A 137,057-nucleotide genomic window follows, 5' to 3' on the forward strand; every position below is an offset into this window, starting at 1 on the left:
CTCTGCATTTTAGGGGTACAATCTTGTCTGCTTACAGCTGGCTTGCTGAAAAGCAAGGGGCTGCTGGGGTGAAAGGACTGAAAGGGAAATGGAAACCCTACATAAAGGACCTGGGACTTCAACAGGAACTGCTGACAATCTGGATGTTCTCTGTTGTTTCTGGGTCCTGTCAGCAAGAGCAGAGAGATTTTATTCCTGAATTAAGTTTTGAATGTTAGGAAAGATTACTGTGATAACAGACTACGTAGCTTTGAAATCAAACAAATCTTACAGTTGTAGACTGGATTTTTTTAATTTTTCTCTGCAGGGGAAAATGCATGTCTCATTAACTTGCATCACAGCTAATCCCTTCTCTCCCCTTCTTGCGTGGGAGGAAACCTGGGGGTGCTCCCCGATGTCCCTGGGTGGTGCCACCAATGTGGGGGGGTATCTCCAGTGCAGGGGAACACCTGTCTGACCAGAGCAAGGACTTTCCAAACCATTTCCTCTACTCTGGAGAAATTGTGGTAGCGCTTCCACAGTCTTGTCAGATTGTACCGTGCCTTTTCCTGCACTTATTTTGACAGCCCCTTGCCAGATCACCAGGGCTGGAGTGCCTGACCCTGGCAGGAGCTGCCACCACGGTCAGTGAGGAGCTGCAGGGATGTGGGGACCTGAGGGACCTGCTCCCCAGCAGCCTCTCTCCAGGCTTGTTCGTTGCTGTGGCCTGGGAAACAAGATGGTGTGAAAGGAAGTGAGCTGAGGAAGCTTATCAGGTATTTGAGCCCAGGATCTGAGGGGGATGTTTCTGCCCAGCAAGGGCTGAGCTTGACCTTGAGGTAGACATCAAGAGGGGGGACCTTGCTCACAGGGGACAGCACCATGCTTTGCTGGCTTTTCTCTAATTTCCGGGGACTTTTCCCACTCTCCGAGGTCAAACTCCATCTTCACACCTGTGCTCTCTGGAGGAGGGAGAGGCTGGCACGGGGGTCAGCTGGCAATGGAAAGGACCTGGGCAGAGGAGGAGTCTTCACAGCTGGGGTGAAAAGCAGCTGGGTGCTTGTCCTAGAGAAAGGGGGAGCTCCAGGGGGCTTCGTGGAGCTTGGGGCCCTTCCCAGGCTGCTCTCTGGAGGCAAATGGGGAGAGCACAGCAAGACAGATATGCCAGAGTCCCTGCCTGTCTTCCTGCCTGCCTGTCTGTGTCTCATCCCCTCAAGTGTACAGGCAGGGCGGTGGCGAGGCAAGGCCAGACGTGACGGCGTTTCCTTGCTGCACCCTGCCCCGCTTGCTCACTGCTGCGGCCCCGCAGGCAGGATCTGGGTCCCAGCCAGAGAAAGGCAGCCCCGCGGCTGTGATCTTTGCGGGGTCACCCCCGTCACCAGGGGTGGCTCTCAGCTCAGCCTGCCCTGTAATCCAGGGGGAATTTTTAGCATACGAGACGTGGCTTCTCTGAGCCAAGGGCTGTGAATTTTTTATGCCTTGTTGGCGTAAAATGTGGAGGTGGTGGGACTGCTGCTGGGGTCCAGCTGGGTTCTTGTTCCTCTGCCCCCCCGACGCGGGAAGCTGCCAGCTCTGGTGAGCACGGCCGGGTCTGGGGGGTCCCACCAAGTCCTTGCCCAAATTCTCCATCTCTTTTCTGCTGTGTGTGTCTGAAATTAGGGTTTTGCCTCTCCTGAACATGGGCTGTCCCAGCTGCCGAGCTGTGCCTCCAGGTACACCAGAAGTGTCCATAAAAACCACAGAAGTGCCACAGGATGTCTTCTGAAGGATGCCCACATGTTCCTGAGCAAGGGGCTGTCTTTAAAGGATTAACCAGTCACCACTGGTGTTCTGCTTTAGGCACTGTGGGACTGGGAGGAAGCTCCTTCTGCTGGCAGATTTTGCAGTGCATGGACACGTGTAGGTGAGCACGTGCGTGTGGGGCAGCAACGGCTGGAAGGAAAGCAAGTGAGAAAGCACCTGAGGAGAACCCACTTTTGCATAGGTCCCAAGGGAGCAGCAACGTTTGTGTAAGGCCTTCTCCAGCCAGTGCTGCCATCAAGATGGGTGACGATTCTCCTGCAGTGGGTGGTGGGCACCAGTTTGTTTCAGGTCTAGTGTGTTTTGAAAATCATGGCCTTGAAATTCTGCTTTGGGTAGTGTTGTGTATGCATTAATGCAGCTTTTAGAGGTGACTTTGAGTGATGGTGGAGGATGACGAGGTAAGGGTAACCAAAGCAAATATGCAGAAATGACTAGAGAGCGAGCTGTGTCAGTGCTTGTTTGCAGAAGTGAGGTCAGAGGCTGAGTGCGAATGGCGAGACAGAAGGAATAATATGAAAGAGCCAAATAAGGAAAAATCGCAATTCTTGTGAAAAGCTTCCCGATGGTGAGAGCTGGTCTTCTAATAGAGAACTCGGCCAAGAATTTGGGTTTTGGAGCAGAACGGATTAAGTGCATTTCACTAAAGGAATAAACAGACCTATAAGAACTCTGCCAAATAGGTGGGAATGCGGTGTTTTTGTCTCCCTACTTAAAAAATAATGAAAGAATCAGACAAGACGATCCTGGTTGTCAAATGTCAATATGCCACTAGTGCATTTGTGAAGCTGGTTTCCTTGTTGTGAACTATATTAAGACACAGTGTAAGCAATTAAAAGGGAGCAGCCTGTTTGTAAAAGAGAGTTGAATCAGTCAGCGGAGGCAGGTTAAACTTGGCAAATGGAGTCACCAAAAGGCAGTGAATTCAGGCTGGTTGTACTAGGAGGTCACCACGGCGTGAGGAGGCGCTGAGGGAAGCCCTGAGTCACTGCTGGGTACATCAGTGCGCAGAGGCTGTTGGGCACCTTAAAAGGTTCAGGAGGAGACCTGAATGTTAGTTAGCCCAGATCTGTTAGCTTTGGAAGGAGCAGAGTGTCAGCCTAATTTGGGCTGGGCTCCAGTCCCTAAGGCAGAAAGGTAACTGCAGCGTTGGGCTGGGGGTGAACTTGTTGGGCACCTTCATCTGCAGGTGCTGGTGTCCGTGGCCCACTCGTGGTCACAGATCAAGGCAATAAGCAGTGCTGAGCTGCAGCATGAGGACCATCCTTCCCTGAGATCAGCCTCGGGGCTGCTTTCAGGGGTCACAGGGATGTGCCAGCATCCCATTTCTCCTGTGTGTTTGGCTATGGGAAGGGCTGGGAGGCCCTGGTGTGGAGGTTTCACACTGATAGCAAAATTAATGCCACTGCTGTGCTCTCTCATTCCCGCTCCTCAAAGGAAGGCGGGGAAAAAATACAGTGAAAATAGGCTCAAGGGTTGAGATAAGGACAGGGGTACGGTTCATGGTCCCCTCCCATGGGATGCCGTCCTTCCCAAACTGGTCCTCAGTGGGCTTCCCCCAGGCTGCAGCTCTTCGAGAAGAACTCCCCTCCTTCACTGACCTCGGTGTCTGCAGAGCTGTTTCCTCTGTGTTTTCTCACTCCTCTCTCCCCACTGCTGTCATGCAGCAGTTTTTCCCTTTCTTCAAAATGCATTCACTGGCTCGGCTTGGCCAGCAGCGGGTCCTGCTGGAGCCGGCCGGCACTGACCATTCTCTGCCATGGGGCAGCGTCTGGGCTCTGCTCACCCCCTGCCACCCAAACCCAGCACACCCGGCCTTCAGACTGCTCTCATCCCCTGCGGACTCGGTCGTGGCTGCCTCAGACGTGCAGGTGAGGAGCAAGGCAGAACTGCCTTCGGGTCTCACACGGCAAGTCTGCAGCCCTTGCGACCAAAACGCCGATGGGCACGGGGCTCCGGGGCGTCTGCTCCTCATCCCTTTCCAGCACAAACGCAGCTGTACTGGGCCAGACCAATGGCCTGTTTAACCTTATTTTCTGTCTCGGGTGTAAAAGCAGATAAACACGCATGACAGTCGCTGATAATTCCCAGCCTTTCTCCCATCTCTAGGTGTGGGGATTTCCTGAACTTAATGCCTGTAGATCCTGATAGACTTTTTTTTTTTATTATTTTTTATTTTTTATTTTATTAGCGTGTGTCCAAGCTGACTTCAGGGGCTTTTTGCATTCCCAGAAGCCTTTGGCTGTGGGTCCTGCTGGGCCCCTCTTCCTGCCTCTCTCCAGCCCTGCTCTGGCAGGGTGGCTCAGCGGCCCGGGAGGCTGCACGGGCAGCCCCTGTCCCCCCTCCTTGGGCTCCCCATGATCTCATCCCCTCTCACTCCGCTACCTGTTGTGCCGCCGGCGTGCCCGGGCAGCCCCGCTCCTATGTGCCGACCTGCCTGGAGGGCGGTGGCAAAGCCCGTATGGAGGAGCGTGGACGGGACAGAGCTGGGCAGCCACCATCCAAGTCATGTTGTCCCAGCAGCCGTTTTCCCCGGGACGGTGCCACCAGCAGGCCCTCGGGGTGCTGCGTCCCGTCGTCGGCAATGCCTTTGGCTGGCGGCAGGCGCATGTGCACCTGGCTGCGCTGCTGGGCTGGGCTCCCCTGTTCACGGTGAGTCAGAGCAAGGCACCCGCGCTCTTCCTGCTAGGAGTGACTCAGGCGGAGGAGCTGATAAAAACCACGAGGGTGGAGGGGGAACACAAATAAGAACGGAGCTCAAGTGCAGCAGCCTGGAGCTGGGGCTTTGTGTGCCCAGCGCCTGCCACAGGGCTGTGGCGATGGCCAGGTGCTGGCTCGTGGTCCTGGCAGTGTCCCCGCTGCTTGCAGCCCTCAGCACCGAAGGAGGAGAAGGTGAGGCTTTCAGGGGGCTGGGGAGGTCCGCTCTGGGGCTGGAAAGCTGTCCTGCTGGCAGCTTTGCTGCCAGCCCCGGGAATGTGGAGCCCTTTGGGTCCAGCAGTGCTCTTCTGCTGGGCCACACTCTCCCCTTCTGCTGCTGGGGATAAACCCACACCCCTAAAGTGCTTCTCCTCAGGCTTCCTCTGGAGCTAAATTCCCGTGAGCACCTAGACCAGTTTTTACCAGCGTCCCTTTTGAGTAACTTGTTTGGGTGTAATTACTTTATTGCTTTCTGAGGAAAGCTTGGCTGCCTGGGTGGGATTTGGGTGTGAGCACAAGGATTGCACAGGGAAGGGATTTGTTTGCCTGCCGCCGCTGATAACCAGCGTGTTTGCTGAGCCCGAGGAAGAGCTGGAAGCGTCCAGGATCCAGCAGCAACACATGCGGAGTTTGTGTTTCGTGCGAGCTGGAGCCTTACGGGATGCACGCAGTCCTAAAGACCAAAATCAGATCTTTACATGTTCTTCATAAATGCTGAGCAGCCTCAGTTGTTTTTGTTTGTTTCTCTGTAATACTGCTGCTCGGAAATAGGCTTGCAAGATTTGAAGCAGCTCCCTTTATATCAGATTTCATTTAAGCGCAGTGGAACGTGATAGGGGAAAAAAGTGCTGAATGAGTGCGTTTTTAAAGGACAGACCTAATTTGGTTTGCTTGCTAATTGGGTAATTACTACAGCAGCCATAATTGTGTTCTAAAATACCGATGGAGATTTTTATTTTCTGCCTCTGCTCGCTGCCTTGGCTGCAGCACACGTCCCCAGGCGTTGGTTGGGGCTGGTTTAAGATTCTCCAGGGTGTGGGGATGAGCTAGGGTGGGGGGCGGCTCACAGCTTTCCAACCCTTTGAGTGCGAAATGAGGGAGGAAAAAGGAGCTTCAGTTGCCTGAGCGGAGGTGGGCTGGGGTGTACGAGGAAGGTGAGGGGCTCACAGCTCTGAGCTCCTCTGGGTGGCAATGGCTGTTTGAAGATTTCAGCGAAGACTTGGAGGCTCCCGGCTGCAATTCTTGGCTTGGGGAGATCCAATGGAAGCTTACCAGGCTGCAGAGCACCTACGACAGCAAGCATGCAGACAAGCTGACATCTCTAGCCTGGTGCTGGCTGCTGTGGTACATGTGTGCTTCTCAAAGTCGGCACTGCAGTGTCTGTAGCCAAGGCGCAGCGTGCTTATTCACTGCGTTGGAAAGAACTGTCTCCTTATCCAAGCCTTTCCTATGTTGGGGTTTACATCAGCACAGCAACCAAACATTTTTCATGTTTTATTCTGCTGGGTGGAAGCTTGGGGAGCGAGGTCCTACCGGATGTGTGCCCCAGACCTCCCTCATCCCGATGCGGCACTGAAGAAATCTGTGGGTAGGGCCTTGGGGCACCCAGCTGCAGAGCAGCTCCTGTCCTTGGCTTTGAGCCGGCTCCATCTTGCTTCACCTGTGGTAATGCTCAGCCTGCCGAAGGCCGCCAGGCTCCAAGAGAAGACCAGCAGCAGCGGTGAGGCCGTGGCACCAACCTGCAGTAGCATTGTGAACAGCTTCGTGTTAGCCAGCCCTGAATCCATGCCAAGGCTGGGAGTCAGCTCTCAACATGCTTCAGCCTTGGAGCAAGACCTGAGAACAGGCTTTCCTTCCCCGGGGAGCTGTGATTTGGCAAGCTGGTAAATCCTCTGGATTGTTAAATCCTCTGGATCGTGCAGGGCGAGGTGTGGGTGGGGTTAAATGCTTTAATATGGAGGGAACGGGAGGGGACGGGCACCAAGCAGTCACAGCGTGCAGGCGAGTGCAAATACCTTGGGAAACAAAATCCCATGGTGCTTCTTTTGGAGATTTTTTTTTTTTTTAATCATTTCTGCCCTTTGATCACTGGAGATGTCTACTGAGGTTCTGGGCATTTCTTCCACTCCGACCAAGACAGGACTTGGGCTCCTGCAGGTGTCCCCAGCAGGCTGGGCAGTGCTGGGTGCCAGGCTCCTGGTGGCAGGGCTGGACCAAGAGCCACACTTGCTAGAGCTAGGAAAGCTCTGTCCCTGTTTGCGCCAGGTTGTCATCGTTCCTCTCAGTATCAGGCTGGGCTGAACGTGCTCCTCAGGTACACGAGTGCTGATGGGCATCTGCCAGCACTGGCAGCGGGCCTGCAGGCTCGGCCTTGGCCCAGGAATGGCGGGGGCCCCGGGACAGGGGGGGGACAGAGGTCTTCGGTCGCTGAGGGCACCAGGTGGAAGCCGGCTTGGGACGGACCTTTGTGGGCAGTGCCAGGGCAGCTTGGAGCGGCTCCTCAGCAGGCTCTGCACCCTTGAGGGTCCTGCTTTATCCCTCAGGTCACGTCTTTCTGCTGCCTGTCTTTGCCAGTCATTCTCCCAGCCTCAGCTGCTCTAGTTGGTGCTGCTGCTGAACTGAGACACTCCTCTGCAGTAAGGCTCCTTGTGCTGTAGTACTGGTACCTGAGGGCTTTGCAAGTAACTGGAGGTGGCTTCTCAAGAAGAAATGGACAAGGCAATGATGAGGGGCCCCGGAGCAAGCACACCTGATGAGCTATCTGCCGCTGCTCTCTGGAGGTCTCAGTCTGCCCTGGCTTTACTGGAACACGAGGCCTCACGTCTGACCTTCCCACATCGGTCATGCTTCAATGTTGGCAGGCGAAGCTTTTCTTCCTCGGGAGGGCACAGTGAAGTGCAGCCACTGGTGTAAGGCTGCCAGCAGCATTTTTATCTGCCTCTCCATCAGCACGCTTCCATGGCGCTCCAGCAGCCACAACCTCCTGGCCACGAGGAAGCCTGCATTGGGAACTGGGTGAAGACGCCTGGTGAACATCTGTGGAGGTTTCTCTGCTGGGTTCACTTCTGGCAGAAGTGGAGGTTTGAGGGCTGGCAAGCAGGCAGGAGAGACCTCACCTCTGCTCAAAAGCTGGTTCTGAAACTGCCTGGCCCAAACGGTGCCTGGCCTGGAGGAAGTGGGAGACGATGGAGGTTTCCCTGGGCAGTTGCTCTATGTTCATAGGCAGCAGGATGGGTTTGGAGACGTTCCTCTAAAACACCATTATAGAGAGACACATGAGGGGTCCCCATCAGCCCAGGGGAGTGGGCAGGAGATGCTGCTGAGCACCCTAAGTTCCCTTGTGTTGGAGAAGCTGGGGGGGTGGGGGCGAGGCTGGGGGCCAGGCTGTGCTGCAGGGGCTTGGGGCGTGGGCCATGCTGGAGGTGACCTGGGTGGCCCTGCTTTCCCCTGGAGCAAGCGGACAGTTGGGAGGACAGCACTACCTTGGCCACAGGTCCCTTTTCAGCAAGGTCGCATTGCCTACAGCAGCTCTTGTCCCACCTGCCTCCCCCTTTCAGTGCCACCTTGAATGTGGTGCACCGATAAACGTGCAGCTGTCGAGCAAGCATAAAACATTCCTGGATGCTGAGAGCATGTCTTTCCTCCCCTCCCATATTTGCCCTGGAAATAACGGGCAGCAAAGCATGCCTTGCGCTGGTGGCACAGCTCTCCACTGTGGAGCATGGCCTCCAGTGGCCATGGCTGGTGACTCTCTGGGGCGGGACTGAGAGCATCGCCGAGCTCATTTTGGGAGATTTGTGTGGCCTGGACTTGTTCCTCAGGTCATGGGCGGGCTTCACAGTCAGTACCCTTCCCTCTAACCTCCTCTTTTCTTCTCCCCAGCCTGCGACTGCAACGGGATGTCCAGACAGTGCATCTTTGACTGGCACCTACTGATGGAGACGGGGAACGGGTACCGCTGCCTCGGCTGCTTGGGCAACACTGAGGGCCCCCGCTGTGAGCGCTGCAAGGAGGGATACTTCCGCCAGCGCGACGGGGACTGCTGCCTGCCCTGCCGCTGCCACCCCCAGGGTACTGGGCCACCACCGGGGCTGACAGGGCGGTGGGGTTAGGGAGGCCTAAAGAGTTTGCTTGTTGGATTTCTGCTGCGTTTTCCAACCCCGACTCCATTGAGTGCATTCGCACTTGTGCAAGGCTTGGCTCAGTAGCCCTGGCAGAGCTTGTGGCTGGTAGGAGGAGAAAAAGAGGAGCAGAGAGGAAGAATGGCCCCCCAACAAGCCCCCAAACAGGCTGTGCTGTGGCAAGGTCTGCCCTGTGCCTCCTGCTCCCCTCTGTCCTCAATCTGGCAGGTGGCCAGGACCAGCCAGGAGCTGTCCCACAGGGAACTGCTCCTGCCCTTGTCACAGGGGATGCCAACCAAGCCCCAGCATGGGGAGCCCAGGCTTTTGCTGGCCTCGTGAGCCAGGCTCAACGTTTCTGCATGTTGCAGCATTTGGCAGGCTCCATGAAGTCCCTTAATTGCACTGTAAAAGTGAAAGGCTAATTCCTGAGCTCACAGCATCATACCTGGGGACAGGATGTGCTGCAAAGGGCCACCATGCTGCGGGGTGGGTGGTAAGCTTCAGCCTCCCCCCCCCCCACCCCAGTTCCTCTGCCTGCTTTTCACATTGCTGCAGTTTTAAGGAGAAATGATGCCTGGGGCACCCCAACGAACATGAAAAACGGGTGGCAAGCAGAGAGAGCAAAGGGGGGGCTCCCCATGCTTTGAGTGGAAAAATCCAGCTCAGCTCCTCCATCCAGGCTCCCTCAGCCCCCAGTGCAGCAGTGACGGCCGCTGCAGCTGCAAACCTGGCGTGATGGGCGAGAAGTGCGACCGCTGCCAGCCGGGCTTCCACTCCTTCTCCGAGGCCGGGTGCCAGAGACACGGGCAGTAAGTGCTGGTGGCCAGCCACGCACGGGGACAGCCACGGGGACCACCTCCGGGGCTCTCCTGTGCTGGCCAGGGCAGAGGTGCTTTGTTTCATAGGTGGGTTTGCCCATGGGCAACCCATCTCCATCCTTGGGGAGAGCAGGGGTGGGCTTCCCGTCCTGCCTGCAGAGCTCACTGCCACGTGGTGGCACCAAAATGAGACCTTAGCAGCTCCCTGAGGCAATGCTTTACCATCCAGCTAATGCAGAACAGGCAGCAGCTGGGCGAGGTGATGTAGAACAAAACCAGCCCAAGCGCGGGTCTGCACAGTGTCACTGTCCTGTGTAGCGACGGCCCTGCTGCAATCACATCCGTGCAAAAATTGCTGTTGGATGTAGGTGTTTATTAAGAGCAGGTCATTAAGAGAAGGACCAGACCCTGTGAAGAGCAGGACCAGCCCCCTTCACATGTTAAGCACCTTCGGAAGTGTCAGCATCATCAGTGCTGCAGCCTCTTCCTACTCGTTGTGCCCCACCCTGGTCCAGCTGGGGGGGGGGGGGGGGGGGGGATTCTCTGATGTCTCATATGACCAGTGCGCTGGGGCACCGAGCCCCCCGCTGATCTGGAGGTCACTGTGGTGTCCCTGCTGTCCCCGTTGCAGGAGCCTGCAGTGTGCCTGTGACCCAGCCGGCAGCACGGGGGAGTGCATCTCGGGCCGCTGCGTCTGCAAGGGCGGCACCACTGGTGAGCGCTGCGACAGGTGGGTGTCCAGGGGGCTCGGGGCACCGTGCCCAGGCTCATCCCCATCCCCACTCCCAGATGCTCACCGAGCCCACCCGCAGGAGGGGAGATGCCTGCAGGCTTGCCCTGAGGGCAGCCCTGAAAGGCAGCAATGGGTGCACACGGCTGTCTTCGGAGGGTTGGTTGAGTTTGCTGTGTGCAGGTTTGTGTCCTACAGCAGGCTGAGCGTGGGAGGGAGAGGAGAAAAACCACGCGAGCATTGTAGCCTTTCTTTTCCAGGTGCAAACAAAACTTCTATAACTTGGATGCCAGAAACCCAGCAGGATGCTCACCATGTTTCTGCTACGGACACTCATCCTCATGTGTCAGTGCAGAGAATTACAGCATCCACAGGATCACCTCCAGCTTCCAGCAAGGTGAGGCCATCCCTGCAGCCCCAAGGCTGGTGTGCAGGGCGGGTTGTTGCCACCCCCCTGCCCTTGAGTTACCAGAGGAGCCCTGGACAGGCGTTCCCAGCTGCTGTCGATGAGGTTGCTGGTGTGGGTACGAGCAGGGTGTGGCGGCAAGCAGGTCAAGACACAGGAAACCGGAGGGTGGTTTTTTTTTTTTTTTTTGGAAAGATGCAGCTTGCAGAAGATGCTGGAGAGCTGGAAGCACCCTTCCCTGTCTCTGACTGGGGGTGCTTCCTCTGTGCTTGCCCTCCAGGTGCAGAAGGCTGGACAGGGGTCCGTGAGAATGGGTCCCCAACTGAGCTCCAGTGGTCTCCACGCCACCAGGACGTGTTCATAGCGGCGAGGACATGGGAAGCGCTCTACTTTGTGGCACCTGGTATGCACAGAGCCCAGCTGATCGAGGCAGAAGGGGGTGACCTGCGGGGGTCGGCGGGGCTGGGGAAGGAGGTGGCATGGGCAGAGTGAAGGGACCGTCGTGGGGCAGGGAGGTGACACCCCCCAGTGCTTCCCCAGCCTGGGAGGTGATGCTGGGGTCAGCCACTGCAGTGCTGCTTGGTCTGACCCTGCGGAGTGTGCCTTCAGGAGGAAAGCAAAACTTTAAGCCTGTAATTCCTTCCCTCCGGTCCTCTCCCCTGCTTCCATTTGCAGCCAAATTCCTTGGGAACCAGCAGCTGAGCTACGGCCAGGTGCTCTCCTTTGATTACCGTCTGGACCGAGGGGGACAGCAACCCTCCCCGCACGACGTGGTCCTGGAAGGAGCTGGCCTGCGAGTCACTGCCCCCTTCTTGCCTCCTGGGAAGATCCTGCCCTGTGGCGTCAGCCAGACGTACACCTTCAGGTGAATGGGAACTCAGGATTCGGGCAGGGTGAGCTTGGTGGGCTCAGGGACCTAGCTAAGGTCCCTCAGAGGCGGCCAGGCTTAAGTGGTTTGGGTTGGTGCTCTGTGCATCTCTCCTCGTGGACAAGGATGAGGGTGAGAGGGTGGTAGGAGATCTGTCCTGAGTCAGGATGGGGGCTTCGCTTGGTGCCGGTTGTGCAGGTGGAGGTTGTCCCCTGGTGCTTTGGGCACAGGAGGGAGATGGGAGAGAGCAGCTGGGACAGCTCATGGTCTTCAACACAGCTTCTACCTGGCCCCGTGCGCAGGTTGGATGAGCACCCCAGCAGCAAGTGGAGCCCCAGGCTGAACTACTTTGAATATCGCAGGCTGCTGGGGAACCTGACGGCCCTCTGGATCCGAGCCACCTTTGGGGAGTACAGTAAGTGGGGGGAGCCACAAGCGTACGGCACAAGGCTTAGCTCTCCTTGCTGCAGACGAGTCTCCAGCTGGAGGCAGCCATGCTAAAAGGTGTTCAACAAAGAAAAACATGTCATAACATGGGCCAAATGAAATCATGAAGGGCTTTAGCAGGATGCCAACAGCCGTGGGGTGGGGGAAACAAGACATTAGCTCTGGTCCACCTGCCCCCACTCTTTGTGGTTGGCAGCGCAGCCCGTGTGGAGATGGATGCAGAGATGCAGGGGCTTGCAGAGCAAGCCAGGATCTTGCAGGTGAGCTGCTGCATCTCCCACCAGGCACCGGCTACATCGACAACATCACCCTGGTGTCAGCACAGCCTGCCGCCGGCATCCTCGCACCCTGGGTGGAGCGGTGCCAGTGTCCCGATGGGTACCAGGGCCAGTTCTGTGAGAGCTGTGCTGCTGGCTACCGGAGAGATGCTCCCAGCATGGGGCCGTTCAGCATCTGTGTGCCCTGCAATTGCCAAGGGGGAGGAATTTGTGACGCGGACACTGGTAAGAGGAGTCGTGACCACGTTGTGTGTGCTGGGAGGGCGGGGATGCAGGGTGGCTGCCCGTGTCCCAAAAATTGAGCTACGGGGGGGATGTGGGAGGGAGATCCCTGGCTTGCGGGTGGCTGGTGGTGGAGTACAGGAAACATCACAGATAAAACTCTCTAAAACCTAGAAAGAGCTGCTGCCTGAAATAAAAGAAAGGTACGCTGGGGTCAACTTTGGCTTAGTTCTGGTTGTGGTCAGAAAAACGTCTCCTATTGCCTGGGTAGCATTACAATCTTTTCTCACTTTGTGTTCTGAAGGTAGGGATGGTGTGAACAGACATCAGTGAGTGATGTGAAAATGCTTCACTACGCATTTTGCCAAAGCAGCCTGCAGTGTTGCAATGTGAATTCAAAGTAACGAACGTGGATGAGGTTGAACATGGATGTGGTGTGGTGGGGCCTCAGCTAAATGCCAACAGCCCCCTTGCTGAGGGCACTGTATGTCCCCTCCTCAGTTCTGATGCAAAAGGAAAAGCTAGCGTTGAGTTGCTCGTGCTCGGATTCGTGGAGGGTGTCCTGCCAGGGGTGTGACAGCAAGAGGCTTGTCCCAAACCCTGTCCTTCCTCCCTCAGGCGAATGCTACTCGGGAGATGAAAACGTGGGCAACAGCATCAGCTGCCCGTTTGGCTTCTACCGAGACCCCCGGCCCCCGCACGGCTGCAGGGCATGTCCCTGCAACAACGGCCAGGGCTGCTCGGCAGTGCTGGGCAGAGAAGAAGTCGTCTGTGACCACTGCCCTCCTGGAGCCACCGGTAACGCCCTTGCTCTGGTCTGTTAGCCCATCCCCAGGAGTTTTTGTGTGCTTTACGTGGAGGTGTGGGTGTCTGTGGGCTGGGTGGTCAATCATGCCTTCTCGCCAAGGCTTCCCCACCCGTGTACCCCACTGCTGCTCTCGCTGGTAACCTGGTGTTCAGGCAAAGCACCAGAACCCGTCGTGCCAAGGGCTGTGCAAATGTGTGTGCCCTGCCCTGGAGCTGCATGTGCTGTACATACACAGAGCTGTTCCTGCAATCACCTGGGAAAGTTACTGTACAAACAGATAAAGTGCATGGGGAAAAGGATTGATGGGGAGGGAGGGGAACAGTAGGACATGACTCGCCAAGGAAAATCATTGCACTCAGCTTTTGGGAGCTCTTTGGGCGCTCGGCATTTGGGAGGTGGCAGCCTTCAGGCACAGCGTCCCCATCCCCATGGGCTGAGGGAGGCTGGGGGCTTCCAGTTTGTGGCCAAGACCTTGAGCTTTTCTCGCCCTCCCTTTCTCAGGGCCCAACTGCGAGTACTGCGCTGATGGCTATTTTGGAGACCCCGCAGCCTCCCGGCCGTGCCAGCCCTGCCAGTGCAACGGCAACGTGGAGCCCAACGCCGTGGGGAACTGCAACCGCCAGACGGGCGAGTGCCTCAAGTGCATCTACAACACAGCCGGCTTCTACTGCGACCGCTGCAAGGATGGCTTCTTCGGGAACCCCCTGGCCCCCAACCCTGCCGACAAGTGCCGGGGTATGAGGACAGGGACGGGCAGGGGGCTGTGCTCGAGGACACAGCCTGGCTGCAGGAGGTTTCAGCAAACCAGAGCCTGCGGCTGCAGGGGACTGTGCATGCGGCACCCAAAAACCACACAGCAGCACCCTGGGGCCAAGTAAAAGCAAACCTGCGGTGGGCACGGTCTGAGCACCGCCAGTGGGGATGAGTAAGAAAGTCCATGCTGGCATGCAAGAAGGCTTAATGGACCCTGTACATTTGCACTTTGGCCTTGTGGCTTTTGGTGTTTGTTCTGTGCTCCAAGCCCTTGGCAGAGGTGACGAGGGGTGTTTGCTCGCAGTGCCTACCCGAGGCAAGCTGCGTTACCCAAAGCAGATCTCCCTCTCCAGCTCGGGCAGGAGGTGCATGTTCCCCAGTGGCGGCAGGGCCCTGGGGACGGTGGGTGCTGCGAAAGCCAAGGCTTTGTCAGAGCACGGGGTGCCTTGTGGGGGTTGATGTATGTCCTAGGGGCTTCCCTAGGACACTTCCCACCTGTGGAAAGCGAGGTTGGAGGGAAGCAGGGAGAGGCAGTGGGTGGAAAGACGTGCCCAGAGCAAGGAGCAGGGAAGGTCCTGGTCCTTGGCCACTCTGACCTGTCTCCATGCTCCACAGCCTGCAACTGCAACTTGGGGGGGGCCGAGCCCCTGACATGCCGGAGTGATGGGAGCTGCATCTGCAAGCCTGGCTTTGAGGGCCCTGACTGCGAGCAGAGCGAGTGCCCAGCCTGCTATAGCCAGGTGAAAGCCCAGGTGAGTGTCCCTGCATCCATCTGTCTGTCCCTCTGGGCAGCCCACTCCCTGCACAGAGCTACGCGGATGCTCCAGCTTTGGAGATCGTTTGAGCTGGTCAATCAGCATTTGGTCTTGGAGCAGAAAGGTGGGAGGGGAGACCATCCTTGTTTCCTGGCTTTACTTCCCCAGAAGCACAGCCGGGCAGCAGATTTGCAGCCAATCCCGAGGTGCAGAGCCCAGCCATTGTATCAGTCTGGCTCTTAGCAGGTGAAGCCCTAATGCTGTGGTCCCGCTGGCTCTTCATGGTGACCCTTGTTATGGCTGTGAGCAGAAACGAGTGGCTTTGCACTGAAATGAATGCAAAGATACGGTTACCCTCAAGCATCTTGTCCTGGCTTCCCCATGAGAGGGAAAGGTGGTTCTGCAGGCTGCGCCTGAAGTTTGTGCTTGCATCTGACTCAACTGATGTAAAAAACAATGACCTAGAGCTGCTGGCCTGCTGTGCCCATACCAAGCAGTGTTCACCTAAAAAACAACTCCTCGCTCCATATTTCTATGCTATAGGTCTGGCTCATGCCCTGGCCTCTCCTCCACGGGTTTGGTGGCCATGCACTGATGACCACCTGTGTTTTGCAGGTGGACCTGTACCTGCAGCAGCTGCAGGAGCTGGAGCTGCTTTTCTCAGAGGCACAAGCTGGCGGTGGGGTCATGGATGAGGAGCTGGAGAGGAAGATGCAGCTGGCTGAGGAGACATTGCAGGCCATCCTTGGAGAAGCTCTCAGCCTGCAAGGTACCACACAAAGGTTGCCATCAGACAGGGCTGGAGGAGTAGGCTGGGAGGGAGCGGCTTCTGGGGGTGCCTCTGTGGAGAGGACATTTGTCTCTTGAGAGAAATCGTTCAGGAGATGACAGTCTGGGGCAGCTGTGTGTACTTCCCTGAGTGTGTCCATGGCACGGGACCACCGAGAGTCCAAGGGAAGGGGCAACCTGTGTCATATCACGGTGTGGTTTTGCTGTCCCTGCCTTTTTGCACTTCATTTCAGCCACTGCCTCCCTCTTTCCCTCTTCCCAGCCTCCGACAGATCTCTGGAAAGCCGTGTAACCAGGATGAAGGGACAAGGGTCCAGTTGCCAGAGCCAGCTGGATGACACCAAGGCGACGGTGGAGAGGCTGAGGTCTCTCAGCAGGCAGTACGAGAGGCAGGTGCAGGACACCAGGCAGCTGCTGGAGAGAGCCAGGCTGGACCTGGACCGAAGTGGATCCACCCTAGGTCGAGTGGTAAGAGCACCTTTGTGTGACATGCTATTAGTTCAGCCCAGCCAGTGGGTTGAAAAAGTCCATGGAGAGAGAAAGAATTTGACGTGTTACAGTTATGATATTTGCTTTGTGAGCAGAGAAGAAATTGTGGTGGATAGGACTGGCTCCTTCTGTAGGGCTGGGATCTGGAGAGCTGCAGGCAAGGGTCTCTGGGTGGCTCTGGAGGTTTAGCATGCCACAGCTGCTTTTTTCCCTGCTGAATCTGATGCAAGGCCAGGGAAGAGCGATCACACCTCTCTCCCTCTCTCCTCAGACTATTGCAGTTTCACACTTCCCTGGAGGCTCAAACAAGTTCTTGATCCTGGCCCAAGAGGCTCTGAGGTTAGCCAACAGGTGAGTACCTCCTCGTGGTGCTGGCAGGGGACCGAGAGCCTGCTGGGAACATGGGAGGGCCCAGTTTGGTGGCCTTGCCTAGCCCTGACGCTGCAGCTCCCGTGGGCTCCATACAAGTCCTGGAGCAGGGGAGACATGTCTGCTGGGTTGTCTTTGGTGTCCCCTGTTTCCCATGAGAGTGATGTTGGGCAGTGTGTTTTACAAGCATCTTCCTGGTCAGAGTTTGGCCCATGGGCATCCAGCTGGAACAGGCAGCATCTACCTGTTCCTCTGGTGCTCCTCTGCCCTGGGGAGATGCAGGAGGAACAAGCGAAGCAGATGATCCCAAGGTGCAGGTCCCCTTCTCAAACAAATCACATTTCCTGGGAGAGCCTGATCCAGCACCTCTGGATAAAACCGCAAAGGACATCGATGGAAGAAACTTGGGTGGGAAGCTCTTCTCACAAGGCTCCTCCCGTGCTTTTCAGCCACATGCAAGCAGCAAACAACATCGAGCAAGCCACGAAGGCGGCGCAGGATGACTCGCAGCAGGCACTGGAGCTGGTGCGCATGGCTGTGAGTGGGGAGGCAGCAGTCTCTGGTTCCCTGCAAGGGCTGCTCCAGAAGTAAGTTGACGGCTGTGTCTCAGCGGAGGGAAAGGGGCTGCGGGATGGAGGAGAGGGGTGTCCAAGCCTCTGTGTCCCCCCCCCGGCCTCCTCAGCTATGTGTCAGAAACATGCAGCTGGAGGCAGGACGGTAGGACTTGACTTTAGTCCTTGGGTTTACTCTTCCACGTTGTATCTGCACAGGTACGAGGAGCTGAAGTCACTGGCTGGAGGCCTGGAGTCCAAGGCTGACAGGACAGCCTCTGAGGCAGACAAGGCTTATCAGAGCAGCCTGATGCTCCTCAGCTCCCTGTCCCGCCTGATGAAGACCAATTTTGGGTCCTTTGAGGTGAGGGCTTTGAAACTGTGGGGCCAAGCTATCCCCTTTCATCCTGCCCCTCCATCAGCTCATCCTGTTCCAGGACCCCATCCCAGCTGGGCCCTGGTTGTCCCACTCCTCACCCTTCTGCCCCTGCAGCTGGCTGTGGTACGAGCATCCATCGCTGCTTGCCACAGTTCCCCGTGAACAACAGGGTGACATTGAGCCCCCCCAAGGCAGTGATCCCATCTTTGTGTTTCAGGGGGAGGCAACCCAGCTGAAGAAGGATGCAAATGCTCTCCTGAGCATGGTGGACATGTACACGGCACAGTACAGGCAGCTGCAGAGCCGCACGGGCCTCTGGGAAGAAGAAATCAAGCAGCTGCTGCAGAGAGGAGAAGGCGAGAGAGCAGTAAGTCACTGACTGAGTCACCTTGAGCTTGAGCTGCAGGTGGCGTGTCCCTTGCATTGCAGATACTATGCACTGTCCTCCCCTGTGCCACAAAGGGGCTGGATGTCACCCTGCCATGCTGCAGGATGGCACATTTCCCCGAACACGGCCCGTTGGGGTTGGTCCCACCTTCTTCTGGTTCTACCAGAGCTGGAGTGAGATGCCACCATGTGCTCAGAGCTGCTGGTGCAGGCTCTCCCTAGCACACCTCCTCCACATGAGGCAGGTTAGGGACCTGCTCCAGGACAGACTGGAGCTAAGGTGGCGCACGGTGGCTTGAGCCGGTTGAGGAGTGCTCACGCAAGCCTCTGCTGATAGATCAGGCTGTGGTAACCTGGGTTCAGGGGAAACAGCAGGCATTTGGGAATGGGCTTGCAGTCTTCTCTCTCAGCACAGCTCCTTGCAGGCTGCTGCTGTGGTTCTTGTGACTGCCCTGGGACCATCTGATGCTCCTGTGCTGCGTCCTTCACCTCATTGTGTCCCCTCGGTCTGTCACAGATGCTGACCCAGCTGCTGTCCCGAGCCAACCTTGCCAGGAGCACAGCCCTGCAAGCAATGAGTGCCGGCAACGCCACCTTTTATGAAGTGGAGCAGATCCTGAAGAGCCTGCGGGGTAACCTTGTGCTCCTGACCTCTTCCTTGCCCCCAAATTCCGTGTTACAGCTGAATGTGCTCAGTGGGCTGCAGGTGGCCTCTGCCAGAAACGTCCTCAGAGCCGGGGTGGTGGCATCACGTGCTGCTCCGCACCGTGTCTGTGGTGGGGACATGCTGCCCAGGGCCTGGTGATTGTCCCAGTGCCCCCACCAGGCCAGCAGCTCTTGTGAGAAGGAGCAAACACCTGTAGGAGATCCTCTCTGGCAATTGCTCCTCTCCTCCTTTCTTACTTGTGCTGTCACCATTGTGGCCAGACTTTCTGGAAGATGAGAGAAGTCTAAACCAGGCCAAGCCAGGAGGAAAACCCTTCCTTTTCTCCCCCTCATGAGTTCTCACAGAGGTAATGCCACTTCATGCTGGTGTGCATTTCTTTTAGAGTTTAACCTGCAAGCAGATGACAAGAGAAGGGAAGCTGAAGATGCTATGAGAAGGCTTCCAATTATCAGCAGCATGGTAGCAAGCGCCAGGGAGAAAACAGACCGAGCCGAAACCATCCTAGGCAATGCTGCTTCCGAATCCAAAGCAGCCAGCAGCATAGCAGGAGAAGCGAAGGAAATCACCATGGGGATCCAGCAGGTGAGGACAAGCCCTGGTGCTATTGCTGGCAAAAAGAGGTTTGGAAGGACAAACCGTGGAGGAGGAGATGGTTGGTGACCCCTGTGGTCTTTGTGGTGGATGTGATGCATTGGCTTTTTTGTTGACTTTTGTCTATAGTGGATCGTGCAGAGATACCTGAGGTAGCTGGAAAAGAGTGGGTGCATGGGGATCTCTGCAGGCAAACTTGTCCCATGGGGATCTCTGTAGTATCTTTCTGTAGCCACCTCTTGGTGACCAAGGGGATTTTTCACACTGAGCCCTTACCTGTCACTGCTATGGCCAGAGCTGCTGACAGGCTCATGAGATCCCAGGCTTGGTGCTGGTGAGTCTGACACCCAAACTGCGCGTCGCAATTCCCCAGGGACTCAATAGCGTGTGCCAGATGGGCTGAGCCATGATTGTACAAACAACTCTCTGCACCAGCTGGTGAGAGCACATGAAGGACGCAGGAGAACCTGTGATAACTTGGGTCCCAGGGTCCCTGGAAGGACCCAGTTCCCACCAGTTCCACGCCTGGGTGCACCCAGAGTGATTCCAGCCATTCTCTGCCCCCGAGCAAAATGCCTTTCCCTTCTGTAGGAGCTCACACGGCTGAAGTTGGAGGCCAACAAAACGGCTGACGGGGTCCTCGCCCTGGAGAAGGCAGTGGCAGCCCTGCAGCACGAGGCCAAAGAAGTGGATGGAGAATTCAAGGGCAAGATCTCAGAGGTTGAGGCGGATACCGCTGTGATACGGGAGGTGGGTCCCTGGCTCCCACACCTTGTCCCCTTCCCTGCTGACATTTGGGCAAGGCTTTGCTTTACAGCTTCCACCTTGCATTCTTCAGACAGCTCAGGAAGCTCAAAGTGTCCATTACGAGGCTGACCAGGCAGAGGTGGCCGTGCAGGAGACACTAAGTGCCCTGGAGGAGCTGCTGCATCTGATGAGTAGGTTTTGCAATGTTGCTGTAGCCATGTAGCTCAAATCAGGCCACCACTGGGCTCTGCGTGGGGGTGCCGAGTGTTTTGTGGGAACTTGCCTCACATGACACCTGTAAATTGGCTGGAGAGCAGGGTAAAGATGAAGTATCTATGAGGAGCTAGTCCTCAGCCTCCACCCATGGTTACTTATTCCTTGTTTCCCTCCCGTGCAACAGACCAGCCTGGTGCTGTGGATGAAGAAGGCCTGAAGCAGCTTGAGCTGAATTTTGGTAAAGCCAAAACCAAAACCAACCGGCTGAAGAAACAGATGTCAGAGCTGGAGCAAAGAGCCACGCTGCAGAAGGTCCGGGTACAGAAACTGGACAGGAGCATTGATGAGATCCTAGCAGATATTAAGAACCTGGAGGACATCCAGAGAAGTCTTCCTCCTGGCTGCTACAACACAAAAGCCATCGAATTACCTTGAGCCAGTTCCAGGAAGGCTGCAGCCTGAGTCAGGCTGAAGGTGGGAGAGCCCTGCCCAGCTGCTCTCCCCAGTCCTGGCAGGATCAGCTGCATTGGACTTGTGTCAAACTAAACTTTACATTTGAGTTTAGCATAGCAGCTGAAGTTCACGTTGTCACGCAGGCCCAGGAGAGTCCCTGATTTTCAAAATGATCCGTCCCTCAATTTCAGGAGGAAGGAGACACCTGCTTGCATGAAGGTGCTGCTGACTGAGGAGCCCATTCCTTCTGCAGTTCTCTGAGGTGCAGGGGGGGTTGCTTGGTGCCAACCTGGGGAGTTTGCACAGTCATGTTCTGAGCCTGAAGCTCAGGGCTGAGAGGTTCTCCAACCCCTTTGGATCCCCTCTCCTGGTCTGGTACACACAGAAGGACTGAAGTCCCTTTCCTTGCTTTTCACACTGCCGCCACCGCCTTGTGCTCTCTGTGGGGCTTTCCTCACCTTCTGGAGCTCAGCAGGCAGGGACTGAGCAGCGTGAAGTGGAAGCAGGGATGAGTTTTGAGCCACGGCACTGGTGATGCTTCTCATGGCTCTCTCCTCCCAGCTTGCCTGGTCCTGGCCTTGCTGGAAATGGTTCTGGTGTGCTTTTTTGGTGTGGCTTAGAGATTCAGCATCAGATGCTACTGATGACCCCTTTTGTAAAGCTGCAGGTCTTCCACCATGCATTGCAGGCAGGTGGAAGAGAGAGGAAAGAAAATGATGCCAGTTGGCTTGGAGCTCCGGCTGATGTGCTAGGTGGAGGAAGAAGGGGATCCTGTACTAGCAGGTCGGTGGAGGAGGGGATTGCTGGGGCTTCTCAAGTGGAAAGTCTTTCCTCTGCTCCACCTGTCCCCTTCAGCAAAGAGGAAAGGACACCCTTTCTTTTTGGGTCCCAAAGCCCTTGAGGAATGGGTTTTTGTCAAAGCTCTTTCTGGGCAAACATGGGTCTCCTTAGCAGCCCATCACACACACATGCACGCAAGCACAACTTTCCCTTCTGAGACCGGTCAGTTTGGTACCAGGCAGCTCCCTGGATGTGCCCAGGAAAAGCAAAGTTGTTTCCCCTCTGCATAGGCACTCAGGACCTGAGGCACTTGTCCCAGGAACAGGAGCTTTCTCTGGGGGAATCACAGCCAAAAACGCTGGCATCTGAGAGCCCAGTCCCATCCTTGCTGCAGTGCCAGCGCTTTAATTTGATCTGTTTTAGAGTATTGAAAATGGCTTGAATGTTTCTCCACCTCTGGTTTGGTGCTGCCCGATCCCTCCCCTTCCTCAAGTGTGGTGCGGGATGTTTCGCAAAGGGCGCTAGACCTGAGTAATTGTGCACAGGTTGCTTCTGCCACAAGTCTTTTCTGAGCAGAGCGTGGAGGAACAGAAGCCTGCAATCCTCCCTTCAGCCACCTGCTGCTTTCCTGCGGGCCCACCTCCCTTCTGACTCCATTTCCAGCTTCCTTTAGAGGCCATTTGGGGGAGCTCTCAGGTGCTGGTCAGCCCTGCTGAAGCCCCCTGAGCCGCATGGTGGTGAAAAGAGGCTCTGGACAGAGGAGGACATTCTGGGGGACTCACCCACCCTGTTATCTCTGATTCTCTGGTAAAGCAGTGCCTGTGCTTTTGCTTGATAAAGGTATACTGAGTAATTGTCTGTGTTGTATTTGTATTTAAGCAATATTCTTGCCTTTGGCATGTTTTCCTTCTCCCATTGTACAGCATAGGACAGGTATTACAGAGCTGACTTAATTCTTCTATGAGTTGGGCTTTTGAAAGGGAGGAGGCCAATAAATAATGAATACTTTTGGCTGGCTGTTGCCTACTGGTTTATCTTCTCCAGTGCCATGCTTTGGCGAGGATGGCCATGAGTTCTCCCAGCAGCTTGCACTCCTCATGCTGACTCTGTCTTGGGACTGGTTTAAAAAGACACAGCGGTGGTGAAGGATGACACCAGCAGCATCTGTTTTTCTTTTCTTTTGTTTATTACATAATTTAAACATTTTGCTGATAAAGACTTTTCTTTTGTCAATGACCAATTTCTTCATATAGCAACAGAAGAAAAAAAAATGAGGCTCCAAAACCTTTCACAAAAGTGATATTGGTGGCATTGCAACTTCAACCCCCCCCCTCCCCCCCCACATTTTTTTTTCCAAAAGGCATTTGAAGTTCATTTCTCTTTCAGCAAATCACACTTTAAAATCGGAGGTTCAAGGACCCAAACACAAGAGCTTCCTCCCACCCCACCCATGCGCTGGAAACCCCCTTCCTCACCTCCCCACCGTCTACGTGGATCTCGAGGGATGATCTTTCCCATACCCACCCAGAGCTGTTTTCAAAACCAATCCCAGCATTGACTGACCTGTTACAAACCCCCCTCCCACCCCATCCTTGCCCCGTACTGTGAGTTTTACTGAGCGGATACATGAAGGCGTAGATAAGACTAGTAAGACAGAATATATTCATCATCCCTATCACAACGCTATGTCTCTAAGGCATGCCGTCCTAAACACGATGAGATTGAAAGCCAGCTGGCTTCCCGCACGTCCCATCTCGTGTACCTGAGGGAGGGAGGGAGAAGGGGATCTGAATTTGCTCTCAGATGTGCCACCTTCACTCCTTCTTAGTGTCTCCTCTTTTGTTTTCCCATTTCCACCATTAAAATCCACCATCCTTCCTCCCTCTTCAAAGCTGCTTCACTTTTCCTAGAGGTTAAAATCCCTCTGTGTGTGTGTGTGTGTGTGTGTTGGAGGCTGGCTTCTAACATTACTTTTTCTCCTCCAGCTTGGAGCTAAAAACTGAGCATGATGTCTGAGGCTGTTGTCTAGAATAACTTCTGTGCTGGGTTGGAGAGGACAGAGAGGCTGAAAAACTGACCACACGGGACAGTGAGGACGATGTATTCAGAGGAATCTAGCCACTGGCTTACAGACATTGGGTGTTTATGGACAAGAAACCCAGCTAGGGGTACCTGCCCAACGCGTTAGCTAAGGGGGCTCAGTAGGATGTTGGTTAGCAGCTCAAACTAGCAGAAGGACATCTCAGGAGAAGAGTCATCTCTGCGTGCTGATTCCTGCATGCTCTGGCCACCCTCTCTGGTTTGTTTTTCCCGTATCTCCACACCCCTCAAGGTATGTACACAACTGCCTGCAGATAGCAGAGCTGGAGCTGTGGGATTCAGCTTGTTGGCAAGCTGCCACGTTCACAGCCATTTCTGATCTAGCCTTCACGTGGAGGGAAATCCCTGACAGGGGAAGACCTCTTCTGGCCTTTGGGCAGCCCATGTCACATCTCTCTCTCATGCTTTCCCTTCTGGGACTTGGCTGGGCCTTCCTCTGCGGAGCCGCTAGCTGCTGCTCATGAAGCCCTGTGCGCCGTGAGGACCTGGGGTTTGTAGGCAATGTTGTCTTGCCCGAGGTCGCTTGCTGTTGCAGAGATGCCAGCTACCTTCTCTGGAGGGGGCTGTGGCAAATTTACAGCACAGGGCAGCAGTGTCCAGCAGGTCACCACGCTTAGTGCAGTGTCTCGTCTTGGAAGCTTCCGTCTTTGAAGCTTCCAGCTCGTGACTCTTTGTAGATTTTAAGGAAGAAGAAGTAAATTCAGCTCTTTCCCTGAGACACCCTGGAGGAGTCTCAGCCTTTATGTGTGACAGCACAGTACTGGCCCTTGCTGGGGATCAGCAGCTGGTCACAGCGCTGCCCTAGGGATCATAGAGAGCAGGCGTGCTGTGGCGGGGGGTTCCCTAGGCCTCGTCAGCCCGGGTCTTTGGGGAACGGGTCCAGGAGCTATAGACACTGGAGATACATGGTTAGAAGGAGCAAAGGGGGGGAGAAGGTGAGAAGTAGAGCAGGACTGTACCTTCCTCCTTGCGGCTGTCATCCTTCCATGAGGCTGAGCCATCAGGAGAAGCAGGATCCTTTCACCTTGGGCACACCCAGCAGGAGAGCAGCCCGCTTCAGTAACCCTTGTCTCTGCAGGACTTAATTTTCTTTTGCTCCATGTTACCTGTCCTGGTTTGGGGCATTTGTCTGAGCAGGTTACACAGGGCACATCACAGGCATGGAAGTAGGAGACTGGCTTGTCCCAGGGGACGTGTGGCATATCCAAAGCCAGTTTGGGAGGGTGAAAATATCATGAATTTAATAAACTCCTCAAGGGTTGGAGTGAAGGGAAAAGGGGGGAGTTTACAGGTAGAAATAGAGAGCTGGAGGCTAGAGGATGAGGCAAGACCCAGTCTCCATGAAGCTCAGCCAGGCCTGAGGCAATTCTCATCAGTGGCTTTGGGTTGCCTCCTGCTTCATCCCTCTTCTTCCTCCCACACTTCTTGGCCTTGGAAATGGCAGGTCCCTGTCTAGGTGCTGTGGGCCATCCCCTCTGATGTGGGGGCTGGAGTATAGCCTCACCCCAGCTCCGCTTGCCTTGGGATGAGCTAGGCTCACTTGCAGCCAAGGAAAGGTGAGACATGACATACTTTCCAGCAAGTAATGCTTTGGCCACAATGTTTACCCCTTCAGAAATACCATCTCCTTAACTTTTAGGGTCAAGTGAAGGATTTTGGTGACTGGGTTGTCCTACTGCTGGCCTGAGGAGGTCCACCTGTGGTGGGGCACCGAACCAGTTGCGTTACACCTGTCCACTACCCACCAGGATTCATTTGGAAGCAGGGCACTGGGACAAGAGGTTCATGGGACTCACGCTGCAACTAATTTAAAAAAAAAAAGAAAAAGAAAAAAGTCCACCTAGATGTATTGAGCTTAAGTAGGGTAAGATGATGCCAAAGAGGAAGCCCCTGCTCTGAGCATGCTGGGAGGTCGGATCGGGGGGACCATTTCCCAGTGACATGTGTGGGGGGGGTGTGCCAGAGCTGCCTCCCTCCCCGAGCACACTGAGCACATCTCTGTCCCCCTCCCTCCCCACACACGATGGGGAGGGCAGTTCCCAAAAAAAGAGAGACCAAACCATTCCCCACGGGGCTGTGCCGCTAGATGTTGCTGCACTATGGAGCGTCGGCGCCGGGAGTGAGAGGCCGTGGGGTGGGGAGAGAGATGGAGACACAGAAAGAGAGAGAAAAGTGTGATGGAGAGCTGTAGGGACGTGGGGCAACAGGGTTGTCTTGCTGCAGGGCCTCAGGTGCTTAGCCAGAGGCATTGATGTAGAGCTGGCTCTTGAGGATGTAGTCAATTACGGGCTGGCAGAGGTAATCCACGACATGTCCGTCCCCATGCTGCAGGGCCAGTCTGGGGGAGTGGGAGAAGAGGATGGGTCAGAGGGGTTGCGTGGCCCCTTTCCAGGGCTGACCAGGGCTGGAAACACCGTGGTGTCCCCATGAATGGAGGGGTTGGCTGGGGGCACCCTGATTCCACTCCATAGCAGGAGGCCCTCAGCATCACCCACCTGCTTTTGGTGGAGCTGATGACTGACATGGGGTGGTTCAAGTCGTCCTTCACCACCAGGATGTTGCTCTGTGGAGGGAGGAAGAAGAAAGAAGCAAAGGGATGGCCCGAAAGCTGGTGTCTGCCAGTGCCCAGTTGATGATAGGGACCTGGGCAGGGCTTGGTGGCCCCATTGCTGATCCCAGTAAGCAGCTGGGGCAAAACCAAGGTGGAATTCTCCGGGCCCCCCTGCCCTGTGTGATGTTGGTGAGGCCGGGTGGCACTTTGAGGCTCTCATCTGGGCTCACGAGAAAGTTTCATCTCATGGAAGCGGTGCAGCAAAGGGCAACAGTGAGGGCAACAAAGATGATGAAGTGTCTGGAGGGAAAGATGTGTGAGGAATGGCTGAGGTCCCTTGGTTTGTTCAGCCCAGAGCAGAGCAGGCTGAGGGGAGGCCTCATGGCGGCCTGCAGCTCCCTCACGAGGGGAGCGGAGGGGCAGGCGCTGAGCTCTGCTCTCTGGGGACAGCAACAGGACTTGAGGGAACGGCATGGAGCCGGGACAGGGGAGGGTCAGGCTGGGTGTTAGGGAAAGGTTCTGCACCCAGTGGTGGTCGGGCACTGGGACAGGCTGCCCAGGGATGCGGGCACAGCACTGAGCCTGACAGAGTTCAAGGAGCGTTTGGACAATGCTCTGAGACACACGGTCTGATTTTTGGGTGGTCCTGTGTGGAGCCAGAAGTTGGACTCAATGATCCTTGTGTTCCAGCTTGGGTATTCTCTGATTCCCTGACTGTGTGTGAATCCCCTTACCTTGTACTTGCGGAGTATTGAGGAGTGGTTCATGATCCGATCAGGGTCTGCTCCATCCCGGGGGACCACCACAATCCCGAACTCCCCAACGATCACCTCCATCTAGAATCAACCCAAAGAGAGTTTTCATAACCTCCTGGTGCAAAAATCATCTCCCCCCCCCTCCCCAAAATGGAGCTGCACACCCCATGAATGTTTAGCAAAGGTCTGGATGGAGCTAGCCTCAAATTTACTCCCTTTCTGGACAACCTTTGGCAGAAGCGTGGATTTATTAAGGAGTGCTGCTGGTGACATGTTGAGTGGTCTGTGGTAGATGAAATAAAAAGGAACAGGGTTAAATTCTATTAATGGAGGTCAAAGTTAGGCTTTAGGGAGGACCTGTCATGGTGGAAAGGCTAGCAGCAGCACATGTTGCCTGAGGAGGACATGAACTCTGCCTCACTGGAGATTTGAGTGGAAGAGGCGGCAGCTGCACTGCTGGATCAGGCACGTTGTCTGCACAGCCCTTCATCCCTGGCCCTCTTTGTGTTTACATTATTATTTACTGTTCTCCCTGAGATGGTGCTCCGTGGCTGGCTCACCATGGCCGGGTTCTCCTCAGGATGGAAGGGGAGAGGTTTGGAGGCACTGATCCCAGCACCATGCAGCTTGCTCCCACTAGCCTGGGGCAAAGTGACTTGCCCAGAGCTGGCTGAAGCATTTTTTATTTCCAGCAGTCACCAGCTGTGATTCAGAGCACAGAAGGGGGTGAGCAGGTCAGTAATCCAGCCCCTCTCCCTAGGGCTGGTGTTTGAGATGGGCTCGTGTCTCAGTGCGCTGAACTGTGCCAGAATCCTAGCAGTTCACTGTAAAAGCACCAACACCTGAGCAAAACACGGAGCTAGGCATCTCCATAGGGGTCATTTGCCATCTGCAGGTCAGATCTGCCTTTGCAAGGGAGAAGAGCAACTTTTCCATTACTCGCTTTGCATTCTGCCATGTGGTTGTAGTTTCAGGTGCCTGCTCTCCCCACCAACCTCACCACAGCCATTACTGCAGCTGGCTCGCTTGCTGCCCCACTGTGAGATGGTGTCAGACAGCATCTGGCTGAGGATTCAAGACGATTTTTCTTCTTGGTCTTAATTCCTTTTTTCTTTCTTCCTTTATTATTATTTTTTTCTCCTTTAATTGTTGTTGTTGTTATTATTATTACTCATTCTTCTTTTATTGAGTGCAAGCTGTTGATATTGTTTCAAATGTCTTTAATTTCTAATGTCAGGACAACACTTCTCTTACGGCAGTTTTGTAAACCTCTACTTTCCTACCTTGACAGCTTACTCTGTTGGGGCACGCACCTACTTGATCCTGCCTCCTTCCAAGAGAAAACAAATGGGAGTGCATTCTTCAAAATCCCCTAGGAGAGGGTTACCCTGCAGCAGCTGTGCCTTGGGTGGCCCTGTGCGAGTAGGCACAGGTTTGGAGGCCAGGAGAGCTGGGCAGGGTTGCTGACGTGGTTACTTGTGCAGGGGAGGCAAGGGCTCGGGGCGGTGGGGACAGCAGGGATGGCTCCTGTGAGCCTGGAGGACCTGGGCAGCTCCCAGCAGTGCTGGGTGCAGGGGAGGCAGCAGCGGAGGAGGGATGGAGCCGGGGGAAGGTGCACGGGGGGTCCCAGCAGCGACTCACGTCAGACTCATTCCAGAGGCCAGGGATGCAGAAGGACTCCAGCAGGTCACTGCCGCAGAGCAGGAGGATGCGGAGCTCTGAAAGAAGGAAGCGGAAAAGTTCAGAGGTGGGGCAACCAGGGCTGGGCTCCTCCCCTCCTTGCTGTCATCCCATTGCTCTGCTTGAGTGAATCCTCTTCCACCAAAAAAATCCACCCCCCACCAAAACGTGTCCTGCTAAAGATCCCACGTTCCTTCTTGCATCCCCAGTGGTGCCAAACGGGAAGTTCACCCTGAACTACCCCATATGCTATTTCATCTCCTCTTGTGTGCTGCTGTGTCATTGCTGTCTGCTCCTAGGTGGCTGCTGTGCCCTGGAGGTGAGACATCCCACGGAGACAGGAGTAATTTCTGCATTTTATGGACGTGCATAAGTGCTCTGTGATCTGCTGTGGGGGCTTGATCCACAGAGAAATGTGGAGGGCCCTGGGGAGGTGATGCTCCCAGGTCCCTTGCCACCAGGGTTCCTGCACTGCTGAGCACTGGCGCGGCATGGCGAGGGGCTGGGTACTCACCAATCTCCTCGTATCTCATCACTGTCCCCAGGTTGGCATTTTCATCTGGGGGGAAGGCAGAAGAGAGGTGCTAGTGCCTGGCAGGGGTGCTGGGGAGGGAGAGGGGGCCTGGAGGTGGTGCTGGGTGTCTCCTGTACCTACCCACAAAGGTGAAGCGCTCCATGGGCGGGCGAACACAGCAAATCCGACTCAGGCTTTCTCCCACCTTCCCCAGGATCTTTGCTAAAGGCAGAGAAGAAAAGAGGTAAGATGGGGACAGGCTTTGTCCACGGCTGACCACTTGAACAGAGTACAGGAGCCTCCCACACATGGGGACAGCAGCTCCCGCCACCTCCTCTGGCAGACAGCTCAGCCTTCAAATAACCAAATATCCATCAGGTGCAATGGAGCCTGCAGAAAGACCTGACCCAGGCCAGCTGAAAAATGATTTTTTTTTTTTTCAGATGGAGCAGGGAAGGGCAGAAATATGCAGCCAGGAGAGTAGAGGGAGCTGGAGTGGTTTTCATCAGGAGCATGGACATGGGGTAGCTTAACATGGAGGTATAGAAATCTTTTGTTTGATTTAGGAAAACCAACCAAAAATAAGTATGAGTCATGAGGCAGGTGCCTCCGGTCAATCTTGGGGATCCCAGGGCTGCAAAGAGTTCAAGCACCCTGCCATTCCCTATCTCCAGTGGTGCCAGCACACCAAAAAACTGTGAGGAGGATGAGGGAAATCCCTGCTCTACCATTAGTGGTGGAGGAGGATGAGCTGGAGGAGCTCGGGAGAGCTCAACCCAAAGAGGCATGTGTTTGGTTGCTTGGGCTGGGATGTGAGGACTGGGTGGCCAGCTCCTCTTCTACACCCGCAGTGCAACCTACCTGCGGTGGGCTTGTTGGAAACATTGTTGTTCTGGTAGATGGGCTGCGGAGACTCGTTCTGGGGCTGTCCGATCACGGGGGTCATGGAGGGGGTGTTGACGTTGGAGAGGATGCAGCCAGTCACTCTCTGCAGCAAGGAAGAAGTTTAATTGAAAGGGTGGCTTCCCCAAGGCTGGAGGTGCCTCCCAGAACTTTTACCACCCCAGTAGAGAGCCCCTGTACCCAAAGATGAAGGTCATCACTAGTGACAGACACATCCAGACTCATTTTAGGATTCCTGTTGCTATGTGACCCCACCAGATGGGTCTTGGGCCCAATGAGTTGTGATTATAGCTCAGGACAGTGGGGTTGGGTTTTTGCACTGGCCCTTAAGGCTGGCAAAATTGCTGTTGTCTTGTGCGCAGGCAGGTGCAACCTCTGTCGCTTGGAGGTGCTTATAAGTTCTGAGAACTTCTGCCTGGGCGTTTGGAAGGACTGCCTCCACTCCTGCTCCTGGTGTGCACGGGACTCAGGTGGCCATCATCCCTGGCTGGAGGTGATGTCCGACTGAGTGGCCGTGGGACTGAAGCCACTCCTCACGTTTTGCCCTGGTAGATGAGTGTGCTGGTGAGCCCACCTCCAAGCAGTTTTTGCACAGCAATGAAGTTCTGCTTTAGAGGAAGTGTTCCTTGTTATCTACTGCTCCTTGCTTGGCCCCCGCTTACTGGTGACAGCACGAGTAGCTGATCCGAAGGGCTCCATTTGCTTTTGCATGCAGGGAAGAGAAGCACACAATAGCTGTGGCAAGGGGCCTCGCACACTCCTCCAGGTCAGGCAATTGTCTGCATCTTCTCTGTTTTGGTCTTTGGTGCCCACCTCTGGGTTCAGGAGCACCAGCTGGGTGGAGGATGGTGTCTGCTGCCTGATCCCGGCATGGGATCAGGTCGCAGGGTGCCCACAGCGCAAGGGCTCTCACCTTCATCAGGTCACGGTGGTGCTCCAGCACGCTGCAGGTGGTCTGCCAGGTGTCCTGGTAGCACTCCCAGGGGTCCACCCTGCAGGAGCAACAGCATTGGCTGATGTCCTCACGTCTCCTTCCTCCAGCCCTTCCACCCAGCTCTCCCTGACGGCTTCATCCCCACTTGTCCCTTCCTCACACAGTCCCCTGTGTGGGACAGGACCTGAACACGTGTGCCTGTGCCCAGGCTCCTTCCTGTTCTTGGTACCCAAATTCCACTTGGCTTGGACGTGTCTATGTGTGCTATGACCCTCCCTCCTGAAGGCAGCTGAGATGCTGGTCCCACCTCAGATGCGGGCCTCCTGCGGGCCAGTGCTTGCTGGCCCCTTGGCCCTAGCGCCTGTCCATGTGGTGGCTATTCGGGCTGGAAGGGACCACGAGGACCACAAGGACCACGAGGACCATCGGGGCCACTCACCGGATCCAGTCGGAGGACTGCACGGCCAGCTGGCACATGGTCAGGCGGTGCCGGCTGGAGACCAGGCCCTGCAGGAGAGTGGTGAAGGAACGATCAAAATGAAGGTTAAAAGGAGACGGCCCATAAACACAGCTGCAAAAAGTGGTTTAAGCTCCAGCTTTCTGGATGAGGGGGAGTCCTGCCTCTCAGAGCTGCGGCAGTCAGCGTGGTTACCTGGGGTATAGTGGCTGCAGACCCAGGATGCTGGGCAAGGCAGAACATCTCCTCTCCTATGCTGTTTTTTTTTTTTTTTTTTTTAACTCTAGAACACACTTCTAAAGCTCACTTGTATTGCTGCTCTCCTCAAAATAAAATTGGGTTTTAAAATCATTTAGACAACCCAACCCAAGCAGAATGACCACCATCACTTTGCTTGGCAGCAGTTCTCTTTGCTCTCTAGTTTTAGTTGGTTACAGGGTCTCGCTGCAAGTTTTATCTAAAGCCTGTGTGGGTTTATCCCTCTCCATCTTCTCAGAGGCATTCCCATGGCTCCAGGACGCTCAGCACGGCACATACAGAGAGGAAAGAGATCACGGGGACAACTCACCATCTTCCCATAGGAGTCATGCACAGGCGAGACGATGCCACCGATGACAATGAACCGCCCGGTCTTGTGCAGGTAATCGCGGGCCCTCTCTGGGGAACAACAAGAGGGGGTCAGTGCACCAGCCCAACCCACCGAGCCCTGCAAAACCATATTTTTGGCTTTGCCAAATACCCTTAGAGGGATTCACCTCCAGCTTCATATGGCCATCACCTGCCTTGCCCTAAAAGCTGCACCGTCAGCTCCCAGCTGTGGATCTGGTACCTCTCACGCCCCCCAAAATTAGTAATTTCCATCATTTAGGCAAGGGTTCCAACATCTTCATCCTCCACTGGCTTTTATTGTCTTCTGCAGGGCTGATCAAAAAATTATTTTGTTCCTCCAAGTTTTGACATGCAGAAAAAGGAATATTTTTCATGAAAACAGCTTTTGGGACAGATAGAAGTCAAGAATGGTACTGTGATTGCCATGCCCCTGGGACAGCCAGTGAGACATTTGTCAGCCTTCGTGCACCTCCTAGGCTCCCCCTAAATCCTCTCTCTGGCTTTCTTCCCAGTCCTTGTGCCCTGTACTTGCCGGTGTCTGAAGAAATTAAAATGGGATTGAATAATTTGATTTGTGCAGAGGAGCAGGGAGGACATCTTGGCTTGCTCAGCCCTGTGATAAAGGTCACCATGGGAGAGAAAATGGGCTGGAAAGGGTGTTTGAGAGGAGTAGGGGCGTTGGGTGGAGAAGGCTGTCCCCTTTTGGGCAGGTTGCTAAAATCAGTGCTACTGCATGATTATTGCTATGCGTGGTATAAGTTATGTACATAAAAACACCGTATGCAGAAGCTTGAGAGCCCCTTGTGCATGCTCAGGACCTTCACAAACACTGAACCAGTCCCCAGAAAAGCCTAAAATCTTACTCTGACCCCAGACTCCTGTGTGCATTCAATGGACGGGCATTGGAGAAAGGGAGCTTTGTTCCCATTTACAGCTGTGGAGTGAGGATTATGTGGTGACTTCCCTGGGACTTCCCTATATAGCCTGCTGTGATGGACAAATATGCACTTAGGAAAAAAAAAAAGCCTTTCTTCTCCATTTTATGTTTTAAAAAGAGGAATCATAGGGAAAGAGCGGCAGCTTCTCCCTCTTGGATGCTCTGTGTGTGCCATTATTGATGTCGACAGAATCACAGAATCACAGAATGGCTCGGGTTGGAAGGGACCTCAAGGATCAGCTGGTTCCAATCCCCTGCCATGGGCAGGGACACCACCCACTAGATCAGGTTGCTCAGGGTCTCATCTAACCTGGCCTTGAACACCTCCAGGGATGGGGCATCCACAACCTCTCTGAGCAATCTGTGCCAGTGCCTCACCACCCTCTGAGTGAAGAATTTCCTCCTAACACCTAATTTAAATCTCCCCTCTTTTAGTTTAAAACCATTCCCCCTCGTCCTGTCATTATCCACCTGAGTAAAGAGTCCTTCTCCATCCTTTTTATAAGACCCCTTTAAGTACTGAAAGGTTGCAATGGGGTCACCCCAAAGCTTTCTCTTCTGCAGGCTGAACAGCCCCAGCTCTCTCAGCCCTTCTTCGTAGGAGAGGTGCTCCAGCCCCTCGATCATCTTTGTGCCCTCCTCTGGACCCACTCTAACAGCCCCACATCCTTCATGTTAACGGCCTTCCCATGAGTACCTCTAAAGTTAATCAATTGTGAAGGGGGAAATTGTATTTTTTCTTCCTGAACCTGCCCTGGGATCTCTTACAGACTAGGAGAAAAAAATAAATACATCAAAAAAATAAAAAAAAGACAGCATAGTGTATAAGTTTTGCATTTAAAATACTAAGAAAAAAAATAAATTCTCTAACAAAAATGGTCATGGACTTTTAAATTAACACATACTCTCATTAGTTCCTGCTTTGCCCTGGACTGATTTTCCTTGCCAAAAGAAGACTGAAAACACTAACCTGTTCACCTCCAAGCTTCCTATTTGTGTGCAGCATCTTTGTCAAATTCACTCTAAGGAAAGCAGAATGGCTTCATGGTTGTGAAGGTGACCTATACTCTTAGTTGGGCCCAAGTTTTTGGTGGCCAGAACCAAAAAATTCAGCCAGATACCCACTTCCTGAGGGCTGTGTGAGCGTGAGCTAGCCCAGCTCTGACCCCACACCCCGGGCACTGACCCCGACCTGCGCCGCATCCTCTCCGCAGCAGCTCTCAGGAGAGATCGGACCTGAGCGCCCTTCGGAAAACCCTCTGGGCACCTGCAAGCGAAGGAGTGTAAGCCCAAGAAATCCCATATAATTCCAGCAGCTGTAGGCAGAGAAAGTGCTTGCCCGTTTCTACAGCAAGTCCAACAGCCTCGGGAGGACAAATCCTTTTGGATGTCCAGGTGCCCCTGGCGGTGCAGCTCACGGGAGGGAGGAGGTGGATGTTCTTGCTCTGAATTGTTCACTTGCTATCTAACTGCATATCAGTCTCTTGAGAAACCTGCAGGAATTCTGTTGCTCTTCAAAATATATATTTAAAAGTTGGGATTTGCATTTGCAAGAACTTGACATCTATGTCAGAAATACAGGACAGAAATACCAAATACCAGGAGACAGAAGATAAATGCTGGGACAGAGACAGGGGACCTGGGGCAGGTGGCACCATGGCTTTGGGGTGTCACAAGACGATGGCGTGAGTCTGTGGCACATCAGTGCTGTAATCACAAAATCGCATTAAAGCCTTGTGTTTTTTTTTTTTTCCCCACAGATTTAATTTTCTTGGACTGAATTACTCTTCAATGTAGAGATGGAGAAAGCTACAGGCAGCTGTAGCCATGCCTGTCCAAACACATAAGCTTATCCAGCCTTGAGTGTCGTCCTCTATATAAGGCAAGAGCAAATCACTTTAGGTCTTCTAAGAGGGGATGGTAGTGCCCACGGCGTGGATGGTGGAAAGTGGTGGAGGTCACGACTGGTGCTGAAAGGGCTGAGGGTGAGTCTTCGTCTGCCTTTGGGTCTTCCAGCCCAAAAGCAGCGGTGCTGTGCACACGGTGGGGTTAAGCTGAGTTGCTCCATGCCAAAGTATGACCTGTGGGTTCATTTGGTTGTTTGGTTTGGTTGTTTTTTCTCGGTTTCTGGAGCTGGAAGTGGGATGCTGGCTTTGTTGGATCATTGCTTTGAGTAGTCATGGCTGCTCTGACAGTGCGGTGCTTGGTGCTTCCTCCAAAGCCCTGGGCCGTTACACCCTCTCAGAAAATGCCTTTTTAAATAAAACTTGTATATTCATGCAAAGCATGCTGCTTGTGAGGAGCGGGTTGAAGACTCCCTGCAGATATGGGGATGCCAAAGATAATGCAATGGTGTCGCATTCCTCTTCTCATCTGTATTCCTTATGGTCAGCCATCGGTGCAGCTCCTGGCCTTATCTCCCTGCTTATGCAAAGATTGCTGCTTGGGAAAAAAACAAACAAACAAACAAACAAACAAAAAAAAAAACACTGAGATTTTGTCAGGAAAGCCATTGGTCTTGGGAGTCTGGGTCCCACGTTTGTTGGGTTCCTGGCCTGTTTGTCACTGCGCTCAGCCTGGTGACGAGGTTTCCAAACTGATGGCTCTTGAGACTGGCCTGAGAGAGCGAGGCTGGACTGAAATGAAACAGCTTTTTGGTGAGGAAAATGTCGGCGGTGGGAGCTGAAATGCTTCTCTGCATCCTCTGAAGTTCCCCCTCCACCAGTGCCGGTGCCTGGTGGGACAGGGCAGGAGCTGGGGACGTCACACGGAGCAGCAGGAGGGCTGGTGTTGAGCATCCCGGTGCCGGCGGTGGGCTTTTCTCCAGCGTTGTGGCCAGAAGAGCAGGGCTGAGCTGCTCTCCTTGCACCCCAGCCTCCAGGCCCTTCCTCAGCCTGGTTCTGCCTGGTGCCATGTGCCAAAAACCACCACATCCACACCGTCAGGCACCAACCATTACTGGGCCAGGGAAGGACAGAAGGGGCCCGCTTGGGGAACACGTGTCCTGCTGACACCTCCCCGCTGGCAGGGGTTGTGTCCCCAGCCCAGCCTTCCTCCCCTCTGCCATGAGTGGATTTTGTGTGGTTTTGGCACTGCCGCCCCCTGCGAGACGATGGTGAGGCAAGGACTGATCACAGGGCGTGCTCCAGGGCTACAGAAACGATAAATGATTGTTTTGTGTTCAGATCACTCCAGAAATAGTATCCTGCTCCCCTGCTAGGAAATCGCTGCTTATTTAAGAGACATTTCTTTTTGGAGATTTTCACCAACTATATTTAATCGTAACGCTTCCGCCCCACTGGCGCCGCTCCATCGCCTCAATTGATGTTAATGAAATCAAATATTCCTTGTGCTTAATCTTTCAAGGTGTGATTTCAAATGTTTTGCCTTCATCCCCGATTCATCCCCACCCCTAAGAGTTTCTCTCTCCTTTGTTTTCTCCCAGACGAGGAGATGCAGCCCAGGGGATGCTGCGGAGCCACTGCTACAAACCCGCACAGGCACTGAGGGCAGGGCGGGTGCCTTCCCCCCAGCCAAAATTCCTGCTCCTGCGGGGACCAGTGACCCAGATATGCAAGCACAATGCTCTATCCTTTAGCCAGCAGCACTTTTGGGTCTAAATCTTGTTCCATACCCTGTGCCTAAGTCAGGCAAGGAGCCAGCAGTTATTCTCAGCCTAATTGAGTGATGTATATATATACATATATATATATATATATATATGACTCTGAATGCCAAATCGGGGATGTCTTTGTGGCTGCATCCACTCAGGCCTTCAAATAATGCTGAAAAATGAATTTGGGCACCAGGCTGGGGCAGCTCTCGAGGCTGAACTGTGTGACAAACCTGTCGTTTCCCTGTCCCCCAGCACTCCTCGCCCGCCCGCCTGGCTTCGGCGTCCCTGCTCCCCAGAGCACACGGCGATGTCCCTGCTGCAAAAACAAGCCCTGGCTGCTCTCCAAGGAAAGCTTCACTTTCCAAAGAAGTGGGAGGAGGGGGTAGAGCTATCCCATTAAGCCCCGTTAATGCTTAATGATTTTTCATCTCCAAGATAATTGCTCTGTTACACTTTCCCCCCACCCCTTTAGTCCTGAGCTGCATCCGGGCATTGGATAAAGAAGAAAATCGGGAGGGACTTCCATGCTAGATGGCTTCAGTTGTTGCTGCACTCTTCTTTTAATGGCTTTTCACAGGCGCAAAAAAGAACCAGCCAGCAGGATACCTTGATACTAGAGGTGGAAGCCAAGGTTTTAAAGCCCCCAGAGGTGCAGCGCCTGCATATCCTCCCTGCAACCCCCCTGGGCCCTGGAGAGCCGCCTGAAGGATGAGTAAGGAGGCTCAGGCCATTGCCATCTGTGGCATCCTGACTTTAAAAAAAAAAAAAAAGAGAGAGAAGGTTGAAGGCTGAGTCACTTCCCAGTGAGCTGACCTACAAAGAGCAGAGCACCTACACGAGACCCAGCCAGATGGGGCCTTGGAAGGGATCAGGCCAGTCCCAGTTCATCTGGGTCCCTGTCACGGAGCCTGAGAAGACGCATCGCAGGGAGAGCCTAACCCGGGCCAGGGTGCTTTTCCCCTCTGGGTGATCCCACCCCGGAGCTGAGGAGCAACGTGTGCAGGGGCACGGTTATGGGAGCTGCTGCTGGCACCAGAGCTGTGCCAACGCCTCCAGGTGGGCCCTGGCTCTGCAGGTCCAACTCGCTGCAGGAGAAAGGTGCTGAGCTCCTTCCTCTTCCAGCGCAGTGTTTAGAGAGAAACGGGTCAAAATGATTACAGGTGAGCATTTGAGGACAAAATGCCCCAAGCCCACTGAACTGGAGCAGGGAACGGTGCAGAGCTGTGCCCTCCCGAGCAGGAAGGAAGGAAAGAAGGTGTTGCATGGCCAAAGTGGTCTGGTTTTGCCATGAACCCCTGGGGATGTGAGTGCCACCTCCGATGGCTGCTTTTCTCATTGCCTGTCTCCCCAAGGAACCCACCGGCTGTTTTGGGGGGAAACACCAGCCCACAACAAAGATCCTCCCGTTCCCCCCAGGGTCTGACCCCAAACTTGCATCGCATGGCTGTATCTCTACTTTGATTAGAGCCCAAATATCAGTGACCAAAATAAACCCTTTGGCAAACAAAGGTGAGTGTGTTCTGGCTATTCCCAACTGCTCGCTTTGGGAATGGCTTTTATTGCCTCGAGCCTGCGGATAGAGTCAAGTAGGACAAACTCAGCAGCAGAAGGCACATGGCAAATATTTTCATTATCCTGCCGTGGAAATGGTCCTCTTCTTCTGCCAGGATGCTGGTGGATGTAGGACAGGTGCCTCGCTGCTCGTCCCCAGAGAGGTGCCGCTCCCCACCGCAGCCAGCTGCAGGCTGGTACATTCCTGTCACCAAGAGCATTTTTTTTTTAAAGGAGAAAAAAAGTGGATTCTTTCACTTGTTTTCCACTGGCTTCCTTTCTTGTGCAATCAAATGGGTTTTTTCTTGCATATCCAAACTGTGGCAGCACATCCCAGAGAGCATGCTGCCTGGGTGCAGCCCTGGGCGGGGCAGGGACGGGCACTGCCCCTGCCGGGGTGCGGTTGCACAGTGGCTCCTGAGATCCCCATTTACTGGGGCACCAAGCAAAGAAGCTGCAAGCAAAGCCGCTCCGTCCGGGTTCCCCATGCTCCATGGGAGCTCTTCCGCATCTTCTCCCCAAAATCCAAAGCTGGTTCTGCTGTATTAGAGGCACCAGCTGGGAGAACTGAAGCGATGTGCCCAAGGTTGCAGGAGCGATGTGGGCACAGCACGCAGCTAGGCAACGTCCTCAACATCCCATGGGCTGCTGCTCAAAAGTAACAGGGCTGACCATGCAGGAGGTGCGAGCATTTTAGTGTGAGCCTCTGGTTTTGAAATGGAAGCCGAGCCCCTGGTTCTTGCTTGAATGAGGTTGTAGGAGTGGATTTCTGGGTTTGCTTGCGTTTGGTTGAAGCAGAAGGTAGCACGTGGCACGTTTCAGGAGGTGGTGTTGTTTTAGAGACAATGCAGAGCCTCACCAGCTGTAATAAATACTGCTAAATATTTAAGAGCTTATAAATAGTTTAGAAGGATCCTTGAGCAGTTATTGATGGAGTTTTGATGGTGCTGGGGAAGCTCCTCCGCTCTGTGGATCAGAAGGATGGGATGAGACGCTGGAGATGATGGAAGCTGGGGGTCAGTGGGTCCTCCTCTAGGGCGCTTCAGAGCCCAGCCCAAGTTAACATAAAGGATGCTGAGACATGAGCACAGAGGAGTGGAGTTTGCCCTGCTACGACTTCCGATGTCCGATAACTCACCTGGAGGGTTATAAATAACATCTCTCCTGGCTCTGCTGATCCCTCTGCTGCCAGCGCTCCCCGAGCCCAACCACGCTCTGGCACCACAGCGGGGAGCAAAGCCAGGCCCGAGTCCGCCCCTCGCCATCTGCGATGTCCTCCAGCCCGCCCTGAGCCCCCTCGCCCACCTTGATCATCGATCACTGGACCTAAGTGCATGGCCAGATCTCAGTGGGGATGAAATAGCAGCATGAAGCAGCCTTCGCTTCCTGCTCGTGGTGCTCGCCGTAGAGGCAAAGCCTCTCTCACATGCCTGATGAGCTTTTGCTAGAGGGGGAATTTTGCTTCTGGTCATCTGCAGATATTTTTGCACTTAAGGAAAAGGGGACAGGACGAGCCGTCCCTCTGCTCACCCGTCTCTCCCAGCCCCGTTCCAGGCAGTGCAGAGCTCATTAAGCTGCCTTGCACTTCAGCTGTCTCAACTAGTAAGACAATGTGACTCCTGAAATTCAGGCTATTGAAACAACACAAGAGTGGCAAAAGCCTCAGCCCCTCCTTTTTCCTTCCCCTTTCCTTCCCAGGCTCGGTCCTTTTGGCTCCAAAGCCCACTGATGTAGCGCAGCGGAGCTCCAAGGGCTGCTTTCAACAAGCAGCGAGCGGCCCAGCCCGCTGGGATTTTTAATAGCTCAAATTCTCTTAAGAAGCAAAGCAACGGAGACTTTTACTTTTAATGGCGGAGCCCTCTGCCATTGTTTTCAGAAGCATTTTATTTCAGACTACTGCATTGTATTTCATGGTGTCAGAGAGATTTTTTTACCCATCTTACTGGCTGGGATACAAACTCACCTCAACGACAGATGCACATCAAATATGGGGAAAGTTCAGTTCTAGTTAGACAAAAAGGGTGGAGAAGGGAAGGCAGTGGAGATTTGCTGAATTTCAGGGCTTGAGATTCCCCCAGAGCACAAGCTCTGCTTCTCTAGGCGTGCCGAGGACTCGGAGCTGTGTGAAATGAAGTGCGTGGGCATATCCATGGCCAAACAGACGTAAAGCGTGTAGGGTGCTGAGAGCCCCCGCTCAGCAACCCAGAGCTCGGTAAACCAAGCTGCAGCAGATGAGGAAGTCTGGATGCAGGCAGACACCATAGATTTAATTAAAATCACCCGCTTGCTATCAGGGCTTGATAGTGCAGAAAAAAAATGGTGTAAATAAAACCAGACGCCTCTGACAGAGTGAAATAACAGCACCGTGGCCCTTTCCTTGGGGTTTGCCCAAAGTGCTGTCTTCAAATCCAGCTCTGAGCATCCCCCATGCCCCAGCCTCCAGGATCCCATGGGCAATGCACCACCAGGGCTCGAAACCATCCTCTGCCAGGGCAGAGGGGTCAGGAAACACTCCGCTAACCAAAGCCTGATGAACAGAGGGGGAAATGGGAGTGGAGGAGGGCACGGGTCAGGTTTGACGTGTGTCAGAAGTGCCAAAATGGGAAATATTGCATTTGGAGAGTAACCTTTTGTTCTATAATTTAAGAAAAACAAACAAACAAAAAAATCAATATTAAAGCACTGCATTTTGATTGACCTGATACGCCTCCTCCCAGTCCCTGAGGTTCGGTTTGCAGGAATTATTGGGACAACCCCACAGATCTCGTACATTTATGGGGTAGGACAAGCCCTTTCCCACGCAGTGCTACAAAGCAGCTCACCGAACAGAAGCTCTTCCCCTCAGTTCCAGCACTTCGTTACCTCCCTTTCCAACCCTGAAACACCCTGAGAGGGAACCACACCAACCCTCCAGCCTGTGACCTTGCACAGGGACACCTTTAATCCCAGTACTATGCCCAAGACTACCTTCAAAGTGAACTGCATTTTCTTTTTTTTCTTTTCTTTTTTCTTTTTTAATTTAAGATACGCTTTCCACCTTGCTCTGGAGGCTGCCCTGTGGTTTTGTGCTCTGGAGGAGACACAGCTGTGCTGGGGTTCCCTGTGCTGGGACATGGCAGGGAAACGCTTTACTTGCCAAAGCTGGCGGAGCGCCGGCACATGCTCCAGTACGTTTGCATCACCATGCAGATAGTATTTTGCTTTTGACATTGGCCCGTTGGCTCTTGTCCTTTGGGTGGCATTGCTCGCATGGGGAGGAAGCAGCAGAACTGCACTGAGGCCAGGATGGGTGCTTCTCACCGCAGGCTGAAGCCCACCAGTGATCATGTTAAAGCCTCATTAAACCACCTCTGCCCTTTTCTTTCCTCCCGACTTTCCTTCCCCCCCGCCCCCCACGTCCTGGGCTGAGTTTCTTCTTGCCACATAAATATAGAAAATACAACTTAAAGTTGTGACTCAGAATACACGTACATCTCAGAGCACATCTAACACCACAAATAACTCGGAGTGTTTTCAGGGCTATGTGGGTGTTGTCGCAACCCCTTAAAACGGACAGCTCTACAGCACAGCATCTCACCTCCTTTTCCTTATATGTGAAGTTTATGTTTTGTGTTAATTATTAGCTTTTATGTATGACGTTTATTGTATATACACAGACACAAATCAGGCTTGCTTGGTGAGCCCCAGTGACCCAGCCACGGAACTGGTGGAGAGGGAAGGAGCCCGGCTGCAGTACCTTCATGGATGCCAGGGTCAGCCACGGGCTGTAGCTGGAGGTCTGGGGTTGGGACAAGTTCCCAGCTTCCTGCAAACCTGAGCATCATGATAGTGACTCTTAAATTCACGTCCAGTGGGAAAAAAAAAATCGGGGAAACATTTTCCCCGTTAGAAGAGCCTTTCAAATAACTAACCCATCTCTCATTCAGGAAAAATTCCTGAATTTGGGGTTTGGCCTGAATAAAACATGATAAGATCCCAACTGAGACATGTGATGGGCGTACAGTGGTATGTCTATGGTGGCATGCCAGTGCAAGTCTTATATGTCCTCTCAGCTTAACTGGTGCCACGAATTAAATAAATGGTATCTCTTCATGGTAAGCAACAAACCGTAACAGGCCAATGAAGCCCAAATATTTATCTGAAAAAATAAAGACGGTCATTTTGCACAAATTCAGCTCTTGGAAATACAGCATTTCCAAGATAGGACACTCTTTTTGTTGGGCTCTCATAGCACAGAGCTCAAGGAGCAATACAAGTTTTGGTCACGATTCCCCTGCCCTCATATGATTCCTCTTTTAAATGGGGGTGAGGGAGTCCTCAAACAAAAATGTACAGGGATTTAGGAACTAATTTCCATGTCCTTTAGATGTAGAAGACTGTCTTGTCCCTGTCCCAGTTTCTCAGGACCTTACAGGCCAGGATCTCTCCAGGACATACAGACAAAAAATTTCCACATCAAGCCATCCTCTCTGAGCTAAAACATGTCTTCCTGGAAAACTGCTGAGTCCTGATTTAAAGCCTTCCAGTGACGGAAAATCCACCAGGTGCCTGAATGTCTTTTCCTACTCGTTGATTAATTTCACTCAAAAGCACACACCAGATTTCTAGTCTGAAGTTGTGTGGCATCCCATCCTGCTCCTGGCATGTCATCAGTCCCTGCTCTGCCAAGAGAAGTGCCCACCCCCCAGTCCCATATCCCTCCCTCGTGCAGACACCCCTAGGCCATGATCTCGTTGCTCCTTTGTGGCTTTTGTAAATCTAGACCGAGCCTCTCTCCGCTCTCACCATAAAGCCTGGTTTCCGGAGCTAATGTAATTCTTGTTACTGTTCTTCCAGGAAGGGTTTGCTAATAGAGTATGTAAAAACGAGGCAACCTCTCTTCTTCTGCTTGATACTCCCCTGCTCGCATGCACAAGGATTGCACTCGCTGTTTTTTCTACAGCATCACATTGTTTGTATGCAGTGCACTACATACGATTGCTCCTCAGTCCTTGACAACATCACCGTTTGGCAGAAGACATTTGTTTGCCTGTTGTTTATATGTGACGTGCTTTCCTCCTCGCTGGACACATGACTTTGCATTTGACTTCACTGTTTGAGTAAGGCATTTCTATCAAACAGACCGAGTCGGGCAGCACAACTGACTCGTTATCATCATTAATTCCTGTTCTATCCACTTCGGAGTCATTGGCGCTTTTTACCAGCGGGGATTATATATTTTCTTCCAGGTCATTGATAAAAGATACTGAACAGCACTGAGCCAAAAAAAAAGAAAAAAATCTCATTGTGTGTCAGCTGCAAAGCATTATTTTACTGACCCTTATTTTCTAAAATAAATGTTGTTACTGTTTTTTAGTCCACTGAATATGGGCCACATTGATATTTTTAGTTTTACTTTTCTTAATCAGAATGTCATCTCTAATAATATGGATTACAGAAGTCCGTTTTATCTATAGTCACAACCAACACCCTGTAATTTCATTTAATTATGTTTTGATTTTTAAATAGTTCCTCTTGTTCCTTTTTGTTTGCGACTGGTTTTAGCTTAGGGAATGGGATTTTTGAAGTTCTGGGTACATCGGTGTCCAGGAAATCTGCTCGCACTTAGGAAAAGAAATTACAATGTGATCATTTGCATCCAGAAAGCCGTTATTTTCTAGCCTGCTGACCATCTCATTATGATCTACAAAAACAAGGTCTGATGCAGAACTACCCCAAGCTGATTTCAATTTCTTTTGGTGTGCGTGCTTAGAAACCTGCATACAGCTTACAGAAACCCCAGGGATGCTTCCCCAGCTGTAGCACAAGACCTTCAGCATCTGCTCTCCAGCCTGAAATCCCCCATCAGCCATCAGGGATGGATCCTCTCTGCGTGCTCTAGGAAGGCGTGTGAGAGGAGCTAGCCGATCTCTCCCCTTCCATTCCATGGGGCGGTCTGCAGCGGACACCTCACCCTCGCAGAACCCCCGTCCTCAGGCGAGTGGCTGCTTGCACGGGCATCTCCAGGCAGTCCGAGCTTTATCCGGGCAGTCGGTGTTTATGGCATGCCAGGCTGTCTTTGACAGCGACTGCCCTTCCTCCCTGCCTGCCTCCATCCCTGCCTCCATCCCTCCCTTTTCCCTGAGCAGGCTGGAGCAGTGCTTTCAGCATCCCCGCCATCCGGACCACCTCACGGACGCTCAGCGATACCAACCACCTCGCGCCAGCGTTTCCGATTCCTACGGCTGATTATCAAACGCAAGGCTGGGCTGCCCGACCCCTCCGACAGCCGCCTGTATTTTCGTTCACTTACGCCATACCTGGCTGCAGCTGCTTGGCCCGGTCCCTCCCTCCTCCCTCCCCAGCCAGGGGGAAAATAAAAGCGCTGCGGAGACCGCGGGCCCGCAGACACTGCCGGGAGCCTTTGCCAGGACGGCCCCGGGGGTCTTAGGGGCAGGGCCGCGACAAAGGGGAGCGAAAACGGGGCCCCCCTGCGCCTCGTGCCGCTCCCCACAGCGGGGCCGTCTTCCTCGGCGGCCTCCGGCTGCTGGCGAGGCCGGGACCTCGCCTCCTCTTCCTCCTCCTCCTCCTCCTCCTCCTGCTGCTCCCTCCCGGCCTTCAGCACCACACGGCCCGCGGACAGCCGCCCCGGCCCCGCCGCCCCCGGTGCCCCCCGCGGGCCGCCCCCCCGCGGAGCCTCACCGAACATCTGGATGTGGCCCTTGGTGATGGGGTTGAAGCTGCCGCAGGCCAGCAGGATAACGTGGGTCTTGGTGGTCTCCGTCATGGCCCCGGCCCGGCCCCAGCCGCTTTTTGTGTCTCGGTGCGGCTGCGGCGGAGGCGGAGCGGGGGGGAGCGGGGCCGGGGCGGGGCCGGGGCCGGGGCCGCCTCCCGCAGCCTCCCCCCGCCGGCCGTGAGGGGAGAAGGGCGCTGGAAACCGGGCGAGAAACGCCGGAGGGGGCGGCGGGGCTGCTGGTCGGTGCCGTGCAGCTCTGCCTTCGCAGCCGCAGCCTTTATCGGCGTTTGCAGGCCTCGGGGTGACGGCAGGAAAAGAGGGCACTCCTCAGGCCTCTCCTGGGCGTGCTGCCGCCCGCGGGTGCCCGTGCGTGCTCCATCCTCACAAAACTCGTCCTCCGTTTGGGCTGAAAGTTACTCAGCAGCTTTAAAAAGCCACCTGCGGGAACCGAGGGATGGAAACCTCTCTGCTGGAAGCCTGGCTGGGACGCGGCGTGGCGACTGCCCCGTGCCTGCGCAGCACGGTGGTGGTGGTGGGCTCCTCTGCGCTGGAGCACTCACAAAACAACAGCTCCCCCCCCCCCCCCCCCCTTTTTTTTTTTCTTTGCTTTAGTGCTTTTCCCCCAAAGGTGTTTTAGTGTGACGTTGATTTCTTCCCCTAGCATTTAACGAGCTTGCTAAGGGAACGAAGTGCCTGGACGTGGCAACCTCGGACGTTCAGTCCCCTCGGCGCAGAAACGTGACTGCTGGATAAAGCACTGGAGGGGCACTGGGGTGACCTGAATTCCCAAGTTTTTGGCACTGAACCAGGAGGTGGCTCTACATCTGCTGCCGGGGGGATGAGGGTGCTTCTTTCCCACTGCAGATGCTTCGGGGCCTTTAGCAGAGGCAGCGACCGCAGCTCGGGCAGAGCGCAGGCAGCGATGGTCCCAGGGCTCCTTGTCTCACTCCACTGCGCGTTGCTTCCTTTCATAGCAAAGAAACTAAAGCCCAGGCAAGGTGTTCGAAACACAATTTTTACTTAATCCAAAGCATAAGGGAGACAGCCAAGCTGAACCAGTTGGCGACAGAGTGACCACACAGCACACAAACTAGAAGCACAGGGGCAGCTGCTATGGCATGAGCGTGGCTGAGCTGGAGGGAGCTGCCAGAGCTATGGTGAGTAGGTCTGAGGCCACACGGGATGGGGCAGCCTGTGGGATGTCCCTTTCTGGTGACCCAAATCATGCACAGCCATCCAAACAAGGAAGGAGAGAGCAGGGCTCTCGCCCAGTGAACAGAGTGACTTCCAGCCGAGGCCTGAAAATTCCTGAGCAGAAGCACTGAGCGCTTCTTCCAGCTCAAGAGCTTTTGCTCCCTGCGCGGTTCGTGGCCTGGACAAAGCTGCCACAGGGTGCTGTGGGGTGAAGCTCCTGGGGGCCCTCGGGGCCACTGAGATCGTGGACCCAAGAGCCTGGTGCAGCCACCTCTGCAAACATCCCCAGCACTCCTGGGATGTGACACTGCCTCGTCAGGATGTCTCCCGGGGAAGGTCAGCTTGGTAGCAGATTTCTGTCCTGCTTATATTCAGCAGCTGAGCATTGGCCACAGATGCAATCAGCTCTGCTGGCACTTTTCCGTCCCCGATTCTGTCTGAGGTTACAGCTCAGCCGTGCAGGATTGATCTGCGCAGTTATGCTCTGAGCTGGGCTGTGCAGGCTGGGGCTGCGAGATGGAGGCTTTGTCCTTCCCTTCTGAGAGGGATTTGGCTTTTATTTAGTGTGTAAGTACCTCTGTCAAGAACGTGCAGCACACACTGTCAGAATTAAATCTATTAGATACTTTCTGAATTATAAGGATTAAAAGGGATTTCTTTAAGGAATGCAGCATTTTTACATTTTTTTTTCTTTGTCTTATTTTTTTTTCTTTGTCTGGAATGGTATTTGCAAGGGAACAATGAAGACTTTACAGACCCTTATAGACTCAAATTTTCTGAAGTTTTGCATATAGACTATATTTGGAGCCATGAGACTATAATTAGGATAAGACGAGGCTTTTGTCACTAACATGTCACTGATTAAAAACCCATGTAATAAAATCTGGGATGACAACAAATAGATTTTAATAGCAGCAACATAATTACTGAGAGAGACTGATACAGGGCAAAATTAAGATTGTTTAGGTATCTTCATACTTTGTTTCTTCCTTCAAGTTCTTCAATTGCTTCAAGTGCTCATTTCCCAGATTCATAATACTGAGATTGAAATAATCACCAAATCGGCAGAGGGTCTGGGGTTTTCTCATCTGGTTGTTGTGCTCTGTACTCTCAGCTTTCCCTGATCCCAGGTTTTCACCTGGAACGGCAGCCCAGTGTGATGTCTCACAGATCCACTAGTCAAGGTCTGACAGGTGGGGAGTCAGCAGGTGGCCACCTCCCTACGTGAAAACGGGGAGAGTTTACACACACAAAAAGGAGACCTTGGGCTCTGCAATGCTTTAGGCTGCTGAAGGATGCCAAGCAGATTCACTTTTGGGATCAGGATCCTTTCACTCCTCAGCATTTTGGCTGTGTTGCAGAGACAGGATACATTGCTATTCACTGCGTTCTTGGGCTATCTGGTCAACCGGGCTCATCTGTGGATCAAATCCTTCCCAGTACCATGTAATTAATAAAATGGTAGACCACAATTATTTACTCATTAGCAATAAAAATTATAATATGTTCTGACCTCTACGAGAAATCTGCTTCTTTGAAGATAAGACCTTTATCACAACTCTCTTTGAATAAAACTAAGAGGAGACAGACTTGTGGCTCCTCCTTAAATGGAAGGAAAGTACCCCCCTTGCCTCCAAAAAGGTTTGGAGTAGAAATTTATAAGAAACACTGGGACTGTTCGTTCCCCAGTGTGGCAGGCTGCCCAAGACTCAGGAATCAGTTCTACCCCATGCGACTCTCTCGGGGCTTTTGAAGTGGCTCTTGAAGTGAATTGGACTCAAACAAGACTAAACAAGACGGCCACTGAGTCAATGCAGCCCACTCCTTGCTTCTTCCCGACGCGGCACGAGGGATGAGACCCATGTGCGTGGGACGAACAGGTGTTGCAGGAAGCCAGAACGTGCCACCCTGGATGTGCCACCTAGCCCAAACACCCCAAATGAAGCTTCTGTCTTTGAATCCACATGCGGAAGCTGAGTTTAGGGTGAGGCAGCACTGAAAATTCCTGTTTGGACAGACCCAACCTGTTCTGCTCAGAAGTGTGCTCAGAGTCACAGAGACAAGCCAGTGCTCCAGTTGCGTTGTATGAAGTCCATCACGGTGCTAACGCTGGCTAAAAAAAATACATATATATCAAATTGTCCTTGCAGCCACCTTCTAATTTACATAACAGCGCAGGTAGCACCAAGGCCTTGCTGCCATGGCGTACAGGAAGCGGAGGACATGCCAGAGTACCCTTTGCAGTTTGGTGGCTGTGCTATAGTCATGCTCTGTGTCATTCTGCCTCGGAGGAAGCCTCTGGCAGGGGATCCTGTCTAGCAAAAGAAGTGGAAAAAGGTGGAAAGGTTTAGCTGAGACTGAAGAAGGGATGGGGAAGCAGCCCCTGGACCCCAGAGCAAGCTCTGGGCAGGTGAGAACAGCCCCAGTTTGCCCAGTGCTGCCCAGTTTGTTCCCACTCTGTAGGCAAGAGCCCACGCAGAGGAGGAATGGAGGCAGAGCCCCAAGCCCTGCCCCGGGTGCTGTGCTGGGAGCTGCCAGGAAACCAGGAAACCGATCCCGTCATCTCAGGAGGCTTCTGTTCCAACACAAAAACCACTTCCCCAAGCGCGTTCTCATTTCAACCTGGAAAAAAACCACGAGGGGTTCATTTTCAAAACACAGTTTGCGCTTTGTCCTCAGGGACCTTGCCAAGGCTCCATCCAGCCTGGCTTCCAACACCGCCCGGGACGGGGCGTCCACAGCTCCTGCGGGCAGCCTGTGCCAGCCCCCCACCGCCCTCCCCCCGAGGCAGGTTTTGCGCTCCCGTTTCAAATTCCTGCCCCGTTTCCTCACGCTGGCCCAGGCGGCCAAATGGCTGCTGCGCTGGGGGGGGGGGGGGGGGGGGGCGAGGGGGGTGCCTTTTCTGCGCAAAGACCAGTTTGGGCCCGAAACCAGCCCCGAGGCGGCTGTAAGCAAGCCCCGTCCGCGTGCGCACACACATATAGTCGCGATATGTCGGCGCGTGGCGCGGGGCAGGGCCGCGAACTCCCCGCCCGCTCGCTGAGGTGAACGGGGGCCGCGCTGCGGGCCGGGCAGGCGCCGCGGTTGCCATGGCGACACGCCGCTCATCCCCCCCTCCCCTCCGGGGGTTGCCATAGCAGCGGGGCAGCCAATCGGCGGCCGCCACTGCGGGCGGCCGGGGGAAGGCGCGGGGGAAGGCTTTGCCGGTAGCGCCGCCGGAAGTGGCGGCGGGGCCGGGCCCGGAAGTGCGGCCGGCGGGGCGGGAGGGCCTGGAGGGGCGGCGGGGACGCGACGGGACAGGGCGGCGGCGGCTGCACCTGCACCTGCACCTGCACCAGAAGCGGCGGCGGCGGCGGCAGCTCCAGCTCCTCCTCCTCCTCCTCCCCCTCCCGGTGCGGCCCGTGCCCGGCCGGAGCGCGGCCCCCGGCCCCTCCCCTCCCGCCCCTCCCCGCGGCCCTGCACGGGAAGATGGCGGCGGCGGCCGGAGGCGGCGGCGGCAGCGGCGGCGGCCTGGGGGCGTGGGGCCGGCCCGGCCTGTGAGAGCCGCGGCGGGGCGGCGCAGCGGCGGCGGCTGAGCGGCGGAGGATGAGCCTGCTGTGCGCGCAGTATCTCCGGTGAGAGCCCGGCCGGGGCCGGGGGGCGCCTCCTGCCGCCGGGCGAGGCCGCGGGGGGCTCGGGGGGCTCCGGGCCCAGCCCCGCCACGGGGCCGGGGAGGCTCGGGCCGGGGCTCCCTCGGCGCGGGGGGGAGCGGGGTCGGTCCTCAGCCCCCGTCGCTCCTTGCCCCGGCCCCGCCGCAAGGTCACGCCGTGCCCCGGGGCGGCGGGGAGCTGCCGGGCCCTGCGGGGCGGCCCTGCCGTGCCCCCGCCGGCTGGAGCTGGGCGGCTGGGAGCGCCGGGCGGGACGCGGGGCCCCGGCCCTCGCTGAGAGCTCCGGGGGCTGGCACCGCCCGGCTCCCCGCAGGCTCCCTCGGCGGGCTCGAAATGCTTTTTTTGTCTCACAGCTGCGGGAAGGAGCGTCCTGAGCCGCCGGTGGCCTTTCGGTGTCTGCGATGTGCTGAGGGAGGGGGTGTTGTGCGCCTCCCAGCCTTCCGGGGCGCCTCGTGAGAAAGGTGTAGCGCTACCAGAAAGACATGCTGGCCCTTTCTGGAGACTTAAAGGCCTGGGCAGGTTTCTGGAGTGGGTTCCAGGAGGTTTTTGTATTTCCCAAACAATTCTTGCCTACTGTTGTGAAGCGCTTCAGCTGTGTCTCCGTGCTGATTCTTCAGATCCATCTCTTCCTCTTCCTCTCATCTGTGCCTGCCTCCCCGGTGGTCCAGATCCCGACTCAAGCACCCGCCCCCTAAAAGTAGTTGATCTTTTGTCTAGTAGCAAGTTCACAAGCTTTTTTTTTTTTTCTTTCTTCGATTAGAAACCTAACCTGCGCCGTCTTAGCTGCTTCTTCCATTTTTCCAGACACTTATGAATACAAGGTCTGAAATGTCTGTTGTTAGCTCTCCTCTACTGGTACAAGAGTTGCTTTAGCATCTGCATTAATAACGTTGCAGCTCCCCCCCGCCCCCCGGGGCTCCGAGCCCCTGGCTGCCTCGTGTTCCTGCAAGGCAGCGCTGCCCCAGCCGCATGTGTCCTGCCCAAGGCACCTTCCTGCAGCACCAGGCTTTTTCTTGGCACCCCTTGTTCTGTGCCAAGCTGGAGATCCTCCTCGCCTGCAGCACGTGGGCAGCAGTCACCTCTCCCTGCTAACTTTGCTCCCCTGACGACGTAGCTCAGCCTCTGGTGTATTTTCTGACTGCTCTGTGTTTGTGTAGTGCCTAACGTAACAGGACCGAGCATCTGGGTGCTAATACCTTACATCTGGTGATTCCTGTGTTTGCTACCACAAACCTGATCTTCTCCAGAAAAAGGAAGAAAAAAAAAGGGGGGGGGGGGGAAGTCCCCAAAACTTTCCAAGCAGTCTGTAGCCGGTAACGTGCGCGTTTTCCCTCTGCGCAACGTTTGTTTCAGTTCTCTGTGGAGAGGGTAAGCTTGGGGGCAGTTTCCTTAAATCTGCAAAATGCCTTTTATGTCCACCGCAGCAGTACTGTGTACGTTTAATTCTTTGATTTGCATAGGGCAGAAATTGAGCTGCTGGGAACTGGATGGCTGCAGCCCAGGCACGTGAGGGAAGAAGGCCTCAAGCTCTCAGAGCCAGGTCTGTTAGTCCTCTGCCTTACAGAGGAGGGCATCCTCCTCGCGCCAGCATTGCAAGCTCCATCCGCATGGAATGGGGAAGGAACAGATAGATAGAGGGTAATGATACAAAAAGGTAGCTTAAGAACTGTTGAGCTGGGTAAAGGTGCGGGGCAGTTTGTCTCTGCTAGCCTTTCCCTTCGTAAAGCTAATGAGGGACAGAAAAGTTGGTGTGAAAAATCTTTCTCCGTGTATTTGGAGTTTAGGTGGGGGAGAGCTGAATATCCGAGGTGACCGTGTAATGCTTGAATAACTAGTGAAATAATGACTCTGCAAGAATCAAGAGACACCGAAGAGAATGAGCAGGGAAGAAAGGGATTCTTGGCCAGAATGCCTTAACTCCTCCCTAAGCAGCCTCTCGTTTTCTGTGTGTGTGTGTGTATGTACACGAATCAGTTGTTCTAAAATGCCGCTCTTAAAAGATCACGACCCTTCAGGAAGAGTGCAAGAGCTGAGAAACAGCTGGTGCTCCTGCAGAAGTTTTCCAGAACGAACAGAGAAGGTCGGACTTAATGTACCCCGTCTCTCTAAAGTCCTTTTTCAAGTCATCTTCGTATGTTGTGAGATAGCGTTGGGGGTCTTTGCTTTCCTGCTTGCGATATCCTTTTCAAGGTCACCTTTCAGGAGTACCGGGTTGCATTCTGTCTCTTCTGAGTTAAGTTTCCTAGGTACTTCTCTTGGGTCTGTCTTAGACACTTCGCAAAGATCCCTCGATCTAGTCAGGTGAGCAGAAACGTCAGAAAGGTCTTTCAAAGAGCTCTGAGGAGAGGGGCAGAGTTTGCATCTCTCTGTTCAGGTGAATGCATTCTCAGCCTGGCGTGTCTGATCTGGCTAGAAATTCATGCTGCTTGGGGAGTCTTCCAGTATTCCCCATATATCAAACTGATCTTGTGGGACAGGCGTCTTAAAATCAGCATTTCATGTATCCTGCTAGCTACAGAAGGCACTTACAAGCAAATTATACTGCCGATTGTAATAGCAATGAAACTTCCAAGTACTTCCTTTTTAAAGACAGTATTGAACTTGTATCCACCTACTCCTCTTGTCTTTGCTCTAAGGAAAGAGCTTCACTGCCAATTCCGTGTGCTAACATTCAAAGTGTAGTCAACCTGGACTCAGAAGCGTAGCAGTTTGGCAGAGATGTGACTGTCTGGATTGTGTTTTACAGAGCTGTGAACTCCAGTTTCAAGCTAAGCGTGGCGTTACTCTGGGAAATTGTGGCTTTTAGCACTATGTAAACATAGCATAAAAAGTGCCTGAATTACAGGGCTTGAACACTGCTTAGAAATCCCGGTGCTGACGAACCAGGAGGCAGTTTCCTTTAGTCTTAGGATGAGGCTATAACCAACTTCATTAAAGGTTTGACTGCTTTAATAATTTAAATTGTGGCTCTCTTTTCAAAGACTCCTCAGTAGCTCCATTTACTTCTGCATCTGCCGTGTCTCTGCGCGGTTGCTCCGTTGCTGTCTGCCAGGCCGTGACACACCTCTCGCAATGTTTCTTCCCTGTTAGTGGAGGAGGGCAGGAGCAGAGGTAATTTAGTGCTGCAGCCGTCGCGTGTGAACGTGTTCTGGTACCGATCCCTGAGGAGGATGGTGTAAAACCGATGTTTGTCAGTGCCCGAAAGGCACAAACCAGTACTGCTTGAAGCCCGGAGCGCATCCCGTGAGACAGGCAGAGTCAGTTAACTAGCTTGAGAGTAGTTGGAAGGACAAATGTTAGTAAACGTCAACTCAGGGCTACTAGTCCAGCGATGCATGGCTGTAGCATGCCGCCTGGAGCTGACGGGGTCGCTGGGGCTGGAGGTGACCTCAGCAGTCCCTGTCCTACCTCCCTCTCCAGGAGGGGCGGCCCCGGTGTCGCAGCAGGTTGTTCAGGGCTTGACAGCCTCTGAGGAAGGAGACGGCCCGCGGTGCTCCTCCTTCGTGTTGTCTGAACCTTGCGCTCGCTTTCCTGCCACGTGCCGCTGCCAGCGGCCTGGCTCCGTCTGCTCATCCCAGCCCGCGGGCTCGTGGCTGCTGTTGCCCCCCAGGTCGCCTGCCCTGAGGTGGGTGAGCGCAACCTGGGGTTTCACAGACCTCGCTCCAGCTGATCTGCAGTCCTTTGTGACTTGTCTTCGTGCCCACTGGGTCTGGGAAAGTTTTCCCTCTGTCTTTTCTGTGTTCTGCAATGATTAATGCTACTTTCACACGTTGTTTACTCTTGGATTTTAAACGGGAGAGGAGTAGCAGAGAGGTCAGAAAGCTGCGCTGGCCTTTCGGGAGGCACTTCTTAGCAAGGTGTTTTCTCTGGGGAGAGGTAAAGGGAAAAGTGTTCCGTCTTTTTTTGTCCATACAAGCTGTTCCCCGCACGTGGTAACTAGACTTACTGCCGTTATTTGACATGAGCAGCTATTCTTCAAGGCAGAGGGCAGTGGTTTTAAAGGCAAGTAAGATTGATGATGAGTACTGCTTACTGCAGGTCTACAGGCTTTGTGTGGTGACCTATGAAGTAAAAAGAATTACAATTAAAAAAAGACATTAAGCAATTCCCCCAGAGCTACCAGCTAGAAGAAACGCTTCCTGCTGCAAGCCCCCAGACACGCGCAGTGTCTCTCGGGTCTGTCCGCTCAGTGCGTGCCAGGCAGCCGTAGCCAAGCAGCTCCAACTCCCCCGTTTTTCTTCTCATGGGCTTTTTGGGGCTTTTTACATCCTTCTGCCACCCAGGGGCAACTCGTGCTAAGGGTCACACCATCTTTCATAGCTCTTACGCTGTGTTCTGCCCAGGGAAACGAGGCTCCTGTGAACGTCCTGCTTACCAGCTGTCGCTCCACTCTCCCCAGTGCTTTTGACGAAGTTGACCCATCTGCGGAGGCACGGGAGTCTCGGCGCTGACCGTTCCTATCGACGTGGTGGAAGCTGGCTGCATGGAGCAGCCGTCCAAGCGGCGCTCCCGCTGGAGAGCAGTGGGCAGAGCTCACTGGGCTCAGTAGGCACCCCCGGGGCTTCCCGCTAGTTGTGGGGTGTGGGGCTTGGGCCTGTGCCGCTGCAAGGTCCTGTTGGGGCAGACAGGGAGGCCGGGCCCAAGTCCCGTGGGCATTCAGGGACTGGTGGGCATGTTTCGGCTGGCGTGGCTGGCAGGGAGGTGGCTCGGTGTGGGTGGAGGCAGGGGGAGAAGGCCGCAGCGAGCAGGTGACTTGGCCCTTCTTCCTTAATCCCTGGCCAAAGGCTGGCCGTCTAGAGAGCTGCTGCTGCTTGCAGGAGCACCCCACTCTTCCTCTCACCCTCTCCCCTCGGCCCTGATTCGATGGTGTACGCTTTGGGCCAGGTCTCCAGAGAACTGCTGTATTTCCTCTTTTTTAACCCCCTCCATTTAACTGGACTACGTGACGGACGGGGGGAGCTTTGTGCACGGCAGGGGCGAGGCGCTGACAGCAAGGGGCTGCTGCTCCTGGTGATGTAGTGCTTGTTGTCACTGACCTATAGCAGTAGTAAAGCACGCCCCATTTCCTAGGATGCGTGAGCCCCTGCGTGCCCGTGTGTGTGGTGTGGCTGTCGCAGTGGTACCCCAGCTTTCAGGCTGGGCTGAGACCCCTCCTTTTCCTGCTGCAGCGCACGGCCTGTGGCGGTCGCTATTACTGCGCTGTGCTCGGGGTTACTGCGAAGCGGTGTTCCAGTGACCTACAAGTGCAGTTAGTGTAAGTAAAGCTGCAGCTGTATTTATTTATTCGTTCTTGGTTGTAGGGATGACTCTTGCGGCAGGTCTTGTCAAACCACGCAGGAATACGCAGGTTAGAACCTGTGCTGAAAAGGAGGGGGCCCTGTTGTGGCAGGGTAACCAAGCGGTGCTTCCCTGGAGCTGGGAGCGGGGCTCTTGAACTGAACACGGCACTTTGAACAGGCTGTCCCTCTCCCTGAGTGCAGGCTTGCAGAGGTTTTGAGTTAAGTTTCTTCATTTTAGAGCAGGGTGAGAAGATAAACTTGCCTGTTAACATCGACTTGATGATGGCTTAGCTTGTTTTATTTCAGTACTGAATGTAAAGCATACCATGATATTCAAGCTACTCATAAAATCCATTCCTTCTGTCTGAAGAGTATCGTCCTCACAGGAGCTTCGTAACGAGTAACCCTAGACTTCTCCGATGAGATGTGTGTTGGCCTCCGAATAAGCTGATTTGGGCGCTGAATTGTATCGTTCCCTTCTACATCAGGCAACCTAAAGCTTCGTTTCATTCCATCTACCTGGAAGGCGGAGCTCCTGGGTTTGCAGCTCTGGCTGTTGTGGGCATCGCGATGCTTCCCGCTGGAGAAGAAGAGGCCGGCTGGAGCCGCTGCTGGGCGCCCCTTGGGCTGACGGGGAAGACGGCGGCTTTGGATGGGTGCCTCGCCTTCTGCCCTCCCCGCTGCGCCTGGTGCAGGAGAGGAGGGATCGCGGGGTGTGCGTGGTGGCCGGGGAAGGAGGAGAGGGGGGCCTGGAGCTGCTGGGGGCCGAGCGCCCTTCGTCGCTGCTCTCGGGCCTCCCAGCAGAGATTCACTTGTGTGAGCAGACCCGTCGGAGCGAGGGGTGGTAGTAAGGAGTGGTGCTGCGGGGTGAGCCGGGGCCGTGGCTCTGCCCTCGGGCCCTGGTTTCTCGCTGGCCCTTACGGGAGGGAGCACTGGTGGCCCTTCTGCCTGCGCCCCGGGTGCTCGGGCTGCGGGCAGCGTCTTGTCGGATGCAGTCTTACGGTTAGCCTGGTTTCGTCACCACTGCTCGCAGTGCTGCCTTTAGGCCCTGTTTCCAGGCTCGTGTGGCCGCTGCTGCTCTTCCCACTTAAACTTAAGAGCTGGAGGAGCGGTTCAGGTTGTAGGCTTGGTGTCTTCCTAGACAACCAAACGCGGGGGAAATTGCTCAAGCAGTGTCTGGATATTGCGTATTTCAATTCCTCCAAGCTGTATTTGCAGCTGCCCATTCAGATCAACGTAATGCTGCGAGGTAAGATGGAACAAAAGAGCTTTTGGAGTAACGCTAGGCCTGCTTTCTTTTCTTTCTATATTCCAGTAGGACATTTCTCGGATTATTCACACTGGCTTCTGCACTCAAGGGATTATCGTAAGGAACCAGAAGGCTGAGGAGTCTCTTGGGACTGTTACCCTGCTGTGGGCGACAGACCGAATTTCACCGATGGGACTCAAATCAGAGATACCCTTGAGGTACTTAGGAGTCCTGCTAGAGTTAATTTTGTCTACCACCTGTAGGGGGGAAAAAGTCATTTTTCTGGAAGTACTTATAATGTCTCTCCCTCTCTGGAGATATTCAAGGACGCCTACCTGGGCAGCCTGCTCTAAGGAGCCTGCTTTGGCAGGGGGGTTGGACCCGATGATCTTTCGAGGTCCCTTCCAAGCCCTTCGATTCTGTGATTCTGTAATACATCAGGGGTCTGTTTCCCATAGTTTAATTTCATTGTGTTGTTGCAAATATCTTCTAATGCCCGGCCCTGTTGAACACTTTGCTGCTTCATCTAACACTGGTATGTGTAAGTTGACTTTGTATATTTTTTCCCCTTTCTCTGAAGGAGCTAATTAGCTTCCTTACGGCTAATGTCAGGAGGGGAGGGGAGTGAATATGTGACAAATCAGTTGGCAAGACCATCTTTCAGCCCTTTGGTCTACGATAATCCTAGAAGTTCTGCTACCGTGTTCTCTGCCGTTCCTCGGGGGGCGGGGAAGCAGGTCTGCTTTTATCAATGTCGGTAAGAGTAGTCTTTGTCACTTAAGAAGCGTATGAAAACAGAAGCAACTCTTCGAGCTTCAACATTCAGCCGCAGTTGCTAGTAAAAAAGGAAATGTGATTTCATTTTGGATAGAAATGTGGGATTCGAGGAAGGCTATTTTTTGTATGGGTTACTGATTATAAATGAAATGATTGAAAGATATGGGGTAAACTTCTAGTAAAAATCTAGGAGGGATTTTAGTTTGTGTTAATACCATCCATACACATGAAGTTGAACCTACATGTAAAATCTTTAACTAGAAAATAAATGATAAAGTGCTTAATATGGATCCTTACTACTAATCTGAAGTAATACAGAATACCTTAATTTAGGAGCATGTCACATAGGGTATGTAAGGGTGTGAACTTGAGGAGATTTTCCCACCTGGTGCGTCCGTCCCTGTATTACCTCGTTTTTGAGATGGCTTTAGTTTTGAAGCAAGCTGTAGGAGCGACAGGGCTTGGGGCAAGGTCAGGTGTAGGGAATCGTGGCTGGCGGGGTGAGCTGAAACACCTGTCTTTCCTGGTTTTGGTCTCAAAGACTGCAATAACCTCTACAGCTTTAGGCTATCCCAAAAGGTATGTCTGGTATCTTTCTCGTGAAGATACCAAATGCTTGCTGATGCTGTCTGGGCAACTACAGGCTATTTTGGTAGCTTCCATTGTAGCCTGCTGGGTAGAAGTGAGCATTAAAAAAGGTGCTTGGTGTCTACCTGTAACATTATGTTGTGTATGTAGAGTTTTGGGATATTGTCTCAAAACCAGGTAAAATTCTGCATGCTTTGCATTGAAGATAGTTATAAAAATGTATCTTACGTGTAACTGTTCCTGTTAACTCCTGAAATAATTCTTTGAGGACTATGAAACTGGCAGCTGCTATGCTGGAGTTTTTCAGACACGGCCCAGGAGTAGTTTGCGTTTGAAGAAGACCTCTGAGCCTTGAAGGACTTGGCTGCAGGAAGCCTTCTCTGTAGGGCTGACAGTACCGTTGAGCATATGGAGCTCAGATTTTGAGGCTGAAGCAGCGTGATTCATGTAGTTTCCATGCTTTTCTGTCAAATGCCAAAACGCAGTGCCAAACTATTCTATTTTCCAATTTGTTCTTGATGTGCTAGAATACTCCACGAAGCGTTTGTGTGGTGACAAGGTCCGAGCTATTGTGGTTGTGGAGTGAAATGCCAGAGCTGAGCTGGCTTCTGCGAGCGGAGCACGCACCGGCGTTGAGCTAATGGCCTTTAATTACGCGCTCACGCCGGATCTTTTCCCGGCACGATCCGTTCTTACTCAATTTGCAGCAGAGATGCAGAAAATGCCGGCTCGGCGTAAGGCACGGCTCGGCGTAAGGCACGGCTCGGCGTAAGGCACGGCTCGGCGTAAGGCACGGCTCGGCGTAAGGCACGGCTCGGCGTAAGGCACGCCGAGGTTCTGCAGGGCCAGCGGGGTGGCTGGGGCCGGCTGCTCCGGCACAGGGAAGCGTCTGCCCCTGGAGGAGCTGGGAAGCACACGGCACGGTGTTTTGTGGGAACGGCAGGGTGAGGGAATCGCATACCTCGTCTCTGGACGTCCTTTCCAGCCCTGGCATTTTTTTCCCCTCGGGCTGGGGGTTGTAGCCCAGAGCCTTTTCCCCAGCTGTTGCAGTGGGTGGAGTGAGCGTGGTGAGCAGCTCTGCTCTGCGTGAGCTGCTCGGAGGCAGCCCTTTTTGGGTCTGTATCTGAGGTGTTGAGATGTACGCTTGAAATACAGCGACTTCTGTAAAAATGGGTAGTCCCCCAAAGCAGGACTAGCCGTAGAAGTTACCGATTTGCTCAGAAGCTTGCTCCCAGCCGGCTGGTGAGTTACTGAGGCCGGAGGGGTGCGTTACAGGTTAACTGGCAGTACCGAGAGCAGGGCAGCTTGGTTCAGAGCCGGTCCTGACCTGCCGTGAGCAGAGCTGCAGGGGTACGCTGGGCTCTGCGGCTGAGCTGCACCGCTTTGGCCAAGGCTTAGTTATATGTGTCGGTTTTCCTCGGGACCCATTTGGCTCCAATTTGCGCTCAGAAACTTCAAGCCGCTCAGTTTCTAGAGAGGGGCAGTTCTCAGAGCAGCGTATCCTGCTGCTCCAGTCCTGAGCTCGTAAGATGCTCCAGGCCCAAGCTGCTGGGGTCGGTTTCTCTTCCAGCTGAACGCGGACGAGAGCAGCTCTTACGCCTCCCAGAGCACGTGAATTTTGCTGGTGGACTCTTGAGTTTTGCAGCCCATCCGGATGGGGAGTTGCACGGCTCAGCCAGGAGTTGGGAGCGTGGCAAGGTAACAAAGCCTCCTTCCCCTAGCTCCCTGCAGCTCACACAGGTACTGCGAGACCTCAGGCTGTGTGTGAGCATTTGTCCAGCTCTGTAGGAAATAGTGCTGGTTGTGGGGCCTGAGGCGAGAATTTAATGTCCGCGTCCTTTTTTTATTTGAAGTTGCTGTGTGTGTTAGAGCTGCATTAAACCTGTGATAATAGAGGATTCACCTCTTCCTTATTTCCCTACTTTTTGGGAGGAAAATACTTCTGCAAATACGCCCTGGCTGAAGCGCGTTTCAAAACAGTTCCCTGGGAACGAGAGCAGGGAGCTGCTGAAGAGGCTCCTGTGCCCTGTTGGCAGCGATGCACTGATCAGCCGTGTCTGGCAATGAAACGGGAGCTGTGATCCTCCCTGACTGGTGCTCGGTCTTCGGTGCTTCCAGAGCGCCGCGTGCATTTAGCTCCGAGAGATTGAAACCGACCTCCGCGGTGCAGCCTGCGAGGAGGCCTGCGCTCGGCTGTGATCCCGGCGCTACTTGTCACGGCTGGTGGGAACCTCGCGGCACGCTCCGTGTAGAAGAATGCCTTCCCACGGCCGCCTCTCCGAACGCTCGTTGCGTGCCGCGTGTCTGCGTGGATGCCTTTTGTTCGCACGGTAGTGACGTGGTCGCGAGGCACGAAAACGAACGTGGTTGGGCGACGCCTTGCCTCGTACGCCTGTTGGGTGGCTGCAGTGAGTAGCCGAAACGGCAGGAACTCCGCTGGGAGCTTCCTGCTTTCGGAGGTGTGCGGTACCGGGCTGTTGGTCCCGGTGTTGGTGCTCGGGAAGGCATCGGGCTGAGCGCCGCCGAGGCTGTTGCAGTCGGCTCGCGGCAAGCGTGGGCTGGGGGCTGCTCGTGCTGAGCGCTGATGGCCGTGTTCTTCCGTCTGCTGCTCGCGTGCTGTGCAGGGGGTAATTTTGGAGGCAGGGGGGCCGCAGCAAACCCTGCACGTTATCTCTTGAGCTACCGGCGGAGGCCACGGGCAGCAGAGACCTGCCGGAGCTGCAGGTCAGGAAGGAGAGGCTGCGGGACGTCCAGGGACCTACCGGTCGTGATGCTCTGGGCTGTTTTCTGTAATCCTGGGCACGGCTTTCATAACGCAAAAGCTATTAAAAGGAGTTAAATCGTGTTCACTTACTAACGTTTATCGTCCGTGTTTTTTCCGGCCCTTAGCAGAAATAAAGATTTTTGTAAGTCAGTGACCGTGTTATAAAAAACGACACTGGCATAGCCGTGGATTTCTGGAAAGAGAAGCTAATTTTGTGTGCCTTAATCAGGGTGGGTCTCAGACAGCAGAGATAGTGGTGGTGCAGGGAACAGAAGCGTGTTCAGAAAGTCGTGCTGCTGCTTCCCCCCGCTCCCAAAACCTTGTGGGAATGGCCCCAGTCCGGGTGCACGCCTCTCCCATCCCACGTGGTGCTGTGCTGAATGTTCCTGGCGGGTCGGGAGGGAGCGGGGCTTGCTGATCTTTCTCTCTGGACCCCGGGTGTTCCCCAGGAAGCGGTCTGCGAGCGGCTGGGTGGGGTGCAAGGCAGTCCTGAACTTCTGTGCCGTCACACCCCAAAGATTGCTCGTCCAGTGGGTGGCAGGAAGCTTAAGGGGGTATCTGAGCAGATTGTAGAAGCTGTGCTAAACGTTTGGCTGCTGGCTTATTCTCAGCTCAGCTGCAAAACTGACTTGTCAGCCAGTGCAGCAGTTGTGCTCCTGTAAGGATGCTGCTCACAAGAGTGTTTCCTGAGGGTGGTGTTCATTTGTTGAGACTTCCTTTTAGAGGTATTCCTTAAAGAAAGAAAAGAGATTTGTATCTTAGTGCCAGAAGTATTAAAAGTGCCATTTGTCCATTCAGTCTTTTATCATTGTGCCTTTTTGTAGTTACGATTGGTTTTAATCCCTGGGTAATTCATTCCTATTTTTTCTATAGTGCGAGCACTGCCGTGGTTAGCTGAAGAGCTCCGCTGTCAGCTCCCACGGAAAGGAAGGTGAACACAGGGAGGGCTTGTGCTTTTCTTCCTTCCCCTCAACCACGAGCAACACCCAGGTAGAGTTTATTTTTTTCCCACGTCTCCAGTAAAACAGTATTCCAGGTAACCAGTAGGTTGAGGTGGAAAGTTAACAAACCGTATGGGCGATTTTTCAAAGCAACCTTTAGAAAACTCAGGTGAGCGTACCGGAGCTAGTCTTAATGCTCTCCGCTATTCCTTGCGAGAGCTTTCTTGCTTTCTTTTGTCTTGCTTCTAATAGAGCCTGGACTAGGAGAAAGGGAGTAGATAAGGCTTAAAAAAAAAATAATAATCCTATTCTTTGTCCCCTTTCTCAGCTCCCTCCTGGCTGAGGTGGGAATAAGGTCACAGAGCAGGGCTCCCTATGGAGAGGGGTTGGATTCAGGTGGTGACTGCCTTGCTTTAGGATCTGCTCACAGAGTTGGCTTTTTAACTGCAGGGTCACACTGATGCTGAATTAGTTGTCTGCGTGGCTGTGATCTGCAGCTACAGTCTGATAATGCCATTGATCAGAAATTTAGCTGCACCCTGTGCTCAGCTGCCTGTGAGAGTAACAGTAAGCTTTAAACCGGTTAGCACACACAAAATCACCTGGTAGATGTCTGCTGCAGGTGTTCCTTGAGGAAAATCATTGCTAAGTGCATGAAGACTGTGCTTTCAGGGCAAAAGGAGCATTTCACTGGGTGACTCAGCCTGAGGATCTCTTGCTGCATCAGGAAGAGCCGACATCCCCAGGACCCGTCGGCTTCCAAGCAAGCAACTCCAGCCCTTCGTGGTCGTTCGGTGAGGTGGCAACACTGGCAAGCTTGGAACAGTAAGAACTACCTCAAGAAAACCAAAGCTGCCTAAAAAAAATTGTTAACAGCGCATATCTGATGCACATGTAAGTGAAATCTCTACACAATAAATAATTCCGTATAGCACGGTGAAGTCCTGGCTCCATCCAGTTGCCGTTTTTAGGCGAAGATGCTTCGGGCTGCTAACTGGAGCTCCTGGCTGAAGGCTAAGAATTGCCAAGTGAAGAAAATGTCAAAGATGGGGTTTATCCACAAGTACCCCAGTACTGTTTTTCAGCTATACAAATGTTTTTGTGCAGTCCTGAGACTGCCATAAGGCTGTTTCCCTTCAGCAGTTCATGGAGACGCGGTTACTGTCCACAACGAGTTCAGGGAAGTCGGTTGTTTCTGAAGCATCTTGCGAAAGCCAACCTCTGGCCAAGCTTACCCGCTGCAGACTGTTAGTGCCCAGCGAGGACCTACAAGCTGCTGATAAAGCTCAGTATTTTAGCAAGTGTTGGTGGTTATTCTTAGGGATGGGAGGGAGAATGCTTATTGCACTGAACCTGTCGGCCCTTTTGTAACAGACGGAACCTTTGATGTGCAAACGACTGCAGGTACAAATGCTCTCCTCAGTGCAAGGTGAGGGGGTTTAGACCAGCCCCCTTCTCCCCTACACCTGCTGCAGAATATTGCTGGTGCAGTGCCTGTGCTGGTTGTGTTCCCTGATGCTTTCCCATGCCCCAAATCGACACCAGCATACTTTAAAACAAAACAAAAACCAAAACCCAACCAAAACCAATGCACCAATATTCAGGTACTAAGCCATTATGACTTTTTGTTGAAGTTAACTTTTATTTTGAGGAAAATCGAAGAGAGTAGTTGCTCGGTGTTGCTTTGGAATTCCTTCTGTGTGAGCATTTCCACCTGTTGGCGTGGTTAAACGTTTAATAACAACTTGTGTTAAGTGTATCTGGCTTTCTTGTTGATATCTGATCACAGAAAAGTGACCTTTTCTCCCCCAAATGAAGAATCCCCTATACTCCCTTTGTTGCTCCCTTATCGGTGTGTGTGTGGGGGGGCTGGGATTTGATAGGGGAACTGAAATAGTTGCTGATGCTTCAGGGCTGCCAGGGGAAAACCAAATGGAGTTCCCCTTCAGGCATGGTGGAAAACGGCGTGCTGTGCTCAGTGTTCCTGCGAGGTCGGGAGTTTTTTCATGGGTTTTGTAGGACTTGTGCCATCACAGATCTTACCCAGCTCCTCCTCGCCGTGTAAGAGAAAGGAGTGTGGGGTAAACGAATCTTGGCTCTGGCCGTTCTGCCCCTCGGAAGCAGCGCGCGTGGCAGCGAGGCAGCCCAGGACAGCTGCTCGGAAAACTTGGGCTTCGTTTTGTTTGCTCTCCTGTGCTCGGTGATGAAGCTGGTTAACAAAACTGTGCTTCCCTCAAACTGCTGCTGCCTCCAATAGTTACAGCATGGTGCGTGCGGGGCTGATTTTTTTAAATTGCGTTGAATTATAATAAAACCAAAGAATTTGTATTGAAAGAAAGATGAGCTGGTTTGGGGCAACAATAAAATGGATTCTTTAATTTAGTGCTACCTGAAGGGTCTGAAGGCAGATGGCAATGAGACGGTTAGAAAGCTTGGTTTATAAATGGCAACATTGGAGTTCATAAGAGAGAAGTGATGGTCTGGGGCATGGATTTAAGTGTGTTGGTGTCTAACTACCTGTTACACAAAGGCAGTGCCTAACAGGTGCTTAGGAATTGGACAGAAGGCTTTTGTCTTTGGGCTTCGAGCTAAAACACTGGGCTGCGTGTAACTGAATAGCTAGCACAGCGCATCAAGCTGTACGTTCTGACAAAGACGCCTGAAATATGTTTGAACTATGTTTTGTGTTTTTTGGCTTTGGACTGACAAACTGGTCAGGAAGACGTGGCCTGAAGACAACTGCTGAGGCAAGCCAAGCAGGGAGCTGCTTCAGAATGGTCTTGAGGTGATAAAAATGTAAGCTGCACCGAGTTAGCTGACAGGCAACACGTTTTTGCAGCAGAGTGAGTCATTCTAATGCAAATTCAACATGAGCTGGTTCAAGAAAAAATGGGGATAAAAAGATCTTATTGCCAGATGCCTGATGAGACTTGCAAATGGGGAGCCATTCGTGAACCTCTTGCAGGTATCGGTGGCCACGGTGTGTGCCGGTGCCTGTGGACTCCCAGCAGGCAAAGGTACTTCAGTAAAGTCTCTTAGGGAGTAGGCAATGCATCTTTTCTCTCAAATACTGGTATTTGGCCAGCGAGGCAGAGCAGGTTTGGTACCCGGTGTGTCCTCTCTTGCCCTATCTCAGCCACTGCGGGTGCAGGTGTTTTATTTGGAGGTTATCTTTAGGTGGAAACAAGAAGCAGCATGCAAGTGTGAGACCAGCCTGACTAATCCCTTTGGCCTCGAGGAAGTATTGAAATAACTCCTATGCATTTTATTAAAAATTATAGTGATAAGCCCTTTAGCGTGTAGCGTGTCGCAGGCTTATGAAATATAAAAGGCAGTTTGCTTTACAGCTGCTGCTGAGATTAGCATTAAAGGTATTTGAGGACTGACTTCCAAAACGGACTGAAAAAAATTTTGGTGTAAGTTCAGGCAAAAATCTCTTTCAGCAGCAGCTCTGGGGAGGGGCTACTCAGCAGTAACAGAAATATCGAAGGCTCAGGCGCCAGCGTCTTCCTTCACAGTCGGCCAGGACCAGCCACGCGGGTGGGGCGATGCGTTTGCAGAGCATCTATCAGCAGTGGCACTGACTTGGTGCAAAATAATTCTCCAGGAAACAGCTGGCCAAAACTTTTTTTTATGGGGGGGGGGGGGGGGGGTGGAGGAAGCCTTTATAACGGTGCTGTTTGCATTTCTCCATTACAAGGCTGGTAGTCGCAGGTGGTCCCACGCGGGCAGTGCCGGCGGAGCAGCGGCTGGGCAGAGCCCGTTCCTGGGAGGGGAGCGTGGGGCTGGTGGGGGCGGCGCTGGGCGTCCTGCTCTGCAGGAGTCGCGGCTGCCTCAGCTCAAAGGAAGGAAGCCTGCAGAACCGGCGGGTGTTCCTGGGCGAGCCAAGCTGTATTATTGCCTTGGCTGGCTGCTCAGAACAGCAAAAAAGATAGCTGTGCACCTGGCAGGGCCAGCTCTGTCTCGCTGCCGTTCCTAACCTGCGAGCCGAAGCATCGCCGGGCTGCCTCAGCTGGTGAGGCAAGTACAGCTTTCCTTTTTGGCACCGGTGAAGATATTCTTGATGAAAGCCCTCGGAGCATCCCATTGCTTCCTGGGTGGTGCTCTGGTGCCTCGTGGCCAGTTGCTGAAGGTGATCTTGCATTTAATGCAGTCAGAAGGTTTGGTGAAGGGGCCGCCCGGTGCGTGTCTTCCCAGTGAAACACTGGGACTCGTGTGATAACTTCTTAATCCTGATGTGGATCTCAAAACCTTTCCTCGTCTGTGGTGAGGAGGTGGGACCCAGAACAACCTGAGAAACTCCTATTTTTATAGTCACCACCACTTGACATTGGTGAGAGCGCGCGTGCTTGTTTGTGCAGCCTCCCCAGCAGGGGCAAGGAGGGGCTTTCTCCTGGCCCCAGTACTTCCCAAACCTCCATGCTAAACCCAGCACAACTCTCCTCTCCAACTGCATTTCACGTGTGGCAGGGTGAATTTCAGATCCACGCTTACAGGTAAGCAGGTATTGCTTATGTGGCAGGATGCTGCTACCAGGCAAAGTTTAAAATTCAGTGTCAGGTTCTTTATATATATATATATATATATATTTTTTTTTTTTTTTCCGAAAGCGAACTGTTGACTTGTATTATGGTATGAAAGTAGAAGAAATGCTGTTTAGCAACAATAACTTAAATCCATAATTCAGGGGATAAACTATATGGCATTTTAGGTTGTAGGCAGCCCTTAGAGGAGCTGGCCCCATGTTCTCTACTAACTGGTGCATGAATGTGCTTTAGCATAATTTGATTATTTTGATCAGTCTATTTCTAATTTACTGTTTTATTGCTCTCTTACAGGCAGGCAGAAGTCCTGAAGGCTGACATGACAGGTAATTGCCTTTGTTAGATGGTTGATCTAGCTAATAATACTCGATTTCTGTTTGTTTTTCTTTTTGTATGTTCCTTATGCTTACCATTCCTAAGAATCCCCTGGGAAGTATGTGGCATTATGTTAAAGGTTTATCCTCTGTATGCAAATAAATATAATCTTAACAACTGTGCCGATCTCTTTGATGTCTAAAATACTTGTATTTTTAAAGTTGACTTTGGGCATGCTAAAAAACCTTTGGAGACAGAGATCATGACCCTGTTACTCTCTGTTTGGGGATGAGAGTCTCCTGTCTGGACTGCCACAGGATTTGCTGTACTTCGGATTAGCAGCGGGGAAAGGATCTTGCTGGTTTTGAGAGAACTGGGTGATGGAAATGTTGATCCAAACACTACCACGTGCCTTACAAAGTGCAGCCCATGGCTGCTACAAAATGCTACGAGCTGACTTTTAAACTGTGTGTAGTTATGGCAATTGGGAATAGTTTACATTAAGGTATCAACCACGCCGTGCAAGCAGCTTGCACGATGAAGCCCAGCTCCGCCGAGCGTAGCACCTCGGCGTAGCGCATCTCGCGGCTCGGCGTGGGCCCTGCGGGAGCACGGCCTGCCTGCACCCAGCAGGCGCTGTCAGCAGAATGGTTTCCCTGGGGCGATGCTCGTCCCTCGTGCTCCAGCAGCCCCAGCTCAGGTGATTTTACAAGGCATGGGAAACTGGACTGTGTAACTCTGATAGCTCGGGACAGTGTTTGCACTCGCCCTGAAGTGATGAACTGCAGAAGGCTACCGGGGAGTTAGAAAATGGCAAGCATGCAGCTGTACTTCTCCACTGTGTTCTCCTAAACAGCAGCAGCACTGGCTCACAGACTCTCCTATTTAGCTTTACATGATTAAATTTTTTCCACTATTTTTTCAGGTTCCTCTGATTTTTTTTTTTTTTAATTTATCCACTGGCAAGAAGTTCTATAGAATGTTGAGCTGGGGAGAATCACCCCCTTCTTTTTTTTTTTGAGCTTTCCCACTGCTGACTTTGCTCTTACCTAGTTCTCGTGTTGCAGGAGACCAATGAGTCAATCCCCAATCCCTCTGTAGTTTTTCTGTTTCAAAATTCTGATGAATCTGTGAGGAAGTGTGTGTTTAGCATTGCGTGTCTTACACTGCGCTGTGGTCTTTAATTTGGTAGGTCAGTGAAAAATCAACTGGAATGACTTTGTAAATTTGAGTATTACAAAAAACTGTCTGTTTTTGTTTTTTCTTGCTCAGATTCAAAGCTGGGTCCAGCGGAAGTCTGGACATCCAGACAGGCTTTACAGGACTTATACCAGAAAATGCTAGTGACCGATTTGGAGTATGCTTTAGATAAAAAAGTGGAGCAGGACCTGTAAGTACCTCAGTAAACCTCTGTGTGTGTAATCTGGGCTGATGAGCAGGAAATCCCAAGGCTTACAGAAAGTGATTTGTATCCTATGAAGTAGTTGCCTTATCTCCTTTAACGTGAGAGCTATGCTGAGGGTGAAACATAAGAATAGAGTAGATTAAGAGAGTTCAATAGATGAGTATTTTACCTCTGGCAATTAGAGTAGGTTTTGGTGAGCAAGATGCAAGGGAATGAGGGAAGAAACATCAGTCTTCTGTGCTATCAAGGAAGGGCTGAATCTGCAAGTTTCCAGAAAGGAGGAAGATTGCCTGCGGCGGTCTCCAGGAGCTTTGATCAAGACATAGCAGAGGCTAAATAGCTGTCAGAGCCCCTTGCTGTAAGCTCTCTGAGGTGTATTTGGGCAGAAGGGGAAGGAAGAGGGAGGAGCATCAAGAGGGGACCTTACCAGACACTCATGAGAGGCACTTTATGGATTCGGGGAAGATTGTGCTATGTTTTCTCCATGCTCCGAGTCCGGTCCTTGTTGCTTAAGAGGCAGACATAGGCTGTAACAGGTAGCTGAGAGAGGCCCGTGGTTCTTCCAGGGCTCTGAGGGAAGCACGGTGAGTAGACTGTCAAAAATTGTCATGTCCATGCCTGTAGCTGCTGCGTGATTTCTAGCTCAGATTTCTACACCTCACGTTCTGTTTTAAGAGGAGAGAGCTGTGCTCCCTAAAACAAAGCAATTACAAGCAAATATTTATGGTGTTGCAGTGTTAGCTATACAGTATCAGGATTGGTTTCTGTAGTAATGAGAGGTGGGAAAAGGTAATTCTTCCATATTTAACGTTATTTCTCATCTGAATGATGTCTGAATTTGAATACACTCCATTTTCATGTTTGATGCTATGTGATTAAACAGTTCTTTCCTGTTTCTTACGATATATGCATAAAACACTTGCAAAACAACAAGGAAAACTATTATTTTGTTTTCAGTTGGAATCATGCCTTTAAAAATCAGATCACAACGCTACAGGGTCAGGCGAAAAATAGAGCAAATCCAAATCGGAGCGAAGTTCAGGCGAACCTTTCTCTGTTCTTAGAGGCAGCTAGTGGCTTCTACACACAGGTGAGTTGCAAAAAATCTGTTGGTTGTGGTACATTCGTGTAGTCTGTAGGCAAGCATGCTTCAGCCTATGCTGAAGTGCCCGTGGGTCCTTCACAAAGCTTTGACTGTCCTCTGTCGGTCTCCCGTGCTGCTCCGGCAACTGCTAGTTCCAAAATGTGGATGCACTGTGAGGATTTGTGTGATGGTGTAATGCGTTGTGCTTTGTTCTGTGTCCCTTCCTTGTAACACACCAGTGGTGAGCATTGAGTTCGTGTTTTCCAAGAGCTATCTACAATAAATACAGCTTTTTCTTTTTTCTTTTGAATTATATTGCTACCTAACTTAATGCCTTCCACAGTTGTGGATTTAAGTAGGGTGGTTATCCCCGAGAATATTGCTTTGCATTTAACAGCATGTAATGTCTTGCTGTTCTTCTGATCAGGGCTTCTAAGCTTACAAGCACATCTTCAGTCTCAATTTTGTTTTTATCAAAAATAATTTGGAAGTGCAAATTTCAAATATAGGAGCTCTTCTTCCCATTATGCAAAGATGTATTGATGAGTGCTCTTGAGCTAAGTATTTTCTGTGAGTTTTCAGTTCCCTTCAAAATTGTGTTCATGTACTTACTCATTACTGCTGTCTCTTTGCCTGTAGTCTTTCCAATGCTCGATTTCAGTTTGCACTGGCTTTAGGTTACAACGTGCGCAATAAGTCGTTCTTTCTTCATCAGTTCTGAGTTTGATTCTGAACATGTACAAGTCAACACTATTTTTTTTTAGAATGTGGCTTTTTTTCTTTTTTTTTTCCCTTGGGCATTGCTTTTTGGAATGCTTCTTATTCAAAGCAGCCAGTTTGACAGTCTGTGGTGTGACTGCCAAGGGTTTTCTGCCATCTACACCATTTGTCTTGCAAAAGTCTTTCTTCCCTGCAGTTTTTCAGGAAACTTTGCTCTTGTGCGTGACACCACAGACTGGGTTGTCTTTCTCCATTTGTGATGTTAATCGTTCCGTTTTTAGTCTAAAGACTTTCCTCAGCCATGATACCTGCTCTCCAACAGCGAGGCCTTTGTAAATGACAGTTTTGAAAGAGAGCATGAATTCTTGTGATTCAGCGTGTTGGAAGATGTCAAGTTTCTCTTTTATCCCACTTTCATCTGTGACGTTCCTCTTGCCTGGAGATTTTTATCTACTGTATAAAAGACGCAGTAGAAGGGGAAGGAGATATAACACAAATCTTTTTTTGCAGCAAACAAGAACCCTGCATTGAATCTTTAGCTGTTGGCGGTGCACATCTCTGCCCTGGGCTTTCTGAGTGCGTTTATCTGGAAGTGGGACTCTGCCACAGTGCTATTTTATTTGGAGATTGAGTATGTTCCCAGCGGCAAAAGTCTGTCAATTTTTACTTGGATTTTTAACCCTGTAACACAGTAGAACAAACTCTTTTCATTTCTAGACTGGAGTCCATTAGGAAGAATTTCAAAAGTGCTAATTAGAATGGCAAAGTTCAACTTTTCCTTGAATCAGCTTTCGAGATATTTGATTAAGTAGCTGCTGCCTAGTTCTCTGAGCCTCAGTGTTAGCTTCACACAAATAATTACTGATTTGGCAGCCCATCCAGTGGGACAACTCAGTCACTTTTGCCTTGTATGGCCTATAAACTTGGTTTTGTTCACACTTCTCCCTAAAGCTGAAGTCAGGGTAGTGCTATTTCTTAAGTTGGACCAAACTTCTTCAGAAGAACGGCGTTCCTTTCTGTTATTTCCAGAGAATGGTGTCTCTTCATGTAGGTATAAAGACTGTTTCTCCCTGAAGAGTGACCTATTTTAAAAATACACGCAAAATTTTGAGACCTCTGATAATCAGTCTCCCCTGATGCTTGGTAATTTGAATACTGTGGGGGTTGAGATGCCTACTGATTTGAGATGCACAGCTTCAGTAAAAAATATCTTCAGGGTTCTGGGAAGAATAAAGCAATATAAAAAGCAATATGAAGCTCCATGTCTTCCATATAGATAATGTAATTCGTAAGTCTCTCTTTCAGTAACATAGGCTTGTTCACTTCAAATATGTTTAACTAATCAATGCATCTGAGTGATCTGTGCTGGTTTTGTCTGTTGTTTCAATGCTTTTCTGATTACTGTCTCTAACCGCTACTAAACTAGACCCGCTTTTCTAGTTATTACAGGAATTGTGCACAGTTTTTAATGTAGACTTGCCATGTCGCGTGAAGTCTTCCCAGCTGGGAATCATTAGCAATAAACAGACGCACACCAGCGCCATAGTGAAGCCGCAGTCCAGCTCCTGCTCTTACATCTGCCAGCACTGCCTTGTCCACCTTGGAGATATTGGTGAGTTTCTGAAGCAAAAGGAGGTGCGGCATTGAGTTCTACCTCAGTGTTCTTCCTTCACAAGAAAGAATCTGTACGTTCCCTGTGCAACTGCTAGACCAAGCGTGCTCCAAATTAGCAGCTGATGGTGTATTTGGTTGCTGCAGGGGGAAAGTCTGGAAAGCAATGCTGTTAGACTTTTCTGATGTGTTGCACAGTAATGCATGGAGGCAGTTAAGGGTAGCTTTCTAGCGATTTGCTAGAATCTTGTGTTCTAGCATACTAATCATGTAGTCACGTTATAGCTGGTAGGCACAGTGAAATGTTGAAACCAGTAACTATTACAAAAACTTGTTGCAGCAGGCGAGCATACTTCTCCATTTCAGAACAATGCTTTTAAATCTCTTGTATGCAAAGAAGATAGTTAAATCCAGCCTTTTATAAATGAGACTTTGATTTTTACATTAATTTCAACAGGCTTATTTCTTTAGAGTAGAGCTGTGTGTTGTAGGAAGTTCTGTTTTTGCAGTAATCTCCAATTATTTATGTAGTAACCTAAAAGTAAATCTAGTTGTTGATTGTGTGGAGAAGTAGGAAAAAATATTTGAAGCTCTCTGGTTGTGTTGCTGCTGGCACAGCAACTTTCTAAATAAAAAATGATGAGCCATGACAAGAGGAAAGGCCTGAGGAAAAATGATCACCTTAAAATTCTACCTGTTGAATCTTTGTGTTCCTCAGTCTAATTGTATGTTCTTATGCTTATTTCTAAAATGATAGCAAAATGCTCTTCAGGTAAAACTGGGTTGTATTAAAGTAATTGCAGGAAAGTTGCTTTTTTTGGTCTCAATTTTTGTTGTGTTGTTGTTGTTTTTAGCTCGATATAGGAATCAGACCAGCCAGGCAGAGTCTTACTACAGACACGCAGCTCAGCTTGTCCCTTCTAATGGTAAGTCTGGGATACCATTTAGGTTTATAATTCAAAAGGAAGATTTGGAGTATCTGCTTCTCGTATGTGGTGATTGGAAACTTGAGAGGTTGTATAAGCCCTTCCCCCTAATATCCAAAGCAATTGAGTAACAAAGCCTGATCCACCAGGAAATAATTTAAATAATAGCTGTTTGTCCGATCTGTGTGAATTTTCTCCTTTATTGAGTATTTAATAACAAAGAAGGTAATGTGCAGCTTCACTCCAAGACTTCTACTGCTATGTTACACTGTTCAACACGTATGTTCTGTAAGGGACAATTAATGAATACTTGTCCACCAGTGGCATTCTTTTCTTTCATTACTTGTTCACATTCCCATTTGTAAAGCTGGGGAGCTAAAATTGTACTTCTCAAGTTACTCATGCAAATTAAGAGCTTCATTAGTTTGGGAATGGAACTTCTTAGTTATTGGGTTATGGTGGCCTGAAACTTAGGGATGGTGTGAAGGATGAATTGTTTTTGAGCCAGGCTGCTGAAACTAGTAGTTCAGTTTTTTTTAGCAATGTTTTAACCAAACAGTTCTCCATGTTCTAACTAGCAAAAATTTTACACCATAGGTGGAAAAAAAACAACTCTTGATTTGCCTCGAGGTAAAATTGGATTAGATCTTTTCCAGATAGGGGATGATAAATACGTTCATGGAAAAAGCCTCGTTTGAAAGTATCTTGTTTAGACAAAAGTCTTGTGGTGTGATTGTTGCCTTGTTTTAAATGATATGCTAAAAAAAAAAAATCTGTATCGCAAGTTTCAAAGCTTTTTCTTTTGAGTGGTACTGATAATGAGGCTGGAGTGAAAGGGTCAGCGGATGAATCTAAATGTTGCCTACTAAAGATTTTATGGCTTTGTGTTCCCTTTTAAAGTGAGCAGACTTCAGCTCAAACCTAGCACATTTCACTCAGTAACAGCTTGTTGGAAGACAACTTTCCTTTTCTCTCCTTTAGGTCAGCCTTATAATCAGTTGGCTATTCTAGCCTCATCCAAAGGAGACCACTTGACCACAATTTTCTACTACTGCAGAAGTATTGCTGTGAAGTTTCCTTTCCCAGCTGCCTCCACTAACCTACAAAAAGCACTTTCTAAAGCACTGGAAAGGTAAGACTAAGCGTGAGATATTCCTACTCATATAGGACAGAGGAGATTGCCTCTAAATGTAACTCCCTTGCCAGAAGTTGTTTTTATTGTTGTTTTATTTGGAAGTGGAGACTGAGCCCAAGTTCCTTAACCCCCTTCTTCAGAGTATCCTTATACATGTTTAGAACAAAGAATAATTTGTCTGGGATGCACTTGAGTGTGAATAGTGAGTGCAGGAAAAAAGCATATTGTGCCAATATGAAAGAGCAGTCTTGCATGGGCATTTCTCCTTTCTTGAACTTCACAGAGAGAGTTTATAATGTTATGTGCAGTTGTGTCTAATTCCAAAGACTAAAGCCAGGTCCTTATTTTCTGAATGTAGTCGTGATGAGGTGAAGACGCGATGGAGTGTGTCTGACTTCATCAAGGCATTTATTAAATTCCATGGCCATGTGTACCTGAGTAAGAGTTTGGAGAAGCTGAGCCCTCTTCGAGAGAAGCTGGAAGAACAGTTCAAGGTTAGTTCTAACAATGTTTTAATTAGCATATTGAAGAGAGTGTTTTTAGCAGCAGAGTTCTGAAATTACAGTCCAGTGATAACTTTTTCACATGCTGAAATATGGGAAACTCAAGTAGTCAGTTAGGGAAGGTTTGTATCACAGCTAATAATAGATAGTTCTGTTGACTTCTGCAAATAGTGGGATTTCTTCCCTTTTGACATGTGGCACGTTGTTGGTGGAGATACAGGAGAAATCAACGACCACAACTGGTTCCTTACTTTTAAACCTGGATGATTCCTGGATGCCTGTGAAAAGCCCTCAATTCATCTGTAAAGTCTCAGCTTAGTTGCCTGAAGACTTTTGAGTGCTTCATTTCTGGATGGTGTTCCATCACTCCCACTGGTTATTAGACGGCTTTTAATCTTCCTCAGACAACTTGCCTCTCCTACCAGTGGTTTGCCTCTAAAAGCAGTGTACTAGTACAACCATAATTTGTGTGTAGACTAGAACTATTCAGAACATGTTTCCTCTGGAAAATCCAGGAGTATCCATTAATTATGCAGCCAGCTCATTAAGCTGGACAATATAGCAAAGACTGCAACAAAGGGAACTTCTTAAGGTATTTATACAAGGTAGTACAATTTCAAAGTGGACATAATATTAACTGTTAGTCGCCTCCTGGAAACAGCTTCAGCTTCTTCAACGTCATCATTTGTGGAGAATGAGCAGATATTATGGATAGGTTCGACAGAGCAAATAGAGTATATGCTTTTACAAGTTAAGAAAGAGGGAGCAGAGTTTAGCAATGTAAGGAAATACAAATAGTCTTTACAGTGTCAATTTACATTGATTTTTTGCATTTAATTGGGCTGCTAGAGCTAGGTCCAAACAGTCATTGAAATAAAAACAAAGAAACGGGAACTTGTTGTGAATTGTATGAGCTTTGAATGTGAACTGCTTGAATGCTGGGAATTTTCCTAAATTAAATAATTGTATCTCTTTGTGCGTGGTGTTGGCTGTTGAGCAAGTACTACTTTTTCCATAATGCCTATAATCAATAATTATGAGCATTGCTCAGGCATGTGGAATAGCCTTTTTTTTTTTTTAAACTGATCCACAGTGTTAAAATAGAACTAATTGAGACCTGCTTTGTTGCTTAGATTACTTTATTTACGTTTTGCAACATAGGGCTTAATTTACTAGAGAGCAACTCTTCTGACTTAGATGTGTTGAATGTGGATGTGAAATTGCCTGTGTGGTGGATAACCACTTCAGCTGCGTGGCTGATGGTGACTTGGAATGAGGAGACAGGTCCTAGGTAGGAGCGTTCAGCCAGGCCCCCAGCTCTGCTCCTGGCGGCACAGGCAGTTGTTGACTGCTGCGTGCTTCATGCCTGTACCTGAAAATCAAGGTTGAAAAGGAAGCGCAGACCTTTTCCTGATGCTTACACTGGTTGGTCAATTTGCCTGCCTGCCTGTGTATCTGAACAGAATGCACGGGTTGTGGTTTAGGATATCTTTTTTTTTCCTGCTTTGAGAAAGGTGTCTCACAATGTAGCTGCTAAAGCGCATCAGTAAATAGCTTGTGCTATTTCAGTTAACCACAGCACTCCATGACCCGTGAAGTTAGATGTGGAATTAGTCTTTAATATATAACCACAGCGTAGTTAAATTTTTCCTGGGCTGTTTTTTTCTTTTGAAATGTCACCCTATCTCTGCTTTTTCTTGGAAAGGCTGAAAACCACAGAGGACATGCATGCCCTTGCAATTCTTGCAGTTGCATTGCAATGCTGTAATTGCACATTAAAGGCACGCGTTCTCTGAGGGAGAGCCATTCCCAAGGGAGTGGTGATTTGTTGTGTGTATGACTTGGTGTACCAGCAAAAACCTTGGGTTTAACAGCAGGCATCTGCCTGTGTCCTGCTGGGAAAGCTGAGTGCTGAGCTATTAGGGATGACCTGAAAGCAATCTAGAACGAGTGTTGCCTCGAAGGCGGGAACATTAATCAAGCAGCGCAGTAGAGGCTACTAATCCTTTTAAGGGTGTGCTTTGCGATAGAAAAATACATGCTCCGTATGTATGTCTGTTGCAGAGGTTGTTATTCCAAAAGGCCTTCAATTCTCAGCAGTTGGTACATATTACTGTTATCAATCTGTTCCAACTGCATCACCTGCGAGACTTCAGCAATGAAACAGAGCAGCACAGTTACAGCCAGGATGAGCAGCTCTGCTGGACACAGTTGCTGGCTCTCTTCAGTAAGTATGAGAATTTATTTGTTCTTATGTTTCTTGTTTGGTTTTATGTGGAATCCATTAGTAATTTGCTATCAAATGTTAAGACAAGATGGTTGTGCAGTCATTTATGTCTAGCAGTGTTAATGACCACTGGATTTGTGCCCCCCTGTTTGAAACCTTACAGAGCTCTGCATATCCTTCCTGTTTGTGAAGGACCATTATAACCTGGGTGCTCACTTGGATCTGACTTGTCTGTGGGGTAGTACAATGTTTGTAGGGCTGCTCTGCAGCTGTCTGCAGTGTGGTGTGAGTTGTTTCTCACACTTTGATGGGAGGCAGTTATAACTTGCCAGGACTAGGGGTGAAATGGTGCCGATAGGCTCTGGGCCTCAGCTGCTTCTGTGCCCTTGATAATATCAGGTAGGAGTGCAGAGCATTTTAGGCTTCCTATAACGTTGATTCCCTTGATCTGAAAGGGCTTATGCTTAGCTCGGCTTTGTTCATAAATACCTAAATTTCTGAATAACAGAATTTCACAGTGAACTCCAGACTGGAATCTGGAGAAGGCACTGTGTTCATACTTGTCTGGTACTGTTCCTCAGCGTGTGTGCTCTAATGGGCCTGCCTGCAGAGCTAACTCCATTTGTGTGCCTGCTGACCTGGAAAAGTGAATAAAAGTGAATAAAATGCAGACAAATGGTTGACCACTTCTTTAAAACAAAAACAAAAACAAACAAACAAAAAAACAAAAACAAAAAACAAAACTATTTTCTGGTCTGATTGTAATGGGCTTGTGTCACTGGATTTTGTTAGCTTGTCAAAAGGATTTACCATAACACTTAGAGGAAGAAAAAGGAAAAAAAATGTTTCATTATAGAAAAATATATAGTGGGGGGGGGGAGAAAGATGCTCTGATCTGCCAGAGGATTTAAGATGAAGTAATTGTACTACTTAAACAACTAGCTCTTAAAGTATGCTTTTTTATGGGATCTGGATTTGTTTGATGAGGTTATTTTAAACCAATTTTAAAGCATTTTAAAGCATTGCTCCTGCACTGATTTTTTTTTTCCCCTGTGCTCTGTTTCCAGTGTCCTTTCTTGGAGTTCTGTGCAAGTGCCCTTTACAAAATGACTATCAGGAAGACTCTGGGGCTGCATATCCTCTTCCAGCTGTGAAGGTTTCAATGGACTGGCTGAAACTTAGGCCCAGTGTTTTCCAGGAGGCAGTAGTTGATGAAAGACGGTAGTGAGTGTTAATCTTTCTTTTGATACATTTAATTGCATAAGGTAATAATGACTGATGATATACAAATTGGTAGTAGGAAAGCTGATCGCATAACTTGTCATTACAGACATCAAAATCCCAGAGAATGTGCATGTGCTAAAAAGTTCATAAAACTGATCGTGAGACTTTGTGTTGCATCAGCAAATTCACTGCTTTAATTGGCCTTAGGTTTGCTTGTAACTTTTTTTTAAGTTAATAAGATCAGAGGATCCACTTTCATGTCTGACTTGAGTGTAACTACTTAGTACAGCCTTAGTCAAGTCTGTTGTAATGATTTCTCAGATTTATTGAAGTAGGTGGCAGGAAAAAACTTGCCTTAATTTCATGCAGTAAGTCATCAGCTTGGGCAGAGCTGGAATCCAGAATTTTACTGGCTCATGATCCTGGAATTAAGTTGAATTTTGTAGAGAAGAAATGTCAGTACAGACATTGCTGTTCTGGGTTGTTGCTCTGGTTTTTCACTTCTGCCTCTAATTTCATAAATTTATGCTTAAACAGTTGAAAATGAGTTAACTTTATAGCTAGCCTGTTAACTTTTCATGAATTGTAGCAGTTCAGTAAAGTATTTCTGGCCTGTTAGGTATTTCTTCAGATTGGAGCAACTGCTACTGACACAGCTGGATGGTATTTTTTCTAGGGTGGCCACTAAGGAAAACAGTGTGAAAGCAGCTTAGCTGATCTTGTGTGATTTGCCACGGTGCTTCCAGCTCTCTCAAGGTGGTCTGTGCTATAAGATGTGAATCTGGCCATGGCTTGCGCTTCCTGTACATTGGTGTTTGGGGAGCAGGGGTACCTGTAACCTTGGTTTGTGGAAATGCTGAACAAGTGCTGAGACTTGCAGTCATGTGCAGAACATTACGTCCTAGAGCTTCGGGAGCATCAATTCTAGAGTTTTTTAAGGAAAATAAAAGTTAACAAATTGTTATCAGAAGGTAATAAGGTAGTAAGTGTTTCTCTATGCATATTCTAAAGGAAGGCTTTATCCCACTATTTTAATGGTGAAGATTATTCAAGACTCTTCAACATAAAATAGTCCTTGCAGAGAGATGTATGTAGTATTTTATGGAGTACCAAAATGAATCTTCAGGTGTAAACGTGTTTTGAGTTAGCCAGAGTAGATCCCTCTACCGGGAGAGGTAATGGGTTCTCTTTGAAGATGCTGCCTGGTTTTCAAATCTGTGATGTGATAAAACAATAGTCTCTAGTAATGCCAGGTACTCGTGTAAAAGAGCTGTGAAGTGGGCAGCAAACAGCTGTAATGTGTACAGCTGAACTTAGAAAGAAAGTTAAGTACTGCTAAGATTTGTCAAAATGGGCTTCAGTAGTCATTCCATTTGTTGGCCCCAAAAAGTTAAGATGACATCCATCTTCCCCATTATTGGTGAGAATTAAAGTTTTCCTTCTACTTCCGTTGTAAAATCCTTGTGAAAGGCATTGTTTGGCTGCAGGTCACACACACACGTGCCATTATTGGCCTCTGTTTAATAAACTGATGTCTGTTTTATATTACTTGAAGTCTTCCTTACTCTGAATTCATAGTTAATTGTGTTCTCAGACTAGGAAATAATCCTTACTCCTTTCTAAACTTTCAGTTGTCCCTCTTCAGTGCTTATTGTTCTCCTGTGGAGAACTAACCCTACTTCAGACAGACCGAGCGTCTGAAATAGGAAAGAAGGGTGCTTACCTAGAGTGGCAGATGGGTCTGAAAGCAAGAACTGAGGACAGAAGTCAATATGTCAACACTAGTGTGTGCGCTCTCTGGAAACGAATTTTCCAAACTTTCCCTGGGGTAGCCACGCTGGATCTAGTTTTTTTAACATGTGTTACTACATCACTCTACTTTAGAGATCTCTTACTACAAAATCTCATTTTTTTTCAAATGTACTAGAAGATTGGAATTTACTGTACATTGCAACAGACTTGTACTCTCCCTTTTTTCCTCCTTTTGTTTTTTGTTGGTCACAGGGAGGAAGGAGTTATTGCTTACTTTAGCATACAGAATATACAGTATATAAACATCGTGTTTCCTGTCCCTGCAGCTGTGCAGGCAAGCGGCTAACCTCAGGCTCTCAGGCACATGCTGCGTTCTTCTGTCCAGGTGCTGGATGATGGCTGAAAGCCTGGCTGAGGGAAGACAAAGATTCATTTCACTAATACCGAGCACAGTGGACACCTGTGCCTGCTATTTCCATTTTAAGAAACAGTTTACTTGTTGCCTTCAGGGACTTGATGCCCATCACTAAAGCAGAGAAGCATGCTTAGAGTTCTAGGCTGCAGCTTTTAAAAAAAAAAAAAAAAAGGCAGCCTGTTGGTGGTAGTTAAATGTTAACCACCTATGCAGTGATTGTTGTGATTTTTAAATGATTTGCTCCAGGGCCTTTGTAAAGAATTTCTAGTCACTGTTTGCACTGCTATTGCTGGTGCAAGACTGGGTTACCACCAGCCAACCTCCACTTTAGTCTCCTTACTCAGTACAAGCATTACTTAGACCTTCTTGCCTTTCTGGTGTCTGTTCCAGTGCCACAGAGCTTTGCTAATGTCAGTAGAACAGAAGTACGTCTGTATCTTGGTGATTTGTTTTGCTTCCAAACTGTTTCATTTACTTTGTCACTGAAAGTAGGCAGCTTTAGACTGAAAAATGTCAATTGCAAGCAAGTTCAGAGTGTTCTCAACTTTTGCTCATGCAATATTTTTGTCTAGTAAAATTCATGGTAAGCTTCCTGAGTTGCTGGATTAGGAGTAACTCATGCTGTGAGCGTCTGGCTTCCTGGGTAACTTCACAATGACTTTTTTAAAATACTAAGTTCTTCAAGTTAGTCTTATTTTCCCTGATGCTTGAGGGAAAAACCTTTTATTGGGAATCAAAGGACTAATGCAAGCTGTGGCTGTATAGTAGATTTCAGTGTTTTTTTGGTAAGGTAAGTTTCAGGTTTTGTGGTTTTCACTCACAGTTTCTCTTCTGATTGCAGCATATGGCCATGGCTGATTTCTCTTCTAAACAGCTTCCAGCCTCATGAAGAAGATTTGTCCAATAATAATGGTAAGGATGCTTCTGGTGTGTGCTGTGAAGGACTGGCTCATTTGGAAAGCTTTAAACTAGATCCAAAGGGGGGTGAGGTTGTAGCTGGGCGTGCACTGGTGGGGCAGTGCTCTAGCACAGATGAAGACTTGAAGGCTTCCCACCCCCCTGGGGTGAAACTGGCGTGCTCAGCTCACTCCCTGAAGTGCCTGTACACCAATGCATGCAGCACGGGGAATAAGCAGGAGGAGTTAGAAATCCACATTCGGTCAGGAGGTTATGGTCTGGTGACAATTACAGAGACATGGTGGGACAGCTCACATGACTGGAATGTGGTCATGGATTTTTATGTCCTTCTCAGGAAAGACAGGCCAGCAGTGCGAGGTGGCGGAGTTGCTCTTTACGTGAGAGAGCAACTACAATGTATTGAGTACTGTCCAGGGGTGGATGAGGAGCGAGTTGAGAGTCTGTGGGTGAGAATTAAGGGGCAGGCTGGCATGGGTGATACTGTTGTGGGTGTCTATTACGGGCCACCAGATCAGGATGAGGCAGTTGACGAGGCCTTCTACAGGCAGCTCATAGCAGCCTCACAATTACAGGCCCTGGTTATTGTGGGGGATTTCAACTACCCTGACATTTGCTGGAAGGCCTACTCAGCCAGACACAGTCCAGGACGTTCCTCCAGTGCACTGATGATAACTTCTTGATGCAAATGGTGGATGAGCAAACTAGAAGAGAAGCGCTGCTAGGTCTTGTCCTCACTAACAAGGAGGGTCTGGTTGAAGTGGTGAAGGTTGAGGGCAGCCTTGGTTGCAGCCATGAGATGGTGAGGTTCAGGATCTCATGGCAGGAACAGAATACCAAGCAGAATTGCAACCCTGGATTTTAGTATGTCCAACTTTGGCATTTTCAAGCAATTGCTAGGGGAAATCCCATGGGACAAGGTATTAGAAGGTAAAGGGGCCCAGGATAGTTGGTTAGCTTTCAAGGACTGCTTCTTCCAAGCTCAAGATCAGAGCATCCCAACAGGTAGGAAGTCAGGAAAGGGATCCAGGAGACCTGCATGGTTAAACAGGGAACTGCTGGGCTAACTCAAGTGGAAGAGGAGAGTCTACAGATCATGGAAGGAGGGGCTGGCCACTTGGGAGGAATATAAGGCCGTTGGCAGAGGATGTAGGGAGGCAACTAGGAAAGCTAAGGGCTCCTTAGAATTAAACCTTGCCAGAGGGGTCAGGGACAACAGAAAAGGCTTCTTCAAATACACTGCAGATAAAACTAATACTACAGGCAATGTAGGCCCACTGATGAATGAGGTGGGTGCCCTGGTGACAGAAGATAAAGAGAAGGCAGAGTTACTGAATGCCTTTTGTCTCTGTCTGTAATGCTGGAGGCTGTCCTGAGGAGCCCCCTGTACCCCTGGGGCCCCAGAGGAAGTCAGGATAAAGGAGAAGTTTGCCTCAGTTGATGAGGACTGGGTTAAGGACTGATTAAGCAAGCTAGACATCCATAAAACCATGGGTCCTGATAGGATGCACCCGTGGGTGCTGAGGGAGCTGGTGGAAGTCATTGCTAGGCCACTCTCTGTCATATTTGGTAAGTCGTGGGGAATGGGAGAGGTGTCTGAGGACTGGAGGAAAGCAAATGTCACTCCAGATGACGGTAAAGCTGTGAACCTGGTCTGGCTTGATTTCAGTAAAGCCTTTGACACCATCTCCCACAGCATCCTCATAGCTAAACGAGGAAGTGTGGTCTAAGGTAGTGAGGTGGGCTGTGACCTGGCTGAAGGGAAGAAGCCAGAGAGTTGTGGTCAGTGGGACAGAGTCTAGTTGGAGTCCTGTATCTAGTGGGGTCCCTCAAGGGTCGGTACTGGGACCAGTATTATTCAGTATATTCATCAACAGCTTAGATGAGGAAATAGAATGTACTGTCAGCAAGTTTGCTGATGACACTAAACTGGGAGGAGTGGCTGACAAGCGGGAAGGCTGCGCTGCCATCCAGCGGGACCTAGACAGGCTGGAGAGTTGGGGGGGAGAAATTTAATGAAATATAACAAGGGCAAGTGTAGAGTCCTGCATCGGGGCAAGAACAGCTCCAGGCACCAATATAAGTTGGGGACTGACCTGCCGGAGAGCAGTGTAGGGGAAAGGGACCTGGGGGTCCTGGTGGACAGCGGGATGACCATGAGCCAGCACTGTGCCCTTGTGGCCAAGAAGGCCAATGGCATCCTGGGGTGTATCAGAAGGGGCGGTGGTTAGTAGGGGGGAGGAGAACCTCTCTCAGCCTCTACTCTGCCCTGGTGAGACCGCATCTGGAATATTGCATCCAGTTCTGGGCCCCTCAGTTCAAGAAGGACAGGGAACTGCTTGAGAGAGTCCAGTGCAGAGCCCTGAGGATGATTAAGGGAGTGGAGCATCTCCCTTACAAGGAAAGGCAGAGGGAGCTGGGTCTCTTTAGCTTGGAGGAGACCAAGGGGTGACTTCATTAATGTTTATAAATATGTAACAGGTGAGTGTCAGGAGGATGGAGCCAGGCTCTTCTCTGTGACACCCAATGATAGGACAAGGGGCAATGGGTGCAAGTTGGAACACAGGAGGTTCCCCTTAAATATGGGACAAAACCTCTTCATGGTGAGGGTGACAGAACTCTGGAACAGGCTGCCCAGAGGGGTTGTGGAGTCTCCTTCTCTTGGGACATTCAAAACCCCCCTGGACGCGTTCCTGTGTGACCTGATCTAGGTGTTCCTGCTCCGGCAGGGGGGTTGGACTAGGTGATCTTTCAAGGTCCCTTCCAGTCCCTAACATTCTGTGACTGGGAATGATACATGCTTTTTCTGATTTTGTGGGAAATTGCAGTTGAAAGGCAAACATGCAATAAGTTGTCTTCTAATGTTAGTGCACACGAATGCTTTGCAAATGCTTCTTTTCTCGTGTTGATCAGACTTGCTCTGCTTTATCCTTCTTGAGCTCCTCAGCTTGCAGGGTAGACAAGTACAGTGGATATGTTAGTTGAAGGCTTTACTGTGTATAGTTAACTTGCTGAGGTATGAACTTATGTTTCTGTACTTAACGTGTTAATGCTTTCCTTATCTTGTTTACTGTCTATTCACCAGCAACCCCCCTCCCAGAAGAATTTGAGTTGCAGGGATTCTTGGCTCTGAGACCCTCATTCAGGTAGGTGACAGCTGAAGGAAACTGCCTCCTTGCTAGTGTCACTGCTTTGATAGCCACTGACCTGTTCCCTGCAATACTTTCTTTATGAACACGTGCTGCTATATGGATTGATGCAGCCAGCATCTCGAGACTGTAATAGGTAACGTAGGATTTCATCTGCATTCTGAAGAGGAAAATAGATCTTATGCCAGTCCTCAATAAAACTCTGAGGAATGCCATGAGCTTATAACATTGCTCATGACTGTTTTTCTTCTGTAGTGTTCAGGCTAATAAAATGAAAGGGAGAAATAATTTAAGAAATGAGGAAAGGAATATTTTTTTTCCTTGAAAACTGCTTAATGTGTTTTTACTTTACTTTTTTTTCTGTTTTTAACTGTGTCCCTGTACCTAATAACATGCACACACCAAAAAAAAAAGAGCCTCTTTAGTGTAGATACATCTTATGAGAAGAGAATTGACTCTGTAACTCAGACAGCACGTTTTGAATAGAATCTGGCAAAATATCACAACCTATGACAAAATAATGCCGACCAGTTGTATTTCTAAAGAAACATGCTTTTGCCGAGGGTAACTGTGTAACTAATATTATTCCCTCTGCTATTTGAATGTTAGGAACTTGGATTTTTCCAAAGGCCACCAGGCAATTACAGGAGATAAGGAAGGGCAACAACGTCGGATACGGCAACAGCGACTCATCTTCACAGGCAAATGGATTGCTGATAATCAGCCAAGGTAACTGCAAATAGCTTCTGTGAGTTTCAGTTGCTTCTGTAAGCTTAAGCAGTGCAGGTGCCAGAGCTGAACTTTATTTTTCTCATTATTTTACCAAGCAACTCAATATAATGTGAGTACAGGATGCTGACAGTGTTAATAACATGTTCTGTGTGTCAGTGTGCCATTGTTCCCTAAACTAATTCTGATAAAGAATGTATTTGGAGTGAAGCATCACATCTGGTGAGGCCCTTTAGTGATACTGCAGCACAGCTGAGATGAGTGGAAACAGCATTTGAAGTTGTAGCAAGAGTGTTAGGTTACCTTGTGGGAAAAAAAAGCCACCAACTATTCATATTTGCTTTTCAATTTCTGTCTTTTTTAGGTTGATTCAGTGTGAAAATGAGGTAGGAAAGCTGTTGTTCCTGACGGAAATCCCGGAATTATTACTAGAGGATTCTAGCGAAGCCAAAGAGAGTCTCACCTTGCAGGAAACGTCTGTCGCAGAACCACTATCCACAGATGGCAGCCCTGGACTCAAATCAGTTCTGTCCTCTGGCAGAAGCCTAAACAACAACTGTGATGCAGGAGAAAAACCAATGGTCACGTTCAAAGAAAATATTAAGCCACGAGAAATGAACAGAGAGCAAGGGCGAATCTATCCACCTAAAGATGTAGGTAGGGAAAGACGGGACTATAGCAAAGGAATAGTAGCCAATAAGAACGATGGAAAGAAGGATAACAATAAAAGAAAGAATGAGACCAAGAAATGCGGCTTGGATAAGATGCAGGAAGCAGGAAAGCAGAATGTGGCAGTTCAGGTAAGCCTTTAGATCAAAGGGATACTGCATCTTAGCAGTATGTTTGTGTCAGGGCCATCACTGCTTGCACAGAAATCAGTAAAGCCAAGGTCTTTCTGCGGGCCTGCAGGTACCCTTAATGCACAAAGGAAAAAAAAAATCTGTCTCAGAGACCAGGTATAAGTAAACTTTGGGTCTCTGCCCTTGTCCTTGGTGCTGTCTCAGTTTATTGGGGAGGAAAAGATAGGGAGCAATGAAAGGCGATTTTTTTGTATGTTCGGTATTTAAAAAAAAAAAAAACAAAAAACCTTCTAGCTTTTGTTCCACAAGCAGTTCAAGGGGCAGCGTGCATGGCCAGGTCTTAGTCATGCTATTACCCATGCTGTGGTTGTTGCGAAGGAGCTGGGCATTTTCTGTTCAGTTGGCTTGTGCGCTTGCGATGAATCAAACACACCACAAAAGCACTGAGTTGTTTACACGGAGGAGGATCCTCTGTACTGCGTGTGCAGTAAGGTGGCCCTCGGTGGTCCTAAGAAAAGCCAGGCAGCTTTTAACCTGTAATTCTGCGCTGAGATGCTTGTTCAAAATTGTTGATTTTCACATCAGCTGTTCTTTTCTCAGTTGTATGTTTTTAAAGGCATGCTCTTTTTCCCCATTTATGTAGCACTGTGTACAAAAATGCTCACCTCATGTGTAGGGAGTGAATTTACTGTTCTGGCTTCCACAGAGTTGTAGTAAATAAGGCTGGAGAATTTCAGGGTCGATGTAATCTGTACCTGGATTGTTTTGGCTGTATCTCATCCATTGACAGGTGTTGTCTAGAGGCATTTAATGATAATGATGGAGATTCAGTTATTTCCCTTGAGAAACAGGGTGAGTTCTTCGCTGTTCTTACAAGCAGAAATCGTTTCCTAACGCACTTCATCCCCCTTGCTACTGTGTAAACCTACTACTTCCCAGGACTGGTCTGGAGAATAACTCAAGTCTTCTCTTTGCAAGTGCTCTGAGGACCTGTTACTGAAATCTCGTTTTCCCTAGGCTAGACAAAGCAGCTCCCTGTCTTTCTGGTGTGTGTTGGTAGGACCCTTGGATCATTCTTCTTGTTCTCCTCCTGATCATTTCCTATTAGGCAACCTCGGTACGAAATGGGAGGTCTGCACGGGCAGCCTTGTGTTGGGTTCGCGTGAGGTCTGTGCTGGGGTGGGGGGGCAAGGGGATTAGCCTGCAGAAACTGCGTGGCAGTTGTTTGTGAGTCACTGACACCAGCCTGGTACCTGAAAAACTGCCTAGATAGGTGAGTTGGAGTGGCAGGTGTTTGGGTTTTATTTGCTGAACACGTCTGGAATGCGGCTGCAGGCCTGAGCATAACTCCTGTGCCGGTGTTTGTGACCCTGCCTTGCAGAAGAAGGGCTTGAGGCTGAAAAACCAATATGTTTGAAGAAGTAGTGTAGGTCTTTTGTGTAGGGAAGATATCATCATTTTAACCTGGTTGATTTATCAGAAACTCGCTTTTTTTGGTCTTAAGACTTACCGTTGGGTTTGAAATGCATTTTTCCTGGGTAGCATGCTGTGTTTGGATCTAGTTGGTCACTGTTCATCTCTTGTTGAATAGAAACTAATTTGGAGTTTTTAATTCCATCAGCTCTATTTAGTTTAACTATCACAACACCGTTTGCTGGACTTATTTACCCAGACCTGCTCCAGGATGTGGGGAGGGTTTGCTCCCTGCCCTGCTGAGAAGATGACTGCTTAGGTTTTGTACCAGTTCGTGGTCTGCTAGTGCTTTGCTTTGGCTTTCCCTGAAACTTCAAACTTTGTCTACTCTGTAGCTCATCGTTTTCAAAAGCCTAAACTCTATAAAAGTTGCAGCTCCTACTTTAGCAAAAATGCTAAGAATGTTGTAGGGAAGTAGTTGGTCCTGTTTCACAGATAAGTGGAAAACATGCGTGCTCAGACAGGATCACGCAAGCGTGGCTGGCGTAGGTTGAACCTGGCCTCTAGGGGAGATGCTGTTGGGCGCAAAGGAAGGCGTAATGCGGACCTGCTCAAGGTAACGTAAAGGCCACTGGGATGAAGTGGTGCTTTTCCCAGGCACCAGGTGGGAACTCTCGAGACCGCTGGGGATGTAAAGATGTGGGAGTATTGACGCTTTTGAGGTGAGGTCAAGGAGAAACAATTGGATTAACCAATTTCAGTTGTTTAGCTTTTAAAAGCCCACTATAAATCGTATGGGGGGAGTCTTTTGGAAGCCACCTTTGGAAACGTTTTATTATAGCTTTGAGTTTATGGTGAACTAGAGCTCGTGTTTTGAAATCCCACTGCAAGAAGAGCATCTTTGAATTCGGACATTGCTATGAAAGAATGCGTGCAGTATGGGTTGTAACGATATTTGGCTTCTTTTAGAGAGAAAAAAGGTACAGCACGATATAATTTGAACATACAGAATGTGATAAAGGGTACAGGTGGGCAGCGAACAGCTGTGGCGTGAGAGGGGGAGCAGGGGCTGCTCCATCATTCGTGGTATTTAGCATCAGCCAGACTCTGAGGTGGAGTTTCCTCCCAGCTTTTTCTAGTGGGAGATGAAAAATACAGCCAAACCTCTCAGTCTCAAAAGCTACTTTTTAATGAAACAAAAACCAAACTACACTCCCATAATTTAAAAACGGGGAAATTCAGAGTTATTTAAGAAAGACTTAAGAGAAAGATTGAATGCATCTTCACCCCATCACTGATTTTGGAAGGAAGTGCCTGCCCTCTTAGTCCTTTCAAATCAGCAGCTCTAAATGTTGAAATAAATCCCACACAGCTGTTTTTTGTTGTTGTTTGGGTTTTTTATTTGATCCCTGGTAAAAACCGCTTTCAGTCACCTCTGAGGCTTGGCATCAGGTCTGCTCCTGGGCCCTTTCTATATTGCCCGGGTTCTTTGCTTGCTGTCTTTTTCCTGCCTGCTCCATCTTGCATTCCAGGCAGTTCTGCCGAGCTGAACAGAAAGGGAAAGTAGTCTTCCCCTCTGTCTTCCTCTCCAGGAAGACCCAGCCCGCAACAGACTCAGAATCAGGTAAACATTACATTACATTCTTCTCTCTGCCTTTAACTGGTGCAGCTCTTTTAACAGAACATACAGCAATTTCACGGTAAACTGAAAGAGGTTACCACCTCAGCTATATGTCGTGTATGCTCTTATTCAAAAGAATTTCATGATATGCAGGAGTTTGTGCATATGCTGCACTGTGTAGATGAGGCTGAAAAAGTTCCCTAGGAAGAAGGTGGCAGTGTTTGTTTTCTAAGGTGCTGCATGTAAGTAGCTTGAAGTAGGTCGAAGCAGTGCCCTAGGAGAAGCGTAATAGCATTTGCATCTTCTGTTTTGTTTTTAAGGCATTGCAGGTGACCAGCATGGTAAGTCCTTCGTATGGTCTGAGGACGTTATGTCTGCTTCCCACTCTCTCGCTAGAGGAGGAGCCTGTTGCAGTCTTCTGGGTGGACATCTGTCCAGTGCTTTTGTGAGGCGAGGAATGTCTGAGGAGAGGCAAAGTCACCTGCCTGAGGCCAGAGAAGAAGGAACTGGATTCTGATGTTCCAAACCTCCTCCAGTAACTTAGGGCAAAAGAAAATTCTCTCTAACTATTTGAGTTTGTTTTTTGGCTTGAGACATGATATGGTTAATTACAGGAAAAGTTACCTAATTTCTTCTTGCTTTATTTTGTATTAGGTGAAATCCCAGACAGAGATGAGGAAGACTCCAGTGTCTGAAGCCAGGAAAACACCTGTAACTCAGACTCCGAGTCAGGCCAGCAGTTCCCAGTTCATCCCCATTCATCACCCAGGAGCTTTCCCTCCCCTTCCTAGCCGGCCAGGTAACTTGTGTTCTTTCAAAGTGTGGTTTTACAGTTGACTGCAAAGAAAAGCCTGTGCTCTTAGCTGTTACAGTCTCTGAAGGTAGTGGCTGTTCTAATGAACGTGCATTCTCATGGTGAGAGTCCTACAGTGTAGTAAAGAAAGGGCATAGCAGAACTGAAATGAGATGAATAGGATTCCTTATGTTTTGTTATCAGTGTCTGCCATGAAGTCTGCCACCTTCCTTCTCGATTAGCACAAGATCAAGGGATTTCACAGGAGACTGTTTCTGTAGTAAGTCAAAACATGACACAGTCTTCTGCTAGCCCAGGAGAAAGCGTTCCCTCCCTGTACATAGGACTATTACAAAGGATCAGTCATACTGCTTTCTTTCTAGCTTGGTTTCTTTTGTAGTGATGCTCATGTTTCAAGCTGTAATTTGTGTGGTGTCATTTGCTGTTGTTGCTGCGTTACGTGTTCCCATTTTGTTGCGGAGCATTCCTGTCATGCCTTACTGTCCATCTTTGCTCACAAAATAGCCAGGAGCTGTATCTTCCCTGTAGCTCCTCTGCGTAGTTCCTCAGTATAAGAGAGAGGGGCCTCTTCTCTGTCTTAATGCCAGCAGGAAATCTGGCCTGTCATAGAATTAAAGCTTGCCTTTCAAACTTGGCTTTTCAGTGTGAGCTACAGGAAAGAAATTGATCTTGTAGATGTGAGGATTGGTTTGCTTGCCACCTATCTCCTTACCTAAATTAATCGTAGGACTGGTGATGCTTTGGGGGGGGGCAGTAGAATTATCGATTGCTTCTGTGTTCAGCGCTGCAGAAATAGTCTGGAAATGTGTGTGTTTGAAGAGGTGGGAACTCGGGGGGTAACACACCAAAAAAAAAATATGATGGGGATTGAAAAAGGGGAGGAGGAGCTGGGAGGTGGAAGTATGGGGGTAATCCTGCAACTCTCCCAGATGCTGCTCTGACAGACTGTTACCAGTGCTTGGAATATTGGAAGAAAACTGAAGAACGCTCTGAATCCCTCTGATCATAGCTGTGTACTTGCAAAGGTGGAAAAGGACATGATAGTGCCTGTCTGCAAACTGTCCTTGGCGTTTCCTGTTCTGATGCTCTAAATGTACAAAATAAAATAAAAAAAAAAAAAAAAAAAAGCAAAAACCCAAAATGTTTTCTTGAGGAAGCTGCTTCCTGCTGAGAAACTGCAGTTACGGCTCTTTCTTTTGCAGGGTTCCCACCTCCGACCTACGTTGTCCCTCCCCCTGTGGCTTTCTCCATGAGCACGGGGTACACCTTCCCAGGCGGCGTTTCTGTCCCAGGAACCTTCCTCCAGCCCACGGCTCACTCGCCTGCAGGAAACCAGGTGCAAGGTGGGAAACAGTCCCACATTCCTTACAGCCAGCAGCGGCCCTCCGGACCGGGGCCGATGACCCAGGGACCTCAGCAAACACCACCTCCCTCCCAGCAACCCCTCTCATCTTTACCAGCTCAGGCAACAGCACAGTCAGCAAGCCAGTTACAGGTCCAAGCGCTGGCCCAGCAGCAGCAGCAACAGTCCCCAACAAAAGCTGTGCAGGGCCTGGGGAAGAGCCCGCCACACCACTCTGGGTTCCAGCAGGTAAGTCTGGCTAGTACAGTGTGCTCAAACTGTGTTTAAAAATAACTGGAGACGTCGGAGACTTCTGTTCCCGGACTACCTCATAGGGTTGTTGTTAAAGACCTCGCTGTGGAATTTTGATCTGTGAACTTCTGGGCAAATTTGAAAAACAGCTGAAGTTTAGCGGGCATGAACCTGCTATTCTGTAACTAAGAGGAAGGTATCTACTGGGTTGAGAAGATGGTAATCTTTGTGTGTGTTTCTGTGTGTAGACAAGGTATGAAGGTGATGATTCTGAGATATTTCTGTCCTAGGCCTTTGTAGATATTTCTTGTTTGAGTAATGAGGATGGGCTCTGCATCTTCACCCTACTCGCTCTTTTCCTGTGAGCTCACCGGGTTCCGCTGTCAGTTCCTTCCTCTTGGTTTCGTGCTCGTGTGCTTGACAAAACCTACTTTCTGGCATGTCTGGCCTTGATGGCAAGCGAGACCCTCCTGTTCTGGGCAGCAGTTCAGTACCTTAAAGGTGTCTGTAAGGTGTTGAATTGGAGTAAGGGTTGTGCTTGGCTGTTGGCTTGGAGCTTGATGAGGCTATACGCCTACTGAGACTGAATTTTGGTGAATAATGTATCAGATGAGAATGTTTGCAGAATATCTGCTATGAGTCAGCTAGAATGACAGCTTGAAGTTAGAAAGCCAGTTGACATTAACTGTTCCTACCTGCTGACGAAAGCATGCATCTCTGCCTCAGTATCCACAGACAGACTCGTCAAAGCAGCTCTGGAACCCGCCACAAGTCCAAGGTTCACTGGGGAAGATCATGCCTGTAAAGCAGTCCTATTACCTGCAGGCCCAGGACCCTCTAAAATTGTTTGAACAGTCATTACAGCCTCCTGTGATGCAACAGCAACCTCTGGAGAAAAAAATGAAGCCTTTCCCAATGGAGCCATATAACCAGAACCCCTCAGAAGTCAAGGTGCCAGAATATTACTGGGACTCTTCCTACGGCATGGCCGACAACAGGGTGATGGCACAGCAGTCCAACATGGACCGCAGGGGGAAACGGCAAGGAGTCTTCCGCCCAGAGCAGGATGCTGTCTCCAGGATGACCTTTGAGGTAAAGATCCACGTAACAAGTGGTGAAAACTAGCGAGGCTCTGATAGTGCTGACAGCTCAGGCAGTTTGCCCAGTTTAGGAATGCCCCCTAGTCCCAAGTGGATCAGTGAGAACATTTACAAGGGAGCTGGGTGTTGGTAAACGGGATCCCAGCATACAGTACTGGATTTGCTGCTTCAGTGGACTGTGGAGGGGGATCAGGCTCTTGAAGATCTGTTTTCAAGTAGGTGTAAGTCACGCTCAATGTAAAGACGATGCTGGTCCCTGCACTGCATCTGCTGGGCCAAGACACATGGCAGCTGACAGGGAAAATACTTGTCTGGCAACTGAAGAAAACCATGAACGCCATCTAAATAATTGTAATTGAATTCTTACCCCTCAGATAAACTCTTACCACCCACAGAGTATCTTGAGTGTGTTGAATAGGTGAGGCTGCAAGAGCCAAACTGGGGATAGAAACTGAGGATATTAGGAGCAACCCCATTTTGATTTTTTTTTTCCTCCTGCAAATCCCACCACGTTGCAAGAGCGCTGAACTCCATCCCTTAGCTCTTGGTTGCACTATTGGAATACTTTGCTTCTGTTTGCTTCTGCGCAGTTCTGCTTCATGCTGCAGTTTATAAAAAGCCTGTAATCTTTGTTACGTATCAAGTCCTCGATTGTCTGGAAGTGCTTCTGGTGATGTTTATAAGGAAACTTAAACAGAGGCCTTTTTAAACCTTTGGTCAGATATGCCTCTGTAAATGCACTCAGGATTTTCAAAAGGTCAGCTGAGATCACTTAGCTTATCCTTTGGGGAGAAAAGGCAGACTATTCAGGAGACTGCCTCTCCTCTGATGTCAGGCTGTGAATTTTAGATGGAGACTGGGCCAAAGCCTTGTTCTCATCCCTGAATCGGAAACCGCCTTGGTGCAAGCACAGTGCGGTACAAACAGAGGCTGTGCCAGCGATGCTTGTGTTTTAAGCATCCCTCACAAAATTCAAGATGTGGCACTTAATAGTTTATTTTTTTTCTGTAGCTTTGTGTGGTAGCCATTAGCAGTGGCAGTGTCTCACAGGGTTTAAATTCTGCAAATAGAGGAGGGAAGATGCAAATGTAACTTCAGCTGAAACCTGAATTACAGCTGTAGAATAATAATTTAATCTTCCTTGTCAGGAAAAATCATGTTCGTTGTCCTCTAATGTGAAAGCGGGTTCAGTATGTGTCAGTGATGCTGTGGGAAGCACATGCTGCATTGTTTGCAATTGATTGCCCATCATTTTGGCTGCATCACTTACCAGGAGGGTGCAGGGCCTCTCCCACTACACCTGAGGCCGTGGGGCTGGTTTTGTTTTTTGCTCAGCGTTTTTCTGTGTGCTTCCACCCACTTCTGTTGCACTGTTCTCATCTCGCCCTTGTGCATGCTGCGCTCCTCGCCACAGCCTGCCGTTCTCCTGTTGGTTTCTCTCTCCTGCTTTGGTTTAGTCTCTCCCCACTTGGCTCTTGCTCTTCCCTTTCTGCCTTCTGTTGTCTCACTGTGCTCATTTCTGTCACTAGGACCCCAAGAGCTCCCCTTTGCTTCCTCCGGACCTGTTAAAGAGTCTGGCTGCCTTGGAGGAGGAGGAAGAGCTGATTTTCTCTAATCCTCCTGATCTTTACCCAGCTCTGCTGGGGCCTCTCGCCTCTCTTCCTGGACGAAGCCTCTTTGTATGTATTTGACTTAATACTGCTGCTTCTCACTCAAACTGGCATCTCTTTCTTCTGTGGAATTATGAGAAATGGGAAATTTCTTTCTCTTCCCCATCCCTCCTCTGCACTTCCCCTCCTGCCGCTGAGCCAGTCTCCGTGCAAGAGCTCAGCCCAAGGCCCCTGGCTCTGGAGAGCTGGGGAGGTGCCGTAGCATCCCCCATAGCTCTCGGTCCACAGCCAGACCTGCCAGTTTGTTCAGAAAGCAGAATAACTGTGGGGTGTTTTTGTAAGCACAGTTCACAGGAGGGACATTGGTGCACCCTTTAAGACGCTTGCTCTTCCCCCAGTTGTATGGGCGTGGTAATAGGGGCAAGGGTGTGCACAGTGAGAGGGAAGGGAAGTCGTCAGAACAAGTGCCTTTGGTACTATTGCATGTAAGAAACACGTAAAGGCAGGGGGAAACTACCCTAGTAAATGCAGAAGAGATTGCAGAAGAGCCAGATGGTTTTAGAAGAAACCTGCAAGCGACTGGCTAAATAATCACTGACTGCTATAGAAACGCAGGGAGTTTGACAGCCTGAGAGATTTCCGTCTGCATTTCTGGGTTCCCAGCTTGCTAGCTGGAGGGCCTGTGAGCTGCTGAAGTTTTCACTTAGCTCTAAAAACACAGTGCGCTTCTCGTGTGGCTACAGGCATGCTCAGTAAATACTCATATTTCAGATTCGTGGCTGTAACAGGGAGGGGTATTTTGTGACTCTGTTTGGAATCCCTGGTTAATAAATCTATTCCTCCGTTAATTTGCATGTCGTCCCGAGGAGTCAGTAGCAAAGCAGACACCCATTGCTGTCTTCTTCCATACCTTTGCTAAGGAACTAACAGCTGCTGCTTCAGCAGCTTCCTTTGAAGCTCCTGCAGTTGCTGTCTGCTGACAGATGGGCGGAAATACTCCACTGTGCAGGCTGTGTGGATGTGCTGAGTACAAATTTTGTCTGCTTTTTACAACGTGCTTTCAAAGTAATGAGTTGGCAGTTTGAAAATCTAACAAGCTAGGAGCTGCTTGCCAAGAAAATGGGGCTGTTTGTCTCAGGCTTACAGGATAAAAGCAAAGTTATTCCAGATATTAAGACCACGTTAGAGAGGGGCTTTTCTTATTATTTGAACAATAAATTTTAAGATACCTGATGTGCTGGGCTGGTTTGGGGGCAAGAGGGTTTTTATTTGGAACAAGACTATAGATGTAATTTTGGATCTCACACAGCTGTACTCGTGACTTCACTAATTCTGTGAATTTTTGATCCTGATCCTAAGGTCAGGGGTGTTCAATTATCTAGCAGCCAAGCTTTACAGTTTTGCTGTCATTTATGTCTCAGTGCTAACTAATTCTGTGTCTTCCCTCAATAGGCTTGGTTCATATAATTATATTTCATATCAGTATATTTCATTGCTTAATCATAATAACTGAAAACGAAAACTGAGAAATACTAGGCTGCAGATAATAGCTGTATGGGAGGAGGTGTAGATGATGGCAAAGGTCATGGAAAAGGCCATAATATTTCAACATAGAACCCATGGGAGTTTTGGAACCTCTGCTGCAAACACTTTTCTTCTTCTTTAGTCATTTATAATGAAAATGAGAGAGAAATAAATGAAACTTTAACTGTTTAACCCAATTAGACAGTAAGACGAGCTGTGATTTTTCTGAGTGTCTATACAGCAGGAGTACTCAAAACTAACAAACAATCCATCAATGAATAGCAACGTGCAAGGGTTTCATCAGGTGTGACTGAGCACTCTGCTCACTGGAAAGGATCCTGTCTCATTTGTGCAAGGTTTTATACATCCGCAGGGTTGGTGTGTTTGGCAGGAACATCCCCTCTAGACGTGTCAGACTGTGGAAGTAGCCAGAGGCGCTTGAGAACTGAGAAACTGTGCTGTCAGTGGGGTTTGCCTGGGATTCTCAGCTGTCATAATTGTTGATTTTTAGTTATTAATTAAAATTAATAGGGAAACTTTTGATTTTCTGCATTTGTTAGTTTGTTCCCCCCTGCCCTCCACGGTGCTGAGGTCAAAAATGCAAGAAAGGTTTTAAACAAAAATACCTGGGCAGTTTTTTGTAGCTTACTTTGCTCCTGCTCACTGCACTGAAAACCAACTGCTTGTTTTCCTTTTCTGGTTTTTCAAAGAAGTCCCTGCTGGAAAAACCGTCAGAATTGATGTCTCAGTCATCATCTTTCCTGTCTCTCAGTGGCTTTTCTCTTAATCAGGTATGTGATGGCCGAAGCTGGCAGCATTTTGCTGTTTGAACTTACTGGTTAGCTGGATAGTGGCACAAGTATGGGCACATCCTTTAGTGCAAACTTGAAAGGGGATCCACAGGTCTAATTTCAGTCTGTATTAGTTAGCAAGGTTATTTTTTGCCTTTCACCATTGTTGAAAATCAGTTGTCTTCCCAAATTTGCCCCAGCTGTCGTTCTGCAGAGGTGCTGTTGAGTATTGTTGAGTTCCTGGGATGTTTGCTTTCAGTGGAATCGTAGAGTTGAGTGAAAAGGTGCAGCCCCACGTTTTGTGGTGTGGAAGTATTTTTATTCCTGACCAGTGGAATACCCATTCTCTCCCAAGGAGCAGAGCAGGGTCTCTTGACCAAAAATTAAAAAATTTTATGAAGGCTTTGCAGTTCAGCCAGAAGAAATTGGCCCTGCTTCAGGATCTGATGGACTTGGTTAAATAAAGTGTTCAGAGAAGATTCTGAGGAGTGAAAAAGGAGTTACAAAAGTGTTTTGATTTGTAATAATTTCCTTTATATGTTCTCAGTGTTTCAAATAAATCCTGTACTCAAACTCTTTTTATTCCAGGAAAGATATCCAAATAACAGCATGTTTAATGAGGTATATGGGAAAAACATGAATACCAGCACAAAAACAGAAGTCACCCCTTCAGTTGCCCATCAGGAGACTTCACTATATTCTCTCTTTGAAGGGACTCCATGGTCTCCATCCCTTCCAGCCAGCTCAGGTAATCCTGGTACAATTTTTCTTGTGTGCATTTTAAGAGGATTGGAGTTAATTCCGAGCCTACTGCAAGTTAAATGTAACTGGCAATTAAAAAAAAAATCTTCTTTACAATGTCTGAAGGTTTCTGTGTTCCTTTATATATAATCCTTGGAAATGCGATGGGATTCCGTCACTAATATAGGGTAAGAACCTAGATTTTTAGTTGAAGTAGTTGAGCAGGATAAAAGTTGTAGGAAGTGTTAAATCCTGAAATCTCTTTAACTTAAATTCCTGACAGGCGTTTGAGAGCAGGACTTCATGCATTTTAAAAATTATTGTACTTCTAATGTTGCTTCTTTGGAAGAACCAGGAAGATTTGGATTTTATAAAGCAGATAGGTGAAAGAGAAAAATTACATGATTGAAGAGTGAGGAGGAAAATATGACATTATTTTTTTTAAAGTGTAAAGCAGCTTACAAAGCAAACCAGCTTTTTCTTTAACAATTTTCTTGAGGGCATAAAACACATTAGAGTTGTGTCACGACTTTACCATCACAAAAAATCCACAAGAGCGTGAGGGGAGGGAAGGAACGTAAAAAGAGGACTTTAAATAACTTAGCCATTGGAGATGTTCTTTGGTCATATCAAGACTTCTGCAGCCAACCAGAAGGAACTGTTGTTGATGAAATGGAGGGAGCTGCAAAGTGCTTTTATTCTAGCAGGATTTATGACACTACATGGGTTTTAGCTTTCACTTCACCTCCTCATCCGAGAATACATCCTGGCACCCTGCTCTTCTTTGTTCTCTTCAGGCATCGTGCTCTCCCGCTCACAGAGAGACACTTCCATGCCTGCGCTCCTGCTTTGCTCAGTATTCAGTTCTGGTCTGAATTGCTTTAAGGCTCAAAGAAGTGTAAAACATTCAAATTGAAGTTGTAAACTTGCAAACTCCTTGGTCTAAAGTTATTCTTTATTAGCTTGTAAAGCTTGGAGATAGGTTTTCTTGTTTGTTTGTTTGAGAGAAGTTATTCAAGAAACATGGGGAAAACTCCCTGTTGGTTAGCCAGCCCTCTTGAGGTTTCCTGGATTTTTGCTTTCTGGTAGGCACGTATGTGCACTTATACAATAATAGAATGACTGTGTTTATGTGCAAACGTTTTCGCTCAGAATTTAGGAATTTACTCATGTAATGGAGGGAATAAAAACTGACCTTCAGTACTGGAGAAAACTGGGTGATGGCAGAAATTGCAGCAGCACTATGAAATTCAAAATCAGGATGCTCCTGCTGTTTCTCTTCACCTTTTCCCTCTTGCCTTGTAATCACTAGATCATTCGACACCAGCCAGCCAGTCTCCTCACTCCTCCAACCCCAGCAGCTTGCCAAGCTCCCCTCCAACCCATAACCACAATTCTGTTCCCTTCTCCAACTTCGGACCTATTGGGACTCCAGACAACAGAGACAGGAGAATCGCAGACCGCTGGAAGACAGATAAGCCAGGCAAGTGCTGTGTTCCAGGCCTGGATGAAGCCAGCTGTTGACGTTTGTTTTTGCAATGGTTTTGCTAGATTCCTCCGAATTTGTCTCTTTTCCCCATTTTAGCAATGGGAGGGTTTGGTCTGGACTATCTCCCAGCAACATCGTCATCCTCAGAGAGCAGCTGGCACCAGCCCAGCACTCCCAGTGGCACCTGGGCAGCCCAAGGCCCTGCCATAGAGGACTCCTCAGCTGTGCTCATGGAGAGTCTGAAGGTATAGTTAACTATAAAGCTTATGACTATAAAGCTGTGCTTGGGAACAGGCACTTGCCTACGGGGCCAGGGTCTGGTGGCTGTAGGCAGCTCACGCTGCTGTTCCAGGCATCGGGGTTCAGGGTCAGAAACCTTGGAGGCTTTTCCTGCAGACTTGCTTACGTAGGCAATGTGGGAGGTATGACCAGTTCTGGAAGATGTCACGGTTTTTCAGTTCTTCCTGTTCTAGAATATTTTGTGGAACAAGACGAGGCTGGCAGAACTGGAAGAAATTATAACATTTGCTTTGACTGGTCTAAAATTAGTAATTGTGAATGTGGGATATATTTATATGGTAATGAGGATTCTGGTGGGGAGGGTAAGCTGCTTCAAGGGGAGCTCCCTTTGAAGTCTGACTTTCATTATAAGACAGGTATGAGTGATGAAGGGAAGAGGGGAAAATATAGTATAGTCTCCTCATCTGTAAGAAAACAAGGAGGTGCTAGTGTTGACTGTTTGCTTTTAGTCCATCTGGTCCAGTTCCATGATGCACCCGGGACCCTCAGCCCTGGAGCAGCTGTTAATGCAGCAGAAGCAGAAACAGCAACGTGGACAAGGCACCATGAACCCGCCGCATTGAGAACGAGGTGGCAACCCTTGCAAACAAAGGCTCCATAAACCATGGCATGTTGGGTTTGCAGGACTGGCCCACACAGTCCTGTGCAGGTGGCAGCCCTCTCTTCTGTTCCTCGCTGTCAGGAGGGCGTAAGTGCTCCACCAACCCACTGAGTGTGCACAAAACGTCTGCAGTGCAAGAAAACAACATCAGGAACTCTCCCATCCCTGGGCCCTCTGAAGGGAGAGAGGAACTGCTGTTTGTCTCACTCAGTAACCCGATATCACCGCCTCTCACCTTCTCCATCGTGCATGTCCCCAGCCACATGGGAAGTAAAAGCTGAGAACGAAGGGCAGATGGGAGAAGCCAATGAGAACTTCTCAATCCTTTTCCTCTCTTTGGGGAGATAAAATAGGAATCCATTAATGATTGCTTCGCTGACTGAGAATGTAGTTGAAATTACTCCTAAACATCTTTATGACTATCTCAGTAGTAAGATCACACTGAATTCTTCCGTACGGAGACATGCTTTGTAGTCAGTGTAGAGCAATGGAAGCCCCAGCTGCTGCTCTGGTCAGAGGAGGTTGGTGGCAAGGTGGGCTTTATCTCCTGGGCTAGTGAAGGAGTTTCATGAAGGAGAATCTGGCACTTGACACCACTTCCTTTCACTCAAAGGCTTTTGGCAAGCCTGTGGGTGGGTTAGAGGCTCCAGCATGAAATGCCCTCCTCTCAGTAGGTGTTTGAGCTATTATCAGTGACGTGGGGCATTGCAGCACCCTGCTGGACAAGCAAGTTAACTGCTATGGGGTTTTAAATTAATGTTTGATTCCTGTACATTTTACTGTAGCATAGTGGCTAGCCCCTCAAAGGGCAGGCTAGTCTGTGCATTCACAGCCTGACTCATTTTAATAGGTAGGTAGAAAGCTTTCAATGTTTTTTTTTTTTTCTTTTCCCCATCCTCCCATTTTCGCTGGATGCTAGTAGTTTTATTGCCAATGTGCAACATCTTGCAGAAAGTAATCAGGGGTCCAGCAGGACTGGGTAAAGACGACAGTCAGCCTGGACAGTGTGGAGTGTAGGAGCCCCCGTAGGCACACACCAGCTCTGCAGAAACCCGTCCCCTGCCCTCCCAGCTGCAGCCCCCAGACTTTCAGTTCTAGAAAGAAATCTGAGGCACCGTGGACACACATGTGCAACCCACACGTGGAAGAAAGCATAGTGCTGTTCACATGTGAAAAGGTGCAGAAGGGAAAGGAAAACATTTTATTTGCTATTTATTAGGGGAAAGGAAGACTGGAAACTTCATTAAAGGAAAGGACAGCGTTTTTGTTAGGTTTCCCAGGGAAGTTACGGAAACAATCTCAACGTCCATTTGCTGTGTTTAGCAGTAAGGGGTTGTGTGATGGTTCAGGATCTCTGAGCTGGAAGTCAGCTGCAGAGCAAAGCACATGCAGGAGCCTAAGTGACACTGGAGTCTGGGCAGCCCCGACAGAGTATAAAAAGGGAAGATGGAGACCCAATACCCATCCGAGGGTATGAGCAGCTCCCCCACGTTCTCCATGTTAGCAACATCACTGTTCTTTGTTGCATTTTGAAGATGTATTTCCTTTAACAAGTCCAAAAAGTGAAGTTCCCACCCAGTGCTAATACGAACCAAACCCCTCTGTACCTATCCCCAGCCCTCCCCGTTTGTGTATTGAGCTGTGCGCCCTGGCAGCTGCGACATTCCAGTGTTTGAACTGTCACTGACTCTTGCACCCTAAACGAGCTAACCAGGTTCACCATCTCACTCCCGGCCGTGCCAGGGTCCCAGCCGCACCGCTCCACTTGTGCATGAGAATCTGGTGTCAGGAACGTGTCTGACTCTTGGCTGGGACTCCTCCTGCCTTCCGGAGCCCAGGGGAGCGAGGGAAGGGGCCCCCAACAGAAACTGGTTTGTGTCGTAAGCTTTTTTTGTGTTTTTTGTCTGTCTGTGCAAGAACTGCAGCTGCTGAAATCAGCTTTGCCTTTAATTAAACCATGTTCTCTCCATCCAGGTCTGTGTGTAGCATTTATTTCCTGTGTAACTCAGCAGGCTTTCAAAAATGCATTTCTCTGGAGAAGTCAGAAGAAGGTTTGGAGTTGGTTTTTTTTTTTTTTTTTTCCTGAAAGAGAACTAAATAAATCACAAATTCTGGCTTGGGCTCAGTGCAGATAATTGGTTTTGTGCTGCCTGTGTACGATGTGTTTTCATGTACTGAATCAAAAATCTGGGCTGGGAGTAGCTTACAAAGCTCTGTCACTTGTAGGCTGGGTTACCTGAACCTGGTAGAGCACAGGCAGCAGGAGCCGGAGGACACAGATCTTCTGCTGTTGACCTGCCTGTAAATCAGGATGGCTCTTGCACTTGTTGGCTGTTTACAGCTAGTTTCTAAACAGCCTGCTTCCAGATGTGTCAAAGGCAGGCTAAGAAAGCTGTAGAGCTGCTCCATTTTTGAGAGGTCAGGTGTTTGTTTTATCCACGCAACTCTCCAGAATAAGTTCCTTTTAAAATTAATTGTGAGATGAAAGTCAATGGGAGGGTGGGGTTGTACAGAACCTGGGCGATAGGATGAGAACTGGGGAAACCTCCCTGAAGCAGAAGGCTTTTCAGTGCTTGAGAGGGCTGGCTGTGCCTACAGCTCTCATGTTATGAGGACGGGGCAGCGTAAGTATTTTTAAAATGCCAGAAGGACCAGCTGCCAGCAGCCAGGGAAGGTTAAATACGGTGAAAGCAGAGCCATGGCACCCGATGGCAGAGGGGGGACAAACCTCTTTAAACTGGATATGGAAGAAGTTATAGAAGTTACAGTTATGCAGACTTCTGTGTAGGGAGCAACTTTACTACCAGGTGACCTGTTGAGATCTGCGGCAGTGTCGTCTTAAATTACTGTCTCTTGTGACTGCTGAGAAAAAGCTCTCAGAAACGACCCCTAGAGCTGAAAATGTGTATGTGTGTGGTGGCTGAAGTGGGTTGTCAGTGGAGCAGGGTGAGGCTGTGCAGTGGCTTTTGATTAAGCTCTTGCAGTGAGCAATAATGTTTTAAGGAAGTAAATTCTGTTCACGTTCAGCCTTTCCTGGTCCATAGCTTCCCAAGGAGCAGCTCCCCAGGTCAGTGGGCCTGTAAAAGCAACTGGCACCACCCTGCCCACCCTGCCATGGGTTTTCCCAGGCACTGATGTGGCAAAGGGCTGGTTGGTGGGGCAGAGCTGGGGCTGCCGAATCTGCTGGTGAGCACAGCCTTAGCACTGCACGTATCCCTAGCAGGAAGATAACTACCCGTTTCAGACAGAGCAATGCAAAAGGTAAAACAAAAATAAAGCATTTAATATGTGTAGCAATAACATTTTCAGTCCATTTTCAGATGCAGTGATTAAGGTGGAAACTTAATTGCAACAGTTGATTTCTTAATTTTCTTTGGTGTCCAAGACTCCTTTAGCTCTTTAGAAATCAGATTTCTGGGTCTTTAGTGTTATAATCTTGAACGAAAGCAGATGGGAAGATGCCTATCTTCCCGTTGCACTGGCCTTCTAACCAGTTTTCATTCACTGGAAGATAAAATTTGCACAATTTTTGTCACCCTAGGGATGTGCAGGAGCATGATAATAACATACTTTTGTGTGCTACGGACAGGCCTGAGTTCACCATTTTAGGATTGTCTGCAGATAAATAGCCCCATGAGAGCCTGATAGAGAGGTGACTATGGAGACAGGGAGGAGGTCTGAGGAGGAAAGAGGCAGACAGCAAGCTCCTAAGGTAAGAATCACAGAATCATTAAGGTTGGAAGAGACCTTCAAGATCATCAGGTCCAACCAGCACCCTATTATCAATGTCACCCACTAAACCATGTCCCTAAGCACCACGTCCAGCCTCTCCTTAAACACCCCCAGGGATGGTGACTCCACCACCTCCCTGACCACTCTTTCTTGCCTGACCACTCTTTCTGAGAAGAAATGCCTCCTCATTTCCAGCTTGAACCTCCCTGGCACAACTTGAGGCCATTCCCTCTAGTCCTATCCCTGGTTACCTGTGAGAAGACCCCCAGCTCCCCACACCTTCCTTTCAGGGAGTTGTAGAGAGCAATACACTGCTGAATAACGTGGGAAGAATAGATCAATATAGAGACTTTTTTTTTTTTTTTAGATACAGCAGCCAAGTTTCTGAAAAGATAAAATTATGTTCCTGGAAATGTTGCAAGTTCTCATGTTTTACAAAGAGTGACTTTAAGGAAGGGAACAGAAGAAAGTTCTGTTGAGAAACCATGCAATTTATGTAGGCAAATAAGCCTGTAAGTGTTAAAGACTTTGTATCACTGCCTTTCCTCACTGTCTGACTGCTTTCATATGAATTACAACCACAATAAAGGCTGTAGTGGTTTTATTTGCTGAACGTCCAATTTTTAATCTAAAACTATCAGCAGCAGCAGGCAGGGGGATGGCAAAGGCAGTAGAGGATGCTTTCCGAGGTTGTATTTCTGCTGAGAATTTGAGAATTGGGGTCTTAAAGTCAGATCTGGGCTCAGAAACTGCCTTGAATAACAGCAGAAACAAGATGAGAGTGCAGAAGTGATTAGAGACCTGGGACTGCCCCCTTCAAGATAGGAACTAAAGCATAGTTTCACCTGCTGTTCCATGTTCATCTCAAACACAACAAACAAAAAGATTCTGCTACCCCAGGGTGATTAAAGCTGGGAGCTCTGAAAACTCTTGCTGTCAGGAACCCAACAAGGAAAAAACAACTTTTTAATGGGAAATAATATAGCTCAGTGATGACTTCCCCCTCTGCACGACACTACTTTGTCAGTGTTGTAATGTGCAAAACTTCATCTGTACAACTGGAGGAGGAACTAGTGTACAGCTGCCTAACCCTGCCACACAAATTAGCGGTAGTGCTGCATGTAGCAAGGTATCGTAATTTTGTCATGGTGTTTTTTTTTCTTTCCTCATTTAAAACCATTTCTGCTGTCACGGCTTTATTCAGAGGCTCAGGGGAGGAAGAAACAGTTGCCCTGTGCAAGCAGCTCTCTCTGTAGCTAATTCTTCACCCAAGCTGGGCTCACCTGCAGCCTTTGCTGCAGCACAGCCAGCTTGTTCTCCCTGCGTGGCTGCTGGGCACAAGTGAGAGGATCAAAGTCAAAAATGTGGACTAGCTCTTGCTGAGATTCCTGGCCTGTATTTAAACATCAGTTCTCATGCAATCACTACGGAAGACTGAGGCTAACTTAGGAATCCAAGCAGCCTGTTTTCCATCTGAAGGTGGCAAACTGCAATTTGCAGGAGAAGCAGCCTCAGTGCAGGCTGGCTGAGCCAGGCTGCTGCTCTGCAGATCCCAAGTATGAAACAGTTTGCTTCAGAGAAGTGGAGATTTTGGGGCAAGAGATCAAAGTCCCTAATGAAGCTTGCAGGTTGCCCTGAGGAGCTGGCTAAAGTGCTGCTGGCACCTGTCCTCTGTGTCACCGGCTACCTGAGGGATTTGGGCCTGACTGGCAGGTGCTGGGAGCCTACAGCTTAACAGGAACTGCTGCAGGTGCTTGGCATCTAAGAGTCAGGCCCATGCCCTCACCACAGCGGGAAGGTCCCTCCCTTCCTCTGTCACAACAGGAGCATATTACCTTTGGATAAAACAAGTATCACATCTCCTGCCTGAAACTCCAGGTCTTCGGGCTGGGTGGCTTCGTAATTGTACTGCGCTACCACTTGGGTTGGTCCCATCTCCTCCAGCATTGCCTTCTGTGGCTCCTCTGGTTCGCTGTCTGGTAGAAATCCCTCTCCCTAGGGCAGGAAATAAGCTGGTAAAGACACTTCTTGGCTTTTCTCTCTTTGTCCCAGAATAAGACAGACAAGCTCTGCTTAGGTTTCAGCCCCAGTCCCTGCCAGCAGAAGAGGCGGCTGCCACCACCAGCTGTCACTGACCTCCGTGATGTCGCACCACACCGTCAGGCAGTTGTCCTTGCTGTGGCTCCAAGCTGCCTCCAGGTTCCCCGTGCTCAGAGTCACCAGCTCCTCGCTGCCCACAGGCTTGTACCTGGGCACACAGAGGACGTGGTAAGGGTGGGAGACACCAAAACACAGCCCCTGCAGCGGGCAGCGCCTCACCTCAGCTGCGTGTGCTCAGGCTGGAGCTCCAGTTTCTTGCAAACGAGGTTCAGGAGCTCCTTGTAGGAGAGGCCTGGCTGGACTTGCATCGCAACTGTGTATTTGTAATGCACCTTGAGAATGCAAGGTGCTGGTTTGGTTTCCTGCAGGTGGAAAATGGGGGTGTCAGAGGCTTCTCCCCACGGGGCTGTGCCTGCTTGCAGCTCGGGGGCTTGCTGTGGGCAGGGAGAGGGACTGGGACACGGAAACTGCTGTCACCTCAGTAAAAGCTGAGCTGCGTGCCATCAGCTGTCTGGGAGCCATCCCTGTTACCATTGGCAACCTTTAATACTTCTGGGCTAGGCCACCAAAGCTATGTAGCACATGTGGCTGGTTGGTTGCCCTGGGCTTGGCCCAGGAGAGAGCACAGTAGGGCACTAGGCATCTAGTGACCATGTGTGGCTTCCTAGGTGTCCAAATTCAAGGTGTGCCCACTCCCTTCCCCTCTGTTCTTGTTTTCAGTTGGGATTGTTGTTTCTGGAGGAGGCCTCCCAGGCCCTGATGTCCTGCTAGCCCCTGCGTTACGCTTTGGAGAAGCTCCTGAGTGACAAAAAGCTGAAGCACTCCCAGGGCTATGGTGCTTGCAAAGCATTCCAGCACCTCTCAACGTGCAATAGGTGCTGGTTTGTAGCGTGGACCCTGGCTCTGCCTTCCCGTGATGCCCACCACACATGTCTTACCGTTGCAGCTTCTCTCGGCTGCGTTGTAGTAACAGGAACGTAGTCTGAGGAAGAAGAAAACAGTGGCTCAGCATGTGGAACAGGGTAAGCGTTACTGCTCTGGGCATAAATATGTTTCCAGTATTTCTGTAGCCCTTCTCTTCGACACCCATCATTATCTGCAGCGACACCAACCAACCCTGGATCCAGCTGTGGTCACTCAAATGGAAGCGGCACCAGCTGTGGTGGGATCCTTCCATGGGGTTTAGCAGTAACCACCAAGAAGAGGTTTGGGCTCTGCCTTCCCTGCCTTGATTCAGGTCTGTGTTGTCCTTGCTTTCCCCCTGTGGAGCCTGTCCTGCGTTCCTGGGGTAGGAGCTTTAGGGCTGGGATGTTACTCCTGGGTGGACTTCTTTAAAATACGAATGCGTTTGCAAGCACAAATAATGATGTATCTTGTGCTCCGACAGCTGAATAACCTCCAATACTGGACTTTGCAGACAAAGTGAGAGCTGGCCTGTGCTGTAACATATGCCTCTCCCAGCTGTCTCTCTCTGGTGCTGGGAATTTGCAAAGATGATGCAAATCCCAGCGCTGACAGCGACCTGGTGCTGGTGGTCAGTTGTTGGGGGCTGGGGTGGGCTGCTCTGGGGTGAAAGAGAAGCCCTGTTCCCTGCAGCAAGAGCCTGTGTTCGGGCTGCAGTCTTGTGTCCTGCTTGCCCTCCCTGCCTGGGGATGGGGCCCTGGAGGTAGTTAGCTGGGTTTGGAGTGGGACCCCAGTGCTGCCTGAGCTCATTTATGTGGCTGGGAGGAGGGGAATTGATTTTTGAGGCGCTGGGCATCAGTTTCACAGCATCTTTGCTGCCTGGCTGTGCTTGGGGCAGTTTGGTGTCTCTGATGCTGCCACCCCTGCCCCAGGTGCTGCAGCCCCAGCCTGGGATGTGGGTGCTGAGCAGCATCAGCCAGAAGTCCCCAGGGCACTGGCAGTGCCTCCAAAACTAGCTCAGCACTCTGATAATCCCAGGTGCCCTGCTTTAAGGAGAAGCCCGTAATGATCTTCCTGCTCTGGGACTTGCACAAGCTGGGTCACTTGCCCTGTTCCTATCCCCAGGCCCTTTTTTCCATTAGCTGCTGTGCTAATTAGGAGCACAGAGGGGCCTACACACTCTGGTTTGCTCCATCCTCAGCACTGCAGTTGCAGCGTTGTCTCCTGCCTTAATGCTTCCCCATCCTTGGTGGCAAAAGGGGCCAGAGGATCTGGAGAACAGAAGGAGCTGGCCCCCAGCCCTGGTCTTGACAGATGGCACAGGCTGTGAGGACACAGCACCGAGGAGGCTGTCCCCAGGTTTGTCCCCAAGGTCCTCCCACCCCCTCCCCTCCCCACACTGACCTGGTGCTGGCCGACGGGCCTTTGCTGGAGCAATGGAGCTGGGAGGCTCAGGAATCTCGGGTTCAGGAGGGATTTCGTCCTGTGCCAGGTGGGAAGAGGACAGTGCTGTCACTAGGAGCCCTCCTGAGGTAGCGGGCACAGCCCTGGGGTGCTCCTGTCTTGGGGACCCCTCCAGCCCACCTAGCCAGGGGTTTGGGGATGAGCTCTGCCATGCTGCCCATCGTTTTGGGGTGGAACCAGGCAGTTCTAGCCTCAGTGAGAGTAACCGCCTTACCTTGTAGGAGGCAGTGTGTGCAGAGCACGTCCCTGGCTATTTTCCCAAGGTCTCTTTGGGGTTTTGACTTGGGCAGGGTGAATTTGGTACCCCTTCATCTCCCCAGTGTTACCAGCTACCACCTGGGGGCCATCAGCACAGCATCTGTCTGGAGTTTTGCAGGCTTCTGAGCTTGTGTCAAGACAACCTTGAGCCAGAAGCCCCGCAGTGTTACAAGAGAGAAGGAGTTGCAGTTTTGAGTTTTGCTAGAGTAAGTGCTGGGTGATCTGTGTGGGGATCTGTGTCTCCCCCCAGGACGCCAACTCCTCCTGGGCTCCTTACCTGGATGTGCAGCTTGTTCTGGAGCTCCACAGGCTCGAGGTAGTTGCAGGGGACGATCCCTTTCTGCAGGGGTACAGAGACAAGGGAGGTTTGCTTGGTGGGAAGGAACCTGCTGCTGGAGGAAGCGACTGAGTTTGTCCCAGCCCTGAACGTGAGAGAATCCCTGGGACTTGAAGTTTAGTTGCCGCAGGCTGGACGGGTTTCACTGAATCCTTGTGGGAGTATGTGAATGGCTTTGGATCATCTGGAGATGGTTACTTCATCATCCAGGGAATTGAAGGTAAGAAAACATTTGCTGCATGTGGTATCTGAGGAGATAGGCAGCTCGAGCGACCCAGCTCCGCGTTGATTCCTGTCAGCTCACGTGGCCGTGTGGGAGGAGCAGTGTGCCTCAGTCCCCTGCCTGGCAGGAATGCTGGGAGCAGGACACGAGGAGCTGGGCTTAAAGCTCCCTGAGCCTGTCAGGTCTCCTGGGGGCAGGGGTGGCCTTTGTCAGGCCCAGAGACGTCTGCCCTCAAACCTGAAGGGGGGACGCGGGGAGCTAGGTCAGAAATTCAGGGGTGACTGCAAGGCTTTGCTCTGTTAATCCCCTGCAGAGCCTCCTGGTGCCAGCCCCATCATCCACCCCCTCGTGCCCAGCCTGCCCCTCGTACCTTCCCGTTGAACATCACTGTGGCCCAGTTGTCCTTCTCTTTCTTCAGGACAAAGACGATGTTTCCTGGCAGGACCTGCAGCTCCTCAGTGGTCTCGGGGATGAACTCGTATAGGACACGGTGCGGCTGCCCTTCGAGGGCCCTAGGTTTGGAAGCCGTGTCAGGAGGGGAGGTGGTACCGCTGTTTTACTTCATAGGGGACCTAAACTCTGCTTCCTTGTTTCTCTGGTCCGTTCTCCTTCCCCCCTGTTAGTTCTGGGTGCTGGCTGGGCACTCAGCTGTGGTGATGTGGGATGGGAGCGGACCTGGCTGCGTGTGTTAGCAACGCTGCTAACATTTCCTCACCTTTCTTCCAACTTACTTGAGGATTTCTGGTGTCTTGGGCCTGGGTGGAGGACCGGAGGTCTGTGAACAAAAAGAAAGTTGTCTGTAATCTGGCAGATTCTGGTTAGTCTGCAGAAATGGCCTGCAGTCTCCTCCTATTCCTGTTATCATCCCTACATGGGTCCTTCCTCCCCACACTCATGTTGGGTTGGTCAGTTTGCTCCTTCAGAGAAGCAGTTTCCAAATCTTCCCCCTCGTGATTTCCAGAGGCATGATCCTGTTTTTTTGTGATCTTAGCTTCATGTACTCACAGAGGGTTGGGATCATGAGTTAGAGATCAGCTGGCTTAAACAGTGAGTTGTGCTGCTGTGTATCATCCCGTTACTATAAAACGCCCAGCTGCTGTCGCAGTGCTTTACAGTCCCTCCTGCCTATGTAATGTAAGGTCTCTGGTGGATGTTATGAACTCCCTAAAGAAGCTACTTTTGTACTGAAATAGTATAGCAGGTCTGGCTCCTGGAGCAAGGACCTCTGTTGCATTGAAGACAGTGTATTTTATCTCACATAACAGCACTGTAGGTCTGCAGTGGTTGTGCTTCCCCGTATCCTCTCAAAAGGCCCTTGGAAAAACTCTCCGGTGACTTTAAAAATGGAAAATTGTTGTTACTTCATCAGGAAAGCATCAAGGCAAATGTGCAGAGCTGACAGACCCAGAAAGGAAGACAAGGAACAAAACCAGAACTGCTCTTGCTCCTCTGGTGTTTTGAGCTTAGACAGAGCAACCCTGAGGAGGCTTGCGGGGCAGGTTTGTGACCTCCCTGTGGTCCCTGCTGAAATCAGTCATCCCACGGTGGGGGCAGAGGACGTGTGACCAGGCCACTACTTCTCCATTCAGGGAGCCAGCGTAACCACAGACGTGGGTGGATTTGGGCTGCGCCTTCTGATGAAGAAGAGAGCAGCTGAGATGTGGGGGCAGCTTCCACCTCATCCTCCCCCAGCAGTAGCAGAAAGTTCATGGTGGTCTTCGCTTGCTGGAACCCTGGGCGAGGTGTGGGATGGCCATCGCCATCCCTGTGTACGCTCAAAGCTACCCACACCACACGGGCTGTGGTGTTGAGGGCGCCATGAGTGGGTGGCTGGAGCCTTACCTGCGGTTGAAGTGGAGCAAATCCGGAAAAATCGTCCTTGTCCACCACGGATGCCACCACCTACAGCCAAAGGAAGACACGCAGTGATTTGGTGCCTGTAGCTGCTCTTAGACCTCCCATCTCTGATACCCACCCTCCTCTGCTGTTGTCCAAGCCAAATTCTGTGGGTGTGGATGCTCCAGGTTTGCTTTCTGCGGCAGCGCTGGTACTAGGACCTGAGCTGTTCTGCCTTGCCAGGACCTGAGCCCAAGGGTGCATCCCGCTGCTTGGATTTTGCTCATTAGTGCAAGAGAAGTCCTGTTGATTGTCTGAACTGAAAAAACTGCTTCAGTGTGAGCAGGGGAAGAACTGGAGTTCACTTGTGGGTGTCAGAGTTTAAATAGCTTCATTTCCATCCCCCCCTCCCCACTCCTGTACCCCAAACAAAATTTTGGCCCAGGTTGAAGCTCCAGTGGGACCTTCCCATCTCACTGCTGAGTGACTGTCCCTCATCTCTCACTAAGGAAACTGAAAATAGGCCGTGCTGAGCTGCACAGATAGAAGTGTATTTCTGCAGAGCTTAACTCTTCTGTTCCCGCAGAGTGCTGGTGCCTGCAGGCGTCCATCCCCAGGGTGCAGACTGGCTCCCTGGCCCAGTGCCTCACCAGGCGTCAGCTCAGCGCCTGGTGGCTCTGAGGCAGTGGGCGGTCAGCAGATCTCTTCAGCCCACAGCCTTGGCTTGAATAAAGATGCTTCTTTCTTACCATGGCTTTTCCCAGGTAGTCCTTCTTCTCCAGCTGAGCCACTTGCTTTTCATTTGGTCGAAACAGCTTCCCCGGGGGAATTGCCACCAGCTCATAGAGCTTCTGCTTCTGTAGCATAGAGAAGTCGCAGTGCTCTTCAGAGGTGCGATCAGGGACTGTCTTGTTGCCGCCTTCCTTCCTTCTATCTCTGTGGTGAAGGTCTCACTCCGTAAAGTCAAACCATCACCTTGCCAATCTCACCCAAGCCCTTACAGGATCTCTTTAGCCCCATCTTACCATCACAGTGCCTGAAAGCTCTTCCCACCATTCCCCCTCCTTGCGACACCCATGTCTTGTGTAGCCATCCACAGTTTTCTCCTGCACAGCTAAAGCTGTAGCTAAAAGGTGTTTTCTCTGCTCCTTGGACTTTCTCTCCCCTTCCTGTTGGACCACCACGAGCAAGCACCACGCTGTAAGGCCTGCTCCTCCTTACCAGGATAGCTTCCATCGCCCTGTCAATCTTGTTGTGCTGGGGCTCGCTCTTCATGCACGCTGCCAGCGTCAGGTGCTCCTCAGCTTTCTTCCAGTCCTCCATCGTGGCATACACCAGTGCGATGTTGTAAAGTATCTGCCACAGGGATGGGAGCAAGAAGTCAGCTGTTAGAGGCACTGGACCCTTGCTGTTGGGATTTTCTGCCACCCTAATAAAATCCCTAGGTAGCACCTAGGTTCCTCATCCCTGCGCCAGCGTGCTTGTTTTTTGGCAAGGCAGGGTGCTTTTCCCCTGATTTTTATTTTATTTTTTATTTTTTTTGCCAGTGACTAAAAATACCAGTCAGGCTTTCTCACCTCACAAGCAAAGAGCCTGTACCGCAGCCCCAGGATCTTGTAGTCGATGAGCTGGTTGCCTCGCAGCTGGGCCAGCGCCTCCTTAAAATCCTTGACGGCCATTTCGTGGCTGTGGAATAGAGGACAAGGTAATGCCAGAGGGCTTCCCCACCTCGTACACCACCTGGGCCCTCATGAGTCTTTAATTAAACTTGACCAAGTTTGGTTGGGTCTCTCCCATGGCCTCGTGGTGTCTTCAGGCACCCCAAGATGAAGTTCCCTGCCTCCTGGAGCTGTTTCACCTCGAGGAGCTGTGGCTTAGCCCCTGGTCCACCAACCTGCCCACAGCTGCTTTCAGCCACAGGCTGGCGTCACTGCAGGGGGCAAAACCAAAGCATTAAAAACATCCACTTACTTCTGCCTCCTGTAAAAGACGGTTCCCCGCTGGAAATAGGCCACAGCCAGGTGCTTGTCACAGCTGATGCTCTGGGTGAATGCCTGCAAAACGAGGGGTAAGAAGGGAAGGTCTTTAAGGAAAACTGAAGCTGTAGAGTGGCTCTGCCTGTCCTGTCTGCTTTAGTCGACTGGCCTAAGCTGGGCTCTGTGGGCAAAGCCTCCCTGCAGCACCGGGGGGTAGAGCCTGCACCAGGCTCCTTGTTCTTGGAGCTGGAAGCATCTGGCACCAGGCACTTGGGTCTGCGGTCGCCTCCGGGAGGGAGAGCGCTGTCAGAAAGCTCCGTGCCTCAGCTGCTGCCTCCATCCATGACTCACTGCGTAAACCAGCTCAGCGAGAACAGAGAACAGCCTGGGGCTGTCACAGCTCCATCCCAGCCCTCCCACCGCAGCGCTCACCTCCTCTGCCTCAGCCAGCTTCCCCAGGACGAGGTAGATGCAGCCGATGTTGTAGCAGATTTTGGCTGGGGGGCTCTGGACAGCCGTGAAGGCATCCAGGGCTGCCCTCCACTCCTTCCCGTCTGCGGCACACACCCCCTCTTGCCACAGCCGGATCGTCTCGACCAGAGACATGGTGCGGTGGGAGCAGGATGCGGGGTACCCGGCCACGCTGGGGGACTCGCCCTGCAGTGCCCGTCTTCCTCGCTCGGCCTCTCCCTGCTCCCTTTTAGCTGTGCTTCTGCCTTTCCGCAGCCCGTGTCGCAAACCTGCCAGGAAGTGGCCTCACTGGTGTCAGTGCAACACGGCCCGAGATGGGGAAGTGGAAGAGAGGCTGCCCCCACCGCAGCGGGTTTCCACGCAGAGCTCAGCATGTGTTGTGCCGAGCCCTCCGGGGGCTCCACCTCGGGGGCTGCATCAAAAGCCCTGCTTGGTGGCAGCTGGGTGCTCCATCAGGTTGGGCTCACAAAGCTGCGGGGTGAGCACTACAGCCCAAAGTGGGCTTTGGGGGCTGCGACGGGGCCAGCTGAGCCCTAGTAGCGCTGTTACCTTGTGGTCACCCCAGTGACACTTCTGTCTGGGTGTTCCGTGGGCTGTGGAGCACAGCCTGGCCCTGGAGTGTTGCTGGATGGAAAGGGGACACTCAGCATGTGACAGTCCCGTGGTGAGTGCAGGGGTCTGACCTCCTGGCCCAGAAAGGTTGGGGTTGAGTGCTCTCATGCAGCTCCTAATCCTGGTGCTTTGCCTCTGCCTCATCTTGCGGTGATGCGACGCGCATTTCATAAGAAAATGAAACACGTCAGAAAGACTTTGCCCTCATGTGTTTACTCAGACTTCCCCAACAAACTAGATAATGCCGACAACAGGAAGGAGATTGTGGAGGAGGCTTTTGCTCAACTTCTGCTCGGGGCTGGAAAGAACCCGAGCTGCTGAACAATGAGGCCTGGCTTTTAAGCGTGTGACAGAGCACATCCCTGAACCTCGGTTCTCCAGTTGCAAGCTGAGTGTCTCCTCAGCATCCCACTACGCCCAGCCAGCTCCCGTGGGCTTCCTAAAGCAACTGTGGGCAGCACAGAGCAGGCTCCACGACCTCCAAAAGAGCCGAGGGAAATGCAATCAGCCAATGTGGTGGGAGAGGGAGGGGAGTACCTGGTTTGGGAGTGTGAAAACGCGCCCAGAAGCCTTTTGTCCTTCCCGGGAGGAAGGCCTGCTCAGAAGCTGAGTACGTCTCATTTTGAGGAGCTATTTCAATGCTCAGGGGCAGCAAACCTGCCCTCTCTTCTACCCTCCAGGGTTTAGATAGTGGGACGAGGATGCACTCTGTAGTTGAAGGTTTTGCATTGAATTACAGCACCCACCACTCTGGAGATCTGACTCTTTTCCTAGCCCAAACAAACACTTTTCTCACAAGCCATTTTCCCTACTCTCGGCTCCATTTCCCGATACAATACTGTCCTCCTGCCATTGAGCTCCATGGGGCAGAGGCTGGCCCCAGCTAGGAGCAGACTTCCACGGTTTTGTTAAACCACTGTTGGCTCCTGCAAGGCTCTGACTCTCTCTCCCATCTCCTGTGGCTGGGAGATGCCATCTAGCAGGAAATGGTTCACCTTCTGGAGGAATACTTTTCTGCTGGTTTAGTTATCTGCCTCAGCGCACTGGCAGGTCAGGCTGATCCCAGAACCAGTGCAAGGGGGCTGGAGGAGGATGCAAGATCACCCATGTGGCAAGTGCCATTTTCCCTCCTGTTTCACAGAAAGATGGGATCTGAAAGATGCAAGAACAGCAAATGCACGTAGCAGCTACTCCTCTTCTTGATTTTTTTTTAGCGTAACATACAAAGTCCGATGTCAAAGCTGTGGTAAACACAACCTTTCTAGTAACAAAGCGTGTCTCTTGTTCCCCTTTCTTTTACCAACTCGATGTAGAAGAAGAAACTCATTTCTTGTCCAAGAGGAAGTGAATAACAGGGATGGTAACATATCAAAGCCCGGACTCAGCAGGGCTGCACCTCTCAGCAGCACAAGGGCAGTGGTTTCCCTCCTAACGTGCTTGGCTGTTGCAAAAGCAGGAAGGTGCTGTTACCACACGCTTCGGCCAAAGCTAAAAGCAGTAGTGAGACACTCACAAAGAAGGCTCGGGAGCACAAAGCTTTCCTAGAGGAGAGCTCCAAATGCCATTCCCCTTGGAGTGGGACCAATTTGTATGTAGAGTATTTTTCAGTGAAGATTTCCTTCTTGATATAGGGATTTTTTCTTCCCTGCCTTTCAGTTTTCCTCTTTTTCCATGGGTCCCCAGTGCCGCTGTGCAATGTACAACTTGCTGTCTCCTTCTCCTGACCCATGTGCCTCCATCTCCAGCTGTATATGGGCATAAATGGGTTTCTTCAAGCTGAGAAGTCCTCACTGCTGGCCTGGAAGATGCTTTCCTCCCCGCCAGGAGCCTGCCCATGCATCATGCTGCAGTTCTTCTCCAAACAGTTGTGGCCAAGGCAGCCCAGAGTCATCCGGGTAGGGTTCAGCTTCCAACGTTGCTTCGTGAACCAACAAAGCTGATGGAGCATCTCCAGTACTGGGGAGTCCAAGCTTGCACTTCAGGCTCCACTTGTCAGCAGGCAGTGGCAGTGCGTGCCCGAGGATCTGGGCTCTCACCTGGAAGCAGCCACACCAGATGGGAGCAAAGGGAGTGCTCCTTGGTAAGCGGTCTTCTCCCGCTTCAGTTAATAGCAGTTAACAGAAGAGGCTTTCCTGCAAATCTTGCACTCCTACCTCCACAGCAGTGCTTGTCAAGTCATCGTCTTTTAGCACGTCCCTGAAAATATAGGTGGAATAAGCATGCATATTATTAAAAATACTTCTAAACACTTCATCGGATACTTTGATGGGGAACCCAGGAAACGTTAAGATCACTCTTCTTGTTGCCTTTGTTTATCTAATGCCACCTAGAGGTAGCTGGCCTGCTTTGACATTGGTTGTTTTTGAAAGCAGTTTCTCCTCTCCTCTCCTCCCCGAATTTGGAGTAATTTGCAGAGAAACCAGTCTCCAGAGCTGAATGACAGAGGGGTACCCACGCTGGCTCTTCTGCGAAGGAAGTAGAGGAGGAGGTGGGAGAGGAGGAAAATGTCTGAAGCAGCCTTCTTACCAACTCCTATGCAAACGTGGTGCATCAGGACACTGGTTTGAGTATTCCGAAGGTACTAGCTCTGGCTTTCCAAAGCGATGACTTGAGTAACAAACATAAGCTGCCCTTCAGATGTCAGAGTGCTCACCGATTGCTTTCTCTGTATGCTTCGGGAGTTCAAGGTGAAGATGTGTATAATTAGCAATGACACACATAGTCATCCTGCCTACTGGACAAGTCCAGGACTTTATCTTTGCTTAAATTATTAAAACTAACGATTAAAAGTTTAATCTCTCAGAGCTGGGGTCAGCAGAAAGACAAACAGAAGCCCAGCCATGATATCAGGAGTTTCACCCACACAACAACCCTACTAGGCCATCAGTTTTTCTTCTCTTGAGAAAGCACCTACCACCAACGGTTGTGATGGTCTCACTCCCGTGGTAAGATTTTAGTGTAGGCAGCGACATCTCTGCTAGTCCTGGTTTGGAACATTTTGGGGTGTTTAAGTATCTTCAAATAGCTTAAGATTTTTTTTAGTGGGATGAAGCTGCGCACATGTACTGACCTTAGTTAAAGGGACAAGTTACTATAAAGCAAGCTTAGCCAGAAAAATAAGGGAGGGCTTACTTTTTAACTTTTGTCAGTCCTTGAGTAGCCAGCCACCTGCTGAATTGAAAATTAAGTTAGTTGAACAGTTAACTTCAAGGCATTTCAGACTCCAAGTAAATATTCAGTGACAATTTATTTGTCTGGTCTTTATTGTTATTACAAAAAAACAAAAAAGCAGATATCAAAAAACAGCAAAGGCTTCACAAATTCCCCAACAGTTTTACACAACTGAATTGCTGTAAAATGGTGAACATAAAACGTGTTTACATCAGTCCTGGCCCCTAACCTTCAGTGGTGATCTGTGGTCTGGGATGCCCTGGGCTTTCTTAATTCTTTTTAAAATACTCCTCTTTATTTTAGAACTTAATTTGCCCACTAGCTAACACACTGTGGTACAACAGGAATGTTAACCATCTGGTACCCTTAAAACTGTATCTAGAAAACAAAATATGGGAGCTTTGCAAGGCTGGTGTGGATACCAGTATTTATTTCTCAGATTACCAGAGGGAGCCACCATGTTGTGCTGGAGAGAATCAAATCACATTCAAGTTGCTGAAAGGTGATTTCCTGTGTGAAAGCTCCTTTGTCTTCTCCTGTTTAGGATTTTTACTCCCCAAAATAGAGTTCACTGGACTGTGCTCCAGTGTAAATGGACCATCAACCCTTTAAATTCTGCCATCCAAACTGCAGGACAGGCAACTTTATCCTGTGTGACTTTCCCACTGGGGGCCTGGCGTCTGATGACAAGACTTCAGAACTGGCCATAAGATGTGAGGTTAAAGAAAATACTCAGCTTTCTGGAACGATGATTGGTCGGAAGGGAGCCGTTGTATTCTGCCCTGTTCACTGCTGTAGGTTCAGAGGCTGACCAAAGGAAACGTGGTCCAGTTACCTACACGAATAGCTGCCCCACTTCTCAAATATTTATCTTACGTCAAGCCACTGCTTGGCTAGCAAAAAAAGAATTAAGACATTGTCCTACGTCCCTCAGCTTTTGTTTGGAAAGTCAGGTCCAAATCTGCCACAATTATACACAAATGCAAATCATCCTAAACACGAAGTTTTATACGTAGCTCTATACATGTCACTGAAATGCTTGAGTACCAAATATTCCTGTTAGAAATAAAATTGCACCTTCATAATTTTCCAGAGTTTAACAAGAAGAGATCACGATATGCATTACTTGTCGGGTATGAAAGAAGCAGTGAGAAGACAAGCTGAGAGACAGAAACTGCCCACAGGGCAGCAATGACATTGAGTTGGTTGGGTTTTGCACCAGCATCTCCCCCGCCACGGATGGCAGACAGCTGCTCCCTGCTGGAGTTAAACCGTTTTCCTGGCAGTCAAAACGCGGACAATGGACCCCACTCCTCCGGCAGCCAGGGCCTGAGAAGAAAAAAGAGGCAGTTCCGGGTCAAGGTGGCTACAGACTGAAACTACTGCTGCCAGGAAAGACTTCCCTACTGTATTTCAAAGGAGCATCTCCCAGCACTTTACATCAAGAGCAAAACACTAGCACCCAGCGTAGCAGGGAAGCATAACCGCATTCGTTTTAAAGACAGTTATTTAATAAACTTTTATCTCCCTGCATACCTAAATTGCAAATTTTGCTTCCCTCTAGGAAGGAAATTCTACTTCCATCTGCCTGAATCGCTGGGTTGAACTATTTTGTTTGCGTCAGTCTAACAAAAATCAAATTTTAATGTAGAATCTTTACCCAAGGAATCAGAAAAATGACAAACAACGACACAGCTCTGAGTGTGCAGGACAGCACCCACCTCGCTGTGCAAAATGGGGCATTTCAGTTTCACCAGGCAGAAAGGAGGTTCTTGCCAGGCTCAGGGAGCGTGCCCAGGACCCAAGAACCTGCTAGCAAGAAGGACCTGGGTGGGAGCGTACCCTAGACACGCACCTTCTCATGCCACTGCAGCAGCACAGCACTGCTGTTGTCAGAGGGGCTCTCAAAGCCTTTGTAGATGTATTTCATCAGCAGATCGACACCATTCTTATCCAGCGACTGCACTGCCTTCTCTATATCGTTGGCTTTGAAAGAGATGAGAACCTTCAGGACAATGCTTTCTGCACGATCCTGTCAACAAGTAGGAAAGGCAGAGAGAGATTTATTCGCATATAAGGTACATCCAAACACCAGTCACCTCCTGAACAAGCGGAACTAGAATTCTTCTCTTTAGCAATTTTAAAATACATTTGAATAGAGCAGCTTGTACAAAAGATTGTGATACTAACGTGTAACAGATACAGCCTCCCAGTGCTGAAAAGCGCAACAGAGCACGAGTTTGTTCTGCTTTACATTTTTCTGCCTCTGTGCTCGTTTGCAATTTTCCACTTACTAAGTGAGGCTGGGACTAAATATTAAATTTTTGTATTGAAATTCAAGGTCTGGCAAGTTCCAAAAAAATTATAAGGATTAAGTACTTGACTGGCCTCCCCTGTTACCAGAGCCTTTTCCACACCTTTGTACTGTTTAATGAGATGCAATTATCATATTCCATGGAACTGGCATTGGCCAACCTGGAAGTGGTGACTGCTGGAAGCCACACAAAAAAACTTTAAAAACAGCCAACTTCTGTCCCAGGCATGCAGGATGCAACCTGGCAGCATAAACAATATTCTGCATCAATAACCATTTGCAAGTTGGTCTGGATATCATTTCAGGCCCAGGAATTTGTGTAGCATGATTACAGCTGCATCTAATCAGCATAAATCAGCTCTTCCTGCCCATCCATCGCTAACTGAGGGAGGATGAAAGAAAAATGGTCTCAATTTTCTTAGACTTTTAAGTAATTCAATTATACGAATGCTTCCAGCAGCTTTCTCCTGCAGAAATTATTGATGTCAGTTTTCTTGTTTACGTCCTACAGCTACTTAGAAAGACTTCTCACAGCAAGAACTATGAGCAAAACTTAAATTCCACAAGCACAGCTAAAAATGAAGCCAAATATGAAAATTCAGTTGCTCTGCCCTCTCCACTTTCACTGCCTTCACACTGTATTCTTAAATACATGAACACACATCTAATGGAAACAAGTCCTTCATGTGAAAACAAAGCCGGTCACTCTCTTAGACAACAGGATCTGTAAGAAACACCAGCTGGTTCTCTGTGAAAGCCCTCAGGAAATGGTATGGAGCTCGGTGAAAAACCTCCTGTGCCAGAGAAGCCCAGCACCATGGCTGTAAGGCTCCCGTCAAACCAGGACGACAGTCCTGCACAGGCGCTCCACATCTGGGCAGTTCCTCATCTTATTTGTCTGTTGCTCTCGCCGCTGCAATCCTGAGCCACTCGAGGTTTATTCTGGGGAGATTCAGAAGTACATGCAGGCAGCATGCTCCTATATTCTGTCTCAGGGGGCGTGCTTGCAATTTCTGAGGTTTTAATGGCTTAATTTTGATTGGATGCAATAACCATCAGTTCTTCCTTTTATGTAGGTGCACGGTCTGGCTGTGCTAGCAGCGTCATTAGTCAGAGGCTGTGGTTCCTCGGTGGCTCGGTACCGGCTATGGCTACATGCTGCCAGGTGAACTTGCCCTTCTGAGCTTGATCCTGAACAGACACGGGCATGAGATGAAGTGCTGAGCCAGCCAGGGCACAGCACATGCGGTACATACAGGCTGAAGGACCCAATAAACCCAACCTAGCACCGAGTTAGAGGCACACAGACAGATAGCATCCGAGTTTTTTGACTAAAACAGCGGAGGTCAAAGGTGTTTGGACACCGGGGAATACCCTAACGCTGAGCCTCCTGGCTGCCCCCCCCGGCTGCTGGGGGCTGGCCCTACAGCAGCAGGGAGGCACTGGTAAGGAGTAACCTCGCGAGCCGGCTACCTCACCTTCACCGCCTGGTTCTTCGTGTTGATCGGGGGGTTCTTCAGAGCCGCCTGCAGCGCGGCCAGCATGTTCCCTGTGCCGGGCGGATAAGGACGGGCAAACAGCGGAACCACACCGGCCCTTCCGAACGGCCCTTCCCCTCCCTCGGCCTGGGCCCGCTCCGGGCCCGGTCCCTCCCCCCCCCCCGGCCCTGGTCCTCCCCTCCCCCCTCCCCCACCATCCCGGTGCCGCTCCCGTCCCGCCCCGCTGCGGAAGGATATTGCCTGAGGCACGAGTCCACTTCCCCCTCGTCGGGCCCCGCCTGCCCGTCTCCTCCTTCCTCCTCGTCCACGAACTTGTTCTCGTCGTACTCGTCCACGTCCACCCGCCGGAAGCGGGCCGACGACACCGTGTGCTTCGCCATGGCCGCGCCGCTCCCTGCGCCCCGCTCCCCGCCGCCGCCGCCACAGCCCGGCCCGGCCCCGCCCGCCCCACGGCGCAGGCGCCCCCCGGCCGCGCCCCGCGCGTGCGCGCTGAGGGCGGGTGGGCGGGCTGGCGCCCGGAGGCGGGCGGAGGCGGGGCCGGCTTCCCGCCCCCGGGCGCTCCCGCGTCAGCCGTGAGGGGAGTGCGGGGCTCGGCGGTGGTGCCCCAGAGCCCTCGTGTGGAGCGGGGCTCTTCTGGCTCCAGCTGTCCCGCTCTGTCGGGCTTCAGTAACAGACATGTCGCACCACGAAGCCAAAGTGCTGCTCCAGCGTTTAATTTGACTTTCTTCCCCTATAAGTGACAGGAATCTGTTTTTTCCTATGTAAACCATGTGTAGATCTCTGTGTAGATCTCTGTTACCTACCTTACCCTATCGGATATTTCTTAGTAGAAGTGACACAACTTCGTGAAGTTCCTCTGAATGCATGTGGCAGCCCTAGAAAAGCCATACATACCGCTGCTACGTGTACAAACTGTTATTAAGGAGCCAGGTGTAGGAAGAGGCATCTCCCCTGCGGAACCACCCTCCTGCTGGCACAGGAGTTGAGGCTGCTCCGTACCTTCCACCAAAGCCACCTCAGCTGTGAGGCCCCAGGCAGCGACTGCAGTGGTGGCCGTTGTGCACATGCTGTTTTCCAGCAGATGTTAGCTGGAGAACAATAAATTGATTGTAGGAGGTAACCAGAAGATGCTGAGGTTTTGTTAGTAGTACTGCAGTAGGTTTATATTGGAGAGGTGTAAGTCTAAAATAAAAGGGTGTTGTCTTTGTAATTACTGATTTGAGGTCCACGGTCCTATGGATTAACTTTCCTAAGAAGTGACTTTAGCATTTTTTTTTCCATTTTCAGTCCAGGTTTTCTGACCTGAAAGTGGTTTGAATTCTGTCATCTTCAGCATAGGTGTCTGCTGCTCTGCTGCTTGGAAATGTTTCATAATTACTAGTTTCATTGAATAATTCATTTGGCATTTTTAAATGCCGTACAATATTTTTAGGTCTGGGGTATAGATGTTCCCTCTGAGAGGGCAGAAACAATGCGTGGGAAAAGCACCAAGTGGCTTTGAGACATCAGAGGTGGCAGACTGCCTTTCATCACTTGTAAAGGCTTTTGGAAGGCAGGGCTAGAAAAAGAAAAGGTCTTTAAGTTTTGCTGCACAGCAGGCTTTCCCTGCATTGCTTGTGGACATGCTTTCCTAAAATATGGTTCTGTTACTGTTAAGTTGTTGATTCGATGTGGATTATGTTATCTTTTGAGGTTCCTGGTGGTGTAGCTGGCTGATAAAGCGTTGACCCAGGGATGCTGTAGATGAAACTGGAAAGGAGGTGACACCACGTCCCCCGCCGGCAGTGGGGGCAGTGTCACCTGAGGCCGCAGGCTGGAAAGGCTCCACAGAGCTTGGCAGTGCCCATGCAGTGGTGGCGAAGCTGCCCTCGGCATGATGAAGCTGAGAGAAACAGAGGCAGAGTGCGACTTTGGGGTACTTTAGCAAGAAGTGATTGATCTTTCTTACGCAGCAGTGGTAAGCCTCATTACAAGAAGGGTAATTTGAGTAGACGATTATGTGTCCCGTGTTTTCGTGGGCACATGTCAGTGAATCCAGATAACCATCCACCTTGAAGAGCATAGATTCTGGGTGGCTGTCTTGGTCTGTACAGTTCGTAGAATGGCCTTTTTGGACTACTGTGCCTGAGAAGCTCCGCAGCTCGTAGAAGAGAAGATGTTTGGGAATCCAAAGGCCTGGTGAAATTCTGCGTAAAGGACTCTTTCTTCTTCATCTGTCCACATGTGGTAGGACACACAGCACATATTTGGTTCTGTGTCTGCCAGCTATGGGGCTTTACTACTGTCCCTTGGTGTGTCAGATATTCTTGGAAAATTGTTTCTCCCCTGGATTCATGTTCTGTCGAAAGATCTCCCTGTTCACTTGCTACATAGCTGGTGCTCCTGAATAAAAAAGAAAAGTAATACTTAAATTTAACCTTTTGATTTGTTTTGCACATAAACTGCAAAGATAATAGTGGAAAGTCTCTTCAAAAATGTACTGAAACTCGTAGCAGGGCATAAAAAGTTGGTCATTAACACGGAGAACAAAGCTCTTGCCACCTGGAAGCATATCTAGTTTTTCCAAACTAGCCTTTTTGCTAAAACACGAGTCAAGAATATTTTTCTGGCTTCTGCCCCCTTACCCTAGACAGAAACAACCGTAAAGTAGAAATAAGCTTACTTTTCAGGAATTAGCAGATGAGTTTTGTGCAATCTGGCTAAACAAACGAGTAAATACCAACCGAAAGAGAAAAAAATATATATAATTACCATCTCAGCAGCTCCAGCTCAGGGTAATAGTAAATATGTTTCTTACTTCCTTTACTGGCTTTTTAAGAAGGTTCAGTTTCTACTTCAGTGGATATTGCAATCTTTCTTTTCAAAATCGCTTGGTGAAGAAGAAAGATACTATTTGAAAGAAAGAAGAAAGTTACTGTTATAGTACTCCATACTATATATGGAATAAGAAAGTTGCAGTATCCAAACATTTTTATATATGCACAATCACACCACTCAACAGAAATCTTTGTGTATGGAGTCCAGAGACAGCAGCTCTATTCTCAGTAACCTGGATCATTTCTTCTCACAAAACAATACTTCATTCCACCATATGAAGCTCAAATATCTTAATGAAATGTCTATATGCGCCTTACAGACACACAGACACAGACACAGATTTCTAGGTTGGAAGAGACCTCAAGATCATCGAGTCCAACCTCCAACCTAACACTAAGTACTCCACTAAACCATATCGCTAAGCTCTACATCTAAACGTCTTTTAAAGACCTCCAGGGATGGTGACTCCACCACCTCCCTGGGCAACCCGTTCCAATGCTTAATAACCCTTTCGGTAAAGAAGTACTTCCTAACATCCAACCTAAAACTCCCCTGTCGCAACTTTTGCCCATTCCCCCTCGTCCTGTCACCAGGCACGTGGGAGAACAGACCAACCCCCACCTCTCTACAGCCTCCTTTAAGATAACTGTAGAGAGCAATAAGGTCGCCCCTGAGCCTCCTCTTCTCCAGGCTGAACAAGCCCAGCTCCCTCAGCCGCTCCTCATAAGACTTGTTCTCCAGACCCCTCACCAGCTTGGTCGCCCTTCTCTGGACTCGCTCAAGCACGTCCATGTCCTTCCTGTAGCGAGGGGCCCAAAACTGAACACAGTACTCAAGGTGCGGCCTCACCAGAGCCGAGTACAGGGGGACAATCACTTCCCTAGACCTGCTGGCCACACTGCTTCTTATACAGGCCAGGATGCTGTTGGCCTTCTTGGCCACCTGAGCACACTGCTGGCTCATATTCAGCCGACTATCAACCAATACTCCCAGGTCCTTCTCGGCCAGGCAGCTTTCCAACCACTCATCTCCCAGCCTGTAGCTCTGCTTGGGGTTGTTGCGCCCCAGGTGCAGGACCCGGCACTTGGCCTTGTTGAACTTCATACAGTTGACCTCAGCCCATCGCTCCAGCCTATCCAGATCCTCCTGCAGAGCCTTCCTGCCCTCGAGCAGATCGACACACGCACTTAGCTTGGTGTCATCTGCAAACTTACTGAGGGTGCACTGGACGCCCTCATCCAGATCATCGATAAAGATATTAAAGAGGACCGGCCCCAGTACCGAGCCCTGGGGAAACCACTTGTGACCAGCCTCCAACCAGATTTGACTCCATTCACCACAACTCTCTGGGCCCGGCTATCCAGCCAGTTTCTAACCCAGCGAAGCGTACGCCAGTCCAAGCCCCGAGCAGCCAGTTTCTTGAGGAGAATGTTGTGGGGAACGGTGTCAAAAGCCTTACTGAGGTCAAGGTAAACCACATCCACAGCCCTTCCCTCATCCACCAAGCGCGTCACTTTGTCATAGAAGGAGATCAGGTTCGTCAAGCAGGACCTGCCTTTCATAAACCCATGCTGACTGGGCCTGATCGCCTGCTTGCCCTGCAAGTGCCGCGTGATGACCCTCAAGATAATCTGCTCCATGAGCTTTCCTGGCACTGAGGTCAAACTGACAGGCCTATAGTTCCCCGGGTCTGCCCTCCGGCCCTTCTTATAGATGGGCGTCACATTGGCTAGCCGCCAGTCAGCTGGGACCTCCCCCGATAGCCAGGACTGCCGATAAATGATGGAAAGCGGCTCGGCCAGCTCCTCCGCCAGTTCGCTCAGTACCCTCGGGTGGATCCCATCCGGCCCCATCGAGTTGCGCACATCCAAGCTCCTTAGCAGGTCGCCAACCATTTCCTCATGAATAGCGAAGGCCACATCCTGCTCCCCATCCCCTTCCGCCAGCTCAGGACACTGGGTATCCAGAGAACAACCGGTATTGCCGCTAAAGACTGAGGCAAAGGCGGCATTAAGCACCTCAGCCTTTTCCTCATCCTTAGTAACTAGGTTTCCCCTCGCATCCAGTAAAGGATGGAGATTCTCCTTAGTCCTCCGTTTCACGTTGATATATTTGTAAAAGGATTTTTTGTTGTCTTTAACGGCAGTAGCCAGGTTGAGCTCCAGATGAGCTTTGGCCTTTCTAATTTTCTCCCTGCACAGCCTCGCTACATCCTTGTAGTCCTCCTCAGCGGCCCGCCCTTTTTTCCAAAGATTATAAACCCTCTTTTTTCTGCTAAGCACAAGCCGCAACTCTCTGTTGAGCCAGGCCGGTCTTCTTCCACGCCGGCTCGTCTTTGGGCACGTGGGGACAGACCGCTCCTGTGCCGTTAAGATTTCCTTCTTGAGGAGCGCCCAGCCTTCCTGGACTCCTCTGCCCTTCAGAACCGCCTCCCAAGGGACTCGGCCAACCAGCGTCCTGAGCAGCTCAAAGTCAGCCCTCCGGAAGTCCAAGACAGCAGTTTTACTGGTCCCCTTCCTGGCCTCGCCAAGAATAGAGAACTCTACCATTTCGTGGTCACTCTGTCCAAGACAGTTTCCGACCACCACATCTCCCACCAGTCCTTCTCTGTTTGTGAAGAGAAGATCTAGCGGGGCACCACCCCTGGTAGGTTCACTGACCAGCTGCGTCAGGAAGCTATCTCCCACGCTCTCCAGAAACCTCCTAGACTGCTTTCTCCGTGCCGTATTGTGTTTCCAGGATATATCCGGGAAGTTGAAGTCCCCCACGAGGACAAGCGACGACGATTTTGCAACTTCTGTCAGTTGCCTATAAAACTCCTCATCCGTCTCCTCGTCCTGGTTCGGCGGTCTATAACAGACCCCGACCAGGACGCTAGCCTTGCCGGCCTTCCCGCGGATCCTAACCCACAGGGATTCAACCTTATCATTCCCAGCCTGGAGTTCCACAACATCAAAAGATTCTCTAATGTAGAGAGCCACGCCACCACCCTCTCTGTGCTGCCTGTCCCTCCTGAAGAGCCGATAGCCAGGCATTGCAGCACTCCAGTCGTGGGAGCAGTCCCACCACGTCTCCGTGATGGCAACTAAGTCGTAGCCTTCCTGCTGCACGATGGCTTCCAGCTCCTCCTGTTTGTTGCCCATGCTGCGTGCATTAGTGTAGATGCACTTCAGCTGGGCCATCGCCTTCTTCCCCAGCCTAGCCATTGTTTCCCCCGGCACGGCTCCAACAAGCCTTGTTTGAGCCCCGTCCCCCTTCTTGCCTAGTTTAAAGCTCTCTATGAGCCCCGCCAGCTCCTGGCCTAGGATCCGTTTTCCCCTTGGAGATAGGGACCCGTCTGAGGCCATCAGGCCGGGTGCCGAGTAAAGCTCCCCATGGTGAAAAAACCCAAAATTTCTGTGCCGGCACCAGCCTCTGAGCCACCTATTAACCACGTGAGCTTTCCATGTCCTCTCCGTGCCTCTCCCTTCCCCCGTAGGGATAGACGAAAACACCACCTGCACTCCCGCTCCCTCCACCAATCGTCCCAGCCCCCTATAGTCCTGTTTGATAGCCTTGAGGCTTCTCTTTTCAAGATCATCACTGCCAGCCTGGACTATCAAAAGCGGGTAATAGTCAGAGGGGCGAACCAGGTTTGGAAGCTTCCTGGTAACGTCTCTGACCCTGGCCCCAGGGAGGCAGCAGACTTCCCTATGTGTGGGGTCAGGCCGACAAATAGGGCCCTCCGTTCCCCTGAGGAGGGAGTCGCCCACAACAATCACCCTTCTTTCTTTCTTGGTGGAGGCAGTCCTGAGGCATGGAGTCAACTTCCTCACCTCAGGCATCCTCCTGGGCAGGCTTCCTACCTCGTCCTCACCCACCGATCTCTCAAGCTCCAGGGCCTCAAACCTATTGTTCAAGGGCACCTGGTAAGGCAGCGCCGGAAGGGGAGGGCATCTCCTGCGAGGTCGAGAGGGGACCCGTCTCCATTCCTCCTCAACTCGCAGGTCCCCTCCCTCTGCCCGATGGCAACAGGGCAGGGGGTCCACCCCCCTTTGGGGCGTCTCACCCCGGTCCCTCTCCCTCCGGTCCTGCAGGGAGTCACTCCACCAGTCTATCTCCTGCTCGCACTCCCTGATATCCCTCAACCTCTGCACCTCCTCCTTGAGTTCCGCCACCATGCGGACCAGGTCGTCCACCTGCTCGCACCTCACGCAAGCAGTCCCTCTGCCTCCCGCCGATGGCAGCAAGAGGCTCAGACACTCCCCGCATCCGGAGACCTGAACTGCCGCATGTTTGGACGGGCAGTCGGTCTGGGTGTGTACTGACTTCCTAGAGAAAGCACCATGCCTGGTGGAGACCATTGCAGCCCAGCTGACGGGAGAGTGCCCTTAGAGGAGGTGTCCCTATGGGCGGGTGTGAGCGCTCCGCCCTGCCTGCCCGCGCTAACTGCCGCGTCACTCCCTGTTCGCCGCGCCCCTGGTCGCTCGCGCTCCCTAAGGGCTGCCTTTGAACGGCCGGGGGGAGGAGCTGTCGCTGACGCTGCTGGCTCTGCCTACGCCTCGTCAGCCTCCCTCACGAGGGCTGCCGGTGCGTGGCGGCTCCCTCACGTAGGCTCGATGCCGGAAAAATAGCCCTGCCTGTCCCGATCCCGTGCTCCGCTGCAGCACGCGTCTGCCCCGGAGCCGGTCGCCTCGGCAAGTGGGGTAATCATTGGGGTAATCAGTGGGGTAAACCTTGGGGTAATCATTAGGTACCTTCTGGAATGATAGGGGTGGAAATGATATTTTGCTATATATGCATAAGGGAAGCTTTTTCTCCTCCCTTCACTAGAATCTCTGAGCTAAAAGAAAACAGCTTTGAAAAGAAACACATTATAATACATTCTTATTCAGGAGCTCAGCAAACTGGAAAAAGCTCATACATCTCCAGATTGGTGAGAGAAGCCTCACATTCGTTTCCTCAGCGTGCGCTACAGCCAGCACTTGATCAATCCAGTCTGCATTACCTTTCTGTGTGCAACGTTCTTGGTGCAAACAAATCCATTCATCACCATGGAGTCAAGATTCTTTCCACCAGGAATCTAACAGAGCAAAAGAAGTCAAACACTTAGAACTGTTATACATTCCCATAACTTCTAAATGCTGTAAACCTAACAGAATAACTATTGTGACTACTGTGCAAGCTTCCTCTATACCCTCAATTATCAGATGAAAGATCAGGTGCTGTCATGCTGGACACACAACTCTTGAAGTCTGGCAAACTAGAGACAACAACGTGAAAGCAAGTATTAAGTTCCAGGATCTCCAAGCTCCTCCCAACAAATACAGATTTGCAAATTCAAGTACACACTGGAAGACAATAAGGGAACAGAAGTTCTGCAGGCCGTTGGGAGCATATGCCTTTGCACATACTGTTTTCACTAATAATGAACAAGAGTTGTAATGACAAAAGAGAATAAACAAACCTCTACTTACTATTTGAACACAAAAAGTTGACTGGTCTTCCTACAGTCACAATCAGTCACAGGAGTAACAAACATGAATCAGGTTCCTAATGACATGTTTCAGAGTGTGTTTCTGTTACTGACATATAAAATCCCTATGAGAGTTTTCACATCTGAACATCTACTTTTTGAAACTAGGCTTCAGGACAGGAAGCATCAGTTGTTGCTGCCTCAAGAGATGCTAAAGAATTGTCATAAGTAACATAAGGCTCTGCTCATATCTTAACTTGCTTCCAAATGAAAGAAGCCTCTCAAGACAAACTTCTGCCAAGCAAAAATAAGCCTGAGCCTGTGAACCTCAGTGACACTGCTTCCTCAGAGGTCTCAGAAGAAACTCTTCATGCCACAGCTCCAGCCTTACAGTTCAGCAATGTCATCTGTGGGACATGTGGTAGACCTGAAAGTACCATTCCATAACAATCAAGTTTTCCTCCAAAAAAAGTAGTTGTAATTAGCATGGGAAAAGTTAAATCCTCCATAGCAGGGAGTTACAGGGCAATAGATTGATACACAGAGTCCTGAAGGTTACTTATCCAGCATACCTCTCCAATCCAAGCATAAAACACACAGAAGCTAAAAAAGAATTTGAGTCATTACAGAAGTGTTGCTCTTCCCTACCTTCTGCATCCTACAGCCTGAAAGAAGAGGTCAGCTCCAGAGCATTATATAAAGCACTTAAATCCTTTCCCAGGATACAAAGTTCTTCCTTTACAACTTTTCCTAGAAATCCGCATTATCCAAAGGCCATGTTGGCCAATTACACCACTGAACATGCTGAGGGTAGTGGGGATGACCCTTCTCTTCAAATAGCAGGTGCTGCCAGCATGTGCATTCTTTGTCTTTCCTTACATCCACTGTCTGAAGCTTATTCTTTTGATGTGGCTGGCAGATATCTATGTCATCATCTCTGTTCTTGACGTCAGGACGTACAGTTTGAACTACCTGACAGACCACAGGTACAAGGATATCCCTCCATGACAGGGACAGAGACTCATTGTACAGAATTTGCCGAAGCAGTGCCATCAGGTGGTTGTGATTAGCAGAGCTGTAAAAAAACAACCACAACAACAACAAATTGTGGTGAGGATGATACAGAGCAGCGTTTAATTGAAGTCACCTTTCAGAAGTTAATTTCAGAGAGTCAACTCTCTGGTCCTCTGTTTCAACATATAAAACCACAGGCAAGAAAGCAATCAAAACATATTGTAAAAACGTTGTTTTCTTAATGCAAATTAGTTCTTTGTGTTGTCCACAGATCAAGTCCCACTGAAAGCTGGTGGAACAGGAGGGCTTCAGGAATTGTTACTTAAGATATGCAAATTCCTTTTTCTATAATTTTCTTACAGCAGCCTTTCCATGGCTTGTTTCTCCCCATTCTCTTCTCTCAGCAGACCCAGATTGCAGTGGTGCCAGCCTAGGGTTGTAAAAAAGAGTTCTTTGGACTTCTCCACTCTCCTGTTGAACAATGACTCTGCAAGAGACAAACAAACCTTGTTAATATAGAGTTGGCAGCTGAATACCTGCATCTTTCTGAAAGGCTACTTCGAAAATGAAAGAATTTACTAAGACATAAGTCTGAGCCTCTTAAAAGACTGAGTTTGAGCTAGAAGTCATGGTAATAGGACACTGCAAACAATACCAAGTATAACAGTTGTGAGTACACAAAGGAAAAAGCAAATTACTGAAATTCTTGTACTGGCACTATACAGCAGGTATTACTTCCAGAAGAACAAACTAAGATATGAGACTAAACAAAAGTTACATCCCAGTTTTGCCTATAAATAAGCAGCAAATTCAAAATACTTTATCTATATTCATAATACGTAATTGTAATGCCTTTTAGATTTGAAACATTAGTCAAAGGCACTAATTTGCTCCACAGAAAGCTGCTGCTTTGAAGACCTACACATGTAAGTGGCAGTAGAAAGATCAAGTTATTTGATACAGGCTGCAGCACACGTAGCCAAAATATCTTGGTAAAGGCCTTGTTTAGCATGTCTCCCTAACATAGTTTTAAAAAAATGCTATGCTACTGATGAACCTTTACATAACTTGTATTCCTGAACCCAACCACCACCCCCTTGCTAGTCGGGTGCAAAGTGAGATGCAAGCAGACTGGCTCAACTAGCCTGTCAGTATTTAATACTACAGAATTCTCTTTTCTCTCTGAAGTTTAAGAATTTTCCATAAAGAACGTGGCACAAGTTTTCCAAAAATCTCAGCACACCATCTCACACCCTTTCACCTATCAGATACACAAGTATCTCTTCATTATGTTAAACGGGATGCCAATGAAGGCTGTATCCACTGGATAGGATACTTTTTTTTTTTTTTTTAAATTCTAAATGTCAGCATAAACTGTAGTCATTTCTGGTTTTGGAAAGAGAAAGCATGTTTCGACAGTGCAGAGTAGTGTGTTGTCCCCCCACATGGTCAAACATCACGTGGTGGTGGGAAGTAGAGAGTAATTTCTTTCCTCTCTCTCTGTGCTTCCACATGGCTTTTTTTTTTTTCTTCTTCTTCTTCCTTTTCCCCTTTCCTTTTCCCTTTAGTTAAATTATTTAATTAATAATAATTTACCATTAATAATTATTTTTCCTTTAATTAAATTATCCTTATCTCAACCCGTGAGTTGTTTTTTTCCTTTTCTTCTTCCCTTCCTCTTCTGAGGAGGAGGAGTAATAGAGTGGTTGTGGTGGAGTTCAGCTGCCTAGCAAGGTAAAACCACTACGAAGGGATGAAAGCTAAACAACAAGAAGGAAAAAAAAAACAGCTGCAGGAAGATTCCAGACTGACCTATGGTAAACTTTTGCTCATTAAGGGTCATTAACATATTAAAAATCATACCCACCAAAATGCTAGTATATACAAATATGGAATTTGTTATGTCCCTGTCCCCTCCCCCACTGGTCATCTGCAATGCGCAAACTCAGTAGAGATAAGCTGGGCGAGCCAAGACAGCCAATCAAAAGTAGCCAGAGAGGTAGTTTCACAAATTTGCTTTGTATAAATAATGGTGATTCAAGTCAGAAGTGTGCTTGCTTTGTGAAAGATTGCCAAGTACCTGCAGCATTATGTAATTAAATATTTAATTAAAAGACCTTTGTGTGGATTCTGATTCTGTGTGTATATTGGTGAGGCGCACCGGGCATGAACCTTTGGATAACAAAGTTGTGTAAAGGTTGTAAAAGGATGTTGAGGGCTACCAAATGGCTTCTGTTGTGAGCACTATTTCATGAGAGACTTAGACGGGGTTGATGTTGAGTTAGGGTTATTGTTAGGGTTTGGGTTAGGGTTTGGAGAGAGAGGTTGGGTTACGGTTTGGAGAGAGAGTGAAGGATCCTGCTGTGAGTAGGGTTGTGTAAAGGCTGCCAAAGGAAGTTGAGGGCTGCCAAAAGTTTTCCATTATAATCTGTATTTCATGGGAGCCCTAGCTAGGGTGTGTTTTTGACCTGGAGTGTTCTCCATGTTTAAGCTTAGGCAGAGGTTAGAATCATAGAATCATAGAATCATTAGGGTTGGAAAAGACCTTAAAGATCATCAGGTCCAACCATCACCCTACTACCAATGTCACCCACTAAACCGTGTCGCTAAGCACCACGTCCAGCCTCTCCTTAAACACCCCCAGGGACGGTGACTCCACCACCTCCCTGGGCAACCCATCCCAATGCCTGACTGCTCTTTCTGAGAAGAAATGTCTCCACATTTCTAACCTAAACCTTCCCTGGCACAGCTTGAGGCCCTTCCCTCTAGTTCTATCACTAGTTACCTTTGAGAAGAGGCTGACCCCCGGCTCCCCACACCTTCCTTTCAGGGAGTTGTAGAGAGCAATAAGGTCTCCCCTGAGCCTCCTCTACTCCAGAGTAAACAACCCCAGTTCTCTCAGCCGCTCCTCACAGAACTTGTGTTCCAGGCCCTTCACCAGCTTCGTAGCCCTTCTCTGGACATGCTCCAGGGCCTTGATGTGCTTCTTGTAGTGAGGGGCCCAAAGCTGAACACAGTACTCGAGGTGCGGCCTCATCAGAGCTGAGTACAGGGGGACGATCACCTCCCTGGTCCTGCTGGCTGCACTATTCCTGATAAAAGCCAGGATGGTGTTGGCCTTCTTGGCCACCTGGGCACACTGCTGGCTCATGTTCAGGTGAGCATTGACCGGCACCCCCAGATCCTTTTCCTCTGCACAGCTTTCCAGCCACTCTGCCCCAGCCTGTAGCACTGCATTGGGGTTGTTGTGGCCAAAGTTCAGGACCTGGCATGTTGGATGATAAAGGATAATAAAGCAAAGACTACTGTTGTGATTAGGGCTGTGAAAGGGCTGCCCAAGGAATTTGAGGTATATGAAAAGGCTTCTCATTTTAGTGCTATTTCATGGGAACCCTATCTGGGTTGGATGTTGGAACTGCTCATGACTCAGTGTTAGGTATAAGAACACGGTTAGGATTTGGAGAAAGTGAAAGCACAAGACAGATATTCCAAGTTAACAACTGGCTGTGCCGCTTGTATTGGCAACAGGGATTTGGCTTCTACGACCATGGAACCCTGTCTGAAGATCAAGAACTGATGGGGAGAGATGGGATCCACCTCACTAGGAGGGGTATGTGTGTCTTTGCCAACAGGTAAGCCAACCTGGTTAAGGAGGGCTTTAAACTGGGAGAGACAGGGGAAGGGGAGAATTACAGGGACAGAGAAGGCAGCAATAAGTGGCTCAAGTCAGGATGCCTCCAGCAGGTGCATGCAGCCAGGGAAGTGAGTGCAGAACATGACTGTGAAGGATCCTCTTGCACCCCCCCTGGGAAACCTGTAGGCTTGATCACCTCCCTGAAATGCTTACACAAGCAATGCACAAAGCATGGGGAATAAACAGGACGAATTGGAGATCTGTGTGAGGTCATAAGGCTACGATCTCATTGCAATTATAGAAACGCGGTGTGATAGCTCATATGACTGGAATGCTGTCATGGAGGGCTATGTGCTTTTTAGGAAAGACAGGCCGGGAAGGTGAGGTTAGGGGAGTTGCACTCTATGTGAGAGAGCAACTGGAATGCACTGAGCTCTGCCTAGGGGTGGATGAAGAGCGAGTTGAGAGTTTATGGGTAAGGATTAAAGGGCAGGCTACCATGGCTGACACTGTTGTGGGATTTTGCTACAGGCCACCTGATCAGGAAGAGAAAGTAGTTGAAGCCTTCTACAGACTGATGGAAGTAGCCTCACAATCACAGGCCCCAGTTCTCATGGGGGATTTCAGCCACCCTGAAGTCTGATGGAAAGACCATAGAGCTAGGTGCAAACAGTCCAAGAGGTTCCTGCAGAGCATTGATGATAACTTTTTGACACAGGCGGTCGAAAAGCCAATGAGGAGAGCTGTGCTGTTGGATCTTGTGCTTACAAACACAGAAAGGCTGGCTGGAGATGTAAAGATTGAGGGCAGCCTTGGCTGCAGTGACCATGGGATGGTGGAGTTCAGGATCTTGCAAGGAGGAAGCAGGGAAAGAAGTAGGATCGCAACCCTGGACTTCAGGAGAGTTACCTGGGCCTTTTCAGGGACCTACCTGGAGGAATAGCATGGGTCAGGGCCCTAGAAGGAAAGGGAGTCCGAGACAGGCGGTCAGTATTTAAACATAACTTCCTCCAAGCTCAAGATCTATGCATTCGTATGAGCAAAAAGGCAAGCAAAGGGACAGAAGACTTGGTTGGATGAGCAAGGAGCTCCTGGAAGGACTCAAGTGGAAGATGGAAGTATACAGAATACGGAAAAGGGGACAGGCCACTTGGGAAGAATATAGGGACATTGTCAGAGGATGCAGGGATGTGACGAGGAAGGCCAAGGCCCATTTGGAGTCACGTCTGGCAAGGGGTGTCAAGGACAACAAGAAGGGCTTCTTCAAATATGTCAGTAGCAGAAGGTAGACTAGGGAAAATGTGGGCCTGCTGCTTACTGAGGTGGGTGCCCTGGAAGAAGGCAGAATTACTGAATACCTTCTTTGCTTCAGTCTTCACTGATAAGACTGTCTGACCTTAGACAAGGGAAGAAGTCTGGAGAAAGGAGGACTTTCCCTTGGTCAAAGAGGATCAGGTCAGAGATCTCTTAGGCAAACTTGACACCCACAAATCCATTAGCTGTTTTCCAAAACCACAATTGATACAATCTGGTAAGGACTGTCACTTTACTGCAGTTGTGCTTCAAGAGTGGGCAAAGTCTGAGGGGGTTCCATACTCTGTTATCCACAGGCAAATGGAATAGTGGTGCAGACAAAGTCTCTTAAAATGGTTCTTGAAACCCCACAATCCAGGCTGGACAAACCAGCTCTGGGGTATGATATCCAGAATAAATGACCAGTGGGGAATAAATAGATGCCCATGGCTAAATCCTTTCTCTCCTTGACCTTCTTCTCTCTGGGGAACAAATGAATCTGGCCCAATGTCATGTTATCCTGGACAACTGGTACTGGTAGAACTCCCTAAGATGGGGCAGGTTCCTCTAGTACTGAAAACGTCTCTCAATAAGTACGCCTTGTTGGCCACTGATGCCCATGCCAGAGAGCATAAAATCAACACAAGATGGATTATTCCTTCCTTTTAAAAATGGGTTTGAGAAAGGACCAAGTTTTCCTCTTTTTCTTGCAGGGAGAAGAGGAAAGAAACCAGTCTCCACCTGTCAAGTGTGTCTGTGATATCAGGACACATGCTAATGGTTAGCCTTTGTTTAGCCTTTGTTTGTTGGTTTGCTAGTAGTTTTAGGATGCACATGTCATGTCTATATTGGACAATCCTCTTTTTCCTCCCCACCATCAGTTAAGAGGAGAAAAGAGGTAGTAGACACAATAATTCTCCAAACCTTGCAGAGGAACTAATCCAGGGATTTGTGAGAGTTTACAACCATGCCGACCAGGGAATATGTATAGCCCTTCCCCAGTCTGCTAACCAAGGAGTGAGATTTTTTATTCCTCTGCTGAATATACCTCTTGATCTAACACACGGTCAGATTTTGGAGATTTTGGATATAGAAGTCACATCACAGAAGAATTCATTTTCTAAGCAAAACAATATGAAAATAGGAAAGAGGAAGCAGTTGTGACCTCTGTTATAGTTGATACTGAGCCAAAAGGACACATGGTTTTCTCCCTGATAGAGCAATGGAGTCAAATCTGAAATATTTTATGAGCAGATAGGTCAAACCTTTACTATGTTTAGTTAGACAGAAGGAAGTTTAGAAACTTCGTGTCCCTGATGCTACCTTATCCCTGATGCTACCTTAATCACTAATCAGTCAGCTTTATTTTTAAGAACATACAGACTTCTATCTCAAAGTGAGGGCTAGATGACCCAGGCCTGAAGGATGTGTCAGAGCATTAGGTGAGGAAGTCATGGTATGCATATGTCCTTGGGTGTGTAAATGACTTAGATTAGAAAGTATGCCTAAGTTGAAACAGCAAGATAGGAAAGAACAAGTTGACCTGAGCATGCACAAGAACTGGGTTCAACCACCAAACACAGTGAGGAAGACTACTAACAGCCACCAGAAGACCCCAAAAGACCACCAGTAGAAACAAATGAGGATGTGTCACGGACATTTACATATTTTAATGAGTTCTGGGAAATGGCATGAATATATTAATTGTTTCTTTGAAATCTAATGAAAATGTATCTTCTGCTTGCATATAACCCCTGTAGCTTGAACAACTCGGCATGCACACTACGTACAACGATCCCCTGTGTGTCTGGCACAATGATTAAAGAATGCTTGCTTTCCAAAACTCCAAATTTAGTTTCTTTGACTGGCTTTTATGGTATCACAACTCCTAAGTCAATACAAAGAAGCAATGAAAACATGACGACAAGTAGAGCGAGGATTGATAAGGAGAGGAGAGAACACAGAACTTCTGGTCCAATACACTAGTAAGATACATTTGAGGAAAATTCAGAGGGAATTGAAAAACTCATGAGCACCTGCAAAACCAGATACAAAACCGCCCCATCAGACACCCTGCAACTACTGAACTCAAAGTAACGTCCACAAGCAATGGACCTGGTGCTGCTGTATCAGCTACCCAGCCAGCAGTGACTGACAGACATCTGAGGGGAGTGTGAAGCCCAACAGCCACCTGATAGGACTGCATGGATGAATGTCCATCCATGACCCTTCCTTTGCTGGCTTCCCCAGGGCTACCCTCTCCTATCTCAGAAGCCAAACTCTCTTCTCTGATCCCCGTGCCAATGGCCCTACCAGAAGAGATGGAAATATTCTGTGAGCATGGCTGGACATCCCCTGGGTGATGCTGAGATGAGCCACAGGGGAAGTGGGATCATCAGTGCAGTTTCTGAGCCAGCCAGGCAATCACAGCATCCCCACTTCTCCATGGGGCAGCTCTAGGGAAGGGAAGGGGTTTGTTGTCCTCGTCTCTCTGCGTCTGACTGTGTCTGAGTTGGGTGCGCGGGCTCAGCCTGCAGCAGCCCCGTACGGGCCTTCCCCGTGACCCTGCTGCAGCCAGATGCAGACATGAAGCGGGGAACCCGGGTCCCGGTTGTGCTTGGGTGGGTAACAGGCACCCCACTGGAGGCAGAGGAGGCACCCTGGCCTGGATTGTGTTTGAAGGTTATCAGGGTGTCCTGTCTCAAACTTCCCCTCAGCTGAGGTTTCAGTTCTGCCTTCTGCACCAAGGTGGGCATCCCCAGGGAAGGGGAAAAGAAACTGTGGGTGAGGGGATGTGCCGGGGACAGCCAGAGAGGAGCAGTGGCTAGGGGACCTGGTGATGAGGCCGGGTGTGCTTTCCCTGTTCTACCTGTACCCAGTGGGTGATTTTGGCACTGGTGTCTGATCTGAGTGGGGACCCTCTTCTAGTTTGCCCCAGTGCTGCCCTACCCATCCTGCCACCATCCTCCCTGGAGCCAGGCCACCCTGCTAAGCCACAGCTGGATGCTGATTACAATGGCAGCCAGGAGGGTAAACTGCATTTTAGGATGCATTAAGCACAGCATAGCCAACCAGGCAAAAGAGGTGATTCTCCCACTCTTTTTAGAGTTGGTGTGGCTTCACATTGAATATTGTGTGCCGTTCTGGACCCCACAATATCAAAGGGATATTAAGATCCTAGAAAGCATCCAGAGGAGGGTAAGAAAGCTGGTGAAAGGGATGAAAGGTAGGTCTTATGGGGAGAGGCTGGGGACACTTTGTCTAGTCTGGAGAAGAAAAGGCTAAAGAGGTGACCTACAACTTCATGAAGAGGGGAATCTGAGAGGCAGGTGTTCCACACAGGAATGGCACAAAGCTCTGCTAGGAGAGGATTCAGACTAGACCTAAGGAAAAATTCTACGTGACCATGGGGAGATGGAATGAGGGCTGTGGCTCCTGCAATTCCCATTTCTATGGCCTGGAGGCACTTGGAGAGAGGAGACAGTGGGTGACACCGAAGATGGTGGGAAGAGAAGGGGAGCACCAGGTTGCAGCCCAACTCCAAGCTGTCTCCTGGAAGGTGTCAGAGCCCCACAGCACTGTGGGGGAGCAGAGAAGCAGAGATTTCCCCTGCACTGCCCACCCCCAACATGTCCCTAGCCCCAGCCCTTCTGCCTCGGGTGTACTGGGCTCCCCACAAGCTGACAGAGCTCAGCCAATGTCAGGTGGCAGGGGGAATGGTGCCGGGACAGCAAGTGGGGACCATTGTCCCCTCCACACCCCTTGTGGGGTACCTCTGCACCGGGCCTCAGTCCCCAGGATCCAGGGACAGTGACAAACAGGCACGGGGCCAGTGCCCATCTTGGGAGAATGGAGAGCCAAGGCCCGATGCTGGGCTGTTGAAATGGAGTTTGTGTCCCCCATGGGAAAGATAGTCACATCATGGCACACCTGCACAGTTCATTTCCAGGGGTGGCAGCACAGGTGGGATAGAGATTTCTGCGCCATGCAGGGTCAATAGCTCCAGATGCAAATGGCAGCTAGAGACATTCCCAT

The 137,057-nt window shown here is 50.2% G+C and overlaps 6 protein-coding genes across 8 annotated transcripts in view; 2 read left to right on the forward strand and 4 right to left on the reverse strand.

Moving 5' to 3' along the window:
- The first annotated feature begins 4,527 nt into the window (after positions 1 to 4,527).
- On the forward strand, positions 4,528 to 22,040 carry LAMC2 (laminin subunit gamma 2). The gene is made up of 23 exons (XM_035537507.2): positions 4,528 to 4,671; positions 8,359 to 8,547; positions 9,277 to 9,406; positions 10,047 to 10,145; positions 10,406 to 10,542; positions 10,832 to 10,954; positions 11,227 to 11,416; positions 11,722 to 11,834; positions 12,151 to 12,369; positions 12,985 to 13,164; positions 13,676 to 13,909; positions 14,543 to 14,679; positions 15,298 to 15,451; positions 15,734 to 15,939; positions 16,232 to 16,311; positions 16,779 to 16,916; positions 17,100 to 17,244; positions 17,477 to 17,626; positions 18,164 to 18,278; positions 18,696 to 18,895; positions 19,496 to 19,654; positions 19,743 to 19,842; positions 20,052 to 22,040. The coding sequence occupies exons 1-23, from the start codon at positions 4,599 to 4,601 to the stop codon at positions 20,300 to 20,302; spliced, it is 3,522 nt and encodes a 1,173-aa protein (XP_035393400.1). The 5' UTR covers positions 4,528 to 4,598; the 3' UTR covers positions 20,303 to 22,040.
- Positions 22,041 to 23,282: 1,242 nt separating this feature from the next.
- NMNAT2 (nicotinamide nucleotide adenylyltransferase 2) lies at positions 23,283 to 44,526 on the reverse strand. Its single transcript, XM_035537508.2, has 11 exons — positions 44,389 to 44,526; positions 31,563 to 31,651; positions 30,977 to 31,044; positions 30,517 to 30,595; positions 29,562 to 29,688; positions 28,842 to 28,922; positions 28,701 to 28,745; positions 28,148 to 28,224; positions 26,486 to 26,587; positions 25,696 to 25,763; positions 23,283 to 25,538 (listed from the first exon to the last, which is right to left on the reverse strand). Exons 1-11 carry the CDS (start codon positions 44,471 to 44,473, stop codon positions 25,436 to 25,438), a joined length of 924 nt encoding a protein of 307 aa, XP_035393401.1. The 5' UTR covers positions 44,474 to 44,526; the 3' UTR covers positions 23,283 to 25,435.
- A 4,599-nt stretch (positions 44,527 to 49,125) lies between these two features.
- SMG7 (SMG7 nonsense mediated mRNA decay factor) lies at positions 49,126 to 99,882 on the forward strand. Of its 2 annotated transcripts, XM_050712417.1 has the most exons (23): positions 49,126 to 49,230; positions 65,700 to 65,731; positions 66,993 to 67,110; positions 68,083 to 68,215; positions 70,370 to 70,541; positions 71,395 to 71,466; positions 72,448 to 72,598; positions 72,960 to 73,095; positions 75,169 to 75,331; positions 76,399 to 76,552; positions 79,564 to 79,634; positions 82,723 to 82,783; positions 83,396 to 83,515; positions 83,880 to 84,315; positions 88,004 to 88,148; positions 89,366 to 89,754; positions 90,484 to 90,849; positions 92,387 to 92,536; positions 94,702 to 94,782; positions 95,371 to 95,530; positions 96,836 to 97,006; positions 97,109 to 97,257; positions 97,762 to 99,882. In XM_050712417.1, exons 1-23 carry the CDS (start codon positions 49,202 to 49,204, stop codon positions 97,873 to 97,875), a joined length of 3,573 nt encoding a protein of 1,190 aa, XP_050568374.1. In that variant the 5' UTR covers positions 49,126 to 49,201; the 3' UTR covers positions 97,876 to 99,882. The 2 variants fall into 2 exon arrangements, with proteins under 2 accessions (XP_050568374.1, XP_035393837.1); XM_035537944.1 differs by lacking the exon at positions 92,387 to 92,536 and having other exon boundaries at positions 76,399 to 76,555.
- Positions 99,883 to 101,178: 1,296 nt separating this feature from the next.
- On the reverse strand, positions 101,179 to 111,438 carry NCF2 (neutrophil cytosolic factor 2). 2 transcript variants are annotated; one of them, XM_035537859.2, is made up of 15 exons: positions 111,175 to 111,438; positions 110,738 to 110,820; positions 110,344 to 110,452; positions 109,988 to 110,122; positions 109,516 to 109,623; positions 108,773 to 108,832; positions 107,662 to 107,705; positions 107,301 to 107,442; positions 106,648 to 106,710; positions 106,053 to 106,131; positions 104,684 to 104,727; positions 103,965 to 104,107; positions 103,782 to 103,893; positions 103,481 to 103,640; positions 101,179 to 101,417 (listed from the first exon to the last, which is right to left on the reverse strand). In XM_035537859.2, the coding sequence occupies exons 1-15, from the start codon at positions 111,346 to 111,348 to the stop codon at positions 101,320 to 101,322; spliced, it is 1,554 nt and encodes a 517-aa protein (XP_035393752.1). In that variant the 5' UTR covers positions 111,349 to 111,438; the 3' UTR covers positions 101,179 to 101,319. The 2 variants fall into 2 exon arrangements, with proteins under 2 accessions (XP_035393752.1, XP_035393753.1); XM_035537860.2 differs by lacking the exon at positions 109,516 to 109,623 and having other exon boundaries at positions 111,175 to 111,372.
- Positions 111,439 to 115,053: 3,615 nt separating this feature from the next.
- ARPC5 (actin related protein 2/3 complex subunit 5) lies at positions 115,054 to 119,247 on the reverse strand. The gene is made up of 4 exons (XM_050712420.1): positions 119,046 to 119,247; positions 118,789 to 118,860; positions 116,852 to 117,028; positions 115,054 to 116,325 (listed from the first exon to the last, which is right to left on the reverse strand). Exons 1-4 carry the CDS (start codon positions 119,187 to 119,189, stop codon positions 116,263 to 116,265), a joined length of 456 nt encoding a protein of 151 aa, XP_050568377.1. The 5' UTR covers positions 119,190 to 119,247; the 3' UTR covers positions 115,054 to 116,262.
- An 845-nt stretch (positions 119,248 to 120,092) lies between these two features.
- The window catches only part of APOBEC4 (apolipoprotein B mRNA editing enzyme catalytic polypeptide like 4), a 17,071-nt gene continuing 106 nt past the window's right edge, over positions 120,093 to 137,057 (reverse strand). The window contains 11 exon segments of the mRNA XM_050712349.1: positions 120,093 to 120,284; positions 120,286 to 120,491; positions 120,494 to 120,584; positions 120,586 to 120,651; positions 120,653 to 120,969; positions 120,972 to 121,040; positions 121,043 to 121,191; positions 126,363 to 126,448; positions 126,614 to 126,688; positions 127,961 to 128,156; positions 128,456 to 128,582. Coding sequence (XP_050568306.1) covers positions 120,093 to 120,284; positions 120,286 to 120,491; positions 120,494 to 120,584; positions 120,586 to 120,651; positions 120,653 to 120,969; positions 120,972 to 121,040; positions 121,043 to 121,191; positions 126,363 to 126,448; positions 126,614 to 126,688; positions 127,961 to 128,156; positions 128,456 to 128,582 — 1,574 coding nt within the window.

The sequence above is a fragment of the Cygnus atratus genome, chromosome 8, assembly GCF_013377495.2.
Source record: "Cygnus atratus isolate AKBS03 ecotype Queensland, Australia chromosome 8, CAtr_DNAZoo_HiC_assembly, whole genome shotgun sequence".
Taxonomy (NCBI): Eukaryota; Metazoa; Chordata; class Aves; order Anseriformes; family Anatidae; genus Cygnus; species Cygnus atratus.

Excerpts from the sequence above, each read along its gene's own strand:
- ARPC5 (XM_050712420.1), bottom strand. The coding sequence starts at position 119,189 with ATGGCGAAGCACACGGTGTCGTCGGCCCGCTTCCGGCGGGTGGACGTG. Across the intron at positions 117,029-118,788 it reads CGAAGAACCAGGCGGTGAAG|GATCGTGCAGAAAGCATTGT; the intron begins GTGAGGTAGCCG and ends ACTTGTTGACAG. Across the intron at positions 116,326-116,851 it reads TGCTGCAGTGGCATGAGAAG|GCCCTGGCTGCCGGAGGAGT; the intron begins GTGCGTGTCTAG and ends TTTTCTTCTCAG.
- NMNAT2 (XM_035537508.2), bottom strand. The coding sequence starts at position 44,473 with ATGACGGAGACCACCAAGACCCACGTTATCCTGCTGGCCTGCGGCAGC. Across the intron at positions 29,689-30,516 it reads ACCACCGTGACCTGATGAAG|AGAGTGACTGGCTGCATCCT; the intron begins GTGAGAGCCCTT and ends TCCTTGCTGCAG. Across the intron at positions 25,539-25,695 it reads ATCAGCTCCACCAAAAGCAG|ACTGGCCCTGCAGCATGGGG; the intron begins GTGGGTGATGCT and ends CCACTCCCCCAG.
- NCF2 (XM_035537859.2), bottom strand. The coding sequence starts at position 111,348 with ATGTCTCTGGTCGAGACGATCCGGCTGTGGCAAGAGGGGGTGTGTGCC. Across the intron at positions 103,641-103,781 it reads TGTGGTGCGACATCACGGAG|GGAGAGGGATTTCTACCAGA; the intron begins GTCAGTGACAGC and ends TTCCTGCCCTAG. Across the intron at positions 101,418-103,480 it reads GATACTTGTTTTATCCAAAG|TGAATGAAAACTGGTTAGAA; the intron begins GTAATATGCTCC and ends TTTATCTTCCAG.
- SMG7 (XM_050712417.1), top strand. The coding sequence starts at position 49,202 with ATGAGCCTGCTGTGCGCGCAGTATCTCCG. Across the intron at positions 83,516-83,879 it reads ATTGCTGATAATCAGCCAAG|GTTGATTCAGTGTGAAAATG; the intron begins GTAACTGCAAAT and ends TGTCTTTTTTAG. Across the intron at positions 95,531-96,835 it reads ATCCCTTCCAGCCAGCTCAG|ATCATTCGACACCAGCCAGC; the intron begins GTAATCCTGGTA and ends TGTAATCACTAG.
- LAMC2 (XM_035537507.2), top strand. The coding sequence starts at position 4,599 with ATGGCCAGGTGCTGGCTCGTGGTCCTGGCAGTGTCCCCGCTGCTTGCA. Across the intron at positions 11,417-11,721 it reads AGCCAGACGTACACCTTCAG|GTTGGATGAGCACCCCAGCA; the intron begins GTGAATGGGAAC and ends CCCCGTGCGCAG. Across the intron at positions 18,279-18,695 it reads GATCCTGAAGAGCCTGCGGG|AGTTTAACCTGCAAGCAGAT; the intron begins GTAACCTTGTGC and ends CATTTCTTTTAG.